This window comes from Phaenicophaeus curvirostris, chromosome 1 (genome assembly GCF_032191515.1).
Source record: "Phaenicophaeus curvirostris isolate KB17595 chromosome 1, BPBGC_Pcur_1.0, whole genome shotgun sequence".
Lineage (NCBI taxonomy): Eukaryota > Metazoa > Chordata > Aves > Cuculiformes > Cuculidae > Phaenicophaeus > Phaenicophaeus curvirostris.
This window is the reverse complement of record NC_091392.1, coordinates 201,988,520-202,118,492: the sequence shown is the minus strand read 5'-3', so window position 1 is coordinate 202,118,492 and position 129,973 is coordinate 201,988,520. Positions and strand designations below refer to the sequence as shown.

The window sequence follows — 129,973 nt, the reverse complement described above, 5'->3', positions numbered from 1 at the left end:
TGTCTAGGCTGGAAAAGACCTTCAAGATCATCAAGCCCAACCACAGTTGTCCACTACTAAACCATGTCCCTAAGTAATTATTCTACCTGCCTTTTAAATAGCTCCAGGGATGGTGACCCAAGCATCTCCCTGGGCAGCCTCTGCCAGTGCCCGAGAACCCTTTCGGTGAAGACGGTTTTCCTGATGCCCAATCTGAACCTCCTCTGGCACAACCTGAGGCCATTTCCTCTTGTCCTGCCACCTATCAGTTGAGAGAAGAAACCAACACCCAGCTCACTACAACCCCCTCTCAGGTAGTTGTAGACAATGATGAGGTCTACCCTCAGGCTCCTTTTGTCCAGGCTTAATGGCCCCCGTTCCCTCCTCTTAAGACCTGTTCTCCAGACCCTTCTTATCTGTACATATCATGGTCATCAACTTAGAACAGCTCCTAGTGCAACATGGAAAGGATGTGGTGCTCAAGGTCCCTGTGATTTTTAAAGGTCTAGGAATCTGAAAGATCCACTTTGTTTCCATATTAGGACATACTAGGAGAGTAAGCTTATACATGGTATGAAAAACTCTAGATGCAATCAATTATAACTTCTAGTCTAAATAATTGATTTACACAATCTTATAGCTGACTTTTGATGCAAGAAGAGAGCACTGAAATCTTCAGAAGTATATTCTCTATTTTATATATGTAGTAAAGAAGTTAACTCTGCACTGATACATCTGTCCATGCCTTGGGTAGCCTAATCTAGTGGGAGGTGTCCCTGCCCATGGCAGGGGGGTTGGAACTGGGCAATCTTTAAGATCCGTTCTAACCCAGACTATTCTGTGATTCTATGTTTCTATGATTCTACAATTCTGACAGGGGACAGGACAAGAGCGAATGGCCTCAAGCTCCGCCAGGGGAGGTTTAGGCTGGACATTAGGAAAAAATTCTTCACAGAAAGGGTCATTGGGCACTGGCAGAGGCTGCCCAGGGAGGTGGTTGAGTCACCTTCCCTGGAGGTGTTTAAGGGACGGGTGGACTGGACGAGGTGCTAAGGGGCATGGTTTAGTGTTTGATAGGAATGGTTGGACTTGATGATCCGGTGGGTCTCTTCCAACCTGGTTATTCTATGATTCTATGATTCTATGATTCTATGATTCTATGATTCTACGATTCTATGCCTGGAAACATTTGGGCTGAGTGCCATCTCACAAGATGGGACCCTCTCTGGCCATGGGACTGAGTACCCTTTACCTTGATAGTGGCTTGGCTGGGATGCCCCAATGCATACTTACTCCTACAAGATACTTCTCCAATACATTTGGCAGGTACATTTGGAAGACAATGTGCATTTTACTGTTTGTTTCTATATTTAAATTTTCTTACAGAGAACATTCACCATATCCTTAACGGAGGTGTTACAGTCATCCTTGCTTACTCATTGTAGCCTTGCCACACCTGGCATCTCAGTGGCTGTGGGTGGGTTGCTCTGAAAAAGAGGTGGTGGACATAGTTGTAAGGCCAGGTGCCTGGAGAGCTGGTGTCCTGCTGGCAGCATGGCCCAAGGTAGCCAGTTCAGGTACGCCTGGTGGGTCTGAGGCAGACCGTGAAAATCCTTCAGGCACAGCTTCAAACATAGCATCATAGAATAGCTTGGATTGGAAAGGACCTTAACGATTATCCAATTCCAACCCCTCTGCCACGGGCAGGGACACCTCCCACCAGCCCAGGCTGCCCAAGCTCCATCCAACCTGGCCTTGAACACCTCCAGGGATGGGGCAGCCACAGCTTCTCTGGGCAACCTGTGCCAGTGCCTCACCACCCTCATTGTGAAGAATTTCTTCCTCATGTCTAGCTTAAATCTGCCCCTCTCCAGTTTATACCCATTGCCCCTCATCCTATCACCACAAGCCTCATCCCCATGAGGGAATGGGATTTGGGCAGCAGTTTTGGATGAAGTTTCACAATGCAGTTGTAGGTAGATTCAAGGCATCTTGCAAGGATAAATCCAGTAAATTGTTTTTATTCATTTAATAATATTTCTTGTAAGCACATTGGGTTTTTTTTAAGAAAACAACTTTGAAAGGAAAGCGTATTATTAAGAAATCTGAACTTTGACCTGCTGCAGTTTTTAGGTTCCACTGACTGATCTGACTCAACAGAAGGGCTTGTATCAGTAGTCTTATTTGCCAAAGTATTTGCATAAATCATACAGCGATTTTAAAAGCAGAAGATAATAAAAGCTATTCAATTTTCTAAAGTCACAAAGACAATGTAAATTTTAATGAGCTAGATGTTTACTATTTAATTAGTTTTTAGGTAATTAGACTATTTGGGGCGATGTTTTAGAGTAAGATATACATAAAAAATAATTAGGTATCTTTGAAAAATTATTATAGCACAAACTGATTTTTAAAAAGTCTGAAAAAGAAATATATTAAATGTCCCTTAGAAATATTTATCCAAATAGCTAATGGGAATTTTATGTTTGGGGGTTTTTTTTAAGATTGCCTCAAGCTAATTCTGAGAGTGGAGGAGAAAAACAGTGTGTATGTTGGGGAAGCTAAATGGAACAATTTGGGTAGTGATATATATATTGTCAACTAATTGCCTCTTTCTGAAGTCTCAGTCAGATATTACGTGAATATACACACTTTCTTTTACACAATTTTTATAATTTAATTTCATTTAGAACTACAATAGCAAGATACTTTAGAGCAGATGTTGACTGATTTCATGGAACTTATTTTAAGTCCAATATTAATCAGTACAGTAAGACTGTTTAATGTTAAACTGAACAGACTTAAAATGTAAACACTTTGGAACAGGTATTAAAATGTTTATAAAGTCATTAAAACAGTGAGACTAAATGGTACTCTTAAGTGATACCATAATGTAAAACATAACAGTAAGTAAATCATTATACCATTGGGATTGTCTGTTACAAATAAAGTACTGAAGATTTCATAAGATCTTATAACTTATTAAACAGAACTTTATACTAATAAATGCAGAAGGATGAGCATTCAGTTACACCCTCTTACACTGCTACACGTAATATTGGCTAGAAACTGCTACTTTTTAATAAGACAGCAGTTTCCAGGATATAGGCTGAAAAATACTGGGTTAAATTTAAGATTTTATTGCCAGATTTCACACTTCACACTTAGCGAGAACTGTTTCTTGCCAAGTGAACTTTCAGAAGACCATACTGTGCTAAATGGGTGATGCTGTATTTGAAAAATACACATAAATATGTGAACACAGACCACGGTCCACCCAGACAGTGCGAATGTTTAACCTACAGAAGAGCTGTAGAATGCCTGTGAGAAGCATTGCATTTACTGTTATAAAACATTCTTTTTGTATTTGAGAATCAGTTCAGGGAAGACTATCACAGATAGATGCAAAAACTGTTTCGGGAGCGTGATGAAAGTTTTAGCTAATCAAGAATTAAAAATATATATTCCATATTCTGGCATGAATTATTTCTCCCAATAAAATGTTTGAGGGTCAGAGATGCAAAAGGTGCAAAAAGGAAACCAGGCACATTGTCGAAGTGTGGCAAAGGCTCACATAGAATCTTAGAATCACAGAATCATAGAATGATTTGGGTTGGAAGGGACCTTAAAGATCATCCAGTTCCAACCCCCCTGCCATGGGCAGGGACACCTCCCACCAGCCCAGGCTGCTCAAGGCCCCATCCAACCTGGCCTTGAACACCTCCAGGGATGGGGCAGCCATGACATCCCTAGGCAACCTGTGCCGGTGCCTCACCACTCTCACAGTGAAGAAATTCCTCCATTATACAAAGGAGCTGCTGCTAGTTGACTTTTTTTGTAGGAGTATATGTTCTGCTTTTGCACTTGTCTCCATTCAGCAGGCTGAAAAATCTACATGGATTTGTTTGGGAACTGGTCACAGAATGACCTACTTGCAAAGATGTTTTGGTATTTGTACCTAGTGTCCCAAATACGAGGTATTCCAGACAATGTGGTTTTTAAAGCTTCACTTTTCTTCTTACTTATAATTACAAATCTGTTTCTACTTACCTCCCAGAGACTGACAGGGAGTAATGGTAAAGTAAAAAGAAACTGTGGATACTTACTTGACTGTTGAGTGGCAGAATATTAAATCTCCATTTACTCAGCTGAATCATAGAGTGACAGAATGTTTTAGATTGGAAAAGACCTTTAAGATCACCAAGTCCAACTGTCAACATAACACTGCCAACTCCACCATTAAACTATGTCCCTAAGCACCACATCTACATATCTTTTAACTACGTCCGGGGATGAGAACGCAACGGCTTCCATGGGCTGGCTGTGCCAGTCTTTGACAACACTTTTGGTGAAGTAATATTTCCTAACACCCAATTTAAACCTCCCCTGGCACAACTTGAGACCATTTCCTCTCATCCTATCACTTCTTATCTGAGAGAGGAGACCAACACCTGCCTCACTACAGCCTCCTTTCACATAGTTGTAGAGAGTGACAAGGTCTCCCCTCAGCCTCCTTTTCTCCAGGCTAAACAGCTCCAGGTCCCTCAGCCACTCCCCATAACACTTGTTCTCCAGCTCATTCACCACTTTTGCTGCCCTACTCTGGACATACTCCAACACCTCAACGTCCTTCTTGTAGTGTGGGGCCCAAAACCATATAAAGGATTCAATGTGTGGCCTCACCAGCGCTGAATACAGTGAGATGATCACTTCCCCAGTCCTGCTGGCCACACAGTTTCTGATACAAACCATGATGCTGTTGGCCTTCTTGGCCACCTGGGCACACTGCTGCCTCATGTTCAGTTGGCTGTCGACCAATACCCCCGGGTCCTTTTCCAGCCACTCTTACCCAAGCCCATAGCTTTGCATGGGGTTGTTGTGACCCAAGTGCAGGACCCGACATCTGGCATTGTTGAACCCCATACAGTTGGCTTTGACTCATCGATGCAGCTTGTCCAGATCCTTCTGCAGAGCCTTCCTTCCCTTAAGTTGATCAACACAGCTAGGTGTCATCTGCAAACTCACTGAGAGAGCACTTGATCCCCTCATCCAGATCATTGATAAAGATATTGAACAGAATTGGCCCCAACACTGACACCTGAGGAACACAGGCTGAAGCTGGGACATGTCTCCCAACTTCCTGATTATTTCACTCGAATACATTGAGTTTTACTGTAGTTAAATATGTAACTCAATTAGTTCAATCTTACCTATAGAAACGTTACCGTTTCTTACCTTAGCAAGTTTGCGGACGACACTAAGCTGGGTGGAAGTGTTGATCTGCTGGAGGGTTGGGAGGCTCTGCAAAGGGATCTGAACAGGCTGGACCGCTGGGCAGAGTCCAATGGCATGAGGTTTAACAAGGCCAAATGCCGGGTCCTGCACTTGGGGCACAACAACCCTATGCAGCTACAGACTATGAGAAGTCTGTCTAGAAAGCTGCCTGGAGGAGAGGGACCTGGGGGTGTTGGTTGACAGCGACTGAACATGAGCCAGCAGTGGCCCAGGTGGCCAAGAAGGCCAATGGCATCTTGGTTTGTGTCAGACACGGCGTGACCAGCAGGTCCAGGGAGGCTATTCTCCCTCTGTACTCGGCACTGGTGAGACTGCACCTCGAATCCTGTGTTCAGTTCTGGACCCCTCACCACAAGAAGGATGTTGAGGCTCTGGAGCAAGTCCAGAGAGGAGCAACAAAGCTGGTGAAGGGGCTGGAGAACAGGCCTTATGAGGAGCGGCTGAGAGAGCTGGGGTTCTTTAGCCTGGAGAAGAGGAGGCTGAGGGGAGACCTCATTGCTCTCTACAACTACCTGAAAGGAGGTTGTGGAGAGGAGGGTGCTGGCCTCTTCTCCAAAGTGACAGGGGACAGGACGAGAGGGAATGGCCTCAAGCTCCGCCAGGAGAGGTTTAGGCTGGATATTAGGAAAAAATTTTTCACAGAAAGGGTCATTGGGCACTGGAACAGGCTGCCCAGGGAGGTAGTTGAGTCACCTTCCCTGGAGGTGTTTAAGGCACGGGTGGACGAGGTGCTGAGGCGCATGGTTTAGTGTTTGATAGGAATGGTTGGACTTGATGATCTGGTGGGTCTCTTCCAACCTGGTGATTCTATGATTCTATGGTTCTATACCATGACAGTTGTAGAACTGCTGTCAGCACAATTAAACTTCCACCTAAATTCTGTCTACAGTCCTATATTTTTTATTTCAGGAAATTTGTTTGACTTGAAAATTTGAACAGACTAGTTCTGAATTCCAGATGTTGGAGAAAAACCTCCTAGTGCCACGCAACATTGACATGTCTTTTAAAATTGCTTCAACTCAAAATATTCAGGTTTTATAGAACTATAGCTGCTATAATGAGGTAGCCAAGTACCTTGTAGGATCTGAATCTTATGATCAACTAGTTCACTAGACCTATCTTTAGACCTATCACTAGATCTATCTATTCGCCTGCCACTATCAAAACTACTGGAAATATAATGAATGGGATGTTTTACTTGAACAGAGGTTGTAATTAAGTAAAACTACATGTAATTATGGTGAGTACAACAAACATCCTGATCATTTACTGGCATGCTTCTGATTGGGAGAAGCCTTAGGATCTAGTTCCAAATGTGCAAGTGCTGGATCACCTTTCAGTGCAGATTTAATCTACATCAAGCATGAATACAGCACTGCATTTCCATCACTCCACCAGGGAACCTGATGTGGTGTTTATGCCTCTTTTACAGTGGCTTTCCTGTTTCATTTTGTCTACAGGAGGACAAAAGTTGCTTGATTCAGCAAGACATCAAAAGTAGCTTGGAGAGATAATACTTGATCCAATATCCCCTAGGACAGAGCTAGCCTTCACAATTTTGACATGCATTTGAAACTCTATGATAAGTTTGTATGAGCTCAGGAATTTGTATCACACGGCTGCAGTGTTTTTGATCCAGTACTACTAGATTTGCTAAAAAAGACTGACACCTTTGAGAAACTATGGCCTTAGAGTCTGTTCATTTCTACCAAGCAGAGGAAGTGTGGTTTTGGAATCCAACTACAAGATTTTTTTTTTTTTAATTAAAGCAGCTGTGTAACAATTTCAGCTGCACTGCAAAAAGATTATTAGAATAATAATGAGTGATTCTGAGCTAGCACACTGTGAAAATTTATTAAATAGGGACATTTCCAGGTAAAGTATCATTCTCACAACAGAATGTGTCACATGGAAAGTCCATTGTTTAATCTCAGGGTGCAGAAGTTTTTTGGTGTGCTGTAAAATGACTGTTCAGTTACATTATAGATCCTTAAAAATTTGTCAGTTTTCTAATGGAAATCTGAAACCAGTATCTTCTGCCCGTATTTAATTTTCTAATTACACAGTTTGATTCTGGGCAATGCTAATCAACAGCCACCAGTAAGTTCATTAGGAGCTATCAGGTGTCCCTTGTGAAAATACAGATGTGAAAATTGCTTATTCAATGTCCATCTTACTATCTTATTCTTTGTCTACCAAATAACACGATGGAAAATCTATCTGATCTGAATAACGCATTCTGGAGTTTTTCTAGGACATTAAGAGCTAACTTTATCTCGTGCAGGATTAAAGCACAGATATTATACCCCAGTGCCTGCTGTCTACCTCCTGGAACAATGTACATAAATAAAAATCACTAACTGTGAACAGACAAGAAGTCACAGATGGCTTCATTCACACACAGACACATGCATAGTTTGGCCATGGAGAAGTACTGCCTATGCTTACCTCTTCCTACTCCTGCTTCTTCTCTGCAGGGAGATGAGGGATTCTTGTAGCTACTTCATTGCTCCTGAGAGAAGCCATCCCCTGAGGCCTGGCTGGTAATAAATAACAGAGCTAGTGCCACTGGGACTGGATGGTGGGGAAGGCAACTCCTGACACCGTTGCTCCAGTACAGTAGTCACAGCAAAGCTAACGGGAACCCCATGTCATGAATACCTAAGTCCATAGATCTCTTCAAAGGCTAAGAGAAGATGGTCCGAAAATATATTTGGATAATACATTAGGATTTGTTTGACAGGTCTTTTGGGCTGAGAACTTGCTGATTCCCACTGTAGAATAAAAAGGAGCAGGGAAGACTCTTTGTAGTATAGAAACTTACAGGATGAGTACTGTGTCCAGGTCTGGAATTCTCAACATATGAAGGACATGGAGCTGCTGGAACAGGTCCAGAGAAGGGCTACAGAGATGATCAGAGGGCTGAAGCACCTCCCATATGAGGACAGGCTGAGAGAGTTGGGGTTGTTCAGCCTGGAGGAGAGAAGGCTTCAAGGAGATCTTACCTTCCAGTACCTGAAAAGCGCTACAAGAAAGCTGGGGTGGGACTGTTCCCAAAGGCTTGTAGTGATAGGACTAGGGACAATGGGTATAAACTGGAGAGGGACAGATTTAGACTAAACACAAGGAGGAATTTTTTTACTATGAGAGTGGTGAGACATTGGAACAAGTTGCCCAGGGAAGCTGTGGTTGCCCCATCCCTGGAGGTGTTCAAGGCCAGGTTGGGTGGGACCTTGGGCAGCCTGCTCTAGTGGGAGGTGTCCTTGCCCATTGCAGGGGGTTTGGAACTGGATGATCTTTATGGTCTCTTCCAATCCGAACTATTCTATGATTCTATGATGAGAATATCTTAAAAAAACCCAGAAGTCATGAGTGTTCATGGTTAACAGAAGCAATCATGAATCTTCAGTCTTCACCTGATGCTTAGAAGAATACCTCCTTCCCTCACCCCTCCGCTTAAATGCAACTGTTCCAAATGACTGTGTTGAAAGACCTTTAAGTCTTAATACATGATTCAAGTTATGTTCAAATTGGTGTAATGGATTGTATTATTTTTCAGGAAACTAGAATACTAATGGGGCAAGACCTGTTGTAAAAGGACAGTTAAGGAAATAAGCAAAGACTTATCTTTGCTAGGAGCTGCAGATGGTAGAAGGACATCTGCTGAAGATCTTTGGACAAAGGATAAAGGAAGTACGTGTGGGTGTTACCACTGTGTGAATCTACTATTGATTATTAATTAGGCTTATTATTTGTTGGGAAAAGAAAACAGTGGGATGCATACTGTCCAGTCAGGACATACAATGCTCTGAGGAAAACTTTCTGATGCAGCAAGGGAAAGCACCTTGAAAGAAGCTTCTACCAGATAGATTTTTAACCAACCATGGAACTGGTTTAAAATAAGAAGTTAGGAGAACACCTATGAAGGAGAAACTAAGAAATAGGAATTTGAGATCTTTAGGAAAATAAGAGTGAGCAGAAATTGGAGACAAGATGCCAGTTCCTGAAAGAAATAATTTACGTACACAAATGTGAACTGCTTAACTGTGTAGGAAAGCAGTAAATGCACAAGGGCACAAACCTGGTTAAATCATGTGTTCTTCATTCTTCTTAAACAACAAGGAAACACAGAGAAAGTACAAAGTAGATACAATTACCAAGGAAGAAACAAAAATATATAAGAAATAAAAATGTATAGCATAAATATAAAGGTACAGAAATCTGAAAGGCCAAGATATACAAAAAATAAAAACAAAAAAGGTGGCAGTGAGCTAAGGCCATCAAGGAATAGTCCATATATATTTAACTACATTAGCTATAATAAAAATGTCAAGAAAAGAATTAACGCACTGCTCAATATATGAGAAAGTTATCAACATCTAATAGCTTAATGCCTTTTTTGCAAGAGCTTCCACCACCAAGGTCAGCTGCGATCAGACGGTAGCACAATGCCACAGCTGAAGGAGTAACTACTTAGTCAAAAATAAAAAAGAACAGATTAGAAAATACCTTGAACTGTGTACTCTCAAATTATCTGAACCTGAAGGACCTCAGTCTAGGATACTTCAAACACTGGGTACAGTAGTTAGCACTTCTCTATGACAAACTGTGAAAAATAATGAGATTAGAAAAGAGAAAAAAATCATACTTATGTTTTAAAAGGCAGAAAAGTGAAATCAGGGAATTCTAAACAAATCAGCCTAATGCCTTTTCCTGTAAAAATGTTGAAATAAGCTACTTATAAAGATCCAAAAGGATAAAAGTTACAGCCAGCGTAAAGCAAATTATAGCAAGCTAATTTAATTGGTCTCTATGTCAGAATAATGGGTCTTAGAGATGAAGAACCAGTCAATGTTTTGTCCTCTGACTTAATAATGGCTTTGATATTCCCATATGTGAAAGTCTAATAAATAACCTGGAGAAACATGACTTAGTTGAAACCACTGTAACACAAAACTGTGTTAAGGGAGTCATTATTGGTTGTTCTCTGTCCAAGAGGGAGAGCAGAGAGTGTGTTGACTGGAGTCCTGCAGGGGCAGCGTCCACTATTGTTCACTATTCCAAAAGGTATCCAAGTAGTTAAACAGAAAATCCAGTTTGCAGATGTTTAGTCAGGATTAGAATTCATAAGAGTAAAGCAGAGAAATAACCTGCAGAAAAAAAAGGATGTAACTCAACAGGGAAAAGTGCAAGATGCTACCTTTGGGCAAAAATAATCAAGTGTAGGCTGGAGAAAAACGAAGTGCTCAGCTGACACAGGAAGCAATCCCACATTATATGGCACTGCACGCTCTTCAAATGTAACACTGTGTTCAGTTCTGGGCACTCAACAAAGTCATGCATCAACTAGCAGGTGTCCAGAGAAAACCAGAAGAATGACTAGAATTGTAGAAAATACGGTGTGAAAGAAATTAGGAATATAGTCTTGGTATCTTTGTTCTGAAAAAGTTAGACAGATTCAAATTGGATGTTAGGGCAAACTTCTGAATGTTGGAGGTGTTGAAGTGCTGGAATAAAATTCATGAGCTTGTAGAGGTTGTTGAAAAGCAAGCTACCTGACATTTTAAAGAGCAATTCAAGAATGATAAATGTATAATTCATTTTGCATTGGGCTAAAGCAATTGGTTACATGACCCTGAGAGATCTCTTTCAGCCTCAGCATTCCATGTCTTCTCCAAAACCTAATTAGTTCTATGAGATTTCAGCCTAGTGAAGCAGACCAGACTCTGTCCTAATTATGCCACCTTTCCAAATTGCCTTAAAAATAGGTTTTCTTTTTTAAGACGAAAATTGCTTGCTCAGATGTTTTCATCTGTGACTATTTAGACATATTATTTATTTTTAGTATCATTCTGTAGATTAAGGATTAGGACATCCTGGTGAGGTCTTAAATTAAGTCCTATAAACATTAGTGCTAGAGTGTGTTTCTACAGACAGAAGATTATTGCGTTGTTAACTACCTTGAGCTATCTAGCTTAATACCATGCAGGGATGTAGCACAGATTGCTTTCTCAAATGGCTAAATGAATCATTTCACTAATCCGTTCATGGCAGGAGGGTAGGAGGCTGATGTGTCACTTTGATACCACCTCCTTGAAAAGCTGCTGGAACTCCTCATGTCTGAACTGAGCTATTGTCACTTATGGCCTGTTCAGGGAATTCTTGTTCATGGGCCTTATTTTATGATTTCCAGCTCTTTGCATAGAACACTTAAGACTTAGACGGCTATCGCTCCTAAAGACACAGCACAGCAGTTGAAATGGAATTAATTATTCATTGTCCAATCGGTATCTGAAAAGTGCTAAATGTGTGTTTGATGTTCTAAACAGAGCTGAGATGGCCATACACAGGCTGACTCCTTCTGATCATTTGGGGTGCGCAGACTGTTACGGAGTAATTACACATTCCCAAAGGTGCAAGACAGCTTCTTTTGCATGTGTTGTCCTGGCCATTCGCCTTCATTTTGTCATTTCTTTTTATTTGCAGAAGATACTACACTATGTGTGTAACGATGACGGTAATTTTTACCACTCACAAAGAGAAGTTTCCCAGTTCTGGTGCTTCATGCTGTCTTTAGTAATAAGTTTTTAACTTAGCAAGTCCTTTTTCTCATTATTAACATAATCTATGTTGGCCTGCACTAGCACACTTTTGGTTTCACGTTGCATCTCTGTTTCCACAGGATTCAGTCTGCGCTAGCTGCTTCTGGTTGTGCATCTTCATAGTCTCGCCTGCCATCAGTGATGGCAAATGTGAGAAGTCCATCGCTCTGCTGCTTGTTACTTTTTATCTTTATCAGTAAGTGTCAAAAGCCATTTGTTTTTCTAATTTGACACCTGCAATTCCATGTATTTCTTTTTTCAATTACAAATCAGGATAAAAAGTCCAAGTTACAACCCTCCCAGCCTCACAATTTGCACCACTGCTGAAGTGCCCTCTTTCTTTCCTATGGTGGATAAGAGAGGGCACCTGGGTCCAGCTACCACTCAACACAGGAGCTGTCTACAATCCTGAAAACTAGAATTTATGGATGATACCTATAGGTGAAGTAAGTTGCTTTCCATATCGATACTGGAGATATTTTTCCAGTTCTCAGAACTTATTATCAATGCAACCATAGTTGTGTTTTACAGAGGTAAGAGGTTTAGTATTAAAAATATAAAAACTTTCAGTAGCATCTTAAGATACTTAAAAATACTGCTTATTTTCTCTCCCGAGAAGGATGAGAAGTCACATGCAAATACGTACTATGACAGGAAAGGATAATCAGTTTACTAAAATTTTATGGCAAATTGAAACTTTGATTTGCTGAGACCAACTCAATTTTTCTCTACTGTATAATGTTTCATTTGAATGTAGCTGTTTTGTCCTAGTGTTTGGTAATAAAGCTGCTGTGAAGGCTAAAATGCCCAGAAAGAAACCTAAACAAATCACACTGTATAGTCAAAATGTCTAAAAAAAGCTTCTCATTGATGGAGTTAATCTTTATCAGTGATATTAGAATCATAGAATAACCAGGTCGGAAGAGACCCATCGGATCATTGAGTCCAACCATTCCTATCAAACACTAAACCATGCCCCTTAGCACCTCGTCCACCCGTGCCTTAAACACCTCCAGGGAAGGTGAATCAACCACCTCCCTGGGCAGCCTCTGCCAGTGTCCGATGACCCTTTCTGTGAAAAATTTTTTTCCTAATGTCCAGCCTAAACCTCCCCTGGCAGAGCTTGAGGCCTTTTCCTCTTGTCCTGTCCCCACAGTCCACAGTGGAACTTCTACTTTTTTAGTTTTAAACCCTTTGCTGTTCACTCTAGGACCACACCCAGCTGCAAAATATATTTTGGAGCTGAGAGGTGCTGCTCCTCACTTCTGCCACTGTGAAATTCCAGTAGTATCAATGTGTTAAGGATTACAGAATCATAGACTAGAATCATTAAGATTGCAAAAGACCTCTAAGATCATCCAGTCCAACCATCAGTCAGTGGAAACATGGACATACTCTTTACTGACTACTTAATTTGGTAAATCCTTTGATAGTTTTGGTTTCCTGAGTTCATTATCTTTGTTTACAATGAAACGTGTGGGTTTTGCTGTGGCCGGTTCTGCATGGTATATTGTTCGTTGAGAAAGAGTGGGTGCAAATATTCTCAGCTATTAATAGATAATGTGGTTTTAAGTGTTTTAATTTCAAAATGCTACTTATAGCCACTTTCAGTATCCATTGGCTTGTGCCAAACTCATTTTGCAATAATGTTTGTCAACAGCATATAAGTGAAATACATGCAGTATTTTAGGCAAATTGAGTTGATCTCAAGACAGTATTATTAACTTTGCATATAAAATAAGAACTCTCCAAGCACTTACTTAACTTCTGTATTTCTTTCTCTATAATTCAAAATGGACTAGCTTTGCTCCATATTCAAGCAATTTTGCATTCCTGTGTTTACAAGTCCTGCAAAGTGCAGAAAAATAGGTAGTGATTTTTCTAGCCAGTTCTGTTTTTCTCTAGAGCCTTTTTTAAAATGATGAACAGTTGAATATTCCTCAATCATTTACTAATAAATAGTACATGATTCCTTCAGTTCATAGCAAAGAAGCGTAATCATGATTTCTTGGGCCAGTACCAAACGTACAAAACAATCATTATTTCAGCTGTTATTATACATACCTGGGAATATTCAACATATCAGCTTCTAAGTGACAATGAAAATGTGCAGCATCTTTGTATTTTTTTTTATTTACATGAATCACATTTAGATAAAAATGATCGATACCCAAAACCCACCTGCTTTAGCGTTTTGATAACTGAAGGAATTGTGAGAGGTAGGAATTTTGTGAAGCTTCTGATCCCTCCACTGACTCAGTGAAAGACAGAACATTTCAAAACGTCCAACTTTTGCTCCATGTACTGAGAAATGTTTACTACAAATGTCACATCTTAAAATATAGGAATTAAACTTTCATGTTTAATTTCATTTGTACCATCCAAATTCCTGTTTACCTCACTGCTTCTGTGTTTAGTAAAATAGTTTCATTTTAATTCTGCAAGCATCATATTGGATTTATACGTTCATTGTGATGATGATATTCCCAGCAGTGACAGCCTTGATATAGAATTGCAACAAATTCTGAAAGCACACATTAATCCACTTGAAAATGTCTGAATCAGATTATTTTCTCTAGCAAATATAGAAGTTGACAACAATGTAATTATTAATTTAAAATATCTATCCAAGTTCACATTCAGGTAAATGTGAAGGAAATAAGGCCCTCTGCAGTTTGTTGCTAGAGGAAAATAATTAAGAAATGCAACGCAATTCAGAAAAAAATAACTGGTCAACTGTTATTAACTGATTTTTATAAATAAAGCACAGTTTTTTCCTCCTATGCTTATCTTAGAATTTAATCGCTCTTGAAAAGATCTCTTACTAAAATGAATATTTGCTACAAACAACAAAATATCTGTTTTGTGGAAAATACGATACTTCTGTTTAGTCTCAGTGGCTTTCCCCACAACTTTAGTGTTGATTTGTTTCCTGCAGCAGAAAAACTCATACGGAACTCAATTATGTCTTGATGCAAACCCACTTATTTCCAAATAAATATCTATATCTATATCAATATTCTGAGGAACACACAAACAATTTTATCTTTCTTTTATAGCAAAAGAAAAAGTGGTGGTAACACTTCTCCAGCAGTTCTACATTCTGAATTCCTTTTCTCTAGTTCTTTGATGTGCCATCTACTTAGTTATAATGATATCTAAACAAACAGTAACACGAAACTCATCAGTCTTCTACTGATGAACTGATTAGACCACTTGCAGTTTCAGTGTTGCAGGACATTCTTCCATTTCTCTTCCTAGTTCTTGATTCTATTTAAAAACCTTGGGCCCTATTAATGACAAAAGAGTATCTAGGATGGCCTCACTGATCAGAAAGCCAGGAAGGGCTGTTGTGTCCTCTCTCCTGATTGATTCTAGAACAGACCCTTGGCTGCCTAATCAACATAGAACAAAAAGCTCTCTCAGAATTAATTCCCATGTGAATTATGTTGTAACTTTTAGGGTAAAAAATATAACTGTAATTAAACATTTGTACTGACAAAGAATCTATACCCAAGCTTGATAACTAGTTCCAGTGCAGCCTGTGCCTTTCTTTTGTTCTGTTATGTCTGACTTCAACATCTAGGCAATAAACAAGGAGCTCTGGTACTGCCAATATCAGATTCCCATGGGAGAAATCTTGAAGTTAGGATTTATACAACGCTAAAGTCACATAAGCTTCTCAGTACTGTGGTGTCTTTCACTACAGATTGGCTTTGCCCTCTTTGGACATCCAAAAGTTGGGCATTTAGCATCACGACTGTCCTAAACACTCAATGGTGATAGAAAGGTGTGTGAAGAATATTGTACCATCTACAGAGCAGTGCAGTTTTAAGAGATGAATACTGCATCGTAAGTCCATTTTTTTCACTCTCTCAGTTATTCTCCATATCTTTTCTCATTTGTTTTGTCTATATTTTCATGGCTTGGACCATGTACTTCAGTACTGGTCCACAGCTTTGCCAAGTACAGCTGTAACATAACTTCCCTGCAACCTCTTTCTATTTTGTTCTTTATATATGTAAGGATTATATGTGTCCTCTTGCCTACAAGACAGTGCTGAAGGATCACATTTCACTGTGACCCAGACAACACTGGGCAGGATAGAGTACCTGGGCCCTTAAAGATGGCAAAATATCTTCCCAACTGATGAGATTGCATGCAGAAATATTAAAGTGCCCATTTCTTCCTTGCGCTCTCTTACTAAATGATCCTGTCATTCTCTGTGAGTGACATACCCTTACAGATTAACTGTATTAATTAACTGGTTTATAGTTAGAGAAGACAAGGAAACCCACCAATTACATTTTATAGATGTCTTACTGGATTGCATTGTGTTATGTTTAATGGTTGGACTTGATGATCCAGTGGGTCCTTTCCAACCTAGTGATTCTATGATTCTATGTTCTGCTCCTGTATACAGTGGAAAATGACTTCATCTCTTTACTTCTGGGTCACCACGGAGGTTAAAATATGAGTTTCTCTCAATTATGCCATCATAAATTTTGGTGCCGTTATCAGTGACTCATCAGGGATTGTGTAAGAAAACTCTGATACTCAGTTCTTTCCCAATCCCAGACTGCAACAATTACATGAATTCCTAATCTTAGATTCCCTGGTTGTCTGATGATGGAGAGCTCTTCATAATGGGGATTTCCCTCTAATTATCTCTAGTAATTTTAAATTGTGTGTGTTGAAAAGTGATTTTGCAGAATAAAGTTTCCAGCCTAGGATCTGTCCTCACAAGTGTCTTCATAGTTTTGCTTCTGTACTTTCACTTCTGTTTTACCAACATAACTAGAAATAGAGTAAGATACCCTATTTTTTCAATCAGTAAAATGCATCTGTTGACACTCCCATTAAATTAAAGGTCTATAAATTGCAAAGAGTTAAAATTTATGGCATTTGTCTTTGTTGAAATGGGATTTATAATAAAGTATATTTTGAGTTCAGATGAAGCTTTCTCCAGTAGTTTATCTGGTTGTAAGCTTCCTCTCTCATGAGTTACATCAAAGTTCTACTTCTTCCTTGCCTTGCAATTAACTGGTATCTCACTTCTATTTAAGCAGAGAAACAAACCACCTACCTCAGTGGGTCATCTGTTCTCTGGCAGAATGACTTCGGGCTGTTGGGGTTGTTTTAATAATATGGTCAATGTTGGGTATCTTGAAATCCTGAATCTTTAAAATGGGGCACATAGGTAACTACATTATCCAAAAGTCGTGGGGCAGAGCCCATAGAAATCCATTAATTCTCCAGTTTGTTTGAAAAGAAACCTTGAAACCTATGTATTTAACAATATATATATGGTAATATATGCAACTTGTTGCTTCCCACCTCTGTCCTTCTTGATTTCTATCCACTAAACTACATTTGCAAAAGTTCTAAGCTGGAGGCTGAGAGAATATCTGCGGAGGCATCACTATTACCGGCTTCTGCAGTTCTCTAGATGTCCACCACTGGCCACTGTGAGAGGTGAGATCCTGAGCTAAACAGGCATTTGGTTTGACTGCTTTTATGTTTCTATGTTCCTGTTAGCCTGAAAATTCTGTTTGCATGAGTTAGCTCGTGACTGATAAGTTCTTAGGTTCCATCCATACTGATACGCTCCAGTCTGAGGTGCAAGCTCGGTAATCGTTCCTGAATGTCTTCTTATAATGCCAAGAACCGAGAGCAGGGAAGTGCTCCTGGAATATGGAAAAGATATGCGTGAGGGGACTGAACTATTACTGACATAAAGAAAGGATAGGAGCTGGATTCCTGACTTAACTGGTAAAGAGGAGTATAAAATATTAGTTTATCTTTCCCTAATAACCAAGCTGTACGCCTTTCACAGATGATAGTTCTCTCAATAGCTCAAGTAATCAGAATTTATTCCATGAACTCCTGAGTTTTGGATGAGCCACAGGGATGTAAATTTGCTTCAACAAGACAGAATTTCTGATGGTTGTTTTTCCAGTTTGCCTTTTAGGAAGTTGGTTCCTGGAAGTAAATTGGACAGTGTTAAGAATACAGAGATTAAAACATTCAAGAAGTAGAGAGCACTCGAACTCAAGCTGCTTGTGAAAACTTAATTCAAACTCCTGGAATATATGTGCTATGATACAGTCTTTTATTTATGATACCACATACTGTTTACCACAGGCCATTCCTTTCTTCAGTCCGTAGGACACCTAGTGTCTGGAGTATGAATTCATGAAGTAGCCAGTTTGCATAATGTTTTCCTCATCTAATACAAAAGCTATGCAGTGCAGTGACTGAGGCAGGAGATTCCAAAACCAAAAAGTTGGGTTTGTATTTTGGACAGAAGAGTATCTCCTGAACAAATGTATTCTCTCCTTGTATCATTTCAATGAATCCCGCTAAGGCTGAAACTCATTTAATTCAGATTTGGAATAGATGACGAGAAATACATATTTTTCCGCTTCCTAGATACCCAGCCTCATGCTCTGGGGACCTCTCAACTGCAAACAAAGTTGGTGTCAGATGTGATTGCCAAATGAAGTGGAAAAATAAATGCTATATCCTTCACAAACATATCCATCCAAACCCATGGCATGAATTTGCTGGGATTATCATAGAATCATAGAGTAGTTTGGGTTGGAGGGGACCTTAAAGATGATCCAGTTCCAACCCCCCTGCCATAGGCAGGGACACCTTCCACTAGATCAGGCTGCCCAAGGCCCCATCCAGCCTGGCCTTGAACACCTCCAGGGATGGGGCAGCCACAGCTTCCCTGGGCAACCTGGGCCAGTGTCTCATCACCCTCAGAGTGAAGAAATTCCTCCTCATGTCTAGTCTAAATCTGCCCCTCTCCAGTTTATACTCATTCCCCCTTGTCCCATCCCTACAAGACTTTGGCAACAGTCCCTCCTCAGCTTTCTTGTAGCCCCTTCAGGTACTGGGAGGTTGCTCTAAGGTCTTCTTGGAGCCTTCTCTTCTCCAGGCTGAACAACCCAAACTCGATTTTTACAGATACTTTTACAGCTCAACTGAAGTTGCACAGGCATGTAGGGAATGTTGCATTTACTAACCTGTAAGCATTGGACTCTACATACTTATTATTCCTTCAATTCCCCCTTTTTTTTTTTGTGTCTAACATGTTTGTTTATAATGGAGAGCACAAAAATGGCTTTGAACAAAATGAAGAAATGCTTGGGAAAGAAGATTATAGTTTCAAACTAAGAGCAAACAATTGAAGTAGAAAGTTAAAAAGGGAATGTAGGACAATAGGAGGACCATAGAAGTAAGGAAAAGACCACAACAGATTCTGAATTGGGAGCTGGGGTACACCAGTGAGGAACTGAACATAGAGAACCAAGCACTGGTTAATACAACAAACAATGAAGAAAAAATTGGGGTATGTGTTAAAAAGACTGCAACATGATGACAGATGTTTAAAGAGCAAGAATTTTAGTTTTCTGGAAACAAGTGAAAGTCTCATGTTGCAGTCATTCTAAAGGAAGAAATGGTAAGGTCAGTAAGGAGTCTTATATGAGAATCTCATCACACAATCTTGTCTTTGTGGAAAGCAGGGTTGGATCCCTCCTGTTTGCAAGGATCTGTGAGGCATTTATTTTGAGTATCATGGAAAGGAAGGGACTATGCTGTTTAGCATACTTCCCATCCACCTTATAGTTCAATGAAGCCCTGGTGGAAAGGTTCTGTAGGAAATTTCCTGTCTGCATCCTGTCTGTGTTCTGGCCTAACTCATTTTACCAAATGGCCTTTTAGCATATAAACCAGCAATGCATTAATCTAATCTGAAGGTACTGATGACCACGGCACAGTTCTCATCCAACAGGAAAGGATACATTGCCTAAAAAAGCAACTTTGTTCATTGCTAGAACAGGAGCAGTCACTTTGAATGAAGTGGAAGAAAAATGTCTTTGCTTTAATCATGAGGAGGTTTGCAAAAAAAATACCATTTTCCCCAGTTTTTCTCTATGAAGGATGTGTCAAACTATTGTCAAAACTACCATCTCAGTGATTTGCAGTAAGGGAATTTTCTTATGATTCTTAATAATTTGATTTTCTTTAATTAAATTTCCTACAAGAAATTTCTTAAGGAACGTTTTCAAAACAGGCCAATTTTAAGCCTTATGAAAGAGAATTCACTCGATATTTTCATATTTTGCAGCTTTGTTTTTTTATTCTCAGCCAGCTCTAAAAAATGCTAATAGCCAATTAGAATCTACATTGTAGATCTTACTCTATCTGTCTTAGTGAGATAAAGCAGAAGCCAGATCACCCATCAAAAATTACTCCTTCCTTTTCCTATATGTAGCATCACTTTGATTTATGCAGGCTAGCAGTGCAGTTCCACAAACAGGACACACCTTGTTCCCCTGTGCTTCCCAGTCCACCCTCTTATCTGGCACTGTCACCTGTCTGGTTGCACTTGCAGCAAAATCAGTGTGTTGGTCCAACTGGAAATCAGCCAGTTTTTAGCCAGACGAATGCTCGTGTCGGAGCAGAAAGGTGACACAAATTTATAGCCAGTCATTGAGGAGAGGTCAGGGCTGCGACCTCTGGCAGCAGCTTTATCATACAGCAACTAGCCCATGGTGAAACCACACACTAAACCTCATGGATTCTTATTTAAGCTCCTTAGTATAAGACATACCAGCGAAATAAAGGAACACCATATGCCAGATTTAAGGGAAAGAAACAGAGTTAAAGTTTCTAATATATTGAAGACGATACTTTCAACACTATTTTTGCAGACCCCACAGGAGGAGATCTTAATGGCTGTAAGCTGGAGAGGGGCAGATTTAGACTAGACATAGGAGGAATTTCTTCACCACGAGAGGGGAGACACTGGCACAGGTTGCCCAGGGAAGGTGTGGCTACCCCATCCCTGGAGGTGTTCAAGGATAGGTTGGATGGGGCCTTGGGCAGCCTGGTCTGGTGGGAGGTGTCCCTGCCCATGGCAGAGGGGTTGGAACTGGATCATCTTTAATGTCCCTTCCAACCCGAACTATTCTGTGATTCTATGATTCTATGATCATCAACGTGCAAGCAGGTAGTTTAGGAGATCAGAAAAGGTTTGATTTACCAAATCCAGTACTTGATTAATATTAGTGATCTAATAATTTTTTAGATCCACTAGTAAAAACCTGAGAAGAAACTGGATTTAGAAAGAATGAGGCATTTTCTTTATATATGCAAATATTTACACAGATGCTGCTCCAAGGATAGGTTATGGTAAGATGAGAAGCTAGGTTGATGCAACAACTCCCTCCTGCTGAAATGGAGTCATTCCATCTACCTTCAGGCTGAATGCTCTTCAATGCTGTCTAAGGTGGCAAAAAGCTATCCCCTTTTTTTTCCCCTTGATTGCTTTAGTAGGTTGGAGAACAAATGTTACTAATGGTGGTAGGGCCCCAAATATAGCTGGATGTCACAGCTGACAGCTTTTCTCAGCAAAATGTCACTAAACCAACATGAAATGATGCTATTTCAGACTTGGACTTACAGTTTGAGGACAGGATAGAAAAACTAGTTGTAGAAAATTATCCTGAAGTTGGTTTGGTGTAAATTGAGTGCAAAGAAAACAAAAGCAGGTCTGTATCCAAGCCTCTTGGTTTCATACGGCAAATTACGGTAAACTAAGGGACCTAGTTAATTACATCAACTGGACTGAGGAGGTCAGGAGATTGAGATGGAAATGATTTGTTGTTTCTTGTAGGGGCAGGTGCTAACAGAATGCATAGAAAGGATAACTGAGACTGAGTAGAGCACTTTCAGGGAAAGCAAGACTCACTAGTAGAAAAGCTTTGCCACACATTGAGAAGCACAGAGGTGATATTTTCCAAATCAGAATGAGGGAAATGGCAGCAGGCAGTACTGAGCTGGAAAGTGTCAAACTGGAGAGTGTTTGCTAGCAGATTTCTTTAGGACTTACTCTTGGGATTGATCTTATTGCTTGGCAAAGAAGAAAAAATACACTTAGTGCATTGGCTTTTTCACAAAATTGGGCAGCATCATCAACACAGCTGCAGTGGGACGTCATATGGATAAACAGTGAATCATAGGATGGTTTCAGTTGGAAGGGCTTTAAAGATCATCTAATGAGTGATGTTGATGATTGAACTAACAGAAACAAACCAAACTGCTATAACACAAAATGCAAGAGGCTAGTAAGAATCTTGCTGTTGACACAGAAGCTTCCCAGTAAATGTGTGGGACAGAAAAGAACCTAGGTACTAATAGAACAAGTGGTGGTTATCCAATGTAGTTGTGGAAAAAGGCAGGTATGCACACAAGACCATGGTATTTCATGGAGGTATGGAAATACTAAAGTACTGTACAATGCAGTGGTCCAATTTTAAATGGAATGTCAAGGGAACCTGAACCCACATTTAAGATAAATTAATTCATATTGGGACAGGTGGCAATAAAGGCTAGTAGAACGACCAGGGGCATGAAGATCTGTTAAGCAAGAAGAAACTATAAGATCTTTGTTTAATCTAGCAAAGGAAGGCTGAGAAGGAACGTGATTACTGTCTATAAATATATCAGGGGTAAACACCAGGGAGGGAGAAGAGTTATTTAAGCCAAAGGATGAATACTGGCACAAAAACAAATGGGTTCTTGAATAAATTTAGTCTGGAAATGAGAAGAAGCTTTCTAATCACCAGCACAACGAAGTCTGGAACACATTTGCAATAAGAATAGGGGGCAGACATATCAAACTACCATTAAGATGGAGCTTGTAAAGTTTCTGGAAGGGATTATATGACACAGTTTCCTGTAATAGCAAGAAACTGGACTCAGTGATCTAGGAAGTCTCTTCCAGTTTTAAGGTCCTATATTCTGATTTGTACTGCTATTTCTTCTCCAAAAAAAAAGACAAGACATTTATCCAACTAAAACCCTCAAATCTTTAAAATTATTTTGCATGTAAAAAATTATGCCAGTTATTGTAAAGTCACCGCGAGTGATTTTGGAATAACACAGCATTGGCTACTGCATTCTTACTCCTTACTGTAGTGGAATGTCTTTTGTAGGGAGGACACCCAGCTTAGAACCTAAGTTGTTCTTTGCTTTTTCAGAACTGAAGTATGGGATGTGGCATAAAGCTCCTTTGAAGACTTATCATATCATGCAATGAACAGTAATCTTAGAGGACAGTGTATATTATCTCATTATTCACCTTTGAAAAGATCACTTTTGATTATAAAAGCTGCCAATTAAATAGCTGAATGCAACTGATTTATAGATACATATTGATTTGTTTATAACTATCGTGAGAAGTATATGTAGCTCAACAACCATAATGCAAACCACAGGTAACCTTTGGCAGAAAGCAGATTTTTTCATTTTTTCTGCTGTTCTGTCATATACAGTACAAATATATAGACACGTACAGTATTTTTTCACTAAGAGCTTCAGTCCATAAAGAATAGCAGCAATGCCTAATGAAACTCAAAAATCAGAACACCAGTAGAGGATATATTATAGAATATAAACAAAGCGATCAAGATGTTACTGATCATAGGTGTTTTAAGAGTCTACATTTTTGTTTGGTTTTGGTATTTTAAATCTTTTTCCTTCCACTACTATTTCTGGAAGTTGCGTTGGACAATGAACTAGTACACCATAATTCCATTACACCATGATCATGAAAACACGGCATGTTCCATCAACAAATACAGCTTGTCTCCTTCTTTCTCTTTTGTGATGGTCAGTGGGAATTGAGGCTAAATAAAGAAGTAAGACTAAGGACAGAAAAGAAAGAGAAATACTGGCAGAAACGGTAGGAGAATAAACTAGAGAAAATAAAAAAATAAAGATGATAAATAAAACTGTGTAAGGCAGAGATTACAAGGTTAGTGGGGTGGGGCAGTATAGAAGCCAACAATGACAAGATAGAAAATTTGAGGGCACATATTTTACAAAGGATTAGACCCCATTTTAACTTCCACAGGTTGTGGAAACACACAGACATTTCTGTAACCACAAGATTTATCTGCATTACAAATACAATTTTTTTTTTCCGAAGCCAATCTTCAAATCAGTTGTAATAAAATGTGTTTTAAATGGTTTGGTGAACCACTATTTTCCCAGTGTAACATATATGGAGTGGTGAAAGACGGCGTGTTCAATATTAACTCTTCAATCCTCAGAACTCCATTCTAGACACCTGGACTATCAGACTGATGTAAACAGTGTTTAGGTAGAAGTCCCTACATCAACACAATATGTTTGCTTCCAATTCTGGAACAAAGGACACTATTCTTTATCATATATAAGTACTGCTGATAGCAGGAGGTAGCTTTATGTTCATTCTTTTCCTACAGTTTACTATGCATCACCTGAAGGTTGGCTTGGTACCGTTCTTGAGATTTCTGCTCAAATGTAAACTCCTTAATATATATCAGATAATTCCTTCTCAGTTCAAATACAGTCGACTGCTTTTTGAGACAATTTTACTCCACAACAGACAGAAGGATGTCACCCTTCCTGTAAGTCATTGAGTATACTGTTGGTTCAGCTTTGTTGAATTTATCTACTGCCAATCAATATATCTGACATTTTTTTAGTGAAGTTGCTGACATCAGGCCTGTCCATGAAAACAGTGGTGAGGAGTCTATAAATACATCCATCCCAGATCTCTCGTGTTCATGAAGAGATTTTACTGCTTAGTGTTTGAGCTAATACTAACTCTTCCCAGGCATATAAAAGAATTACATGATCTGGATTATTCTTAAAAATGATCTGAATTATACATGGTTTTACAGATGAAGAGGAATTCACATAGGTGTCTGAACATTCTCTTCCTTTCCCCTGACATCAGTTGAAAAAATAATGGAAAACTTATGGTGTATTTCATTATTTTTGTCTATATTTGAACATACAAATTGGAAGACAGGTTTATATTTCTATAAAGGGACAAGGGCTCTTTGGAGTTACAGATTTATATATATAAATACATACATAAAATATATGTATAAATACATATACGTACATCTCAGTACAAGTCCAAAATTGCAAGCATACCATTAAAATTTCTGTTTGAACTGTATATGCTAAAACATTAATGAGAAAGGTCTATTGCTGCAATGCTACATAAAAGTCATAGATAACAGTATTAGGTAATGCCTATAGGTAAGGCAGTGGTAAGAGAAAGGTGTTCTTTGGTTACTTTTTAAGTAAGAGTGATAGGTTTCACTTGACATAGTCTATATCAGAAAACAACTAATTTTCTACCATCCATCTTTGGATGCATCAAAGCTCTTAAAAACAAGTGCTTAAGTCCTCTTAAATTTCTTTCTGAACTTCATCAGAACAGAATTTTCTTTCTGACCTTCATCAGAACATCTCCCTCCCTGTCCTCAGGGACAGAAGAGAGAATCCTCGCAATCCAGGAGGAGGCAGTCAACAACCTGCTATGTCACCTGGACACTCACAAGCTTATGGGCCCAGATATGACCCACAGAAGAGTACTGAGAGAGCTGGCTGAGGAGCTTGCCAAGCCACTCTCCATCATTTATCAGCAGTTCTGGTTCACAGGGGAGGTCCCAGATGACTGGAAGCCCATGTGACACCAAATCCAAGAAGGGCTGGAAGGACGATCCAGGGAACTGTAGTCCTGTCAGCCTGACCTTGGTGCTAGGAAAGATTATGGAGCAGCTCATATTGAGTACACTCACCAGGCATGTGCAGGACAACCAGGGGATCAGGCCCAGCCAGCACGGGTTCATGGAAGGTAGGTACTTCTCGGCCAGCTTGATCTCCTATGACAAGGTAACCCACCTAGTGGATGAGGGGAAGGCTGTGGATGTAGTCTTCCTTCAGTAAAATCTTTAACACCATTTCCCACAATGTTCTTCTACAGAAGCTGGCAGCTCATGGCTTAAACAGGTATACTCTTCGCTGAGTAAAAAACTGTCTGGATGGTCAAGCCCAGAGAGTTGCGGTGAATGGAGCTAAATCCAGTCGGCAGCCAGTCACAAGTGGTGTTCCCCAGGGCTCAGTGTTGAGGCTAGTCTTGTTTAATACCCTTATCAATGATTTGGATGAGAGGACTGGGTGCTCCCTCAGTAAGTCTGCAGATGACATCAAGTTGAGTGGGAGTGTTGATGTCCTTGAGGATATGAAGGCTCTACAGAGGGATCTGGACAGGCTGGATTGATGGCCCCAGATAAACTGTAGGAGGTTTAACAAGTTCAAGTGCCAGGTCCTGCACTTTGGTCACAACAACCCCATGCAACACTACAGAATTGAGGAAGAACGATTGGAAAGGTGCCTGGTGGAAAAGGGAGTGCTGGGTGAAAGACACTGAGGTCCTGGAGCATGTCCAGAGAAGGGCAACAAAACTGGTGAAGTGTCTGGAGAACAAGTCTTATGAAGAGCAGCTGAGGGAATTGGAGCTGTTTAGCTTGTAGAAGAGAAGGCTGAGGGGAGATCTTATCACTCTCTTCAGCTACCTGAAAGGAGGATGTAGCGAGGCAGGTGTTGGTCTCTTCTCCCAAGTAACGATCAATAGGATGAGAGGAAATGGCTTCAACTTGCATCAGCCAAGGTTTAGATTGCATATTAGGAAAAATTTCTTTACTGAAAGAGTGGTAAAGGGTTGGAACAGTCTGCTCAGGGAAGTAGTGAAATCACCATCCCCGGAGATGTTAAAAAAACATGAAGAAGTCGCAGTTCATTACATGATTTAGTAGGCATGATGGTGGTGGGCAGACAGTTGGACTGGATGATCTTAGAGGTCTTTTCCAACCTTAATGATTCTATGATTCTAAATGTTTATGAATAAACAGTGTTCTAGAACAAAAGACATCTTTCTGAGATGTCCATCTGGAAAGGTTGGAAAACATCTAACGTGCAGGATGATTTCATGTGGTTTTGACTTCTACCATCCTAGAAGATATTTAAGGCTAATAATGGAAATGGTCAGGAGCCAGCTGACCTGATGAACCATATGAGATTCAGTGTTGAAATTGCAAAAGCTGTCTAGTTACTATGAACATAATTAGCTGTTGAACAAAATTTACAAATTTACAAGGCAACTTTGAAGATACCTTCAAAACAGGTAGTGATTCATATCCCCGGCTCTTTCTTCCTTGGTAGTGTTTGCCTTAGAGCTGTTTTACCATCAGCTCACCTCTTTCTTCTAGGCACAAGCAACAGTGCCAGAAGCCCTGAGGCAACACTCTCTCCACATAACAAGTTGCCCTTCTAGGCTTCACCTGATGGCTAGGATGGTGTGAAACACTAATTCCCATCATCAACACAGAGTAACAGTGTTGGAGAAGCTCTTGGCTGGAGTTGTTGACTGAAGCCTGTATCTCCAAGTGGTACCATTAGCACAGAATTAGATCTATTGTTGAGCAATAGAAGATACAAAACTTTCACATGTGGGAAAGACCAGTAACCATCACTCAAACCCATCAAGGGTGGTGGAGGATGGAGCCAGCCCTTCTGTGACTTTGGTGCTGCCGGACAGCAAGGCTCCTGGGGCTGATCCCATGGGATGTTCGGAGCTCTGTGTTAGGAATGGCCCTTGTGACTCTTTGCACATGCAAGAGGCTCTCTGCAGGGGACACTGCCCAGTTGGCATGGATGGATGTGGGACAAAGGAGGCAGGGCTTGCTCTCTCTCCTTCTTCTGGGCAGAGGAGCAGGAGCGAATGAGGCAAAGCATGGCCAGCACTCAAGCCTGGAGGTTGAAATCTCCACAGCTCTTCCTTCCTTGGCCATGTTTGTGTTGCAGCTGTTGTACCATCAACTCACCTCTTTCTTTCAGGCCGAAACAATGGACCATCCCTGAGACAACTCTCTCTCCACACATCAAGTTGCCCTTCCAGGCTTCACCTGATGGCTAGGACGGTGTGAAAGAGAAACACCAATTCCCATCATCAACACAGAGTGTTGGAGAAGCCTTTGGCTGGAGTTGTTGACCGAAGCCTGCTATCTGCAGATGGGAACTTGGGCAAGGAATTAGATTTACTGTTGGACAATGGAAGACACAAAAATTTCACATGTGGAAAAGACCAGAAACCATCACCCAAACCCATCAAGAGTGGTGGAGAATGGAGCCAGCCCTTCAAGACTCCAGGGGCTCACCTTGTGGGATGCTGGGAGCTCTGGGTTGGGAAATGGCGCTGGTGGCTCTTTGCACGTGCAAGAGGCCCTCTGCAGGGGACACTGCCCAGTGGGCACGGATGGATGTGGGACAGAGGAGGCAGGGCTCGCTCTTTCTTTCTCATCCGGGCAGAGGAGCAGCAGTGAACATGGCAGAGCGTGGCCAGCACTTAAGCCTGGAGGCTGAGATCTCCACAGCTCTTTCTTCCTTGGCTGTGTTTGTATTGCAGCCGTTGTACCATCAACTCACCTCTTTCTTTCAGGCAGAAACAATGGACCATCCCTGAGACAACTCTTTCCACACATCAGGTTGCCCTTCCAGGCTTCATCTAATGGTTAGGATGGTGTGAAAGAGAAACACCAATTCCCATCATCAACATTGAGTGTTGGAGAAGCCTTTGGCTGGAGTTGTTGACCGAAGCCTGCTATCTGCAGATGGGAACTTGGGCAAGGAATTAGCTCTACTGTTGGGTAATGGAAGATACAAAACTTTCATGTGTGGGAAGACCAGAAACCATCACCCAACCCCATCAGGCATGGTGGAGAATGGAGCCAGCCCTTCAAGACTCCAGGAGCTCATCTTGTGGGATGCTGGGAGCTCTGGGTTGGGAAATGGCGCTGGTGGCTCTTTGCACGTGCAAGAGGCCCTCTGCAGGGGACACTGCCCAGTGGGCACGGGTGGATGTGGGACAGAGGAGGCAGGGCTCGCTCTTTCTTTCTCATCCGGGCAGAGGAGCAGGAGCGAGCGGGTCGGAGCGCGGCCGGCGCTCCCGCCTGGAGGCCGCGCTCGCCGTGCCCTCGAAGGAGCGGCCCCGGGGTGCCGTGCCGGAGGGAAGACGTGCGCATCCTCCATCTTGGCGGAGGGCGGGCGGGGAGCGCGGCCCGGGCTCCCCGCGGCGCCGCCCGCGCCCCGAGCCGCCCCCGAGCCGCCCTCGAGCCGCCCCCGAGCCGCGGGGACCCGGGTTGCCGCCAACGAGCCGGGCGGCCCCCGCGGCGCCTCGGCCCCAGCCTCCCCGCAGCGGCTTCCGACAAAATGGAGGACGCCACCACTGCTCCCACCAGCACCAGCACCAGCGTCCCCACCACCGGCGGCTCCTCCGAGAGCCGCGGCGGCCGCTGGGGGCAAAAACCGCCCCGCGGTGCTCGGCGAGCAGGCGCCCTCCGGGGGAGGATGCGCTCCCACCCTGCTACGGGAGCGCTTCCATTCTCGCCCGTGGGAACGGCCCCGGGCTCGAGGCCGGGCGAGGCTGGAGAGCAGGGTGGGACCTCTCCGAGGAGCCCGGGGCGAACCGCGGGGCTCGGCGACGGGGGACGAGGAGGAGGGCGAGGTGACCCCGCGGCTGGGATGCGCGACCTCCCCGAGCCAGCCGCTCAACTTCTCCAAGTTGCGGCTCTCCCAGAGCGGCTCGGGATGCTCCAGCCCTCGAACGCCGGGAAACGAGCCCCGGGGTGGGCAACGATCCGGGTTCTTAAAAAAAAAAAAAAAAAAAAAAAAAAAAAAAAAGGCAAAAAAAAAAAAAAAGCCCTGATGGATCAAAAGTGGGAAGAACCCCGAGCGTGGCCAGGAGGAAGATTGGCAGCTCAGCGGGTCAACCGGGCGCGGGCGGCGCTGACGGACGGGCCGGCCGCCCACCCGGCTCTCGCAGCGCCGGCGCCCGCCCCCCGGGGCAGCCAATCGCGGCCAGGGGAGGCGGGTCTCCCCCCGAGCTCGCTTGGCCCGGTTCCTCCTCCCCCTTTCGCTCAAGCTCGCTGCGCTTCGCCCGGGACCGGAGCGAGTTAGAGTTGGAGGCGTCGGAGCGGAGCCGCGTGCGCCCCCGCGGGGGTCCCCGAGCGCCGGGTAAGGGCCGAGCGGGGGCTGCGCGGCGCCCACAGCCCCGGGGGGGCGGCCGGGCGGGCGGCGGCGTCCCAACTGCCCCCCCAGGGCGGGGACGGCGGAGCAGCCGCTGTGCCTTCCAGCTCCCCGCGTTGTCCAAGTGCCCCGCGGGGGCTTCGTTGTCCTCGCCGCCCCCCCGGCCCCCTCCGCCTTCCCCCCGCGCTGCGAGCAGCCGCGCTCGGAGCCGTCGCTGCCCGTACCGGGGGTGAAGCGAGGGCGCTGGGGGGCAGCCTCGGCGAGGGGGGGCAGGGGCATTTGGGGGAAGGGCTGGGTCTGCTTTAGCGCCTCCTATTTTAACTCCCTCCCTCCTTCCTTTCCTCGGGCTGTTGTTCTGCCCCCGGTGCTTTCTCCTCCCCCCCCCCCACTCCAAGCGCTTTTCCTCGCCCCCCCGTTCCCCGGCGGGCGCCTCTCCCTCCCTCCCTCCCCGTTCCCTGCCCGGTTCTGCCGCCGTCGCAGCTCCCGTCTCGTATTGTTCGGCTGGGTCCCTCTAATGGCGGAGAGGAGGCGGCAGCGCTGCCGCCCGGCTGCAGGGGGGCAGAAAACCCCGACACCGCGGGGCGAGGGGGCGACGAAACGACGGGGAGATGGGGCGCCGCGGCCGGGGTCCCTCCGAACCCCGCAACGCACCTCGGGGTAGCGATTTTAGGGCCGCTTGAAGCAAGTTAGCGAGCAATATCAGCTCCCACCCGCCCCTGGGTGCAGCCGCTTCGCTGCCGTTCCCCCCGGGGCTCCTTGTCTTCCTCTGTGGGGAAGAACGCCCCCCGCCTTCCCCCGGGGAGGGCAATTCCCATCTGTTTGTGGGTTTATTTATTTATCTGAAGGGTCGGGGTGAAAGGGAAGAGGCTGGGTGAGGCAGGCGGCCGCTGCCCCGGCGAAGGGGACGCTGCTCGGGGGGCGCTTCGCCGCTCCGAGCCCGCGGCTTTTCCCTGAAGCTCCAGCCCGGCTTTGGTGCAGCCTTGGCAGGGGCCGGCGAGGAGCGGGGAGCTCCATTGTGAGCGCTATTTCTGGACCGACTCCTGCCTCCACTGGACCCGCTTAAGGAGGGCTTGACCCACCCGCCGCGTTCGCCGGGGGGCAGGGGGAGAAGGAGGAGCCGCCGGGGCTCGTGGGGGGAAGATGCGCGGGGTCCGGGGAAGCCCCGGCGGCGGCTGGGAGGCGGCTCCTCCTCGGGGCGGGCGCTGCCGCCGCCGCAGACGCCGCTCCTGCAACACCGACTCCTGCGAGCAGACGACGGGCTGCTACTGCTGCTGCTGGAGGGAGGGGGAGGGCATATTTCGGGTGCCCTCTAGAGTTCCAGAGCGTGTATTGACATCACCTTTGGCCATCTTGGAAGCTTCTCCCTTCTTTCTCCAATCGCGTGTCCTGCGTGGCTTGAAGCTGAGAGGAGGAAGAGAGATTTAAATAACCCAGCAGCCTGCAGAGCGTAACTCCAGTGCGTTTCCTTTGTGTTGGTTCTTTATGCCAACAGATTTTGCTCGGGGGGTTTTGTTGGGCGCCGTCGGCGGTTTGGGCGTCTTGCTGGTGCTTCGGAATCCCCAGAAGGGTGGATGTCACTGGGGAAAGCCACGGCTTCTTAGAACCATGGCATAGTTTGGGTTGGAAGGGACCTTAAAGATCATCTAGTGAGCATTTTTGGTATTTTATCCATATGAGATTTTCAAGGCAGGTTATAATCTCTGTTGGTTATTGGGTCGGCTAAGAAGAGCCTTGTTCCCGGTGCTTCTCTGTAGGATTTCATAGAATCATAGAATAACCAGGTTGGAAGAGACCCACCGGATCATCGAGTCCAACCATTCCTATCAAAATCTGGGGTGTAAGCTGACTCCGGTTGGTGCCTCCTTTTAATCATGGGGTGGGTTTCGGCCACGTATTCTGAAATGGCAAAGCAGTGCGGTGAAGGAGGGGATGATAAGATGTGATATGCACATGGGGAGAGGAGGTTGGGGCGCTCTGGAGCTGAGATGGCACCACAGAAGCCCAGGTGGGGCCAGTGGGCAACGTGGGGCTGGAGATGGAACAAAAAGGCGATGCCTCTTTTGCGCTGTGAGCCCTTCACTTGCCTATGGGAGTGTTCATAGTGGTGTTGTCTTCCTCACCACTTCTATGTTGAAATGGTTGGGGATTTTCCCTCCATCTTTTTTATCCTCTTTTCCCCTTCTCCCTTGCCATTTAACGTAGTAGATCATAGAATCATAGAATGGTTTGGGTTGGAAGAGACCTTAAAGATGATCCCATTCCAACACCTTCCACTGGATCAGGTTGCGCAAAGCCTCATCCAGCCTGGCCTTGAACACCTCCAGGGATGGGGCATCCATGACTCCTCTGGGTAGCCTGTTCCGGTGCCTCAACACCCTCACAGAAAAATATTTCTTCCTAATATTTATTCTAAATCTCCCCTGTTTCAGCTTAAGGACAGTACCCCTCATCCTATACTTACACTCCCTGATAAAGAGCCCCTCCCTAGCTTTCCTGTAGGTCCCCATTAAGTACTGTCCTTAAGTACTGGAAGGCTTTTGTGAGGTCTCCCTGGAGCCTTCTCTTTTCTAGGCTGAACAACCCCAACTCTCTTAGATTTCCCAGGTGTGCATAGCTTGCAACTTTCTTTGTCACTTTTTGGTGGCTTAGGCGTACAAAGAATAGCTGGTTCTTGACAAAACCTCACTGCTTAGGAGGAAAACATCGGATTTAGATTTATTCTGAGCTTCTAAAATTACCAACTTCATGAAAGTCACTAAGATTTTGTGTAGCCTGTTATCATTGATAAACTGCTCTGTTCTAAACTTTGACTTATTACTGTAGGTTTCAATTTTTAACTAATTTTTTTAACTCTTATTGTGTCTTGGATGTAAGGCTATCATCTAATTTTACTTCTGATTCATTATACATTACAGTCTAACAGCTGTTCTGCTTTTCTTGATGTTGCTTCATGTTAAAAAAGTTACTTCTAAGAGTGATCAAGGCAAATAATGCTTTGGGAGGAGGGAGGCTGTCGTGTTGGAAGGGAGTGAAAAAGGATGTTGTGTACTGGAGCTGGTTTGAAAAAATTATTGCAGCTTTGTGTGGCTGCCTATGAAAAGATGAGAATACTGCCAAGAACAGCTGTATAGCTAAGATTCAGTAAACCCCAGTAAGCAGTTGCCAGCTGGTTTGTGAATTACACTAATGTCTTGCACAAAAGCATCTTAGTAGATGGCACATTGTCCTCATTCAACTGTGGTGGTGGAGGTGGTACAGCCTTTTCTCTAGCACGTGACTGGAGGTAGAAGGGGTATCCTATGGCACGTGGAGGGCATGTATTTGGCGCTTACTGCTGTAAAGTCAGCTCCAGGAACCAAAATTCTCAGCTGCCCTTTGTCAAATAATGGTGGTGATGGGACGTTGTGAGGTAGTTAAACTAAATAACTTTTTTTAATAAAAGACTGTTTTAATTAGTGTATCTAATAAATTTGCTTTATATTATTGATCCCCTTTGACCTCAAATATATGATTGTGTTCTGCTGTTGCTTACCTTGGGATAATATGCTAAGAGGGATTTGCATCAGCAAGAATATACAAATGCCAGTGAAAAAGTGAAAGCGTTTCTTTGTTTTCAGCAGAGCTTGTTCAAGTATGTGGAGGGATATGGGACCAACACATTTTTCTCATCTTTCTTTCCATTTTTTCATCCGACAGCATCATGAACAGTCTTGCGTTCTTGCAGTACCTTTCATTTTGGTTTCAAGGACTAAATCAGAATTACTGAAGTTCTGTGATCTTGTGTCAAAGTTGGCAGCCAATTGATGTGCTCTGCAACAAAAGCAGAAGGAGGAGTTGCATGAAAAATTTGCGTCAAGTATTGTTACCAGTGGAAAATTAAGTGTTTGTGAAGAACTATTTATTTTTTTTCTGCAAGACATGTACATCACAAATGGCAATTAACTCAGCCTAGCTGTGGAAAGGGATTGAAATTTGAAGTTCAAAAGAGTTCAGGCTAGTAAGCTGTCACTTCTGAGAACTTTGGGGTAGTCCTTGCCTCATGAGGCTCTTGAAGACTTTTGTGCTACAGGAGTTCTGTTGTTGTCTGCTGAAACTGTTAACAGCTTAAAACACTTTTTAACTTCATTTCAGCGGTTTAATCTTACTGGGTGCGTGGTCCAGGACGATAACTGGGTTTCTGAGAGATTAGAGTTCAGAGGAGACTTAGTTTCTCTTCCATACTTGTAGCCTACCCCGCGTGCTGCTGGCAGATACGGCTGGCAGTAGATGTTAACTTGGTATATGAATGATCTGTTCAATTTAGATGCTAGTATTGAAATTCTTTGCTTTGGACCAAGATTTGTAAGTTTGTCAGACAGTGTTTTGTACTTCCAAGAGAAATTTTAGTTACAAGGGAGCAGTATGGGACTTCTGGAATGCCATCATACTTTTCCAGCTGCACAACAGCTTCCAGCTCTTGATGTTGCCCATGGAGCGTGCGTTGATGTAGAAGCAGTTTAGATGGTCCTGCTGCCTTTTCTTGGGGAGAAGCCCTATTTGTTGCTGCTCTGTTTGCCTTGCAGTGAGCTCAAGTAGCCAAGAAAGCCAATAGCATCTTAGCTTGTATCAGAAAGTGTGTGACCGGCAGGACTAGGGAAGTGATGGTCCGCTTGTACTCGGTACCGGTAAGGCTGCACCTCGAATGCTGTGTTCAGTTTTGAGCCCCTCACTAGAAGAAAGAAATCGAGAGGCTGGAGCCTGTCCAGAGAAGGGCAGTGAAGCTGGTAAAGGGGATGGAGCATAAGTCCTTTGAGGAGTGGCTGAGGAAATAGAGGCTGTTTAGCCTGGGGAAGAGGATACTGAGGGGAGACCTTATCACTCTCTTCAGATATCTGAGAGAGGTTGTAGTGAGACAGATGTTGGTCTTTTTTCCCAAGTAACAAGTGATAGGATGAGAAGAAATGGCCTCAAATTGCGCCAGGAGTGGTTTAGAGCGGGAATTAGGGAATGTGTCTTCACCAAAAGGAGCAGCGCCTGAACGGGGGAGTGTTTGAGTCCGCAGCTATTTGACGTATTTGAAAGATGGGTCGATGGGATGCTTAAGAACATGGTTTATTGGTGAACTTGGCAGTGTTAGGTTTGTGGTTGGATTCAATGATCTTCAAGATCTTTTTCAACCTAAATGATTCTATGATTTCAGCACCACTCGTTATATTTTTGCAATTTAAAGCTTCTGTTTTCTTTGAGCTTCCAGAAATTATCAATCTTATTTATTCTGTGAAACTAGAGTGGAATGGGATTCACACACAGAATTTAATTATGTCTGTATAGATGAGAACAGCAGCAGTTGCAATAGATGAGATCAGTGGCTGTCCTTAATAGACAGGTTAGATCATAACTGTCCACTGAGGAATTCTCAAGCCTTCATCTGAAGCATCTCATTGAGTGGGCATATCAGTGATGAAATGTGTTTTCTTAATCTGTTTTGCTATCAGAACAAAATTATTTCAATCAATGGTTGTAATACAGGTGACAAATTCAGATTTTACTAGTCCAGCATAAATAAAATTAACAGAGTTTATTCAGTTCTGTGGTCAACTGAGAATCTGCAGCGACATGATTGCCACCAGTGTCTTTTTCAAGCTGCTCTGTTTGGTGAATATTTAATTACGCCTTGTAGATTTGTCCTCATGCTTAAGCATTCCGTCTTTCTCTGTGTTACCCAAGGGTTTTGGAGGTAGCTTCACCATAACTTCCTTCTCTGCCTCTTCCACAATCAGTCACTGGATAATAATCTGATGGTGGGGCAGGGATTCGTCACTGAGGCAGGGGTTCAGAAGCAAGCGTTCAGGGTAGTGAACGGAGTAGCTGCAGTTATGGTTTGAAATGTACTTGGGCATTACCAGTGCTCTCCTCAACCATGCTGAGTGTCAGTAGCACAAAGAGAATTGTGGTGGGCTTTTTGTTTGCTTTATTGAAGTTTGGCTGAGATGAGACAACCATGCATTGCAGTAGTCTGGAAAGAATAGCTTTGGGTCTCTAATATACTTACCACTTAATATATTTATCTGTTTTACCTAAAGTAAATTCATTAGGCACTATGTACTTTACTGAACTTTTAAGATTAATAAACTTTTTTCCTGACCTCTTGCAAGGTTATTGGAATCCTTCGGTTTGTGTCACTGTAACTTCTAAATGTGATACCCAAGACTGTGTACCTAGTGCTGTACACAAGTCCATGAAGACGTACTGATCAGTTGTAATAATTACGGACACATGCTAATCAGGATGTCATCTTAATTCCACCTTTTCCCCTGTTCAATAGATTGTGCAAAGTAGTGATGTGCACTTGGTCACACGCTCTGTTTACTGACAGTACAACTGCTTAGATACTCACCCCATAGCTCACTGATGTAACTCTTGAGCAGATCATTAGGAGAAGACAGTGGTGTTATGGAAGAGTTTGTATGGGTTTCTACATACAATTTCCTTGATTATTTTGTTGTATGGCATTGCAAGAAGATGGTAGAATTTGGTATAGCCCATAGAATCACTGTGTGCACTGTTTTCTGCTTTAGGCCTGTTATGGCTCAGAGTCACTCTTATAAACAGGGACCTGTATGTTTTCCTCCTGAGGACTTCTGTTGGAAGCACATTCGCATCTTGTGTTCCTTGAGATCCTCCGTGCTGTGTAACAATACTGAACTTTAAACAAATGCCCAGTCATGATACTTCTATCCTTTTTTTTTTCTTTTTTTTTTTTTCTCCTCCCTTCTCCTTGAAAGGTTAACCTTGGGGAAGACCTTCTTTCTGGAGTTGCTGTTCTTTAGATCCCTGTAAGACCTCTCCACTTTGGCATATACTTCTAGTGCTACATCGCATTTCTCTAAAAGTTATTTTGTTAATCTCATTCATAAACTCAGCTATCACCTCTGCGTGGGTGACCTTCAAGTCTCTCTTCTGGACTTGCTGCTTTCTATACCAGCTAAATCTCAGTGTGTGCTTTTGACTTCTCTTTGTGCATGTCTGACCTTTAGCTCAGGCTACTATCGCAAAGGCAATACCTTCCTCCCCAGGAGAACTCTGTGCTGTCTGTCACTTGTGGACAGCGTTGACAGGAGGTCTTTGCTTTAAGCCCGTAATCTAGCCCTTGTTTTAGACGCAGCGTGTGCTACTCTTTTATGGACTGCAGATTCCTTACGTGTAACAAGCTGTCTCTTAATTGTTAATAAATTAAGTGTTTGTTATTTAGTTGTGTTAATAAACCACATGATTTAATCTCATACCTTGTCTTTGATCTCTGTATCTTGTGGTAACAGTTTTCCTTTTGGTTGTGGTTAAAATGATCCTACTCTGTTGATATGGATCCAGAATCCTGAAAAAGCAGCTTTCCTCATCTGCTTTGACTGTCTGGTCTTTTTGCATCTTGTATTTCGTGGCTGTAAAAATAACAGGTTGTTTGCCTTTAAATTAAAGTTGGGGTTTAGCCGAGAAGTATATTACCTATCTGGTTTTGTGTTATTAATGAGTTTTTAAATGGTATTTAGAAGGTGATCGGGCTTGGGCTGTTAAAACACTTGTTCATTATCTGGTGGTGCTCCTCATGCCTGGAGAAGTTCGCTGTGTGCACCCTTTAAGGCAGTTGCAACCTGGTAATGCAGAAGAAGCCAGCTCTGGGAAACAAAGCCTACTAAAAACAAACCCAAACCACCACCTTTCCTGTCACCCTAGGACTCAAACATACCATCATTACAACAAGAACTAATTCTTACCGTTGTTTATGGTGGTGCTGTTTCCGTGTATTCTCCTTTCTGTCTCTCTCCATCTGTTTTCCCTTACAATTAGATTGTTTGCTCTTTGCACAGTCTGATACTGTGCTTGTACGCTGGCTAGTATAACGTGGTCTGTAACTTTGACTCCTGGAAGTCTGTGATAAGAGTTGCAATATATGGGTGTGGTATCAGTGTCTTTTTTTTCCTGTCTTTTTTTTTTTCTTTCTAAATTTGAGTGTGGAAAGGGAAGAACACTTAAGAGTTGGAAAAGCACTCTGCGCTTGGTCTCTGCTCCCAAGTAACAAGCCATGGAACGAGAAGAAATGGCCTCAAGTTGTGCCATGGGACTTTTAGATTGGTCATTAGGAAATATTTGTTTGTGGAAAGAGTTGTCAAGCACTGGAAGAGGCTGCCCATGGAAGCGATTGAGTCACCATCCCTGGAGGGATTTAACATGTATAGATATGGTGCTTAGGGACATGGTCTAGTGGTGGACTTGGCAGTGTTAGGTTTATGATTGGACTTGATGATCTTAAAGATCTTTTCCAACCTAAGCAATCCTGCAATTCTGTTATACCTGAAAGAATTTTATCATTTTGTTTGAGGAGGAATTAATGATTAATAACAACCTATATATGTTTAAGACTTTTTACTGAGCTGGAAGAATTCAGCAGATGTCTTTTGAATTAATAGCTAATAAATCTGTGTGCTTGCTTATTTTGTTTTGCCGCTGGTGGTGGTGGCGGCGATTGTGTTGTTTTTGAAAAATGTTCATTCAGAAGGTGAGGTTTTGTTTCTGGTAGATTTTGTCTCATTAAAGAAGCCAAGTAGAATCTAGAAAGGCCAGGTAAGAAGCTCTCTGTAATACTTCTAAATTGCAATTATTTTTTTATTATAAGTGACAGAAAATGAAGAGTGCAGCAAGTGTTGTTTGTTTGTTAACAAACACAAATGTTGGCTCTGTCTTGGAATTGTTGCCATTATCACTGTGTTTGGCCATCGTTGTGTATGCTTCTATCCAAAGAATTAACAGCTACGAGTACTGACATGATCTGACTAATATTGCGTATAGTACAGCAATTATGATGTGAACTAAGTCCAGCCTTTTTTAATAATTAAAAGGAATTGGAGACTTTGGAGAAGACCTACAAGAGCCACTTAAGGAGGAATGGAAAATGTGCTTTCTGTTAACAGACTTCAGAAACTTAGTCTTTTCTTCACTTAGGGTGTGACTTAATCCTGGTCCAGGAGAGACTGCCAAATAATGTTAGATAACAGGATGCTTTTCTCACCTCTCCCAATATTAAAGGCTTAATTTCTGAGCGCTGCTTTTTGCCTAAGCAATACAAATCCAGACAGGGAAGCGTGTCTAGCCTTTCAGCAGGTAGGATAGCTAGGAGTTGGGTTAAATAAGTCTTGGATTAACTTTCTGAGGCATTGCTTTCTTCTTTTTAGGGAAAAGTTTCAAGAGGTTTGAAAAGCACCCCAATAACAAAATTTTTTTTTTTTTCTAAAAAAAAGCATGGAATACACTTTAAGTTCTGCAGGTCTTTATTCCAGTTGCAGATTTGGAATCGAAAGACAAAATATTGGCTTAGAACAAATGCTGTGTAGAGTTTTCTTCATGGGGATAAATTTTAATAAGCATATATGGTTGGTGGCAAGGCTGTTTAAACCAGTCTAACGTGGTTCTCATTGTCTTCTCTTCTCTTTACCAATGCTGGCATTTTCTGTTTCTTTTTTTGGGAGTCAGTTTAGCTCCATGAATCATCACAGTGAATTTTTGAGGGGGAGGGAGGCTGTGTAGGTGTTATGTGGTTGCTCATTTTTTTTTGTATTTCAGCTTCTACTGTGTTAGGCTCCTGTGGCAGACTGGCTGTTAGGACCCATAAACAGCTAGGGTCAAAGGGAACAAAATGTTGAGCTGGAGAACGTGGTAGAGAGGAGTGGGAATTCAAAACCATTGTGGTCCTGTCCTAGACTGGATGTGGTTTGTTGTTACAGAATTGCAGCCTTAGCAAATACAACATGCATCTTGTTGTTTAAAAATAAAATTACCTTTTACTTTTTAAAACTAGGTTGATAGACTGGAGTCTTGATTGCATCGTGTAACTTGCAGGCAGCCAGCAGGTGCAGCTGTGAAAACCTATCGTACTTGCCTTGCTGACTGGACCCATTTTTGTCTTGGATCCCATTTCCTGTCAGCCTTACCTCAGCAGAAAACTTGAACTGGTTTGTGGTTGTTTTTTCATTTCTGCTCCTTCTTTTTTTTATTTTTTTTTCCTTTCTCATGTTATTTGTGATGTTAAGATGTTCTTTCCTTTGTTATACTGTAGCTTCACTGTCTCTTGACTTGGTCATAGTTTACGTGGATTTCCCTCCTATGTGTAGCATAGTATTTATGTATTCTCTTAAATAAATTTGGTTTTCCTTGTTCTGAATTATTGGATGTATCGAATGGTAACCACTGCAGGTAAATTATCTTGGATAAGATTGTTCATACTAGGCCAAAAATAGTAGGTTGTTAGCTGATAATTGAAGAGGAAGCTGAGGAGAGATCTTATCACTGCCTACGACTACCTGAAAGGAGGTTGTAGAGGGGTGGTTGCTGGTCTCTTCTCCCAAGTGACAGGTGATAGGACAAGGGGGAATGGCCTCAAGCTCCGCCAGGGGAGGTTCAGATTGGACATTAGCAACAAATATTTCATCAAAAGGGTCATCAAGCACTGGCAGAGGCTGCCCGGGGAGGTGGTTGAGTCACCATCCCTGGAGGTATTTAAAAGACAAGTAGATGAGGTACTTAAGGTTATAGTTTAGTGGCAGATAGCTGTGGGTGGACCTGATGATCTTAGAGGTCTTTTCCAACCTGGTGATTCTATGGTTCTGTTTATCATTAAAGGCAAATAAAATGCTCTATCTACAAGGTTCATGCTTGTTTACAAACTACGCGTGACAGCTTTTCATCTTTTTAAGCACATGCAAAAGCAAAAAGAAAGGATTTTAAAAGCATTAGTAAAATAGAATCGTGCACTTGGGCATTGAGACAGTGGATGTGCAATTAGACATAGTGGTTAACAGCTACCCGAGCACGAGAACTTGTTTCATGGGCTATGTGTGTACAAATGTAGATTGCTTGTAGACTGCTTGCTGGTTTAAAAATTAAACAAACGAACCAAACAAGAGGAAGCACTAATGAAGAATAACATAAAAAGTCCTTGTTGATGATTAGTAAAGAATCTTCATTTCTAAAATTGTAGAATCATAGAATCACGTGGTTGGAAAAGACGTATGAGATCATAGATTCCAACTGTACCTGTCCACTACTAAACCATATCCTTAAGCAATTATTCTACCTGTCTTTTAAATACTTCCAGGGATGGGGACTCAAGCACTTCCCTGGGAAGCCTGTTACAGTGCCTGATGGCCCTTTTGGTGAAAAAATTTTTACTGATGTCTAATCTGAACTTTCCCTTGTACAACTTGAGGCCTTTTCCTCTCATCCTATCACCTGCCACGAACAGAGACCAACACCCCTCTCACTACAACCTTTTTTCACGTAGTTGTAGAGGGCAATAAGGTCTCCACTCAGCCTCCTTTTCTCCAGGCTAAACAACCCCAGTTCCCTCAGCTGCCCCTTAAAAGGCTCATTCCAGCTTCTCTGGATGCACTTCAGCACCTCTATGTCTTTATTGTAGTGAGGGACACAAAATGTTTGGGTGTAATAGAGTCTGGGCACTGATAGGACAGAAAGCAGCTTGAGGTAGTCCAGGTGGACAGCAAATTGAACATGGACAATGCACCCTTCCAGGGATGAATGCAGACAGCAGACTGGGCTGAATTAAGCAAGCTTGTAGCCGGCAGTTTTAAGGAAGTGATTGCTCCCCGCTGTTTGGTACTTGGGAGACCACGTCTACAGTGTTTAGTCCAGTTTTGTGTAGACAATGTTGCAGAGAGGCTGATATACTGGAGTGAGCCCCATGGAGGGCCACCAACTTTGAGGGCTGGAGCACAAAACAAAGGCTGAGGGGGTGGCTGTGTTCATTCTAAAGAGAGGGCTAGTGGAACATGTTACTGCTGTCTTGAACTGATTAATGGGGAAGTAGAGAGAAAATCAAGTCAGGCTCTTTTAGGAGATGCCTGTTGATAATAGGATGGCAGGTAATGGGCATAAGTTGCAACATGGGAAATTCTGAGTAGCTAATGCAATCAAACACGGGAAGAGGGTGTCCAGAGAGGCTGGGAAATCTGTATCCTTTAGATATTCCAAACTCTGTTGGATATGACTCTTAACAACCTGACTTAACTTCAAAGATGGATCCCATTTCCAGTTTGTCACTGCTCTAAGCTGGAGTGGTGGCTTCCAGCATCAGCTCCTCCATTAAACTTCCAGTGTTTAAGCCAAGTCTGATACCATTTACTGAGCAGGAAGATGTTCTCCATTGATAGACAGTATTTTACTGTAAGTTAATTAAAACAGTTCACCACCACCCCTCAGCACAAAAATAAGGATTTGTGCTGTTTGGGTAAAATTATTAATAAAATGTGAATGCCTGAAATGTTGTTCAAAAACTGCTTCTTAAAATTACTTTAAATGTACTGGCTTTCTTAAAGTGTATTTTACAGGGAGGGTTAACTTCTCAACAGAATCAGCATTATTGTAGCTAATCAGCCTCTTTTTGAATGTTTAGTTCTACAGGCTGTGTTAGATCTAGTAGATCTCATCCTCTCACATTGGAGAGGACGAGATCTACTTCGTTTTTCCTGTCTTGGGTTGGTTTTGCAGATTTGATTGGTTTATATGTGATTGGCTGTACCCCCAATTTCTTATAACTACAAATCTGAAAGGTTACAGGCTACTTGTGTATAGTAGGTACTTATAGATTAGTATAGTCACTACAATCATGATACAACTGTGTGAAAATACAGCTAATGCAACTATACCTCTTATTAGAGACAGAAATAGAATCTTTGCTTTGTTGTAGAACCTTTTTTTTTAATTAGTATCTATACTAAATTTGTAGTAGTTGGTGTAATACATCTGTTACTCGAGTATTTCCTACCCTGCTTCCTAGATACTTCTTTAATAATTAAATGCTATTTTAAAGGGATTATATGTATGGTGTATCACTACATCAATTTCTTGAATACTAACAAAAGCTAGAGACGTCATAGATTTGAATTCTCAATTAATATTCATTGGTCCCTGTGGGGCTGAGAGTAAGGCAGGTATTTGAACTGTGCTATGACCCACTGACATTTATCAGTGGCCTGTATTCCATTGCACAGTCCAGACTTCTAAATAATTTTACTATTTGCAGATCCGTTTCTGATCTGGCCACTCAGTATTTTTTTCATACTAAGTGTTACATTTTCAAAAAATTAAGATACTTCAGATGGTACTTTGGCCTCTTAGCCTGCTGTGTTAAGGCTGATTTCTGCTATTTATTTTTCAGTGTTTTATTTCCCATTTTCCTACTTTTGTATCTTGTTTGCTTCTTGAAGCATAGTGTTTCTCTACTGTTACTGTACTGCTCCCTTTCCACTTAGGTCATCTTTCAAGTCTGTTGCTGTGGTCTAGTGTTACGTGCTTTCCTGGAAATAGATATGTGTTTGGATATAAGTAATAGATAGGCATTTAGATGTAACTTCTTCTGTGGGTCCTTTGTCTGCTTTCACTTTTCTGTTCCCTTTATAATAAAGGTTATCCTTAAGCAGCTTGTTGCTGCCTGAGTAGTGGAGAGAGAAAATTTACTGTCTACTGCATTACACATAATGCCTTTTAAAGCTAGAGGTAGTGCTGGCTTGTTGCTGATCAACACATTTCGTGATTAAACAGCCCTGAAATACATTGGAAATGTGTGTATAAGGGGCAGGAGATACATGTTGGTGTGGCTGCCCTTAAATGTAGACATAGTTAGCCAACATTGCAATTTCGATTTGCCATGAATTGCTGTGCCAAGTACTGCTTGTTTCCCTATGAGTAATCTTGAAAATGATAGATGTTTGGTGTGGATATGTTTGCATTCAAGATAACCCTGAATAGAATCAGCTCTGAGATTGACCCTGATTTTTTATTGAGTTCATGCGTACAGGGGAGCAATTCTTAGCACTTGGCTGAGTAGGAAGACCCAAGGAAGAGGCTGTGTTAACTAAAGGTATTCAGATGGAAACGTCAGTTGGAAACTAGTTCTCAACATTCACATGTAACACTGGTGGCTGCTGTGTAGTTAAGATGCTTAGGAGATAAGGAAATCTGTGTGTTTTCAGCAAGCTCTAGTTTGCATGTAAATAGTTTTTCGTTTGAATAAACCCCAAACTTACTTAACTACCTCAAAATGTTTCTTTGGCTGTTTAGATACTGTCTTTTTATTATTCTTCGATGCTCTCTTTTGTGGATTGCAAGTCTTTGTGCATGTGTTTTTGTTCTAAATTTCCTGAAAACTGTATGACAAACACAGTTTGGGTGTTGCATAATGACTTAGTTACTAGTTTCTTCAATCCATACAACTGCTTTGAAAATCTGGGGAAAGAATAAAATTTGAAGCAGCTCCAAACCTACTGGAAAATGAAGTCTGGAGTAGTGTCTCTAGGCTGAAGCAGTGAGATCTTGGGCTTTTCTGATGGTGGTACTTGGACAATGGTTAGATTAAGTTTGTGGATCTAAACTTAGTAACCTATTCCTGAAAGCTCTTATGTATCTGCTGGTAAACAGCAATATAAATATGTTGATAGGTTAGTGTTAAATGTTATTCAGACACGTGGTTAATATTTATAATTTATTTGTATCATATTTTGAGAAAGAGCCTTGTTTTACTTCGGTGTTATGAATGTGTGTGCTTGAGTTTAGCCTGAAGCATGCAAATATTTATCAGTAGCTTTTGTGTGTGAAATGGAAAGGCTGATATTTTTGTCAATGTGGCCTCAATGTAGTGCATTCTAAGGGTTGCTTTATGTCTTAAAAGTTTCAGATACCCTACTGATTGTTGCCAGTGGATATACATGTGTTTTAATATTCAGTCTGTTGCTGCTTGCTTTGGTGGAAGTTAGCACATGCATTTTGGAGAGTTTTATGCAGTATTTGCTGTCAAGGTAGCGCAGTTCAGTCTGTGGCCATCAGCTCATCACTACTATCCCATCTGCTAAAGTGATCTCTTCGCTGTAGTTCAGAACTGTGGCCCCAACCCTTGTTTTGTTCGGGCACAGGGATTTTTATGTTTGGGACTTGAGATGCCGTGCAGAGGGACCTTGCCAGGCTTGAGAGCTGGGACTGTGTGAACCTCACAAAGTTCAGCGAGGCCGAGTGCAAGGTCTTGGATCAGGGCAATACCAAGCACAGTTACAGGCTGGGCAGAGAATGGATTGAGAGTAGCACTCAAGAGAAGGACTTGAGGGTGTTGGTAGATGAGAAGCTCAACATGAGCCAGCAGTGTGTGCTTGCAGCCCAGAGAACCAGCCTTTTGACTGCATCAGAAGAGGTGTGACCAGTAGGTTGAGGAAAGTAGTTCTCCCCCTCTAGTCTGCCATTGTGAGACCTCACCTGGAGTGCTGTGTTCAGTTCTAGAGTCCTTGGCACAGGAAGGTCCCGGATCTGTTGAAGAGAGTCCAGAGAAGGGCTACGAAGATGATCAGAGGGCTGGAGGACCCTGGAGGTATTGAAGGCCAGGATGAGGCTTTGAGCAACCTGACATAGTGGGAGTTGTCCCTGCCAGTGGCAGGGGGGTTGGAGCTAGGTGATCTTTAAGATCTTTCCCAACCCAAACCATTCTGTGATTCTGTCTGGCTGGAAAGGACTCTGGTAGGAAAGTCTCTGTCAGCTGGATCAACTTTTGTCTGGTTATGTGTGCGGTTGCAGAAACAGCTGTGCCACGCAACAGCATGACAAAATGAGCCTGTGGACCTGATAACTGGGTGAAGTGTAACACTCCAGAAGTCTTAAAACTTTTGTTAAGGTCAGATGTGAAAGCTGACAGTAAATCTTAGTTGTCGCTATTCCTGAGACATATCTGAGCATAAAATGCTAGGGTTGATGAGTAGGTATCCCTCAGGAAGGATATAAGAAGGTAGAAAACCCGAACCAACCAAAGAAACCAAACAAAAAATACTGAGTTTTTATAGTAAGAATCTTTAACAAAAATGGTTATATTGTGTGGTTTCTTGTAAGGGTTCTATTTCTGATGACCCAGAAGGGCCCTACCAACTTTTTTTTTTCTTTTCTTTTTTCTAATGTGGAGTTCTACTTGCATAGGTCTGTTCATACACAGTATTTATTTTTCTCTACTGAAATGGAGGCTGGAGTGCAGTGGCAACATTCACATTTAGCTTAAAGCGGGCAACACTTGAAAAATGTTGGATTACTTCAAGTTTTCTAGCACTTTTCAGTCCTTACAAGTGGGTATAGTTGGGCTATTCAACTGCCCCACTTGCAGTGTAAAACAGCTGCTTAAAGGTGCTTTTAATTGGTGTGGCCTTGCTTTTTAGGTGAACTGTGGCATACATTGAGCCAGCCACTGGGATTCTGTTGATGGTATATACATACCCCAAGAGAGCCAAGGTATGTAGGTTGCATCTGGTTTTTAGGGAATGAACATTCTTGAATTGTGGCAAGACATTGTACTGTCAAGCTAGAGAGCTTGGTAGCTGCGTACAGGCTTTACAACAGGCTGAGGTTTTTCATCATCAGACTTACGAGAAGTCCAGTGATAAAAAATGGCTTTATGTAATAAAGGATAAGAACTCTTGGAAGTAGCTGAATTAAGGAGTTACATGATGTTATGGTCAAAATGTCAGGGTCAGGAACTGATCATTAGAACCATATAGCCTCAGGACATGGAGATGTGTTCAGGTTGGTCTCTTACTTGATTATTTTGCCTAAATGTTGGTGCCCATCCCTTAGCTGAAGTCAGCCTAACAACCAGGTTTGGGGTAAGTAGGTGAAGCTTCTATGAGGCTGGTGACATTTTTTCTGTATATAAGAATATTATTATTCCTTTACTAGGTTAGATTTATTGCTGTGCTACCTTAGCAGACAATACAGCAACCTGTTTGCAATAGTGATGTCTAGGAATAGGAACTTGGTATTTAGAACGTGATTGTTGTGCAGGTGTATTTTGTTTTTTCTACAACTTTTGTAGAGTTGCCTTTGGATTGCTGTATTTAAAAGTTTTCAGTGCATTTATGTTCATGTTTGCCCAGTCCCTGTTTGAACTGGTTGCATTTCTGGCCTCGGTAACCTTCAGCAGCAGTGACTTCCAGAATTAAAAAGAAAAGAAATTTTTTTCCTGCACAACAGATTATTAAAGCTATTTAATTATCTCACCAGGAGCCTTTTTGTTTGTGTGTTGTAAGACGCTGGGCATAGCTCTCTTAGTTTTGATGTTTTTTTTATTTTTCTTGCAGATTTATCATCTTCCTTGAGTTGTCCTTCTTTTCCAATGAGGAGACTTTTGTTTTAATATAAATTGTTCATGTAACTCATCTGTTTTTCTCTTCCTTTCAAAAGGAGGCAACCTGAACATTTCATGATAAAAACCGTAGTTCACCAGCATCTTGCTTATGTAATGACAAATGTGTTCTGCATTGTTCTTGATTCTTCTGTTGTATTGCTTTTCCTCTTTGGTCATCGATGGTAGATTTGATTTGAAAGAGTTGCAACTTCAATCTTAAGCTTCCACTTGAGAGGAATTGCTATGTATGTAGTTACCCTTCTTGTTACCTTGCATTTATCACTTAATGATTTTGCCTGCAGTACTGTTGGAGCATTCAGCACTGATATCCTTCTGTAGTTCTTTACAACCAGTTTCTGTTTTCACCTGCTGTGAATAGTTATGTATGTTAAGGAAACTCACTTTGGTAGTCACTGTCTCTTACGGCTGATTTAGATATGTTGACCTGTATGATTTTATTTTGGAACCCCTCTGGTAACTTCTCTTTATTATGATGACGGCAAGCAACACACCGTATTTTTTTCTTTAAATAATTACAAATACCCTAAAGAATCTTTTCCTCAAATCTTTATTCTAGATAATTTCCACTGCAGTCTTTACTGGAAAATGTGTTTGAATGCCTTTTTGGAAGCTGTAAGTGCCGTATACCAGTTTAATTAAGATTGATCAAGTATGTGAACTCTTCAAAAGATGGCTCCAGTAGTTCTGTGAAATGTTACATTTTCTTTGCAAAGTTTGTGTTAATTATCTCCCCATATATTATTTTTCTTTTGTGTATTTATTTGGCTGTACTTTCTATCAGTTTTTTTAGTGATGAAGATAGGACTGTACTCTTAATTATTTGGGTAATTGTTATCATTTTCTGCTTAAGTAATTGGTTTCAGATGCTGAAATATGAAATTGCACCGTCTTTAGAAATCTTAAGTGAGTGCCATTTGGCCCTAGTAATTTGTTCTAAAATCCTCATCTATTAGCACTTTGTATGACATTTTTCCTCTGACTTGACCTCTGGAAGGAGAGCTTAGATGAGATCTTCCCTGATCTTTTCCTTACAGAGCACAAACTCAAAGAGTTTATTCCATGGTTTCTGCTGAGGTTCAGGCTTCTTGAGTACTCTTTTTTTTCCTTTAGGAAAATTTTACTGTTTGTAGAATTGGCATTTATAGGCAACCCTTTGCTCTGCCGTAGCTCAGTAGACTGTCTTGAACCACGCTTAACAAAAGTTAAAGAACAGGGCAATGTACTAGAGGGAAGTTCGTACACAATTCCACTGTCTTTGTTGCTTAGAGACTTCCTGATGGTAGTCTTTATGGGGGTTTTGAGGGTTCTTTTAGACTGGTTGTATATTTAATATGCTGAATTTTTAAATGCCCTTCATGTCCTCAACAAGGTTTTTGTTCAAGCTGCTGCATTTTATTTCCTTTTAACTGGGTTCTTCATGCTCATATTGTTCTTCTTTTTCAAGTAAAATGTTGAAGTAATGAATTATTTTATTATTTTTTTTTATTCCCCAGGAGTTTAAATAAGCTTTTCTGGAATGCTATCTGGATAATTACATCTTGAACTGTGTTGTGTGGTTCAGAATTAGATCAGAAGTGGTTTTTTTCTCCTTCTCTGTCTTCTAGATGGTTGCAGTTGGCTGTGTTGTAAGAATTTGTGATTTAGAGCAGCCCTGTGGAGAAGGACTTTGGGGGATGCTCACTGATGAGAAGCTTGACATGAGCTAACAATGTGTGCTCGCAGCTCAGAAAACCAAGTGTATCTTGGGCTGCATCAAAAGAAGTGTTGGCCAGCAGGTCGAGGGAGGTGATTCTGTCCCTCTATTCCTCTCTTGTGAGACCTCATCTGGAGTATTGTGTCCAGTTCTGGAATCGCCAACATAAGAAGGAGATGGAAATGTTGGAACAGATCCAGAGGAGGGCTACAAGGATGATCAGAGGGCTGGAGCACCTCTGCTATGAGAACAGGCTGGGAGACTTGAGCTTGTTCAGCCTGGAGAGGAGAAGGCTCCAGAGACACCTTATAGTGGCCTTCTAGTTCCTGAAGGGAGCTACAGGAAAGCTGGAAAGGGACTGTTTACAAGGGCACATAGTGAAAGGACAAGAGGGCTTTAAGTGGGAAGGGTAAATATTTAGGCTAGACATGAAGAAGAAACTCTTCACAATGAGGGTGGTGAGGCACTGGCAGAGGCTGCCCAGGGAAGTTGTGGATGTCCCATCCCTGGAGGTGTTCAAGGCCAGGTTGGATGAGGCTGTGAGCAACCTGAGCCAGCGGGAGGTGTCCTTGCCCATGGCAGGGGAGTTTGGAGCTGGGTGATTTTTAAGGTCCCTTCCAGCCCAAACCATTCTGTGTTTCTGTGATTAATGTATATTTCTTCTCGTTTGGATATGGAATTTAAATGCAGTACAGTACCTGTTGAGGTAAATAATTCAGTTAGGATACTGAGCTCTCCTAGCAGAAAGTACTGTTCTGCACTGGGACAAACCAATTGCACTTTTCTTGTTCTGATATTTCTACCTTAATATAATACTGCCTGCCGAATTTTTTTTCATCTGTTCACTTTGGAAGATGTCTCAGTTACGTATTCTCTCAAAAGCAGTATTTCAAGTTTTCCTTTTTTATTTTTGGGCTTCCAGCCTTTATATGGAAGCACTTGCACATGCTGGTCCTACTTTGGATGTCTGTTTCAAGGACCGTGTGTTGGTGAGACTGTAGTTTTGGCTGGATTTCAGTGACTTTTTTTGATGTTTGTGGCTTTGTTCCAAGCGTATGTAATCATAGAATAGCCAGATTGGAAGAGACCCACCGGATCATCAAGTCCAGCCATTCCTAACAAACACAAACCATGACTGTGCTCTTCTGTCACCTTCATCCCAGGTGCTACTAATGGCACTTAGTAAAGGCCTTTACATTCCAGATCCTGCTTTTGTTGAAGATTTCTTTTTTTTCCCTAGATAGATCCCTCCACCCTCAATTTCTGCAATTCATGATAAATACAAAACTATAGTGGAGTTAAGATTTGGCCTATGGAGCGTTACCTAGCTGGCTGTTTTAAAAGCTGTAGTATTTGCTGTGCTTCTGGAGAACTACCTGCATATTTTGCCTTTTATTTCTTCCATTAATTAAACCTTGAATGTAGCAATGGGATTATAATTTATTTCGGAATGAAGACTCTTATAGATGAGTTCTGTAGCCTAATTTAAAAGGAGGACACGCAAAGCCTGGTTCAGGAAGGGCTGCTCTGTTTTGGTGCCTCTGTTTCCATTTTGGTGCCTGTGCGCTACCACCAAACCTTGAGCTCATTCTGTGGAAGTATTGAACGTGTATTTTCTGCAGACCAGCTTGCCCCACTTTGTGTTTTGTTGGGTTTTTTCAAAGTCTTAACAATTCATCCTGTGATCAGTCTAATCAATCTTACAGGTTTCTAGCAATTATTTTTTCTATCGTTAAGCATCTTTCGCTGGTATCAGTTGTGAAGTGTTGAGGTTTTTCCTAGTCTGCCATTCTAAACCTGTTCTTTCATTGTGATCGTGCTTTTTTTTTGCAGGGGGAAGTAGTTGTTTGTTTAGAAATGCTGCCTGTGACATTGCCTGTCTAGTTTTTGTGGTTTTCCTTGGTACTGGCACTTCTGGAAAATGAAACTACCTCATTTTGTAAATATTTTGGAAAAAAGAATTTGGAGTAATTTTGTTGCTAAGTCTTGCAGTGGTAGGAGTTGATGTTTGTGAGGAAATCAGTGCATAATTGCAAGTAAAATCTGCATGAACAGGTACACTCAGAAACTTTTTTTTGCATCATGCCTAATAATACAGGTCATTAAGACCTTTTTAATAGCTTTAGTGTAAAACATACACATATTTAAGCAAAAAAGATGTAACTTTTGGGTCTTACCTTTGCTACATATTATGTGTATGCACTGTCAAAACAGCACAAGTCTTATCTTACAACTAAGGATCTGTAAAAGTAGGCACGGCCAAGGTTTGAGTCAGGCCTGAGGTATAGTTTTGGCATAGTCTCATTTCTTCTTTGCTCCCATCTGTTCAGGTATATTTAAAACTTTATTAAAAGCTTTATCTGCATGTGATGCTTTTGTCCTTGTAGAGAAAGAAAATACATGGAATAAACCTGGGAAACTTTAAGAATTAGTGAACTGAATTAATTCTTTTCATCAGGTGCTGAGATAGAGAATGTTAACTTTGAATTATTCAGGCCTGGAGGGAAAAATAAGATAGGTAAAAGAGAATATTGGATTAAATTAATCTTCAGTGTAACCGACTGGTTTCCAGGGAGCTACAAGTCAACTGCATTGATAACACAATTATTTTTTTGTAAGAAAACCTCTTTCATTCCAATTGAATGTTACCTTTATTGAGGTTCCAGTGCTATTACATAATGGCATTTGACTGCAAGGCTAAAATGTGAAGGAACTAAAAGGTGGTTGCCTCCCTTCTGGGATTAATGTCGTTTACATCTTTGCTGTTTGGCTTTGTATCCCACCGCTGCTGCTGCTACTCAGTTAATGGACAAGAGGGCTTTGGTAATGTTGTAAAACCATCAATGAATATTTGAGTTTTATTCCTCTAGGCTTTTTTACTGTCTGGGGATTTTTAAGGGCTGTCCTCAAACCAGTTGATAACTACACATGTTGATACTCTATTTTAAAAATTCTGCCAAGTCTGAGAAACCTAGTGACTGTTATAAAATCTGAAGAATAAATAGAGGCTCGAACTTTGAACATTTTCAGTCTCTTGTGAATGATCCACATGTTAATGTAAGCTATGGATGACTGAATCTGTGCGAAGTATCACTGCAGTGCACATATGCAAGTTGAAAATTGTTAGCTATATAAGGTTTATATTGTATTGTAAGCCTGATTTATAATGTATATTCCGTAATTTTCCTTTTGCTATATCCTAATTTTAGCATAGTATATTCTGCTGTGAGCATCAAGGAGGTTCATACAATGAAAAGCAGGGAAATTTAACTGCCAAGGTTTCTTTTCTTGATATCTCGGTTTACCTAAACGATTTATTACCTTAATATTCTGTTATAGATGTACTTCTTAATTCTAGTGTTGGATTACTTAATTGCAGTTACATCTGTTTGTCTTTTACTAAACGCTGTATTTTTTCCGTCTGTCTGTAAAGCATCAAACAAAGGATTTTGGCATTGTGATGTGACGGAGTGGAAAATATAGAATAAACAGTATTATTCTCACTTTACTCACAGTGGTGATTGCATAGATAGACATTGTCTCTAATGTTGTAGGATGATAGTTCTAGAAGTCAGGTTTGGACTTCAACTGTAAATGTAGAAGGAAGTCAAGTTTAATGAACGTCGTTAGTAGAATAGGCTTGAGATGAAGAAACTGTTTTGTTTATCTAATGTTTGTTTTAACCCTGTTTCAGAACACACTGCTTTTGTGGAGGGCAGCAAGTTGATAGAAGAAGAGCAGATTCTTCACAGGAAAGAAAACAAAAGCTCTTGGAGCAACTTATTAAGGTAAACAGATTGCAGTGGATTTCTGGATGGGTAAGTATTGATGAGCAGGATATTTCTACTTCCTCTATTTACCTTCCTTTATAAAGGATTTGTAAAAAAAGTGCAGAAGGCTACCTATAGCCTTTCACAAAGGCTCAGTCATGTAACACATCAGTGTGTCCGCGAAGACACACCCAAATTATCATGTAGGTATGTCTGGTTTTCTTGTGTATATCAAGATCACCTTAACTTACTGACTTACAGAACAGTTGTTTTTTCAGAGAGATTGTAGGTCATTTACTACCGATTCTATACCGGTCTGGAATTACAGGTACAGAAATCATATAGCCAGGTTTCCTTTTAGGTTTGTTTTGTTTTGTTTTTTAATTCATGGTAGAATTGGCAGTTATAAACAACAGATTCCCCAAACTGAACAATTACTAAAAGCAAACAGAAAGCCCTAGGCAAAGTAGCTGTTGGGAAGGAGCCTGAAGAAGCATCCCTGGCTGTTATAAAGAAAAGGGATAAAGTTGTTGAAAGCTGCAGTGGAGTGTGATGTAACAAGTCAGGACCTCAAATGAGCTGCCTCTGGTAGTGGATAGAAGTGAGAAGTTGCTGTGTACCTTTTGCTGCTTGATAATGTATCAGTTCTCATCATGTGCAGCTGTTCTGCATCTCTCTTAATTCTGTGTTCCAATTATATTTGGGCCACGTAAGGAGCTTTGGCAGTGTGGGACGGGGGGAAAATGAGTCACTCACGGTGTTGCCCTCTTGTTTCTGGTGTTTTTTTTTCCCCGCTAGCCACTTGGATACACGCTTCAGTCTTTTATTTTGTAAATGTATTGATACTGAAACTTGAAATCTGTTAGGACTTCAGATTTTTGTTCTACAGGTCTAACTTTTGATCTTGCTTAACAGTCTAGCAAAAGCAGCGTTATGGGATCATTGTGTGCATGTATGGGTGTAAAAGGGGCTGAGAAAACAGGAGCATGTAATAAATGCTCCCTCCCTGGAAGTGTTCAGGGCCAGGTTTAATGGGGCCTTGAACAGCCTGGTCTGGTGGGAGATGTCCCTGCCATAGGAGGTTGGAACTGGATGATGTTTGAGGTCCCTTCCCACCCAAACCATCCTGTGATTCTATGAATAAATATCATCAAAAATTCTATTTCCCGTGTGTATATGTATGTATTGCTAAACATAATGATGTGTAGCTGTTGTCTGGGAAATGTTGGTGATGTCAGTATTATTTTTTTCTGGCATAGGATTAGAAAGTAATGCTAAGGCATTCAATGAAGAACATAGGTAAACTTTGGGACTATGAATTATAGTTATTTTTAGGAACTGTTATTGCAAAGTTTTATATCTTACTCTGAAGCAGGGTGTTTTGTTTTCTTGCTTTGTTTTTCTTTAAACAGCAGATCTGGAATGGACACGAGTCCTCTGGGAGGATTAGAACTGTCTGAACATACTGCTAGTCTACTAGGGAATACTACCATGGCAGCAGGTCTTGCAAACGTGGGAAACACATTTGGAGGTCCACCAAGTTCTTTAGTTTCCAGACCTAATAAATTCCAGAACTCGCCTATAGAAGATGATGATGATGTGGTTTTTATTGAACCTGTACAACCTCCACAAAATTCTACATCACTGATAATGGATCAAAGGAACACTGCATTTACATCATCAAAAAATGAAGAACTTCAAGGAAATGATTGCAAAATGCTTCCTCCTCCAAAAGACTTAAATTCTCAAAAGGGGAGTATAAGTGAGACTATCATTATTGATGATGAAGAAGACATTGAAACAAATCAAGTACAAGAGAAGAATGCTTCCAGCTTTAATGAACGGAGACTTCCAGAGTGTAAAAATAGAACCAACGATATGGAATACTCAGCTTCCAGTTTTTCAAGAAGTAAGGTAAATTCAGGAATAGGTAATAGTGGTATAACCACAGAACCAGACTCTGAAATTCAGATTGCTAATGTTACTACGTTAGAAACAGGTGCTATGAGCTCTGTGAGTGATGGTCGTTTAGAAAATACTGAAGGGCGTGACATGAACTTAATGATTACACATGTGACATCACTCCAGAATGCCAACTTGGGAGATGTATCTAATGGACTGCAGTCAAGTAATTTTGGTGTTAATATGCAAACATACACCCAATCTTTGACTTCACAGACCAAGACTGGTGTAGGACCTTTCAATCCTGGTAGAATGAATGTGGCTGGAGATGTATTTCAAAATGGAGAATCTGTGACTCATCATAATCCTGGTAAGTTGCAATTCTGAACATCTTTAAAAGCCGACAATCAGTAGTAGAATGTTGATTAAAGTGGTTTTGGTGGTGGCACTGCTTAGTTTTTTAGCTTAATTCTTATGGAAGATCTTGGTACCCTTCATCTGTGTCACAACCTTATCTGAGACTTGAGAATAAAATAATGCTCCGTGGTGTAATGTCATAGGTAGGTGAACTATCCAGTGTAACAGTTAGTGGAACCTGTGGATGCTTTGAGACACAAGTATTTATATATCTAAAGCAAAGCTTGCTTTATGACTTTATTTGTGTAACAGGGGTACACTCAAGGTTAGTGTAACTATTTAACTCTTGTACATTTTTGTGGAGTTTCATGACTAGTGTAATGCATCGAAGTTATTTAAGTAGTATTTTGCTGTTCTATTTTCCTGCCATCTGAGTGTAATTTGAGCCTGAATTTGAAAGTCCAATCTTAATTTGTAAGTAGGTAGCTTTCATGTTTTTTTGCATACAGAACATTTATATCATACAATATTAATTAGTTTTAATTGCCTTGTTTTGTTCTGTATCTGTGTAAACAGCAGTATAGTACTATATACTAGTATATAGTAAAGAGGTATTGCTAAAAACCAGATGGAACAGCTGTGAATGGCCTTCTAGAATTGCTATTCTACAGAATTTAAGCTTTCACATAAGCAATTTAAACCCTTTCAAGTTCCAGCATATACTGGTATTCTGTCCTGTTAGGCTAGAAGTAGGGGCAAAAAGCCAAATTACCATTTTCTGTAGAGGTTCAACTTCAAACTCGTTAAGGTAATTTTAAAAGGAAAATTTAAAGGTCATTTTAAAAGGTGCAGTAGGCCTTTGGTAATGCACAATTTCTTGACTTGCTCATATATGCTGATTAAAACACATGGGTTTTGGGGTTTTTTTTTACCTGATTTTCAACAAAAATTTAAATAGCAACCAATTTAAATTGGTTGTGTTTTACCAAATGTGGTTTTGCACAAGTATCAATACTATTCATATTGTATTATAGAAATGCCAGTATGAAGCTAAGCTTTAAGTTGAGTGTTAAGTTGTGGGGGTTTTGTGTTCATCTTGAAACTGATGTCAAAATTTGACTTCAGAAGTTGAAAGCTGTGAAGTTCCTTATGGTCTGGATATCTCGCTGAATAATTTGGTGATTCAGTTTCTAATCTTTTAAAACCAACATTCCCACTACTGGTAGTTGATCCCTTAGACATGGATTATGAGTATTGTGTAGTCACAGATGGTCACGTAGTCATGTGTGAGAACTTAGAAGTATTTATTACCTTAAAGTTGTGCCTTTGTTTTACTTGGGGAAAATGCATCTTAAGAAAATCAGCATGTGCTTTCCCTTCAGCTACTGAACTTTTATTTTTTGGCTTGATTAACAGAGACATAGCAGAATTTTGCTAGCGTGAAGCCTGATAACCTGAGACCATAGCTGTATTGAAATAGATTGAGGTCTGAGAGAGAGGAGTAGTGGCTGGGACTCCCAGGGACCTGATGAAACTCGGAAGGGAAGAAAAATGAATTTACAAGTGGCTGAGATGTATTTTAAGGTGTACATAAGTAGGATTATTTTATGGCTGTGGTCATTGTATGTGAAAAGTACAGAGCAGTAGTTCTAAAAGGAAGCAGGAGGGGCTGCCATAGGTAAAAGGGAGGAGAGAAATACCAAGTGAGAGGAATTAGAAAAATTACTGAGAATGTGTAAAGAAGAAACAAGGAGGAAAGAGGGGAAGATGGCTGTAGTGGAAATAGCTTTTACACAAGAAAGGCTGAAACGTGGTAGATGTGGATCACTAACAGGTTTTTGTGCTTACGGAGATGTAAAGGAAAGGTTTTCAAGATGCAAGTTTCAATTTTGTTCTTTTTCCCTGGAAGCTACCCCTTTTTTTTTCCCCTAGAAAATCTTGTCAGTTGAAGTTAACCCTGCCTGTAGGCAACTTTGATACTACAACAGGAAGCATTTTACCTTAAATACGTTTAATATATTCTACTCAGTTCCAGCCTAATAATTCATCTTTTCTGGATCAGTGGTGTTGCATGTGTTCTGATTTCCTGATTTCTAAAGTATTTCAAATGAAGGTGGAGACTCCTGCTTAGTTAATTTAAGCCTGTTGACGGTAAAAATGCTTTGATTTATGTCATTTGAAGATCATGGGTTGGAAAACACTGATTATAGTTCAGAAATAGAATGTAAGGAGTTGAATGGCAAACTGTTCTCAAATACCACAGTTTTCTTTAGAGATTTGCTGGTTAGTATTTGCTGAATGTCAAAATAATTTAGAGAGCAGTTTTGCAAATCAGAACTAGTCTGTTACCCAGAGACACACTAGCTTGCATCTTGGACAAGACCTGTTATACACGCTTGCTTCCTGCGTCAAGTAGTTGAAGCCTTGAAGAATGTATTGTTTCCTTACACATCTTTTTTTTTTTTTTTTTCTTTCCCCCTAGCAACAAACCAAATAGGACACGTGACATCTACTTGTTGTTAGAAAAATAATACATCAAAATTGGTGATAGTGAGGCTCTGGCAAATACTTTGTATGTGTTTGTATCAGGAATGGTGTGGCCAGCAGGAGTAGGGAAGTGATGGTGCCCCTGCACTCAGCACTGGTGAGGCTGCATCTCGAATGCTGTGTTCAGTTTTGGGCCCCTCACTACAAGAAAGACACTGAGGTGCTGGTAGTGAGAGGGGGAGTGGCCTCAGGTTGCATCTTGGGAAGTTTAGGTTGGATAGTAGAATAGTTTATATATTGAAAGGCTGTAGTTAGGTCTTCTCATACCCTTCTGTTCTGCAGAGTGAACAACCCCAAATCTCTTTGCCTTTCTTCACAGGTGAGGTGTTCTAGCCTTTTGCCTTTTTTAGTGGCCCTCCTCTGGACCTGCTCTAACAAGCCTGTGTTTCTCTTGCTGGTGACCCCAGAGGTGGATGCAGTTGCCAGCATGGAGTAGAGGGGGAGAATCACCTCCTTTGACCTGCTGACCAGGCTTATTTTGCAGCCCAGGATGCAGTTGACTTTCTGGGCTTTGAGCCCACACTACCACCTCACGTCCAGCTTCTCATCCACCAGTACCCTCAAGTCCTGCTGTGCAGGGCTGCTCTGAATCTGTTTATCTCTCAGTTTGTATTGATAGTCAGGATTACCCTGACGTGCATGCAGCATCTTGCACTTGGCCTTAGTGAGCTTCATGAGGTTCAATTAGGTCCACTTTTCAAGCTTATCCATGTCCCTCCGGATGGCATCCCTTCCCATTATCTTATCAGCTGCACCACTCAGCTTGGTGTTATCTATAAATTTACCGAGGATCCACTTAATTCCACTGTCTCTGTGGGTGAAGATATTAAACGGTTTGAGTCGAAGTACGGACCCTTGAGGTCGTTGCTGGTTTCCAGTTAGACATTGAGCCGTTAACTGTAATTCTTTGCATCCAGCCATCCAGCCAATTCTCATCCATCATATCCATGTGTCTCCAATTTAACAGCAAGAATATTTTGGGGGACCATATCAAAAGTCTTAAGAGATATCCAAGCTGATGAACAGAAGTACGTACAAATGAGTTCCAAATGTTTTGGGACTAGAATTTAGGTTTTGTTTCTCTGAATGTAATGTAGTTTAGTTTTCTGTGTGTAAAAACATCTCCAAAGCCATAATGAGCACAGAGTGAACTGAGGATGCAGTTCAGAATTGCCATGCGCTGAACCAGGTCATTAATGTAGATGTAGCTGAATATGATTCAAGAGCTGCATGCCTCTGTTAAACTTTTATTACTGTCTTCCTCCTCACCTTTGCCCCTAGTTGTGCTGATAGTTTCATTTCAGTTTTTTAAAAAAGACTATTTCATTGAGCCATTTTCGCAAGGTGGCTTCTCAAATAGATGTGTTGGTAGAAATGAGGGTAAGGAATAGTTTTATAGCAGTTTAGAACAGGAGTGAATGAGAGAGAATGTGAGGATCCTAAAGAGCCATTATATTAAGAAGAAATCGAACATGAAACTGTAGAGTCTCAGAAAGCTGGCCATTAAAGAACCTGAACATTGAAGACATAAGGGCAGTGAAGCATGGAAATTCATCAGGAATCAACTTAAGGAAGTGTTCCTCAGTTCAAGGACTTGAAGAATGGATTCCAAAATCCTTTGTAAATAACATAAAGGGGAGGAGGTGACATGGCTAAAAAGTGAGGTGTGAAGAAAAGTCACAATGTAAAAATTAATCTTTGTGAAGATGTGATATGGAAGAAGTGAAAGCAAAAAAAGGAAAGGCAAGAAGATCTTTAGATGGTCTTGTGGTATGTTTGTGGAAGGAGAAATGCAACAAAATCTTAATAAACAAAGGCTGTCTGAAGCCTTAAGATACTAAAGAAATACAAAGTAATCTTAATTCGGTACTAGGAAATCATGGTAAAGTTTACAAACTCAAATGCACGTAGCAGACTCAAGTTTTTGTGAGTGTTAGCTGAACACTACCGGAATTACAGGCACACCTAACTTTACTGCAGGTGCTACCTATTCCTCATAAAAGATACAATGTGTTCCCAATTAAAACCTGTGATAGAAGAGGAGAATCTTAAAATACTTTGGGATGTCAAGGGGCTATCAGGACATTAAATGTATCTGAGGTAGTAGACCTAGTAGTATAGAAAAGTTTGAAGTGAGCACTCAAGTGAATTTTAACTTTAGGCACTGCGGAAATATGTCTTAGTTTGTCAGTATGCTCATGCCTTCAAAGGTAAACCTCTTCAGTGGTCCAGAGAAGAATGTGCTTTGTTCTGCTTCCTTTCTCTCTTCCCTTCATCCCTTCATTCCAGCTCTATTTACCCTCAAGCATTACAGTGGGCAAATTTCCAACTTACCCTACATATCTGAGAAATAGGACATCCTTTACACCTATGAAGTCACAACAGAAAATGATCTTCAGCTTGCTAAGGAGTGTACGTTGTTTGTTGCTGTAACAAGAGAACTTTTGTTCCTACAATTAATTTTAAAACTTTGTAGCAGAACATGTTATGAGTAAAACCCTCTTGGGAGAAGAGAGAACTTCAGAAAATAGTATGAGGAAAGGGTGCCTTCTATTTAATGAATGATTATGGACCAAGATAATGTCCCTTACAGCTAGGTATGATCAGTTGCTGAAGTCTGTAGGTTAAGATTTTTGTTATCTGAAGTTACAAAAATTAAAATCATCTTTCTTATATTTGGTTGTTAATACTAGTTGTAAAAATTCTCCAGGAATATACTGAATTACTGCAGTAAGAGAGTCAAAGCTTGAGTATTTTTTTAGTCACAGTCAATGCTGTGTTTACTCTTTACTTAAAAGTAGTAGTGCAAGTACTGTGAAATAGTAATATTTATGCAAGTGTTTACTAGTCAGTAAGTGACAGTGAAGTACTATTCTAGATGCTGGAAATAGAAAGCTTGAAAGGTAAGTCGCATGTGCTATGACAGTACTCAGAGTAGCTGAGACACTGCTGAAAATATGTGTAAATTTTTTTTTATAATGGCAAGAAGTTCCTGTTCAGGTTTTAATTCACGCTTAGGTAATGTGTTGGTGTTCTTCAGAAGCTTAGCATTCCTATGTTCTGGTGATAGTTACTTAAAATGAAAGATTAAATTCCAGAGGGAGGCCTAGAAATTACATTTTTTCCCGCCCCAGAGTTGGTATGTTCTGCTCCAAACAAATATGGGGAGCATGTAATTTAACAGAAGCATGTGGTTTTTCTAGGTCTGTTTCTCTTGGAGAAAAAGTTTTACTTAAGTTCTTTTTATGAAAGTTAGGTTTTGGCATGTTACACTACAAAAGATTGGACAAAGATGACTTGGTTCCATAGACAGATGAAAGACTAGAGAAGCCTGGAACACAGGGATATAGATTTCTGTAGTGCCAGAACTTAGTGAAATATTGTTTTCTAGGTATATTGATTTCTATGGAGAAAAATGTGGTAGGGCTTTGCCAGTTTGCATAGTAAGTAGTATTCATTGCATTGAAAAGTTGACTGAGAAAACAGGAACTCTGAGAGGAAAATGACATGAATGCAGATCCCAGATGTGCTCTTCACTGTAACTGTAACCTAGTTCTCTGGCTACAGGCTGCACTAGGAAAGTAGTGTGGGGAACACCAGGTCTGAAGTTTATCATAGATGCTGGACATGAAATTGTACAGATGCACATTTAAAGCTTCACAGCGAAATAACTAACAAAAAACCTAAGATTTCATGTTCCTATAACTTTGCAGAGTTTATAGATCAAACATTAGTGTAGAAATTCCATGTTCTCTGTTGGTCTTTTCTTAAAAAAAATATGCAGTTGGTAGTTGCAGTTCTGTCTTGAAGATAAAATGACCAGTTTGTAAACTTGGTGTAAGTGAATCGAGGTCTGCAAAACTTGTCAGTAGGTGTGTGATGGTAGCATCCTGAAACCTGTTGATGTTCTGAAGCTTTATAACAGTGGAGAATGGCACCATCAACCAGCGTTTTACTTTAAACCTGAATTTCTAAAATACCATCTTTCTTCTGTTAATTGTCAGTTCCAAAGCAAACTGATTTTTATGCTCATTTATCTGTGAATATTATTTGATATATATGTACATGTCAGTTCACTTAGGTATTTTGTTTTGGTTTTTATTTTGTTTTTTTTCTCTTGTCTTGAAGATTCTTGGATATCCCAGTCAGCTTCCTTCCCTAGGAATCAGAAGCAACCAGGTGTGGATTCCTTGTCACCTGTAGCATCACTTCCTAAGCAGATTTTCCAGCCCTCTGCCCAGCAGCAGCCTTCCAAACAGGTGAAAGTCACGTGTGCAAACTGCAAAAAGCCTTTGCAAAAGGGTCAGACTGCATATCAGCGAAAAGGATCAGCTCACCTTTTTTGTTCTACTACCTGCCTTTCATCGTTCTCACACAAACCTGCTCCAAAGAAGCTTTGTGTTATGTGCAGAAAGTAAGATATTTTCCTTTTTATTTTTTCATATTAGTAGCTAAATCCAGTAGTACTGGAGACTCTCATGCATGCGTGAGAATTGCTCCAGAAATTATATAAAATCTGACTATACGAGCACTTTATACAGCAGCACTTTAATGTTGTTTGGAAATGTTGAATTTGCTGTGTCTGCTATAACAAAATAAAAATTTTACCAACTTTTGAACTCAAGAATATGGTAGATTGTCTCTGTGAAAGCCAGTGTACTAATAATAATCTTTTTACGAGGTATCCGAGTTATGGTATTATCCTGTGACAAGGTATATGAAAAAAGTGCACTTGCGTTGTGTAGAAAGCATTCATTTTGATAGATGAAGAATCAGGAGGCTTTAAAAGGTGGTGAAACTGATACTAGTAAGAAGCTGGCAGAAATCTGGGAGCTTTTCCACTGTTTGCAGCGTGGGGAGAGAGAGGCCGTAGACTTTCCCCATAGTTATGGGCAGTTACAGCAATTTTTGAAGGTGAGGATACTTCAAGTGGGCAGTACAGAGCGACCTAGAAATGTCTTATTCTAAGTTATTGGTTAGGTTTGACTTTTTCATTATTTCCCAAAGTTGGATTTGCCAAAAAGAAGTCTTCCGTTATTGTACTGAGGTAGTGTTAGGTGTATGGAACAGTTGTCCTGTCTTTTTCTTTTGGTGTACATCATGATTACAGCCTCAGTGTGGTGCGCCCTGCAGTGATGCTGCTTGAGTGATACTATCTTGTTGAACTAAAGGCCTTTGTTAATGTATGTTTTGGAGAGTGGTCTTTGCTCCATCACATATTTAAAACAGTGAAAAGGTGGATTAATAGCTTGTGTTCTGATGCAAGCTACTGATCTGAATATGGTTTGGTTTGTTTTTTAGAGAGTCACTAAAACTATATAGAAATTTTTGATATCCTGTGTATTCATACCTTGGTACACTGAACCTGGCAAATTTAACAGATTTTAGCTTTTTTTAAATACATGTGAAAACTCAAGTTTTCACCTCTACAGAGTGAGTTAAAAGCACTCTGTACTCTTTCTGTTGACTTGCACGTGTTTTGTACGCTATTTTTTTTATAGAAGTACTCTGGTGACTAGCATATTCAGCTAGCTGTATTATATATAAAGCTGAAGATTAGACTGATCCTTTTATTTCTGACTGAAATCTTCAAAACTCGTGGCTGTATCTGGGCGCTCTTGAAACTTTGGAGATATTTACCTGTGTGTTGTAAGAGATCTGCCCTAAATGAAAAAGCTTTATTTTTTAATGTTGAGGGGAATACTTAGCTTTTGGGGTTACTTGAAGTAGTTTATTTAGTATTTGATTTCCAGAGAACCTCCGTGAAGTCACATTTGACAGTTTTTGAGGTGAAGTTGGTACTTGCTCTTCTGCTAATATGCAGTTGCTTACTTGATAACAGTTAAATAGAGGGCAGTATGTGCATGAAGTTGTTCCTCTGTAGTGGCTTCCTTGTGAATCCAGATTTTATCCAGCTTTATTGCAATTTTTTGCTACCCGGCTGTAGCAAGCCAAGTAATTTTTGTTCCATACCTGCTTCTGTGTTCTTCTCCTACTAAAGCACACATAATATTGTCAGAATACAGTTCAGTAAAAAGATAAGGAGACTCTAGCAAGATCCACATCTTGGATGTAGGTTGGATACATGACAGTAGTTGATTGTAGTTATGATTGTTGATTTTAGTTGGTGGATGTTGTAAGTCAGACTTTCAGAGTCAGTGCTTAGCTTTATCTTTAAATGTGTAGATTAAGTGGAGAAAAGTGAAGCCCACAGCTACTTTTAGAGAAAATTGTATAACCCCATCTGGATTTCTTATGTATTTGATTGTAAACCACTTTTCTACCACTCTTCTAAACCTCTGTAACTACATAAATAGCATAGGAATTTTTATAACAGGGAAAATATAGGAAATACCTGGCTTTCTCCTTGTGTTTTTAGATTTATTGATCAGTGTTACTGTTTTTGATTTCCCCCTTGTGTCCTTTGATACAGGTTAATGGTGTCTACAAGTCCTGGTGGAATCTAGCCAGAAATTGTAAGCCCCTCAGGGCAAGAGCTTTGGCTTTGTTTTGGAGAACACAAGTGATAACACTCCGCAACACAAATCGTTACTAGCTTGCCAACGGGCAAACAAAAATCTGCTGACATTCCCATGATGGAAGAAGGCAGACTTGGAAGCGTTAATATCCGGGGGCAATAAATTTATTTTCAAGGGAGTCTGTCTAGGGAAGCATAGAGCAGTGTTGGAATGTTTTCCGTTTACCCAAGTTTTAGAGCTCCAATGTATGAGTCTCTGGGACGTGTCTTCTCCAACTGGTCATCTCTTATGATGTCAGGAGAGATCCAGATGTGCCTGTCAGTTGTTTTATTTGTTCTGCTCAACAGCATTTCCTGTCGATGATGGGGTTTTTTTGGAGGGCAAAGGGAGAGGCTTTTAGTTCATAGAATCATAGAATAACCAGGTTGGAAGAGACCCACCGGGTCATCGAGTCCAACCATTCCTATCAAACACTAAACCATTCCTCTTAGCACCTTGTCCACCTGTGCCTTAAACACCTCCAGGGAAGGTTGTCCTTATTTCTTCTAATTTAGGGGATATGATAATTTGGCATTAAGAGTGAAACTGTGTTAGAAATTACCTTACAAGTTTGGGAGACCTGGTCATGCCCTGACAAGCTGGTGTTAGCAGCTTTGAGAAGGTTGCAGTGTGTGCTGCATTTAACCGAAGGCCAAGGAACTCTAAAATTAACTTGAGTGAAAACCAGTGTAAGTGATTGTGGTTAGACAGAAGGTTCACTATTTTAAATTAATTTTATTGATGGTTGGTTGTCTGGTTTTGTGTGTTTTATTGGTACAGTTTCATAGGCAACTGCATGAACTGTTCAGGTGCTCTGGAATTTAACACTAATGATGGAATTAACTTTTTTTTTTTTTTAAACTTTAAATGATAAAACCTCTAAGTAAGTTTGTGGTAGATCTACAAGCTTTTTGGTTGTATTTATAAGGGTGAGAAAACAACCCTTTTCCTGTCATCCTATCCCAAGATTAATACTGGAAATGGTAGAGTTATATACAAATAAATAGCATTTCTTGCCTTTTACTATAAATACAAATGTTTATTATGAAACTTATTATGAAAGTTGCAGAAGGACTATTTTAAATTTTCTGTGTTTGGTTTTTGTATAAGACTGAGTTTGCAACAACTGGTACCTAATGGTGTTTTAACGTCACATAGTTCTAGAATAATGTAATGGGAAAAAATAGCTCAAATCCAAATTATAAAATAGATTTTTACTCAGGAAAGCCATTGTACTTGTAGTGCTTATAGTAGTTGTAAAATATTATTAAACTTAGCGTTTTACTTGTGTCTAACAATTGCACACCCACAAACTGGTTTGAAAAGTAAACGGTAAAAGGAAGAATGAATCTTAACATGAACAGTGCCCTTGTTGAAATACGTATTTGTATACACAGGCATACTAGAGGGTTTTTTTTTCTCTTTCAGAGATATAACAACAATGAAAGGTACCATTGTTGCTCAAGTGGATTCAAGTGAGTCTTTCCAGGAGTTTTGCAGTACATCGTGTTTATCCTTCTATGAAGATAAACAAAATCCTTCAAAAGTTGCTTTGAATAAATCAAGATGCACTATCTGTGGTAAACTAACTGAGGTCTGGTTGTTTTTTTCCTCTTTCTTGATAATGACAATATTAATAATTTACATTCTGAAGTAAGAGTAATTAAAATAAGCAAATTTAAAATCTGATTCGGTGTTTTCATATGCAGTAGGGTAGTAAGATATGCAGGCTTAATATTCATATAGAGCAACTGAAAGAAGAAAGAATTCAGAGGCTATTAATGATTTTTGTTTCAGAAACTTGATAGGTGCAGAACGTGCCATTTATAACCCAGATCTCCCATGCAGAAGAATTGCTGTTGAAAAAAAGTCAAGATTTACTATACTGATTTGCTTCTTTTTACTGTACATTTTGAAGTATTATGCAAATGCTTTTTAGATATATGTAGAATATACGTAATTATAAATTATTATTAATGTATTAATCTACTCTTGATGCCATTCTAATTCAGAGTGCTACGTTACACAGCATGTGTCTGGCCAGTCTGTGTATGCCATGTTGTTAGCCTGCAAATAGAGTTGTTTTGTAAAATCACATAAATTAACCTTCTGCTCTAATACGCAGTTATTACATCCTTTCCTGTGATCTTTGCTTCTAGGCTACAGGAGCAGTTTTTTTTCTGGAACTTTAGAGACAACAGAAACACCAATTTCTGTTTCTGTATTTCATGGTCATTTTAAGGATTTCTGTTCTTGTATAGTGAGCTAGTGTAATCTGGTTTTAGTTATTGTACTTGAATGTAAGCCTTCCGGCTTGTCAGTTGGTTTGAGGCAACTTTGTGCTTGTGTGGTGACAGAGTACTTCTCTTATTTTTATTTTTCAGATTCGTCATGAAGTTAGCTTTAAAAATATGACTCATAAGCTGTGCAGCGACCATTGCTTCAATAGGTACAGGATGGCAAATGGTTTAATAATGAATTGCTGTGAGCATTGTGGGGAGTATTTACCCAGTAAAGGAGCTGGAAACAATGTTCTTACTATTGATGGTCAGCAGAAAAGATTCTGCTGTCAGAACTGCGTTGGTGAATACAAGCAGGTAATTACTTCTTTACCTAGAAATTAAAATTAAGTAACCATTAATACTTATATTTACACTGTTATTTATAATGTGGTTTTACTTCTCATTAGAGGTCTTAAGTAACAAAAGACTTCTGAAAAATGAGATTAACATCAGTGAGGGCAAACTAGCCAGATTGGACCTTTTACTACTGGCTTTTTTTGTTGTTGCTGTAATAGCAATACCTATTTGTTATTAATGAAAATATTGAAATTTTCCTTTAATAATTCTATATCCCTTTTATGGATGTGTCACTAACAAGTATATTAATAGCAAGTCCAACACACAAGGCTTGCTGGTCCTTAAGTGATATTCTCTTTCCGTATCAAAGCTCGCTCGTATGCAGTCAAAACATTTGAATATATGCAGAGCCTGCAGATTGGACGTTGCTGTGAGACTGCTCTAACTGGTTACACATTGGCTGTACCTGTAGTAGCCTCATCTCCTTCATTGTACAGCTTAGCATTTCAAAACATTATTACTTTCATCCTTCCATGTGTTAAATTTTGTACTTTTGTTTTCTTTACTTGGTTCGTTTTTAATACCATTAAGGTAGTCATAATTATTGTGGCTAAAAATAATTAGAAATCAAGAAATGTGATGCTGATGTCTTTAATGTATTACAGAGCCAGCTTAGCTCTGAACCATTGCTAATGCTGGCTGGAAGGTTTAAAAGTTAATCACAGTATTTATGGTATTAATAGGATATCTCTGAAATATTAAATATTTGGGGGGGTGTTATGCAATTTGGGTTTTTTTTTCCTATAGGTTGTTTTTAGGTACATTCTGCTCCAAATTTATAAGGGCACTGTTATGAAATACAAAAGTACTATTTTACTAGCAAGATGCTTCTTTATCCGATTGTGTAATTCACACTTGAATATATGAGTGGCTGCAAACTGCTTTGGGTTCTTTCTTCAGCTCTTTCCGTTTTTACAAAAACAGTGATCCAAGAGAAGAGGGAATGCGGTGCTGAACGTTTTAAGTTCGTGAATGTATGTCTGTGTTTTCCCTTTGCACATTCGGTTTTGATGCTTTTGGGGATGGCTGTTCTCCTGTATATGCAGTGTGCAAACAGCATATCTGGAAACGTGCATATGTAAACAGCGTAACTGAAAACTTAACATAAGCGTTATTCTTTTGTCACAGCTATGCCAAAAGGGACAGGATAGGTTTCCAAGATACTAGAAACATAGGCATGCCCAGAAGCCCTGGAAAGACTTGAAGAAACGTTGAATACTGTCTCTCGAAGAAACAAAAAAGGCATGAGATTAACTGAACTTGAGGCATTCCCACACAACCAGTATAACATGCACTACACATGGAATTATGAAAGGAACGTGGAATTTTGAGAGGTCGAATGATAAATCTCCACTTAACTCGATACAGACTCTGCTATATTTGTTCAGATGTTGTTGTATTTTGTGTTTAGATGTTTATTTGAGAATGGGAAGGATATGAGTAGCAAGTTGTATGTTCTGGTTTGGTATGGGGAGGAGAAACAGTTTGGAGTATCAGGAATCTTCACACATAGTGTTGAGTATTGTGAGGATCCTTAAGAGAAGCTTTAAAATCGAGACCCATTGTTTTGGTGCATTCAGATCTGACAGCAGACGTTATTCAAGCAAGTTCTTAATTGTTTTGTGGAAATATTTGATACTGGGGAGCTGCAGTAGGCTTTGAGAAGCCTAATTTTGCATCTGGTTTGGAGTGTTGATTATAGGGGTATTTTTGATACTGAGAGAAACTCCAACTAAAAATTTAGGAGCTTATAGTGTGTGTTATAGGTGTCAAAGTTGCTCAGGACACAATTATTTGAGAGTATTTAGTTGTCCAGCAGGATTTGTTAAGGTTTGAACTTCCATTTGAATTAAGTTTTGGTTTTTTTTAAACTAAATGTTACAAAGTAATTTTGTTTTTCTTAGACTTCAGAACACATCACTGACAACTCATTGGGCCACAATTAGTAAATCTTAGGTTACTTTGTTCAGTTGTAAAGTTTTCTTAGAAATTTTTATCAGATCTTGCTTTTAAAGGAGAACCGGTGAAGGAGACAATATGGGAGAGTCACTATTACATACTGCAATAAACTTGATTGAATCAATAATACAGGACAAGTTGATGTATCGTTTGATGACAGTATTGTGTTGTACAACTGATTATTATGTGTCACAACAGTTTTAGCAGATGTTTTCTTTCAAACAGTTGTAAAATGCGTAGGTCTTACTGGTGTGAGCTTTGTATTAAGCAGTTTATATTGTAAATGTCGTACACCATCAATATATGCTATCTATTTGTAGTAGTAATAAATGAAAACTGTTTCTTATTACTTGTACCAATCTATATACTTCATTCCTATTTTTTGAATAAATGTTACGCTGATTTGAACAATTATTTTTCAATAACTTATCATGGACAGTTTTTTTTCTTCCTGGAACGAAAAAAAAAATTAAAATTGTGGGTAATAATAATAACTGTGGCTCTTGGAATGGCCACATTCTGCATGCAAATAATCCATCAGCTACAAAGGGTTTCTTTCCTCTGCTTTAGAATGTTGATGGGAGTAAGAAGCAGTGTTATTCCTGGGATGGGGAGTAGTTTTTTTTCTGAAGTGCCTAAGCTGCCTTTTAAGGTGATGGATTCACTTGGCTTTCTCTGTATCAATTTCAGACCCTGCTTTAAAACTGAGACACAGATAGTCTTGACTATTGCATCTTGTGTTTTGCTTTTCTGAGAGTTAATGTCTGTTCTTTCTTACCTAAAACTGAAGTAATTACAGTAATTAAAAATATCATTTTAAGTAAGCTGTGGAACATAAATAGATTAATAAATTGTGTAAGACTTCTTAAAAAAATAGATATAGCCTAACTAGTGTCATGTTCAAGAGCATTCCTGATGGCACAACAGCCATTCATCAAGACAACTAAGTGCAAATTAAGCTTTTCTAACAAAGAGCAAACTATGATAAAATTCTTCCTTCAAAAATTATATCACTGTGGCAATTTAGATTAAAAAGTCAAAACCAAAACCCTTATTTGAAGTGGTCATTTTGTTTAAGCTTGGAGAATACTACCACTGGATCATAAATTCTGTTGCACCACAGTTCAAATGCTTCACGTGTAGACGGACAAGAGGAACTTAATGACAGTAAACAAAACTAATAAAAGAAGAGAATGAGATCATATCTGACAAGGAGGTGGCTAAGTTGTATAATTGTGCAAATGCTGAAATACTTTTTCTGCAACTAGGCATTTCATATAATTAAGAATAAGAACATATAATTAAAATGAGAATGCAACCATTTTCAAAACTTTTTAGTGACTCATTTAAAAATTAGTATCCATGCAACAAATTTAAACCAATCCCAAATACGCCTGCCGTGAAGACATATTAACAAAAAGCACATAAATACGTTGTTTCAGTGTTTTTGATACTATAGCATATTTTTTGTCTCTACAAAATTAGACTGTTTCCTTTACAAGGCAGTTGTAATGTTTGTGTCCTCGTTTGCTGGATTGGGGTCCAGGCTTGCCAGCCTTGTTCTAAGGATCAAGTAAATTCTATGTCTTGGCTTATACAGCCAACCATACCTTTTAGCTTCCTGTTGTTCAACTAAGGTAAAGCTGAGTCTGTGTCTGTTTATCAAAATACAGTCTTCAGTTGCTTTGCTTACTGGCCTGAGCACTGACCACAGTAATTTAGTGCTTTACTGGTTTCAAACCTTCCTCTACTTTCTTTGCTTTGTTTTCTTAACTAAAATTCCTCTTAGAATATGATCTGCGATCCACTTGCTTTGGGTGCTTCTTAAAAGTGGCCATTTTTGTGTGCTGTCAGAAAAGGGGGGAAGGAGCTCTAGCTGTTTCTTTGTAGACCTCCTAATAGTTCTGCAATGAAGTGAGTGTGGGGTGAATGGAAGCCAAGTGAGTATTTTCCTGGTTGGAAAGGATGTTCGCAATGTCTTTTTATCTAGTGAAATTTTTCCTTCAGGACTGAATAAAAGTGCATTTAGTTGACTGACTTGATGAGATGACGACTTGCCACTGAACCTGCTTCAAGACTGACCAGGTTATGTCCTTCCTTTAAGCTACTCATTTACAAGCAATAGGAGAAAAGCCAACCTAGGTGGTTGTGCTTCCTTATCTCAAATTCTGCTCCTTGTCAAACAACTGTTTTTGTGAAACTTTCGTAACACTCCTTTCATCTGCTTGATCTGTGTACGGGGGTTTAGGAGACTTCATCATATATGCGTATCAGCTCTGTAACTTTTTGTTCATTTGTTTATAGAGTTTGTATTTAGTCTTCACTGATATAAATCTCACTGATAGAATGTCTTGACATGTGGTACTTTAATCGAAGCATCTAGTGGCTTCCACTTTGTCTTGTCCCATGCAGTACCTGCTCTCTTTTTGTACTACTTTGCCATTAAGAGAGATCTGCCTTTGTTTTTATTTTGATAGTAAAATTAACTACAAAACCTATGGCTTTTCCTGTAATTGTTACTGCTTTGTAAAGTCTTGTTTTCAAAGGTCTGTTTGAAGAGTAAATACTGTTGACAAAAACAGTAATTGTGAGAGTTGAACAGCTGCTTTGTGCAGTAATATTAGAAATATTGATACTTTTATTTATTTTTTTTTTAATGTATTTCTGGTCATCTTTAAAAGTCTTCTGTGGTTTCAGCTAGTTCCAACTGTGGTTTAGTAGTGGATTCTCTTCTTTGTATGGTAAACCACTTCTGTCTCATTTTGAGTAATACTTGATTTAGTGTTAAGTAATCTTTGATAATACCAAATTCTGATACTTCATACACTTATACAAATGAAGGCAGCTGAGTACTTTTTACCTCATTTGTCGTGGTTACATGACAGAAATCTTTATGAACCCAGAAATAATCGGTTCCTCTTTCTTCTTGCTTAGTAGTGTGGGTTGCTTTTTTCCAGACCTCTTGGTATTTATGTGTCTAGTTTTTTGCATCTCTGTTGTAAATCAAGTCTTTCTACAAACTATCCTGTTGAGCCTTTTCTTCTTTCTATTTTATTATTGTTTCTGGAACCATTAATTTTTGCTGTTCTGCTTCAAATGTCTGCCTTGAGTGGCAGAATTTTCCGTTCTTCTATAAAAATTATATAATCGTTTCCTTGGGCACCTGAGTATTGTCCATAGTGTTCAAGATGTTATTTTGTCAATACTTAAGAAGATAGTTAGGTACATCAGAAATGTTAAAACAGTATTGTGGTTCTGAAGAATAGCTTTTGTGAGGTATGATCCATGTGGGGGCGCAGGAAGTTCTTAGGAAAAGGAAGCAAGGAAGCGATATGACTAGGTATCGATGTTAGGATGCCTATAACCACATCCATGCACTGCTGTACCTGGGGTAACTGAACAGAGTTGAGAGGAAGAGAGAGAAAACAGAAAACAGAAACTACTGAAATATTCAGTAACAGGAACTTGCTTTTAGATGCAGGAGAAGAATTTTCAGTTCTGATTTTCTTGAAGACATGAAGGCAGGTGTCTTGAGAGCAGAAACAAAACTGGCGAAAAGAGGGAGCGCTGGCAGCTGCAAATGCCAGAGAAAAGTTTCTGGAGAAATTATTGATTTGACTGTTTCCAGGGTTCAGCTGATGGAATGTAAACACAAATCACTTGGTGCTCAAGGGCAGCGAAAGCAAGTACTTCAGCTTTTGTTCCTTAGAGTTGTGCAAATGCTTTTGAACTGTTACTAATATTAATCTCTTTTGGAACAGGGAAGAACTTACAGTTGTTATTCGTGGGGGAAAGAGATGATTTGGGTGTGGTATTTGAGAAAACTGAAAAAAACCAATTTTTTCTTTACTGTTATGGATTCTGCTGATATCTGGTTCTTTTATTAGTCACACATGTTGCTTCTGCATCCATCAAGACCATCCCTTCAAAGTAGTTTAGCTGCTGCTTTCTTGATTGCCTTCCTAATGGGTGTTGGTCATCATGAAATTCCATGTAGTGAATATCTCTGCTTTTCTGCTTACGGAAATTTCTATCTTATTTGTCCTTTACTTTTCTCTTTTAACAGAGATTGACTGTGTTTCTGTCCCAGAGTATTCTTTTCCAGAATCTTTTACAATATTTATTGTATTTCTAATCTGAAACTGTTCCTTTGTAAAACTACCAGAGAAATTTGCCTGGATTGAGAAGTGTGCACCAATCGTTTTTTCTGTGGATCATATGAGTTTAGCTGCAAAGCATTTCCTTCAACCAGAAACAAATCTTTGGACTGCTCCATAGCATTGTAGTAACCAGCTGGTATTCTGTTCTTCTGGATGGACTGGTGCTTGGTGGGAGAAGTTGTAGCAAGAAAACTCTCTTACACTGCAGGCATGTTCTTCATCCTGTCCTCTGTCCTGAAGATGTGTAAAGCAGATCAGACTGTTCTTTTCAGTCAAGAATAAAAATCTGCAGAATAGGTGCCTAGATGCAAGGCACCCATAGTTTTGTTGGAATATGTTTGCAGCCAGAAAGTTCAAGAACAGAGACTTATTAGTTTCAGTTGCAAACGGAGGTGAGGCTCTTATTGTAGGGCTTGATCTCCTTCTTCATAGGATGTAAGCAAGAACAGCTCTGGACTAAAGTTTTCATGGTGCTTTCAGTACAATACAAAGGATAATCAAGACTCCTTTTGAAATAATTATTGGTGATAATGGCAAGAATAAAAATTCCTCAGAAACCCTCCAAGTGAATTCTCTTTTATTCCCAGGAATTTGGGTTTCTGTTGCAACAGTGCTTGTATTTTTGGAATATGTCCCATTCATCTGTTTTGTCTTGTATCTTGATAGCCACTTTTGTAGTTGCCATTTTAATTCAACACTTTGCTAGTGGAGAGAATGAAGATTTGAAATTATGTAGAACTAGTGACTGGTAAGAATTTTTTAAATTGCATTAAGTGTTTTGAAATGTCTTTTCTCAGTTACCTATCATGAGCTACCTATCATGAAGTAGGCCTGTTTCTGGGATTAAGTTTCTAACAGGTTGTGCAAACAAGTTATGAAAGAATGAGTGGGTTTCGAATCAAATATAATAAGAACAGAAGAATATTCAGACTTCTGCATTTACGTTTTGCTTTGGGAAGGTCATATATGCAGTGGATCCAGCTAAACTTAGGTCATCTCAAAGCAAAATCTGGGTGGAGAAGTGAGGGAGAAGTATAGTCAAGACCGTTTTTGCATTAAGCCTCCCCTCACATGGCACTGGGCCACCCTTCTCGAGAAATTTTGCCTCTGGATTAACTTAAATTTTGTACTTGGTAATCTAATAGATAAAATTTTTGTCCCCTTTCTTGCTCAAGCAGGGTCACCTGGAGCAGGTCACCCTGGACCACATCCATTTGAGTTTTGCATATGTCCCAAGATGAGGACCCTACGGCCTCTCTGGGCAGCCTATTGCTATGTTAGCATTGGTGTAGCCAGTTGATCAAGGAATTAATTTCGATGCCCTGCCCTTCCCATCCTTCTGCACTTCTGACACTGCACCTGGAGTGCTGTGTTAAGTTTTGGATTCCACTGGAAGAAAAGTGTTGATGTAGCAATGCCAGTTCAGCAAAGGGTAACCAGGGTGTTTGTAGAGGGCTGGAACAATGACGTAGGAGGACAGGCTTCATTTATTCAACCTTGAGAAGGCTAAAGAAAAATGAGTTATCTAATGGGAGGGTACAGAGAGGACAAAGTTGAGCTATTCTAGTAGTGCACAGTGGAGGGATGAGAGACAACAGACTTGACTTGAAAAAAGAAGAACCGTGGTTTAGATACAAAGCTTTTCCCTCTATCTGTGAGGGTGGTGAAATCTTCCAGAGAGACTCTGGAATGCTCATCCTTGGAGATGCTCAGATTTGACTGGACTGGATCCTGATCAGCCATCTCTGGACCTGCTTTGAGCAGGAGGTTGCGCTTGACCTTTGCAGGTCCCCTCCAGTCTGCATGGTTCTGTACTTCTGAAACAAGGAATGAATCAGTGACGTTTAAAATAGGGTCAGGAAGTTTTATGGGGGTTTTTGTTCCCTTTTTAACTCGATGATGAAGATTTTCGCTTTGTTTGTTTTTCTCTCTACCAGTGAAGTTCTTTCTTCTTTTCTACATGCCGTGAAATACCAACAACACTGACACAACTTTACGTTTTCCTAAATTCTTTTCTGAACAATCACTTTTCTTTGAGGATGGTTAAAATTTTCAATTAAGAAGAGAAACATTCTGTAGTAAGAACATGGGATCGGCTGTTCTGATTGAGAGCAGAGATTGAGACTGCTGCAGTGTAGCACGCAGGGAAGAATAAGAACAGACTGGGGACTTCGGATATTTTCTCCTGAGCATTTTCTTAGCTTCTGACCCTCTAGATGTCAGGGGATCTCTTGAACTTTATGCAGTGTTCCTGCATGCTATTGTTAGCTGATTTATTTAATTAGTGCTTGTCCATTCTCCTTGTGAACAAATAGAAGCAGTTCTAACATCTGTGGCACTCTGATAAAAAGTTCTGCTGATTGCGTTTTATGTGAAGAGCTGCCTCCTTTTGTTTGTTTAGAAATGCTTTCTGTTGATAGTCCTGTGATTTCTCATAGTTGTTGTTATAATATTAGAAAAGACAATTAACAGTTGTTCTGTAGCGCCCCATGTTACACCGGTTTTGGTTCTGACAGTTATCTTGTTTCCAGGCTAAAAATCCTTACCTTATAAGAAAGGTCCTTGACAATATGTATTACTGTAGTTCTCCATAGTTTCAGTGAGTCTTCCACTTATTTATTCCAGTTAGAAGGGTACTTTTAGGGAAAGAATTCTCAAATGTTACTTTTTCTACAGAATAATGTTAATAGTGCAGGTTCTTAGAGATAAAAGATAATGTGATGAATGTGAGAGTGGAAGCGTAAGTTACCAAAGAACCTTGAGAAGAGAGTGTTTTATCTGGAAATTTGACACCTAAGAACAGGAGAAACTTCTTGATTTGCATTATGGCTATCTGATAGTGCTATACGAGATTCTCTCTTGATTTTACCAATGGAAGAAGCCTCCGAGCTAGATAGAATATTATAAAATAAATGTTTGAGGCACCCATGTAATGCTGATTGATTAATACTTTCAGGTATGCTTTAGCCTTTTTTTTTGTATAATAATGTTGTACTCCTTGATTTTTGGATGGTGTTAATATTCAAACGTGCAAGTTTGGGGAGTGCTAGCAAGAGTAATAAAAACGCAGGAAAAAAGTTCAACTTGAAGGAGATGATGATGATTATGAGGTGTTAGGAGCAATAAATTTGAAATTATTTCAGGCCTTCTAATCTTCCTTTCGTCACTGGTGTCCTGTCTCCTTTACTTGTGTAAAAACATGTTTAAACGTCTGATAATGCAGAAGTGCTCAAACATTCATCTTAGTTACTGTGACAAGAATAAACTGTTATGCTTTTGTTTCTACCCACAGAATCTTCTGCTTTCCTTATATGTATTTTGGATATTCATGTTCTTTGTAGTCATAGATGTAGGTTTGCTAAGTTATCGCTAGGTATTATCAAAGATTTTTCTTGTTGCTTTTAAGTCTGAAAGATCTAGGGTGAAATCAGTAAACATCTCCAGTATTAAAATGATTCTTGGAATTCAGAAGTGATGGACGTGCTGCTGCACTGTACTTTGTGTGCATCATCCTTTCTTGAGATTAGTTAAATAATGGGATATTTGACATGTGGGTTAGCAACAGCTCTTTCTACTTTAAATACATTTTTGTCTAAGTATGAAGTGTCTTGACACAAGGACTCTTTTCCAGTTACGCTGTGATCAACTTACTATAAATTCATTTATTATAATGTGCATTTTCATCTTGCTATCACTTGATGTTATCATGGGCTCCGTCTGATTTCATTTATTTATTTGGTTGGTTGGTTTTTTAGGACCTAGATCTTGTTAAGGCTTCTCTTTACCTGTGCATTGTTTTCTGAGTATATTCCTGAACACTCTTTGTTAAGCTGTTAATATATTTGCATCAGCGCTTCTAGATTTACGTTTTGGTTTATTCAAGAAGTACCAAGGCTGTTTGTGCACCCAGATGTTTTAGTGGTTGTTGCCCATTAAGCTTGACAAGGCGTTGACTCTTTTCAAATCATGACCTCCTGTGTTCTTACTGGTAATATAACTTGAAGGATTCTTGATGCTTTGCTTTTGTCTATTAGCTTCTCAGTGGGGATGAATTGGCAGAGTAGCTCCAGCTCAAGAGTAATTGCTACATTTTGGTCTTGGCACTTTATGTGACTTTTGTCAGTATCGTGGCTGATTAGGAGACTTATTAGGTGTTGGGTAACATTTTTAAAGGCAAACAAAAAAGTGAAGGAAGGATCTTGGAGCTGTATAAAATACCCTTCTCTAGATTAGGAGCTTGATATGTTGACCTATACTCCTTTTTGAAGGGTTTCCAGATTTCATCAAAGCAGCATGTGGAAATAGTCAAGTTGTGTGGTAGTCTGAAGTTTTGCTGGTCTCTGCAAGGTGCTACACCCAATTTGTGGAAGACGCGTTTGTATTTGTACGTGTTTTTAATATAGGGAAGATGGTACATGGTTTACATACGTTCCTTCGCTGTCTATAGCGCTGGATTTAGCTAGTTCTCTGGTGTTGAAGATAGGAAGAAGAAAGATAGCCAGTGAAGCTTCTGTTACTTTGAACAAAGTAAAACACCTGTGGAATGTGCTTTGCCTTTCTTTCTCCCTTCAGTCACTGAGAAGAGGGAAAGAGGGAGAGGTAGTGCTAAAATCTTTCTTCTAGAGAAAGGAAGAAATCTTGAGTGCCTGAGTGTCAATAGGCTGTTTTCTAATAGTAGAGAGAGAGTTTGTCTGGTAGGAGATGCGTCACTGTTCAAATGAGGAGTTCTCTCTGATCACTGACAAACCATGATACTATTTCTGTGTTCAGGGAAGGTGTCTAAACATTTTTTTTCTGTTATGTGCTTTATGGTGCTTGGGATATTTGCCTAACACTGAAGTATGTAAAATGTGTAGCAGATTAGAGCTATTGATTTTGTGTGTTGACTGCGTTATTGATATTTCTGCTTGGTGCAGCTTTCCTGTGTTTTTACAGAACACTTGTTCCTTTCTGTGGAAAACTTGAGTGGCTGCTGTGTTGAGAGATGTCAAAATTGAGTCTGTTACCAGGTTCTTTGTCGGAGTTCCTCACTGCATTCAATGAGGAGCATTGCAACTCTGCAGTGTCTTACTCCTGCCTGGAGGGCTGGAACTAGGAGAGCTGAAAAGTTAGAGCTTCTCCTAAAAGGCTGTTATGAAGAAACTGCTACGCTTAACTTAGACTTGACAATATTAAGGATGTTATCATTTGGAGAGTACAGCAGCCTTTTTTCTTTTTTTAAGTTTATCACCATTATTTGTCCTTTACCTTTGCTGTGCCAGGTTGCCGTTTCTTTTCTTAAAACCGTTGTCCCACTGACAAGGGGAGAGGGACAGAGTTGTTTCAAACTCTCTGACTCCGCACTGCTTGCTGTAAACTCTTAACCACAGCTCATTGTTGGCATATGGTGGGCTTCGGGATGACTATTGGTTTGTTGGGGTTATTTTGAGGAGTGTTTGGTTTTTTATCTTTACACAGAAGTTCTTCTTAGCTTTCTGCCTAGAGTAAGAGACCCAGCCATAGAGCTTGAGTGTTCTTTAGAGACTTGACTAACGTAGGAAGGTTCTGATGAGGGAAGAAAGTGCAGAAATAAATAAATAAATTTTCCTCTGTGTTTTTTATGCCATAATTTAAACCCCAAGGCCAAATGTAGTTTTAACTAATGGATTGTTTTGCTTTGTTTTATGTTTTAGAAATATGGCAAATTAACATCTTGTACTGGCTGCAGAGCTCAGTGCAGGTTTTTTGACATGACTCAGTGCGTAGGACCTAATGGATGTATGGAGCCATACTGCTCAGCTGCATGCATGAACACACACAAATCAAAATATGCAAAGTCACAAAGTAAGTGAAAAGGATGATGGATTTTCATCGCTGATAAGAGTAGACTTTGAAGCTTGAAAAGTGGGGGTGGGTTGTCATGTTTTAGAATGAATCTATGGAGATGTGACTTTATAGGTTTTTCAACTTATTTAAAAAAGAAAAATATAATCTTAAATATATTTATATGGCTGTATGCTGGAGAGGGACAGATTTAGACTAGACATAAGGAGGAATTTCTTCACTCTGAGGGTGGTGAGGCACTGGCACAGGTTGCCCAGGGAAATTGTGGCTGCTCCATCCCTGGAGGTGTTCAAGGCCAGGTTGGATGGAGCCTTGGGCAGCCTGAGCTAGTGGGAGGTGTCCCTGCCTACGGCAGGAGGTTGGAACTGAATGATCGTTAAGGTCCCTTCCAACCCAAACTATGCTATGGTTCTATGATATTCAGCTCTAGTAAATGGCGTGAAGCCCTCAGAAGGGGTCATTTTCCCCACGGTTTTCAATTGTATAAGGCTTCTTGGGGAAAAATTGCTGAGACGGAATGTGCTCTGGTGTGTCACAGAATGATAGTGCAATTTTCTTGCATACGAATTAATACTCTGTTGTCTAGGATCCAATTCTACCCCATTGTATCTCTTCGCCAACAACTGGAGAAAGTTAGAGGTAGTTGTGTGTGTGGATATTCTTTAGGTAAAATTTTTAATCTGAGTGAAAGGAACTGGTGAATAGCTCAAAACGTGTGTTCTTCAATGTGCAAAGCAGCCATAGATCTTAATTCATCCAACTCAAAAGTTGAAAATGCTCCAGTGAATTTTATACAAGATTCTAATTCATACTTAATGCCAATCTTTAATGGAAGAATTTATCAAACCTCTGCAGTTTCTATTTTATGTGTCTTTTAGAAGCTGACTGGGAAACAAATTGTAGCTTTTTACATTGAAAAGATGGGAAGAGCTGTGTAATCCAGCATTTTTATTTTTTTTTGTGCTGCTACTTTGTGTTTATTTTGCTTGTAAACTACATTTTTCTTTTAGGTATGGAAATTATTTGCCACTTTTGTAAACGAAACTGTTTACCTCAGTATCAAGCCACAATGCCTGATGGAAAACTGTACAACTTTTGCAGTTCCAGTTGTGTAGCTAAATTTCAGGTTAGCTGTTGTGTTAAATCTTTTCCTCCCTAAATATTTGTGTACCTGTGTTTGTGTTAAGTATTTGCATATTAAACTATCTTGCTTGTGTGTACATGTGTATGAGTTATAATTAACATAGCAGATGCTTGTGGCTCACAACAATTCCTTTGATCAAAGTACCGTTTCATAAAGATAAAACTAGCTACTATCTTAAACTTAGAAAATCAGGTAGCAAATACCCATTTCTCTTTGATACTGTAAGAAAATGCAAAGCAATATCACTGCTTATCTTATTTTTAACACCCCAGCCTCTTTATGGACATGACCCTTGCTGTTTTGAGTTGAAGATCAACAGATTTAATCTCTTTTATACCAAATACAATAACAAAATTCTATTTACTAAGATGTTCATGGGGAGTAGTGATTGCCTCTGCACTGCAAGATTAGAACCTAAGCCATTAGAGCATTTAAGGATGAAACTAGCTGTTTAAATAATGTCCAGAAACCGGACTGTTGCATGTCTAATGATAGGCACGTTGGAAGAAGCTTCTGAGTGCTTTGAAAATGTCCTATTTTTAACACGACTTAAGGTTAAAGCATATGTAAATATGTCGTAGTGGCTAATCTCTAGGTGGTGAAAGAACATCTGTTAAAGAAAATGTTTGAGGTTTGTGTGAATAAACTGTTTTCCCAGGTGTGCACGGTATAATTGGTAATTCCCTTCTTGTGGCGTTGAACAGTTACACCTAGACAGGGTTTTCCCATTTGTCATTAAACTTTGCATTTTCTCTCAACTGGAGAGAGAATAAATCTCTTAATTGCTTCCTTAATATATCCTCAGTAGGGCTTCCATCACCTAGCCTTGTTCTGTGCTTCCATCTGAACCAATATAGTAGATGTTAGTGGAACTGATTAACAGAATAGACACAGATTGTTCATATGTAATGACAAATCTGCAATACTTCTTGCAAACTCATTCAGCATCTGTATTATTCTGCATGGTCTTAAAATTGGCTGCAGACTCAAGAGGTCTCTGAACAGAATCTTTCTGCTTTTTGAGTGTGAAAAATAAAAGCTAGCGAATGAGAAATAGACCTTGGGCCTTCTTGGATTTGCAGATAAGTCAACATGAAATAACATTATTGAAAATAACTGCTGGATCAGTTGATGCAAGTTGTGGGTTCCTGATATTGCTGAGACCTTGATGATGCTTATGTTGCAGTTTCAGTGCTTCGTGTAGATCTGTCTCGTTAGTGTTTGATGGACTTTAATTAAAGCAGCCATATGGTGAGTGAGTTCTCAGTAAAGACCTAGAGTGGGTAGATGGTCACTTGCTTGTAGTTAGTTTGCTCAGACACCTCTGTCAGATTCTGACTTTCGATAGTTCTCGTATATTCACTGTCCTGAAGAATAAAATGTATTTGCCATTAGGTAAGAGTTGATTGTGTGATAACAGCTTCTTTGTTCCATTCGTTTAGTATTTAGAGGGAAAAGAGGGTGTACCACGCTGTGAGCATTGGACTGCAAGTGTTCCTTTGAGGCTTTTTTATACCTAAGTGTCACATAAGGGATTGAATTTAGAGTGAGAAAATGGTTTAATCCATTTGGGCCATTGCAATGCTTTCTTCAATGATCTTTTGAAAAAATGGTTAATTTACAATGCTGCTCCATATTTTTCACTGTTCATTCATGTAGATAACCCTTGGTTTAACTTGGTGTTATATTCACCCCTTTTTCTTTACTGTGCTCATTCTTCCTATACGTATTTCTTTGTTTAGTGGTTACCCTTCTCAGAAGAGAGTAACTTCTGTTTCAGGTTGTCTCCCTCCTGCAAAAGTTTTAGTCATTTTAGTTAACAAATGGGTTGGAATATTTACATTCCCAATTTTTTTTTCAGTACTTCAGGGTGAGTTGTCATTTTGTCTTATGAAGGACCTTTTGTTTCTTTTAATGTATTGGTTTTTTAATGTATTGATATATTTGAAAGGTTCAGTTGAGCTGCTTGTTGTGCAACTTATGTCTTTATCTCTATTCTGCTTTGTGAGAATCACTTGCAAAAGTATTCATCCTTGTAAGAAAGAAGGTAAAAGAGAGGGAATAGCCTGCTTGATGCAATTTTTGTTTGGTAGTTGAATGGTTTGGTGGTAGAATACTGTAACTGTATCTTGTTTTCTGTCATGCTTTGTCTTGGAGGATATTATTGCAGTTAAGGAGAGAGCTGTTCCAAAGTTGTGTTGTTTTAAGCCAGTTTTGCTATGGGTACCTTGACTGGGGCAGTTGAAGATCTTGCTCTGAACTTGTCTCTTAAATAAATGAGCAGTTTGGTTTTCCTCATTTTGAATGTGGAGATTGTAGAACAAGTGTCTTCCCAAAATTAGCAAACGTATAAGTATCTTTAAGTACAAGTACTCTTGCAAAACACAAGTCTGTGCAAATTTTTCAGAAAGTTTTTTGCTAAACCTTTTGCTTTTTTCAACTTATGGATATATCAAGAGAGTTATAGGACTAGTATGTGTAAGAATTAAGTTCAGTGGGTTTTAGCAGGTTACTTGCTCTGGTTATTCGCTAATGTTGTGCTCTCTTTGACCGTCATTATGGTGTCTGTAAGTGTTCTTCAATGTATACCTTACATCTGGAGGTGTTTAAGGCACGGGTGGACGAGGTGCTAAGGGGCATGGTTTAGTGTTTGATAGGAATGGTTGGACTCGATGATCCGGTGGGTCTCTTCCAACCTGGTGATTCTATGATTCTATGATCTCTCTTCCACACACACACACATACACACACGTATCTGAAAAAGGAGTATGTTGCAGTTGGAAGCTTAGCATGCCTCTCACAGAAATACTTTTCCAAATTTGATCATAAAAACAAAATAATCAAAGCTTCCGTGCTGAGGCTGGAAGGTCTGTGTGTGTGTGTGTGTGTATGAGTCCAAGGGGAGTGTTTGGTAATTTAATGCCTATGATTTTGCTTGTGGAAAAGCCCTAGTGGATGACTGTAAAAGATTCCTCATGCATTTTTGCTTCTCATTTTCATGTTGAGAACAACTTGGTTCTATCAAAAAGTTTATTAGAAAAAAAAGCTCACCGCAGCCTGGCTGCTCACCAGCCCTTCTGCATATCCGTGTGTGTACAGAAATGTTCTCACAACTTGATTCTGAGTTACTGTGAGCAAGGATAAACCCAGCATTTTTTACACTGCAGTGGCAGGCCAAAAGCTGTATTATTACACTGGTCTTCTCAGAAGAGTTTTAGGCTGTGCCTGCCTGCTGTTCAGGAGTAATTTGGCAGCTTAGAGCAGTTTGAGGTGGTTGCATTGGAGGCTGAGAAGGGCTTTACAGTGATTTTTCACTCTTCTTGGCACTTGCCACATTTTTGTTGTTCAGGGCAGGCTCAAGAAAAGCCAGATTAAACATCACTGGTTTTTGACTGAATTTAAGATATTCAAAAGAGCACATATATAGGTATGATTTCAAGGACAGATTTGATAAAGCACAGCATTGATAAAACCTTGCTGTTCAGGACAACTTGTGAAAGATTTTAATGAATTTATGATCTTTTTGCTGCATTTTTCTTTGTGTGTAAGAATGTTCCAAATAATTGCTAAAGATTTTCTCTATTCTAAGCATGTTGTAAGTTAGAGGCAAAGGAAGATGATGAGAATACTATGTGCATGTCATCTTGACTCATCAAAATGCTTTACAGAAGCAGTCCTTAATTGTAAGCAAGATAATAGAAACTTTATGGAACAAAATCATGTTGTGATTAACTGTTGTTTTTATGACCATCTTGGCCTTGGTTTAGAGCTTTCAGTAACACAAACTCGTTTCTTTACTACTTTCTGCATTAAAATATTTAGTGTAGGAGTTTATGATAAAAAACATCGGGTTTGTTTTTGAAGCAGTAATGCATACTTGGTTAGATTTTTTTTTTTAAAAAAAAAATCTGCAGTTAGATGTAAACGTTCCTCAAAACAAGTGAAAAGTCTCCTATGCTGTTATTCTTTCATATCTAGCTTTTGTTATTGTTCAATTACCATCCCTCTGGGCTATGTAGGGCCTGAATTTCTACCACAGCAAACAGTTAGGGAAAGAAAGAAAGAAAGAAAGAAAGAAAAGAAGCCAATGGTGCCATATGTCAGGAAACAACAAAAAAAATAGTTTTGCTTGTGACATGTAGCCCTTACAGTAGGGTGTTTTGATTCCATATTTACAGGTAATTACAGACATAAAAAAAAAAATTATTATTATTGAATCCTGTGTTCAGTTCTGGGCCCCTCACCACAAGAAGGATGTTGAGGCTCTGGAGCGAGTCCAGAGAAGAGCAACAAAGCTGGTGAAGGGGCTGGAGAACAGGCCTTATGAGGAGCGGCTGAGAGAGCTGGGGGTGTTTAGCCTGGAGAAGAGGAGGCTGAGGGGAGACCTCATTGCTCTCTACAACTACCTGAAAGGAGGTTGTGGAGAGGAGGGAGCAGGGCTCTTCTCCCAAGTGACAGGGCACAGGACAAGAGGGAATGGCCTCAAGCTCTGCCAGGGGAGGTTCAGGCTGGACATTAGGAAAAATTTTTTCACAGAAAGGGTCATTGGGCACTGGAACAGGCTGCCCAGGGAGGTGGTTGATTCACCTTCCCTGGAGGTGTTTAAGGCACGGGTGGACGAGGTGCTAAGGGACATGGTTTAGTGTTTGATAGGAATGGTTGGACTCGATGATCCGGTGGGTCTCTTCCAACCTGGTTATTCTATGATTCTATGATTCATTTGATGAGCACTTAATGTATTTTTGACCTTCGTTCCTCTCTTTGTCTTCAGTGTTTCTGTGTGGGTTGTCACACCTTTTAGTTTACATTTCCTTTGTTCTTAAACTGGAGGTGATGGGGATACTTGGTTCTTGATTTCTTTTTGTTTTCAACCAGGACTTCTAGGACTTTTCCTTGTGTTGACATAACCCGTATGGCAGCAGATGTTGAGCTTGGTGTTTGCTTTGTGAAGAAACCTGCATATGCAGAAATACACAGACCTTAAAACACCTTTGTGACCACCATGTCAGTACAGTCTTCAGCTCTCTGGTTAGAGCAGCCAGTCTAGCAAACCTCTTTTAACCACAGGGACATTTGCTGGATATAATGAGAGATATGACAGTGCTGTATATGGGCATCAGACTGCATTAAAGTTGTTATGGGACAATAGACCACTGGGATAAGGGTGGCATCTTTTCTGCAATATGAGGCATTTCATTCTCAGGTCCTGTCCATGACTGGGAAATGTGCGTAACTACTTAACGTCTGCAAAATCCTGATGATGAGTGCATCTGAATAAAACAATACTGATACTAGCTAGTATGCAGCAATATTATCTCACTTATGTGAGGGCTTCTATCAGTTATCAGGCTCCTCACAATTGTTTTTTATGGTTTGGTTTTTTTTTTTTTTTTTGTGTAGGTGAACCCTTAGTAACATGACAATCCAAAGCAAAGTGTCCTGCAACAGAAATGTTTTCTATTTTCACTGTTATAAGGTGCAGAGGTAGTAACAAATCTGTCTGAAGAGAACTTGTCATCTTTAAATACATTTATTTTGTTGCAAACAGTGAGAGAAAGTTTGTTGAGAAGATGGGTGTAAGGAATTGGCCTCCAGATTCTTCAAGTGACTACAATCACTGCTGATTCAGATTTTGTCTTGAACATCTTATGTAATACACCAGTAGTTGTTGCTTGATCAATTGTTATTGAATGTGCAAAAGACTGTTCTGTAGGCATGTAAGAACCTACTAGAAGACTACAGGTGCTCTAAAATTGAGTTCTCTATCTACCAATAGACTCAGAAATGCATTAAATGAATTAAGTTTTAGATTGGATATTAGGAAAAATTTCTCTACTAGAAGAGTGGTGAAGCATTGGAACAGGCTGCCCAGGGAAGTGATGGAATCTCCATCCCTGGAAGTGTTCAAAAAACTCGTACAAGTGGCATTTCGGACATGGTTTAGTAGGCATGGTGGTGTTGAGCTCTCGGTTGGACTTGATGATCTTGGAGGTCTTTTCCAACCTTAGTGATTCTATGATTATTCAGTTGTAGAATTAAATTCTCATATCTACACGTGCTATCTATAATATTTTTCTCAGTCTTAAACTTAAATTGCTTAGGGACTGGCTGTTTGAATGACTGCATCTTCCTGCCATGGTGCTTGGGGCCAGCTTAGGAGTATTAGATAGTTTCCTCTTAATCTGAATAAATGCAGGGCTTGTCACTGAAGTCTTTTACTTCAGTGTTTCTCTTTTCAAGTGATAGGCTTCAGTAAGGTGTTGATATTCTGCCTTCGTGAGGTTTGAATTTGAAAATATTTGTTTGTTAGGTCTTTCTCTGAACTTCTATGACCAAAGTAAGGCAAACCATTAAACTTATGTATCTGAACATCCCTTTTTTTGAATAACAGGAGTTCAGTTTTGGGCGACTATTTTTTTTTTCTGGCAATTATACATTACTCTTAAATAGCAGGCATTACAAAGGTAAGAAAAAAGAAATATGACCTAAAATAATTATGATGGAAGCAAGGGTAAAGATTCAGGTTTGGAAAACCTACAGTGGAAAGGGAAAAGGAATGAAAAGACTAACCTGCTGTGCTTTTGCCAGAAATGCTCCTGAGTTTGTTTATAGATTCCCAAATTCTCAAACACTATAGGCTTAGTTGAAAAATACATTTTAAAAGTAACTATTTTTTTGTGATGTGTGTGCACGTTTATGTTTTTCAGACTCTCAGTGTCCAGTCTTCAACAAATGGTCAATTTGTCTCTCCCAGTGATATTCAGTTGAAATGTAATTACTGCAAAAGTTCTTTTTGTTCAAAGCCAGAAGTACTGGAATGGGAGGTAAGGGGAGTTTTGGTGTTATCTTTAGAATGATGAAATATTTAGAAGTTTACATCTATAACTCTGATGCAGCTTTTCTAGATAGCTATTTTATAAAGTATTGAAGCTTAAGAAAATTAAGTTAAAATATACCTGATTCTGAGGAACGCCATGTAACTTTAGGATGGATAAAAGCAGAAGCCTTTGTTCATAAGTAACAAATAAAAATACATCTGTGGAATTCAAAGAAAAATGTAATTTCTCACATCAGCTCTTAAGTTTGAAATCTGCTTTCATCTTTAGTTACTGTATTACTGTAGATATTATAGACCATTGTTACCCTTCTTGATGAACTGACAGAAGTATCAGAAGAGGATATGCTAAGATTGATTGGCATATTTTCTGTTCAGCATTTTCATATGAAATGAGGGATATTTGTGGCACTCACTGTCAGCTTGAAAGTTGTTAATTTTTAGCATTAGAAGCCATATTCTAATTGTGAGTTTGCACTTCTGTTTATTTTGGGTGGTAAGGTTGTCATAATGGCAAACTATTATTTAAAGTTACACTCCAGGTCTTAAGATGTCATTTATTAACCCTATTTGTGATGCTTTGCAACTTTGCATTTAGAACAAAGTGTATCAGTTCTGCAGCAGAGCATGTGCTGATGATTATAAGAAACTGCACTGCATAGTTACATACTGTGAATACTGTCAAGAGGAGAAAACGCTGCATGAGACGGTGAATTTCTCTGGCATCAAAAGACCATTTTGTAGTGAAGGTATGTATCTATTTGGTTTTTTGGTCATTGTTGTTTTACTGCAGTTGACTTTCTATGTTGATATTTAATGTTAAAATTTAAGGTAACAACTCATTCTGTTGTACTTGAGGCTGAAACTGAAGTTTGATCATCGTTATTAATGAAGTGCATATACCTGTTAATTTACTTGAGCTGCTTTTATCAGCCTTTGTTGAGGTTTTTCACCACTTCAGGTTAAGGAAGAGTGGGCAGCACTGTTAAGTGTGTGTGTGTACAAATACGTACACACACACACACACAAAATTATCCAGTCTTTTTTGGAAATTATTCAGTAGAGCCGATACCAACAAAACTGCATTGAGCAATACCAAGCTTTCTATTTAATTAGTGTTTTCAAGAGGTAGTGCAACAGTGGAAACTCTTTCTACATTGGCTTAGAATAGTTATTCAAGCAATAACTTGATTGATACCTGTTGATGTGTGTTGATTACTGTCATTGCAATTTTCCTGACTAACGATTTGAATTTTAAACAAGAAAGCAAACTAAAAAAGGAGGTGTATGGACATAGGATTATTTTTAAGTTACGTTAAAATATAGATTGTTTTAATAGAAACGGCAAAATACAGTCTTAGTAAGAACTAATTTTTTCCACTTCTGGGATACTGGTGTTTAATACTGCTATTAGAAGTTTTCACATCAAGTTTGGATGACCTATCCTGAAGGATATAGTGAATATTTTTTTCTTTACTTATAATAACACTTCCACTATCATTTGATAAACCTTGCTGAAGGTTCTCTGCTTTCAAGCACATTAAGCAGCAGGTATTCCGATTTACTTGTAGTAGGATTCTGTTATCCTGGAGAGGGTGAAGTGCGGGGCTAGAGGCAACCTTCCCTCCACGCTGTTTCTCATCTCTGGACTCTGCAATCTCTGAGTGGGGCTTAGGTTTCTTTACCATCATTGCTTTCTTTTTGTGCTCTGGACTGCAGAGTGTTTGCTGGAGAGGAAAAAAGGACAAAGCAAGTCCCAGTTTTGTAGTGTATCGTTGTAGTGCTCAGTAACATCCAGCTAGAAATAGTTTATGTGAATAAACGATTCCACAGAATATATTCAAAGACAAGAGCAAGCTGATTTTGACCTGGAGATTACAGTATGTTCTGGTATTACTGTGAATACTGTGCCTCGCTCCTTTCAAAGCCTGGTGGCTGTGACAATCGAATCAGTAATATTCATAATGCGAGCTGTGCCATATTACTGCTTCTGTAGATATATTTCTGTTTGAGGAGGCTTGAAATAAGTGAGAACTTGTTCCTTATTGGAAAGTTTGGGGAAGGAAAGAAATGAGACCACTCTCCCCTCCATGAATACGGTTAGTACTGGGGCGAAACCGTTATCGGACTTTTTTAGTGCGGCTCCCAAGTTTGCATGTGTTGGACTGCCAGCTGGAGAGAAAAAATTATCTTTATAGAATGAATAGAAGAAATGTTGCCTTTGAGATCAAATTTATTGGCTTACTGTGAGGATCTGAACCACTGAACAATAGAGAGAAGGTAGTCAAAAGCACCGTTAAGTAGAAAGTAACTTGAATAAATATGGCACACGTCTGCTAGCTGCAGCTTGGGTCTACTTTGTGATGCATGTGAAAAAGGTTTAATCTGTTTTATTCAATGAAAACAACCTGCTGGCCTAGACAGGAGCTCTGTAGAAACAACCTAGGCCCTGTATTTTACAGGGAAGCCAATGATTGTCATTAATTGCTGCAGAAATAACAGAATCCAAGAACTAACAGCGTTTAGGTCTGACACTGTGGGGAGAGGGCCAGGTCTTCGGGTGGACTGAGTGGAGGTCAACAAATAGAAGTTCTTTCATCAGAGGTGGTAGATTTCTCCTTCCCCCTTTTCTGGGCACCCAGGCACCACATTTTTTTCCTTTATATAATAGTCTTTTTCCAGAAATATGTCCAAATGTTTGTGAAGCAGGAAAACTAGTAGACGAATGAAATAAACTGGAGGCCACTCTGGTTTTCATACTGCAGTGTTCAAGGAGCTTCACCAATGTAGTTTATTTTGTTGCGCATGCAATTATTCTTCAACAGAAGACAATGTGTTAAGATTTGAGAGGAAATAACCTGAGATGCTCTGTCACAAATTATTGGCATTTTTGGAATAAATTGAATTCTGAAAGGAAAATATTGGAAAATTTTAGTTGTGTGTTTATAAAAGAAGTCTTCTAGATAAAATCAACAGAAGTTAAACAGGTATTGAAATTCCTTCTTGAGTGCTTATTTGTTCTACGTTCAAACAAACTGCTGGAAAAGCATATATAAGATCAACCACAAATACCCCCTGAGTGCTTATATCTGCCTAGCTGGAGTATTGAAGATATCATCATTCCTCTGCTCACCTTCTTCATACCTGAGTTGTTTTGTTGGTTTTTTTTTTTCCACACATGCACATCTGTAGATATTTACACACAAACCATGGCACCCACATTAAAGTCTCTGGGATCAATACTTCTGTGCAATTTCATTCCAACTATGTTTTTTATATGTTTCTTTTGAGAAATTAAAAATACATGCAGTGACCAGCTGAAACTTCCAAAGTGTAATTAGAACTGACCTATCATTTGCGCTAAAGATTGTTATTACTTCTTTCATGGAGCACAGTATGATTTTTCTGTTTCTGTCCAAAAATCACATGCTATATGGAGGACGAACAACCTGAACACACTACTTGAAAGAGTTTAATCTGTTCCCCATGTGCTGAGGCTTTGGAAATTAAACTGTCCTGGAGTTTTGCCACTAGAATGCCTCATTCCAAAATACCAGTACCTGAATTAAATAACATGTACGTTATATATAGGCTGAAGCAAGAATATTTGAGTTGCTTGTGGATTTTTATATACGTGTGGTTGCATGAGTGGCTACTGAGGATAGTCTGTGCAAGCGTTTAATCCTGAGGAAATCTTCAAGTTACTGAGTTTTGGGGTTTTTTAGTATCTATGCCTTCTGAGGATCTAGGAGAACAAATCAATCTTTGGCAGTCCAGCGAGGGAACTGGTTTATTTTCAGTATCACCATGACTTTTTTTGTTTGTAGATTTATCTTGCATTGAATCATCTTTTCAATAGAACTAAGTATTATGATTTAAATAACACAAACTTTGTAATAATTTTATAATGTGAATTTCAATTGCACTGATTTATATCCAGTAATAATCTTCTTGGAAGGAGAAGGTCAGTAAACTCTGGAGTAACGCCGTTATCTGATGCTTGGGAGTTCCTTTCAAATTGATAATGCAGATAAAGGACAGCTATTACACTAGCAGCTGTACTATCCTCTTGATAATATGCTAATACGTTTCTGGGAATTATGGACTCTGCAAATTAAACTCAATGTGAACAATTCTGATGTTTCATCTAAGTAGAGAACTCCTTTTGAATTACTATGCAGCTGACAAGTGGAAAAAGAAATTTAGGATATTAAGTGATTTCAGAACTGAGTACGTCTAGGAAAGATGTATGTTTAAAGCACTGTAGATTTTAGAGTGACATTTCTTCAACCACTACTGCACAGTGGATTGTTCATTCAGTGTTTGGTTGATTAATTTTTTAGATTCCTATGAAAACACTACAGATACTGGGAATAGCCTAGACACAAGAATGTTAAACTTTATACAGGTGCTTACAACCAGTTAAGATACTAGCTGGAATCTATAGCAATACCTCTAGTTACTAGAAACATTAAAAAGCCAGTTTCAGAACAGATGTTTGATATGAAGCGTTGCTGAGACTTAGTTACAGTTGCTGGGCTTCTCTGGTAGGTGGAAAACTGCACTGAGGAAGAGTTGGTACGCTGGCACTGCCCAGCTGAGCGGCCGCGTTCACCCAGGGGGAAGGATGTGGCCATCAAGCCTGCTTGAACCTCTTAATTTTTGATATATGGTTTCATTATTGTTAAATGTGAGACCTACAGAAATTGTCTAAACGTAGCTCTTTTTTTTTATAGTTTACTTTATTGACTGTCTGTTTTTAGAGACACTGATAGACCTTTGAAAAATAAAATATACATGATTTTGGGCTAGTGTGGAGAAATTTTTGAAGACTGAAACAAAGCAGGCATTTTTATGAAAAATAAGGTTAATGTCATTCTCTTCTCCCAAATAACAGGTGATAGGACAAGAGGAAATGGCCTCCAGTTGCACTTGGGAGATTTAGGCTAGGTGTTAGGAAATATTACTTCACTGAAAGGGTTGTCTAGCCTTGGAACAGGCTGCCCAGGGAAGTGGTTGACTCCCTATTTTGGAGGTATTTAAAATACCTGTAGGTGTGTGGCAGTTAGAGACAGGGTTTAATGGTGGACGTTGTAGTGTTAGGTTAATGATTGGAATTGATCGTCTTAGAGGTTTGTTTACAGCCTGATTTGGTGATTCTGTAATTACAACTTGCTAAGTGCATTCTACTTTGCAGTAGGTCCTCATAAAGCTATCAAAGATTGATAAGTGATATAGAATGTAGTTACAGGAAAAAAAAAAAACGTTTAGTGTATGTAAAATTTCATATCACACCTAAGAGGTTTTTTATTATGCAAAACACTTAAAAGCTCTTGGGTTTGTGCTTCACAGAGCTGTTACCTCCCTCTCTGCAGCTCTCACAGTGGCCTACCATGTTAAAATAACTCGTGCTTGCTATTGTACCTTTTCAGCTTTAGCCTACCATGTTAGACAGTTTGGTTTTGCTTCTGACCGCTTCTGTTGGCAGTGACCAGCTAAGATAAATTCTAACCTGAAATGTTAGCTGCCTTGTGGCTTTCTTTTGGATGTTTACTTGGTGATGAGTTGGAGTATCTGGGCAAAAGGGGTAATAAAACACGTTTTAAATACTGCAAAATGTGCATTCTAGAAAAATACCCTTTCACAATTGCAAGAGTTGTGTTGTGACTGAAGGAAGATATTCCTTTCCCACAAATCAGATTAGTAGAAAAGTAAAAGTCAGCCTCTGAGGGATTTTGAGGTGCCTGAATTGTTCTGAGAGAGTGCAGTCTCCGTTGACTCTTTTGGACAGAAGTTAACAATGGGGTGTCCCTTGTCATCAATTTGTGCCATGGCAGCTTTTGTTAGAGAACTCTGATTGGCACAGTGTAGCTGGTAGGGCCATGCTGTCTTATTTAGTAGACCAGTATTAAATCTTTGAGCTGCAGATGACTATTCCAAACAGATTTTGTTACTGTAAAAGCTCAAAGATACTTTTCTGCTGATAAAAACGAGTTACGGCATACTCAAACCAGAAATGTCCCTTATGAAACGCTTAACAGGTTCCCTGACTGCAAAAGCACTAAGTGAAGGTTCTTGGCTGTGCTGAAGGAAAGAATAGATCCACACCTTTCAGACAAATTCACATGGAAGAGCTGGAGAGTTGGTTCTTGTGGTGTTCCGTTTGTGGAGGAGTCTAATCATGTAGATTAAGTTTCCACTTAGTTCTTGTGGGTTGCATGTCTTCTGCAATGACTTGACATTTTTAACTTGTTAACCTGGATTTTGATACTTCTGACAGTGTTCTTGAGGTTGAAAAAACTGAAAGATAGAGCTAGGCTGAGGAAGAGATTATATGTTTATCTTCCCTCTGTAGAGGGAGAACGTTGATGCTGTTTAACATCATTTAAATTTTAATTTGAGTACAGGCTGTGCTGAATCTTGATATTTGAGATTTTTTTGTTGTTGTTGTTCATGGAGAGTTAATTTCTAACATGCTCAAGAATATCAAGTGAAATCCTGTGCGTTGTTCGACTGCTGTGCTCCTTATTAGATCAGCATTCTTTGCCTTAATTCCACTGTCGTGTCTTTGAAAAGGTTTGAGACAGTTCTTCAGACTAAGGCAGCATTGGCCATTGCAGGTAAGGGATGATGACAATTAAAGGCTCTGAGATCATAAGCGCAACAAGAAGAAATCTTAGAAAGATGCCTTTTGTTAACTTGAAAGGATAAAGAATTTGGAAAGGATTAGGAGCAAGCAAAAACTGAGTAACTGAATGGGAGTAAGAAGGAGAAGAAAGGAAGGAGTTACGATCTAATATCAGAAGATGTTAGGATAAACTGACGATGTATGAAAGTTGAGTTGAATAATAAAATAATACAAGGTTTGTAAGCAGAAGACAAGTAAGGAGGTAGGATACACAGTCTCTTTGCGACACAGAGAGGAATGGGTCTATTTTAATGGTAATCCAAGCAGGACCCAAAATTGCATGCGTTGTATCTGTTTTCCTAAGGATAGTGATGTTTATTTTGAAGCCAGAGACCATGGATGGTAGGGATATAGGTAGAGGAGAGGTAGGTGATCATTGCCTTTGAATCAGTGCAGAGGAGGGCAGCAGAAAGATGTGGATGGAATGTAGCTCCAGAAATCTTGAAGAACTAGCTTGTGATGCTACAGGCTTCTCAATGCTACAGGCTTTCTGATATGACAGACCTGTTCTTGTTCTTCTCTAGATTCAGTTGTTAACAGTTGAAGTTATTAAAAGATGAGAGAACAGCAAATCTTGTCTGTAGCTTGAAGGAAGAAAGCAGTCTAGTAAGTACAGCCTTTCAGAGGTAAAATCTAATTGCTTCTAGGATGGAACAACTACTTTCTATAAAAGATGTTATTTTGGGTCTTAAAAAGAGACTAGTGTTGAGGACTCAGGAAGTGTTCCTAGTTCAGCATTCCTTTTTCACAGCTGCCAGTGAGGTGAACATACTGGACTTTCCATGATTCAGGTAGGTGCTGCTGGTAGAATAGGGTGATTTTCTTAGTAAGTCACTTGCCCTGAGTCTGCAGACAGTCAAGTGAAGCATGTTTCCTACTGAGGATGGCTCTGCAGGGCTGAACCTGGTAGTTTTCAGCTCTGAGCGAAAGGAAGTTCTCTTGACCTGGAACACACTTGCAGAAAAGGTTTGGAGGAACTGCTTGTGTGTTGTCCGGTCAGTAAGCCTGTTACATGTGTTCAGACCCTTCTCTCTACAGTTTGTGAGGGGAACCAAAGTTGAAGGATGTTGGAAGAGGTAGGTTATTTTGTGTTGGGTTTTCCTTGGGAACCAGAATTCTTATAGCATAAGTCAGGATAAATTACACTGATTTAGCAGCTACTCAGCTACTGGGTTTTGCCTGGTTCAGATTTTGAGTTGGAAGTACTTTGTCTGAAAATGCTCCTTAATTATCCGTCTGAGACAGTTGACGTGTGGGATGGATGATCTTCTGTTAGAACTTTGCTAAAGAACGTAATTGATTATCTGTGTAGCTTGAACCAGATGACCTGCACTTACATCTTTTTCTTTGAAGTTAAAAGTTATTTTCTCTTAGAGTCCCTTGAAAGCACTCGAGATTTCCATCTGATCACACTGTAACTTGTGTGGCTGGTGTTACGGCAGAAGTCTTGAGAACGTAGGTTTTTACTCATATCTCTTTTTTCAAAATGTTGGGGCTGTCAGCTGTTTGTCTGAGGCAGTGCTTATACTCATGAATCCCAAGTCCCCAGGGGAGTTAGACCTGCCAATCCCTCGGGATTTTAGTGTTTAAATTGGAAAGATCAGACAACCAGTACTTTTTGTATTATTTTATTATTATTATTGTTATGTTGTATGTTATTTTGTATTATGCTGTCAACCAAAGACCACTTCTTGGTCACAGCTACAAAGCCAGCATGGATGCAATGGCTGTTGATTCAAGATTTACATTATGCACCATGAAGACCAAGTTGTTAGAGCTCCAAATTTATTTTGCCAAAGGCCAATACCCTTTTCCCTACTTCAAAGAAAGTATTACTATTCCAATTCCAATTAAAACTATAGCATTATAATAACAAGTTATATCCTAGGAATGCACAAAGACCTAATGAAAATACGTCCTATAAAAAGAAAGGCGCTTTGTTTTCCCTTTCTCTGAAGAGACAAGATCTTTAAGGAACCAAATGGTCCCTCGTCAGGTGGATTAAGTTATCTATTAAAAAGACCTAAAAAAGCATCAGACAAATGTGAAGAATTTTGCCCATGATGTTGCAGAAAGAAAAGCTTGTACTTCGTTTTAGAAGTCTTTGAGGTTCCAACAATTTCCTTTCAACATCTGAAGTTTTATAAGTAAGAGTTTTCTAGAGGCCTCCTTCAGAAAGAAGTCCTGCAGTCAATGGTCTGTAAAAAAAATCCTTTGTTTTTCAGACTGGAAATGATGGAATTTTGGACTTTCTGTTTCCCCTTACTTAGTGTTCACTACTCATTATTTTCCATGAGTCACAGAGATGTGGGAGGTGTTTAATGTAGAATGGAAAATTTCTTACCTGATAACTTTTTTTTTTAAGGTAGCAGTAGAATCTTCCTCAATTTAGCTCCCTGTAGTTTAGCAGCCAAGAAAAATGTCAGCCTTACGCATTTGTTTTTGTAGGCTAGTTACCAGGTTCACATAGCTTATGTGATTAGTAGGAGTACTCTGCTACCAGTAGCCTTGAAAGGTGGATGAAGCATTGAATGGCTCTTCTAAGGCACAGCTGAAGAGGAGGATACCTTGTGATGCTGAGCTATCTCTGGACTCGTAAAGAAGTGGAAAGAATCTGACGCCCCATACAATAATGAGGAATTCCTGAGGGTGCAGGAAAAAATACTTGCAAGAAATTTTCAGTGCTTTAATGGATACTTTTAGTGACAAGCTTGCACACACTGGTGTGTATTCTGGCTGGAAAGCTGCCTGGAGGAGAAAGACCTGAACAAGAGCCAGCAGTGTGCCCAGGTGGCCAAGAAGGCCAGTGGCATCTTGGCTTGTGTCAGAAACGGTGTGACCAGCAGGTCCAGGGAGGTTATTCTCCCTCTGTACTCGGCACTGGTGAGACCGCTCCTCGAATCCTGTGTTCAGTTCTGGGCCCCTCACCACAAGAAGGATGTTGAGGCTCTGGAGAGAGTCCAGAGAAGAGCAACAAAGCTGGTGAAGGGGCTGTAGAAGAGGCCTTATGAGGAGCGGCTGAGAGAGCTGGGGTTGTTTAGCCTGGAGAAGAGGACGCTGAGGGGAGACCTCATTGCTCTCTACAGCTACCTGAAAGGAGGGAGCTGGCCTCTTCTCCCAAGTGACAGGGGACAGGACGAGAGGGAATGGCCTCAAGCTCCGCCAGGGGAGGTTCAGGCTGGACATTAGGAAAAAAATTTTCATAGAAGGGGTCACTGGGCACTGGCACAGGCTGCCCAAGGAGGTGGTTGAGTCACCTTCCCTGGAGGTATTTAAGGAATGGGTGGACGAGGCACTGAGGGACATGGTTTAGTGTTTGATAGGAATGGGTGGACTCGATGATCCAGTGGGTCTTTTCCAACCTGGTGATTCTGTGATTCTATCTTCATGATTATTGTTTCCTTCAGAGCACTGTATTTAACATCTGAATTAGTTGAACAGTAAGGGTGATTGCTTGATTTGGCAGTTGCCATCTGCACTGCCTGTTTTGTGTGTCAGTAATTTTCTTTGTTCTATTGTTGAGAAAAATCAGCTTTATAACTTAACAACTGTGTTTTAAACCATTTTTTACCTACAGCGTGTTATGTGTATGATATTCTAGAATTGTATTGCTTTGACATTGCTAGCAAGTTTAATTGGTTAGCAAAGCTTGTAGCAAAGCAAGTTAAAATTCCTCAATAACCTTTTGGTTTTGGAAGATGCTGTCTGTTGCAATTTCCACTTGCGTTCTTGTTCTTTTAGTGATTTCAAAGGAATATCTCAGTTTCACACATATAAAATTCTACCCTAACAGACAACAGCGCAAGTCACTTCATTGAAATTACTGAATGTGTTATAATTATGGTACTATTATTTTCTGTATGCCAGAGGAAGTGCAGCAGATACGTTATGTGTTGAGTTTCATAGCTTGCCAGAAGCACAGAGGTCTGCATGTGTTAATCTGTGTGCACTAGCAAGGTGGGCACTTGGGGAAGGCTTGAGTTGGAATCTTAGTGGTACTGTGGTAGTTGGGAGATCATAAAAAAAGATACAGTACCATAGTGGTACTTCCTGGACTTCAGCAAAGCCTTTGACACAGTTTCTCACAGCATTCTGCTTAGGAAACTGTCAGCCTCTGGCCTGGACAGGCGCACACTCTCCTGGGTGGAAAACTGGTTGGCTGGCCGGGCCCAGAGAGTGGTGGTAAATGGTGTGAAATCCAGCTGGAGGCCAGTGACAAGTGGGGTTCCCCAGGGCTCAGTGCTGGGTCCCGCCCTGTTCAATGTCTTTATCAATGACCTGGATGAAGGCATCGAGTGCACCCTTAGCAAGTTTGCGGATGACACTAAGCTGGGTGGAAGTGTCGATCTGCTGGAGGGTAGGAAGGCTCTGCAAAGGGATCTGAACAGGCTGGACTGCTGGGCAGAGTCCAATGGCAGGAGGTTTAACAAGGCCAAATGCCGGGTCCTGCACTTGGGGCACAACAACCCTATGCAGTGCTACAGACTAGGAGAAGTCTGTCTAGAAAGCTGCCTGGAGGAGAGGGACCTGGGGGTGTTGGTTGACAGCGACTGAACATGAGCCAGCAGTGTGCCCAGGTGGCCAAGAAGGCCAATGGCATCTTGGCTTGTATCAGAAACGGCGTGACCAGCAGGTCCAGGGAGGTTATTCTCCCTCTGTACTCGGCACTGGTGAGACCGCTCCTCGAATACTGTGTTCAGTTCTGGGCCCCTCACCACAAGAAGGATGTTGAGGCTCTGGAGAGAGTCCAGAGAAGAGCAACAAAGCTGGTGAAGGGGCTGGAGAACAGGCCTTATGAGGAGCGGCTGAGAGAGCTGGGGTTGTTTAGCCTGGAGAAGAGGAGGCTGAGGGGAGACCTCATTGCTCTCTACAACTACCTGAAAGGAGGTTGTAGAGAGGAGGGTGCTGGCCTCTTCTCCCAAGTGACAGGGGACAGGACAAGAGGGAATGGCCTCAAGCTCCACCAGGGGAGGTTTAGGCTGGACAATAGGAAAAAATTCTTTACAGAAAGGGTCATTGGGCACTGGAACAGGCTGCCCAGGGAGGTGGTTGAGTCACCTTCCCTGGAGGTGTTTAAGGCATGGGTGGACGAGGTGCTGAGGGATATGGTTTAGTGTTTGGTAGGAAAGGTTGGACTCGATGATCCGGTGGGTCTCTTCCAACCTGGTTATTGTGTGTGATTCTGTGTGATAGACTGAAGTTCTGTGTGGATGTTATCTTGTACCTCCAGTGTTCAATATAGGCAGTTACTTCGTCTTCTCATACTGTTCTCTTCTGTAAAAATAGCACATTTACAGAGATAGATGGTGTATGATTTAGGCATCAGCTGAACAGACGGTAGATTCAAGCTAGTTTAAATACATTATATTCTCAAAATAGTCTATGTAATAGCTACAGCATTCATCTTTTAATGCATTTAATACATTAGAATGTCTTTTGTAATTGTCTTGAGGGAGAATCAGATTATTGAACATAGCTCTTGTTATGGCAACCTTGAAATTATGACTGCAAAGCAAATACAAAATAAAACTCATCTAATGTGAAGAGAAAAAATAAATGATTAATTGCATACAAATCCTACACAGTTTTTGTATGTACTCTCCTGTTGCTGCATAATTGTTCTCAGTACTGATCACTGCTTCCTTTATAGTTACTTTTTTAAGAAACACTCCTCAGTTCTTAGGTCATCTTGTACCTGTTAGTGTTTTTAAAAATTATTGAGTTCTTAAGTGGTTTATTGCATTAATATGAATGAAAGTAGTAACAGAAATAAGTTGATCCTTGAAGATAGGTATTGTTTTAGTGGATAGTGTCACCTAGCTTAAAATTTATGCTCATCATTGTCTGGATATCTGGCATTATGAGGCTATGTAACTGAGCGATGAAATTCCAAATCAACACTTTTGCATGAGTCTATATGAAAACAAAATTATGTGGTTTTTTTCTGACTGTTCATTCAGGGATTTGATAAGTGCAGATTCAAGCATAGTCACATGAAACCATAGAGTTGTGCAGGAAAGGTATTCAGGTAAAAATGTCTTGAAATATAGTCTACTATGCAACCTGAATTTGTCCGAAGCCCCAGTTGTTAGCTGTTGTTATATTAATTTGATTTTCAATTTTTAACTCTTAAATGTGATATCTCTCTGTAAAAATTACTTTGTTCCTAATGTTTAAAATCTGTTTCCAGGCTGCAAGCTGCTATATAAACAAGACTTTGCAAGACGGTTAGGACTGAGATGTGTTACTTGTAATTACTGCTCACAGCTGTGCAAAAAGGGAGCAACTAAGGAACTTGATGGTGTAGTGAGAGATTTCTGCAGTGAAGAGTGCTGTAAAAAATTTCAGGACTGGTACTACAAGGCAAGTAACTCAGAATTTTTGACAAGAGCTCCACAGTTAAAAAAACCGAAAATGCACATGTGAGGATATCTCAAGGACTGTGCAGCAAATATGGCTTACTTCAGCAAAGCATTTGCTACACAATAAGCAAATGTGTTAGTTTAATCATTTGAGTTTTCTTAGATCATAGAGCAGCGTTTCTACCATCTGATTTTATTAATTCATTTGGCAAGGAAGTCTTGAATTCCAGAAAAACAAGAAGCTACTATGTATATTTGTTACTTTACAATTCCATTTTTTTTTTCCTCCTCAATCAATACCATCTTTTTCTTATCAAAACTTCCTCAATGTCTATTCAGAATGTTGAAAACACTGTTAATAGCAGCTGGATGATACCTTGAGTTGACTGACAATAAACTAGGTTAGCAGAGTTTTTCTTGTTCCCATTTTTGCCTCCTTTTTTTGCCTTTCCCCTTCTCCCACAGTTTGAACTGCAGAGGCTCTGATTGTTCAGTATTTACCAGTGGAAAGGATGCCAAAGGGAAAAGCAAGACCAAATGGATTTCTAATAAAAATTGAAATCAAACAGATGGCATCTATTTCTAAATCTCTGGAAGCTTAACTACCTTGTGAAGCACAACCAGCAAAGAGTTCACATTAAGAGATGTTTTGTTTTCGTTTTTGAAAGAAAGAAAGGTGAAATTGGACTGGGTTTAATCTGCAATTAATACCATGGATAAAATATTTGATCTCTGGTGTGAACATCCTGGAAAGCTACACTGATAATCCCAAAACAAGAACTACACTTGTGGATGCAGTTGCAAAAAAGACAGTACAAAATTCATCACCTTACAAAAACTCTGTACACAGCCTGAAAGGCAATAAAAAGCTTGAAATGTTAGAGGGCTAGATGTAAGTCCTGTAATTGAAGATGATCTGCCTGCCATAAAAGAACTGAATCTGAAGAAGTATCTGATATTTTGGAATGGCTGATTGCAGAAATGTCATTATTTTGAATAATGTGTTTAGGGTCCTGTTAGACACTCCTGAAAGAGAACTACTGAAGACCAGGATGTGTTTCTTCTGCCTCATATGAAAACAGGGTGAAGAATCTTGACTGCCAAGTTTTTAAGCTTACTAAAATGTCAACTTCATACAATAATATTTAATCTGTATGCCTTTAGAACTTGGGGTATGGGGTGCAATTTATCCCTGCGTAAAAAGTGCCTTCTGATAGAGAACTTAATAAAGCTTTGGTGTGCTTTAGAACTCTCTTGGTGGTTTAGCAAAGAACTGTAGTCTGGGGGTGTGCATACCAAACTAGTTTTGTATACATAAACTTCTGTGGAAGCTTGTACTCCGATTCTGGTTTGAGAATTACTTGAAAACTCTGACCAGGTTGTCTTTCTGATCCATGGGATAAGGCAATAATTTAATTGGCCCATTAAGTCTGATTAAGAAATGCCTTTGGCACTGTGGTACAGGAAGGTTAGAGATGATGCCATGAAAAGGCAATTTAATCTAAACTTGCTGGTAACTTTTGATACTTTTGATGATGCTGAAGTGTTAGGTATTTTTACTTTTTGAATCTTAACACTAGTTCCCCTAGCAAGTGTTACTTGAAATTGAACTGTTGATTTATTTTTTTTAAAGACTACTTAAAACCTTTGCCTAATTCAGTTCTGGTTATAAAAGTTTTGGATCTGTTACAAGGGGGAGACATGTAATAGGTTGTGGAAAACTGTGTGGTTTGCTAGAATTGTGGGGTTTTTTTTCCTTTACATCCTTGCTGGTAACTTCTCCCGCTTTTATAAAAACATCACTCCACATATCTTAGATTTGGTAGTGCCTTGTTAGCTAATGTTCTCGCCTAGCTATAAATAGATAATAATCAAAATATGGGAAGACAGAATAGATAAGGACCCCTCCCCGAATTTGTACTTCATTTGCTGTTTTTGTCTGTTAGCTTCTTAAAAGAATAGTTACACATGTATGAGCTTTGTCTCATTTATGCAATGTCCAGTGTTATTTTGGAGTTTTAATGAATGTATACATGAAGATAAAGTAGTGATAACCTAGCAATGTTTTAACACCAGCACTGTGTTCATTAAACAACTGTTTGTCTCCATCTCTTTGTCTACTTTTTTTTTATGGACACATCTTTCTCATAGTATTATCTGGAAAGCATCTTAACTTCTAAAAAATAATGAAGTATTATGGGAGAGCTTCCCTAAATGCCAAAATCTCTTCTTAAAAAGCCAGAAGAAGGTAGCAGTGATAGAAGCACAACAGACTGTTACCTAGAAGTGTTAGAAGCACTTGTGTAGATGTGTTCTTCAAACTTAGTGTGAGGGATTGAAATGTAAAAGACTAGTTTAGTCCTAGTCATCTGTTGGGTGACAGCTACAGTTACTAGTTGGTGCCAGGTTATGAGGAAATTTCTTCTGTATGACCTCTATACACCTCTAAGACGAAAGGTAAATTTTTTGGTGTCATGAGGTTCAGCCCCCTAAGTTATTAGAGCTCCTTTTGTAAGCTACAATTGCATGCCATGGTTTGGTTGTTAATCTGAAAAATACCTGAGAAATTTCAGTATAAATATTTTAGTAGCCTGATGATTAATGATAGCTTCAATCATTTGATGTTACTTTTACTGGAGCATTGAAAGTATCTTTAAAGGCAGTATACAGGGCTGAGAACAGCACAGAAATCTGTTCTTGAAATACGCGTTGTGAAACATCGCTGAAAACGCTACAGCTGAAGTGTGCTTACAGGTCATTCAAGGCTACAGTGGAGCATTGATTGAGCTGAGCATGTACGGTTGATGACTGTGTTCAGCGCAGGTCAGATGTCTTCATCTTCAGCAAAGACTAAGTAGGAGGTAGGGATCTGCAGTCTGAGACCTAGAAAAATTGTGGCTGATGAGCTTGAATAGCACTGGTTGTCAGCAGTGGTAAAACTTGAAACAGTGGAGCCAGCGTTTATCTAAATGGCAGCAAGACAGCCTTGTGGAATTGCTCTTGTCTGAATGTAGCCACTGTATAGATAGGCATCTCAGTGTCAAGTAGGTGCTGTTTCACAACAGTCGATCTCCTTTCTCTTATAATCACTCAGTCTCTGGAAACATTTCTTGCCTTCCAATTTATTGCAGTTTGAGCTCATAATAGACTCAGAGTAAGATTAGGTGAAGTTAAAAATAGTCCAAACCATTGGAGAACATTTAGGAACAAGTCATTAGAAGTTTAAAAATGTAAATAAAAGCCCAACGTGTGAAAACTTTGGTTTTAAACCAAGTCTGGGGAAGCATTAGTGATTTATACTAGTCATCATGCCCGTGACATTGGACCTAGGAAAATAATTAGTCCAAAAAGCAATCAGGAGTGTCAAAGGAGTTACGTCAAGTTGGAGGACAGAGTATAGGTGGACTTTTTGGGAATGCTTGGGTGGAGCAGACTTGAAGGTGGGCATTTTGTAGATTGAATTATAGTGCCAGTATCCCAAATGAAAACAAGTGGAAAGGGAGGAGAGAAAGCAGAAAATTGTGAATTAACACTTTCACTTTTGTTTGATTTTTATGGTCGGGGAGAACAAGCAGAAAAGTTCAGTGCATGGAAGGGTGTGTAGTATTGACAGCAAGCAATGGTAGAATTATGGTGTAGCAAATGTAGCGATGAGAAGTGAAGCATCCTTATAAAGGAATCTTGCTAAGAAATAGTAATTTCCATGTGGAAGAAAACCCAAATATTTTCACCTAAATACCTTAGTAGCAGTGTGGGAGAGACAATGCTAGACTTGTCCAAAGACCTAAATGAAAGAACAGAACCAGGAAAGGAAGAAACGGTTGTAGGAAGAGTGTAGTTGCTGCATTTGATGAGATTTATCACCTTTTTCTTTCTTTGAAGGAGGGAGAAAATTGAGCAGAAAGTGATGCTTTGATAGTCAAGCAGTGTGCAGCAGGTTGGAATGGGTGGGCTTTTCTGTACATGGGCCAACTGCCATTCTTGACAATCAGTGTTAGGTGGGCTTGAGATTTAAAATCGGAGTGACTTATTTTTTCCTCCTACTGGTATTTCAGCCTTTTGGTGGCTTTGGAAGATACATTTGCATGAAAGGTGTGAACTCACAGTTTCCCTGAACCGATAAATCTCAGTTATTTTGGCAACACTCCACACTTCATCTTCTTCCCCACTTCCTTCCAAGAATATAACTTATTTGTGCTTTTGTCCCACTGATACCATTGCTGCTGCAAAATGAAGTGTGGAATCAGCAGAACATTAAAGTGATAAATGGAATTGAAAAAAAAACCCAACCAAGTGAGGGAGGATGGAGGTAATGCAGTGCCTTTAGGGTCCCTGACCTTGGATCCCCTGCAGGTGCATAGATGCTCCTGCTGACACCTGCCCAGGGAGAATAGAAGGACCTGCCCTTCCAGTAGCACCTGGCACTTGGTGTGAGGTGATCCTGAAGCCACAGCTTTAATTGCTCCCAGCACACAAATACGTTTTTATTTAAAGTGAATATGTATATAATTTTTAGCGCTGGTTATTCTGTTAGAATTAAGTCTGTGTATGATCTTAAATATTTGAAAATTACAACTGGGAGTTTCATTGCAAACATTGCCAGGCGATGGTGCCGGACTGTTCAGAGAAAGAACTCAACATTTAATTTTAAATTTTGAACTAATTGGCCCATTGATACTTTTTTGGAGTTGCAAAAACTACAGTTGGACCATTTTTTTCTTTAGTCGTCAGAGCCTTGTGCATAATTGCAATGTTGTGTATGGTTTTACATACTAATGTTTTATGTTGCATACTATCATAACTTTCCTCTTCCTCTCTTGGCTATATTATTTGGTTGACTTATTCTGGATTTCTGAGCATCTATGAAACTTTTAGCTTTTTTTAAGGACTGCTTTAGGATGGAAGTCACAAACAATATCAAGGGGATCAAGTAGAGCAAACAATTCTTTACTTACTTGAAGAACTGAAACTGGGGCTGCCACTGTTCAGATAATTTATAGCATGGCTGATGAAATCCAGTGGAATCTACTTTGGAGAAAGTCAATGCCTTTTGTAGTGATACAGCATGAAGTTAGCATGTAGGCTGGTGAAAGATATATTGTTTAAATGTTTAGCCTAGGGATAGAGAAGGACAAAAATTTTTAATTTCAAGTTATGCACTAGCTAGCTTTTGTGGAAACCTCTTTAGTTTGAGGACTGTTGCTGTTTATATGTCATAGAGAAGCTTTGATAACTTAAGTTATTGAAATCTAAAATCACTGACAAACCACTAAAATAGTTAAGATATGGAAGTTATTTACATTGAAGGGCTCTGGTTTGATACCTAGAGAAGTGATTGTCTTTGTGACTTAAAAAAAAACACCAAACTTTGAGGGGAAAAAAACAACTCTACTTGTCCCCAGTTCATGAGAGGCATTAAAGACTGAGTCACATTCTGCTCTTGTTTTGCAGAACGTTTTAGTGGAATTAATTAAAAATGATGCATAAAATTCTTTTGCTGTCTCTCTAGAAATGAGCCATTTATAAAGACTTAGTGAAACAAAGCAGATTCATTCTGGGTTATAATTCCCAGTAAACTATTGAAAAGAAAGTCACAAATGTGCTTGTACACAGAGGTTAGAAGGTAGCGTAACCATCAGAAACCCTACATGAACAAGACTTAACTGCCGAGTGGTAATTGTTCTTCTGTAGTCTTAAAAATGTAGCCTTTCAAAATGTAGAAATAATTTTTTTTTCTGCAAAGCTTGCTTAAAAATGTCAAAATCTTCCTTTGCATTAAGGCTGCACGATGTGACTGTTGTAAGTCTCAAGGAACTCTCAAAGAGAAAGTGCAGTGGCGCGGGGAAATGAAACACTTCTGTGATCAGCACTGTTTGCTCCGTTTCTACTGTCAACAAAATGAACCAAATCTGGCAACCCAAAAAGGACCTGAGAACTTACACTACGGTACGTGCTGCTTTGTGGCTGCTAAACAGCGAACAAGGTGCTTCCTTTAAATTAAAAATTGAAAACTGCATGGATTGTTTATTTGTTGTCATAAACGGTGCTAGAGATCACCCTTTTTTATTTCATCATCCAAGACATCATTGAGCTGCTTGCTGATTTTTGTCTTAGGTCTTTATTACTTTTTCAAGAGCTGAAACATTGTCAGGTGATGAAATAGTTTTGTAGTCACTTTTTGAAAAAAATCCATAATTTTAATGTTAAGCGTAATTTTATTTGTCTTTGATAGAAAAAGTTTTCTTATTTAGTTTTGATCCAGTTTGTCGTTACTTGCTCTGTGGAAACACTTCTTTTCAAAATGTGTTTTGGTCACAGAGAGCAGATAAATGCACTAGAGACAAAAAAATAAATACGTTAAATGGAATGAAAAGAAAATAAATGAAATTAAAACTTAATTAGAATGGAATGAAGGTATCAAGATAAGATGAATGCATTGCTTTTTTTTTTTTTCTGTTGGCTATTAGGTACTGTATAAATTTGCTGATGGTGACTGAATGCATGTTTACATGGTTTAAATGGCAAGTCAGGCAAAGTTCAAATAAATCAGCCTTTTAATTAATGTAATTATAGCAACACAAATTCTTTGTATGTCTGTTTTCATATCTGAACTTTTACTCTTCTGAAAGAGGCTATAGTCACATCTGGATGGAGCATTGATTTAGCATTGGCCTTTGTGTGAGGTTCAGTGCTGGAGTAAAGTGGTGCCTAGGGATGACCTGTCTTGCCTGTAGTTCTCACCGGCAACGAAGTACTAATCAGTGTTGTTAATTTAATGATGATAGGTGTTGTCTGAGTTGCTTACAGAAATTGTAGTTGATCCTGAAATAGGGAAAAGAATTTCTAAAAAAAATATTTTCTTATATTTTTAGATCAAGGCTGTCAAACCCCCCGAACAAAACTAACAGTAAGTACATCTATTTAATACGTACAGAACATAATTAAATGTATTTAAAATGTGAGATCCTAGTAGCTTAAAGGGATGCTGTTAAAAAAAACCAAACTAGTGTCTTTGAATGATACTGATCTATATTTATGGAATATAGTCTTTTTCACATCAGTAGATGTAATTAAATTTTAAATGTTTATTTTTCATGTTTTCAATGTCCTCTGGGAAACCAAATCATCAGTCAAGTATTTTAACGTCTATAGTGCATGAAAGTGTTGCTTAAAAGTTAATCTGTGAAGGTGTGTAGATCTTATTCATGCGTTTAGACTGATTAGGTGTATTTATTGAATAAAGAAAGGGAAGATGATTTCACTGATCAGTTAGAGTATTAAGAGTGATATCTTAGCTTGAAAGGCTACAAATAAAGCTTTAAATCTTAAATTATAGTTCCTAAACATAGAATAATTGGTGCTCAAGGTCTGATTGACCTTGCTGCAGGTGACAGAGTAGGGAAGCGTAACCTTTCGCAGGATGACTGGGATGGTGGGGATCATCATTGGAGCTGCAGCTTTCATTTTGGGTTTCAGGCTTTGTCAGCTTGTTGAAAATAGCATTAAGAACATTTTTTCAGTTAGCTTAGTGTATCTTCTTTAAAACCTAGTTTTGTTTTGATTTGTTTGTCTCATGGAAGATCTCAGAAGTGCTTGGGGTTTTTTTGTGAAAATATCGACTCACTTCAAAAGTATTTTGATGTCATTGTAATATATGTTAATCAAAACCACAGAAAGTAAGATTGCTTAGGTAAGTGGAGACATCACACAAGCTAAACTGTCAGGTTAAAAACATCTAGTATTTTATGTTTAATAGCTTCCAATGATTTTAATTCAGTCCTTAAATTTATAGAGATCATATAAAAGCAATTTGTGGTACAATTTTTTAAATATATTTTAGAGGGTTTATGCCCGTTAAATAGAATATCTGGGGCTAGGCTTAGTTCATATGACCAAATAAAAGTAGCAATCTCTTTCTTAGATCAGGTTCTAAAACACTTGCTAGGGAACAAAACCCAAGACTGGAAGAAGAGGGGTTTTAACTGTTGTCTATGAGGGCACAGGTTGAGTGTTCCGTGATGTTCTCAAGTATTTGTTGTCACTAGTGCAGAGCCAGCAGGGGGAGCTCGAAGTTCATACTTTATTATCTCTAAATAATTTTAATATCTATAATAATTAAGAAATATGGTGTTTGTTTGGGGTTTTTTTAAATGTTATCTTGGTATGATAGCATAGTTCAGGAGGGTTAGACCTTGAGACCTTATAGTGAATTCTTCTCACAGCTAAACCAATTTTTTAAGTTATAAAATAGCTTAAATTGCACTTTCATTTAAACAAGAAAGCAAAATTAATGTCTTGAATATCTTAAATTTGAAGAGAAGAAGAAGAGAAAAGAGAAATTAGCCAAAATTTGTTAAAATGCCAGCCTTGACTGAGCAAAATATGACTATGTTACGTTGCTGGCAGCGGCAGCTCGTTACTAGAAATGTAGGATAGCTTGCAATAAAGGAACAATAGTTGGTGCTGTTGTGTTGTTTGAGCTTCCCCTTCAGTATCTCATTTATGAAAAATATCAACAGATACATTAAATCAAGAACTCTGTGTTGAAATCAGTGTGATGATGCGGGCATAAAAGATTCCAGTATCGCGTCTTTGCTGGGGCAAGCGGCCAATGCCTTGGTGCACCCACAATATTAGTGGCAAGCACAGAGCAAATAGCTGATGTTCTCATGCTTGCTGGCTTGTTGACACCTTGGAATCTTTATTAAGACCCGTGAGTTAATAAGAAAAGAATGCACCAGACGGAAAACATGAAGATAAGGGGCACATCTGTGGAAAATAGTGGGTTGCGCTCTGTCGTTGTACTGCGGGTTTCTCACAGGTGGAAATTCACTGGGGTAGCTGCCGACTGGATACAGAAACACTATATAGGGTTTGCATCCTCTCAATAAAGGTGTTCTCACTTGTTGCCTCATCAACGGGATTCGTGCCTTAATTGCTATGTGATGTAACAGCACCTTCTTTTTTTATTTGCTTATCTGTAGGGCTCAGCACCGCCACCTTCTCCAACAGCTAACAGAGAAATGAAGAACAAGGCAGTTCTTTGCAAGCCTTTGACAATGACGAAAGCCACATACTGTAAACCTCACATGCAGACAAAGTCTTGTCAGACAGGTAACTCTTGAACTCTACTGGAACTACTCGTTTTTTCATTGCAGATATTTTTAAACTGTTACTGTCTTAGAACATATTGCAAATATTCTGAGTTTTTTTCCCTAAAAATTTTTCCCAGGTGTAAAATACATTAAAGGACCTGTCAGTGTTTGCCCTTTTCTTTTTTCTTTTAATAGAGGATGATTGGAGAAAAGAGTATGTCCCAGTGCCTATTCCCGTACCCGTCTATGTTCCGGTGCCTATGAACATGTGTAGTCAAAATGTTCCTGTTCCTACAGCGGTTCCTGTTCCTGTAAGTAAGAGTGGGATGGCAGAGTGGGATAAACGGAAGGAAGAAAAGTGGGTAAAAAAGGAACCTTGTGCCAGAAAAAGAAGATAAATCAAAGTTAAATTTGTTATCACTTATGTACCAAATCTTATCCAAATGGTGGAAAAAAACCCTAATCCTGAGTTCTTAAAATTCCATGTTTCACAAGCAAGGCACTAGAACGAGATGCTGATTAGTCCGAAATGTTAGTCTGAAGTCACAGTCAGACAGGTTTGAAGCTCTGGAGTCCCTTCAGATCTTACTTTGACCCACAGCGTTTTGTCATGTTTGATTTTTTTCTGTATCTTTTCCTACTTTCCTTTCTCAGTCATTTATATTGAATTTTTTAACCTGTCAATGCTGGTTTTGTTAGCCTATACTGATCTGTTTCTAATCTGTATTAACTCTGTCCTTTAGATGAGAGGCGTAGAGTTTGTTTCTGTGTTGACTGCTTTTGATACTTTGTGGCAGCATATTTTTTTTTCTTTTTTAATTGTCTCTTTCTCCCTCTTTGCACAGGTGCCAGTTCCAGTTTTCTTACCCACTGGTCTGGATAGCAGTGAGAAAATCCTTGCAGCAATAGAAGAGCTGAAGGGAAAAATACCCTCAAATCCTCTGGAAACTGAGCTACTGAACTTGTCAGGGATGTTAACTGAACATGAAGGAAAAGCTGAAGCTTCTGATGTGGCCAGTGAGTTTCCTGCTGAGTTTTTGACTCTTTGGAGTGCTGGGGCTTATGTGTTGGGGTGTGTGAAGAGAACGGGTAGATGTTTTTCTTATTTTAGGTAAAGATTCCTTGAGTACAACAGTGCTACTCTGGAGTTCTTATATGAAGTTGAAATAGTAATTCTTTAAATATTTTTAAAGATCATTTTATCACATTTGGAATACAGAAAACTTTCTGAAGTATGTTATGAGACTTCAGTGTGCTGTACCAGACCTTTGCCTTTAAAAACACAGGCATTCTCTTTGCTTGTGCCAGCTCCCCGGCTGATGGCGAGCCAGATTTGCACACACATATTTTCTTTCCAGCATAACTCAAGCCAAAACCAGTCCAATCTTCCTCCCAGAAAACCTCAAGTCAGAAGTTTAGGGAAAGCGATCTCCAAAACTCTGTCTTACAGGTGTGAACAGAGCTTTCTCTGAACAGGTGGGATGTGACAGGATTCTGATCTTGTTATAGTAACGCATTGCTAGGCACGTGTTACATTGAGCGTGGGGAAGTGAAGACTGTTAAAACAAAGAGAAACGTGCCTTTCACAAGTGGAACTGTGGTTAACTAAAACAGGTGACCTAACGATGCTTTCGCTCTTAATTGATCCTGTCCTGGAAGCATCATCTCTTTGAAGACAGTAACACATCAGCTGATAGATCATTGTGATTGTGGTGCTGAAATAACTTAACATCCCACCAGCTCACCTAAAAGGGGAGATCTACTGGGGACAACTTTGCAGCTGAAGATCAAAACATCCCACATATCCTGTAATGATATTTTTGCAGTGAACATACTTTTCTGCCCCTCTTTATTGGCTCTGCCTGCCAAAATCCTCAAGTCTCTTCTGTATCTTTCCAGGCGAATTTGCCTTCTCTTTAAAAAATCTAGATTTTTAAGATTTCTTCCATGACTGAAACTTCAGGGTTTTTTCAAGCTCTTTCAAAAAAAATGTCTCAAAGGGTGTTGATAAATGACATGAACTCATGCTTTGGGCCTGGTATATGAGGTTGCAGTCCCAGGAGGCTTATTGTTTTTCAAACTGTTGCCATTTCCCTACTCGAGCTGGACATTTCTGGTCACGCTGCAAGGTTGCCATTTGCAATTCCTTGCTCCCTTCGGCTAAGTACAGCTAGCTGAATGGGTAGAAGTATGAAATCAGAGTTTGCTTGTTTGCAGAGAACTGAATTTGAAGAAATCTGTCTGTGCCAGAAGTGGGAAAGAGATCAAGCTTTTGTTTATCCCAGCCTGCCTTCCTCATTTGCTTTTGCAGGATCTCTTTCACAGATTTGAAAGTCTGTTCTGTTGTGGGGAGAATCATGTAGAAAAATAGTTAGAATTGTCTCACTTGTTTGAGTTCTGTGATTGGTTGATATGATCCATATTCTCCAGTATTTGATTGTATGTGCGTGTGCTTCGCTGACTCTTCTAAATGGTGGATAGATGGGCTAGTAAGTATCTTTTCTGTTCGAAGGAAATCACATTGAATGACTAAATCAGAGATCCCAAGAACAACAAAACCTAGGATTGTGATGAGCAAACAAGCAGATTTTTAGCTACTCGGCTTCTGATGTTCTAAATCTGTTTTTGACTGATCCATGCGTTGATTAAAATAAGAAACATTTTCCTTTTTTTCAATTCTATTTGCTTTTATTTACAGGTGTGATAGTTGAGTCAAATCTACTAAACTCAGAAACAAATCTACTAAACTCGGAAACAAATCTACTCAACTCAGAAACAGAGGCACGGACAAGCTTGCCTGACGTTCCATATGAACCAGATCTTGATATTGAAATAGACTTTCCAAGAGGTATTTTTTTCTGTCATTTATTAAATATTGTGAAATAGACATTGTGGGCAGCCGTTGTACTTCGATTCATCATCCTTTCAGAGAAACTTAACTGATTGCAAGATCCGCTTGACTGACTCTATTAGGTAAAACTTTACTGTGCCTTTGCAAGACTAAGGGCTTCCAAATGAGTTCTTCTATTTTTCTAAACACAGTATTTGAAACAGAATGCAAAGAAAAGGGGGAATTAACCTTTCACAAAAGAATCTGACTGAATCATTTAGTTTTGGACATGGATCATTTAATTTTGGATGCAAATGTCCTGTATCGTGGAAAACAATGAAAACATTCTTCAATTACCACGTTTCCATGGGAAATGAAACGATGGATTAGAGCAGAAATTACAAAAGGGTAAATTTCCCACTCGAGTTTGCTAGGAAATAGCAAAATTGTTATATTGTGCTTCACTTGTTAGCTTTTAGTATGCTTTAGGGGATCCGTTACTTTAATGCACAATGATATCGTTCATTATTTTTTTCAAACCAATGTTATCTGAAAGGTGTTAAAAAATGTTTCTGTTCACGTATTTTCAGCAACTGAGGAACTTGATACAGAAAATGAGTTTTTATTACCTCCTGTTTTTGGGGAAGAATATGAGGAACAGCCAAGACCTAGGTCTAAAAAGAAGGTAATTTTGTCATTCTATCAAGAAAATTGAACCACACAAGTTTTAAGTGGGCATAAATATGCCAGATTTTGGGGGGGGGGGCGGTGGTTGGCTCTCATGCTGCTCTAAAATGTGTTACTGCCTATTCATACCTACTATCCGTTCTTGATGATGCGAATTGCTATACTTCAAATAATAAAATTACTTCAGTCCAATGTCTGTTGCCATTAACTGTTTGATTTAACAGGAGTGTAATTTCTAACTTCTGATCTCACTTCTGTTTTACTGCGGTAGACTGTTGATGTAATGTGCTAGTGTTTATATAAACACTGTGCTTTCAATAATGCTTTTCTACCTTCTGCTTTGAACAAAACTCTCTCGGTTTAATTTGGAAGTAAAATGGAAGAATGTTGGCATTACCGTAGCTTATAATGGGAGCTATAACACGTGCTGTATAAAATGGTTAAAAAATTCCTTTTTCATTTGCTTGTATGTTTCCCATATCTTATTTTCAAAAATCTTAGTTTAGACGTTGCAAGTAATTAGCCGTGGTTTTTTATTTAGAAGGAAACAGTTTCTGGTGCCTGACACAAAGCTGAAATGGTTTTATTGCAATAACTCCAGTAGATATCAAAGCTTTTAAAAAAAAAGTTAACTTCTAATAAGACTTTCTAAGAATAAATGTGTCTTTCTAGTTTTAAATGGGGAGTCTAAACTGTCGTTATTATTGGCTGGACATTATCTGCATATCCAATTCTGAACGTGCTTTTGGGACCGGTGCTGGCCTTTCCCTGGATGAGTTCCACTGAGCCTAAAAGTTGACCTTCTGGCATAATTTGTAGCATCTTTAACTTCCTGCATGTTAACACAATGAAATCCTATAAATACACTGAATTATTTGGTGCAGCATGTGTTTGTTGCCTAATACTGTATAACCAATACGGCAACTCCATCATCAAAAATTACTCTTGTCTGTGTTAGCAATCAGTTTGAAAGATGAATTGGAAATGTCTGTCAGATTTGGTAAATACTGCCCTAAGAAGTTTGTTTGACCCAGGAACTACCTCCTGAACAAAGCATGTCTTTCTTTACACTGAACCTTTAGTTTGTATTTCGGCCAACAGCTTGCTTATCCTGCCCAGCTTCTGTGTTAGCTGCTGTCAGCGGCTGTTGGCAGCGTTAATCACTGGTTTTTTTTGATGGCAGGGGGTGAAGAGGAAAGCAGTGTCAGAATACCAGTCTCACGATGACAGCTCCGAAAACTCAGAGTGTAGTTTTCCATTCAAGTATGCATACGGAGTAAATGCATGGAAGCACTGGGTAAAGTCTCGATATTTAGATGAAGAGCTTCCAGAACTAGAGGAACTGAAATCAAGTAAGTATTTCCAAAAATCTGGCATTCAGGTTTTCGTTTAGTAGGGGAGAACACCTCACACCAGGGAAGGGGTGGATTCCCCAACATTGGACGCTTAATATTCTGTTGGACTGGGTGCTAGACCATGTGTTTGCTGAGGAAGAGTGGGCCAGATGATCCTTGAGGTCTCTTCCAACCTGGTATTCTATGAATTGCTATGTTCGTCTGATTTTCAGTTGGAATTTTTAATGCAAGTTTTCACATGTGCATACTTTTTCCACGATGACTGGAATTATTTTACTGCAGATCTTCAAACTGCAAATTTTCAAACTCTTTTTTTTTTTCCTAAAGAAGTTTTCCCTACTTATTTCAAAATGCTGGCTCTCACACTTCTCATGCAGGCTGGGATAGCACCTTTGTGGCTTTTCTGACTTTCTGTCACCATTTTGTTTGTTTGCATCCCTTTTTCCCTCATGTTCTAACTCACCTTGGAGTTCACACCTTTTCTGGACTTCAATAATTGCAAGGGAGAGGCATCCTGCTCTTTGTCCTGGAGAGAGATCTTCATCTGAGTGTGGTATTACCTGGCTGTGGAGCTCTGACATGAGGTGGCCTTTGCTTCTATGGAGCCTTGCTGCTCTTTCAGCAACGCTCCTCTATGTGTACATTTGCAGTGCCAGGGAGAAGGAGGATTGCTGCTAATCCTGCTGGTCTTCAGCTCTCGTGTGCATCTCAGCACTGTTGCGTTATGCCGTTGGATCTCCAGAAACTGCTGTTTCCCCTGACAGTCTTTCTCTACAGTACTGTCTTCACTTCAGCGTCATAGGCCACTTAAGTGTTGTCCTCAGCAGTGCATGACAGTGGGTGATACTGCAGTTACTTAATTAGACTTTGCTCTGGTAGCCTTGTTTATTTTAATACAGACCTGACATCTGAACTGCTTAGCCCATTTAGATTTACTCATTGGTTAGTGGAGAGGACATCGAGCCTATTTCCTGCTGGCCAGTCCAAAAATACCCCATGTCACTCTCACTGTGTAATAATTCTGTTGTGTAATGTAGCATTTTTTCTCTATTTTACAGCAAAGTCTGTGAAATTAAAGGAAGATCTTTTATCACATACTGCAGCTGAGTTAAACTATGGGTTGACACATTTTGTCAATGAAATTCGAAGGCCAAATGGAGAGAACTATGCACCCGACAGCATCTATTATCTGTGTCTTGGGATTCAGGAGGTTAGTAAAGGCTGTAGAGGTGGTAATCATAGCTTCTGGTTTGACTGTAACCCATTTCAGTGGAAGAATAGAGATTATTGGCTAGGAGCTATTCTTAATATAATGGCTATGATCTGGAACATGGAGAGGCTGCTGTGTAAATCACATTGTAGAAAGGTGTCTGTATAGAAAACGAGTTTGCAGGCCCATCCTGAAAACGCAAATGTAAACATGATACATCTTAAGAATTTTAAGCTTCGTGCTGGGTTAAAGCAAGGAATTAGCAGTCAGAAAATGACTGAGTTTTTCCAAACACCATGCTTAATTTTGTTTCCTGTGATGGCTTAACGTAAAAACAGAATGAAACAAGGTATGAGCTGTAAATGTTTTGCTGATTTAGTTACTTAGCATCAAGTGAAAACAAGTTATTTGAAGTGTTTTTGGGGGAGAGTCTAGTTGCTGAATATTGCAGCCTGCGGGCAGTCAGGCTTTCTTGTAGAGTGCAGGAAACTGCCTTATTGACTGTCTTATACATCCTGCCCCTGAGTTGTGATTAAGTTGGATTTCAAATACAAAGGGAGTCAGTTTAGATGTCTTGTATGGGAAGGTAATAAGATACCACTGGATAATTAGAAAAGGTATTACACAGCTTATCTTTTAAGCAGAAGATATCTTTATTTTTGATATGTAAGGCAACTGTCAGAATAAGCTTTGCTGAGGTCTGAGAACATGTAAAAATCCATGCGAGTTAAAAGGCAATAAAAATGCATGTGATGTAGAAAGCAGGCTGTTTACAGGTTTTGGAATCCCCCTTGAACTGTTTTATACTTCAGACAGAGACATGAATCAAATAATAACGTCTTTTAATCAGAATCTTTTTAACATAAATAGTATCTCCACTCATTCTCCTGCATTGCAAGTATGAAAAAATTAATAGTTGATATCTTTACCTCCTGGTTGAAATTTGAGAAACAAGCATTCACTGGCATTTTAGTCAATATTGCCACAAGGCATGTTTCTCATTCAGCCAGCTTTCTGCTTCTGCACTTGCATGATATGCCATCTCTCTCTGTCTTTCTGTTGAACTGAAAGTACTCATATTAAGCTGATAAACGATACACAGAGTAAGATACCTGTTTATAAAATGGAACTCAACTAATATTTTTTCTTTTTTCACCTTCCTCTTTGTGCTTTTGATATTGTCTGTTTTGTCTGCTGTGAAAGCTAGTTATGCATAAATTTTTTTTTCTTTTTAGCTCGTCATAGCCAAAATTCGTGTGGCACAATTATCATGAGCCCTAATGCACATACGCAGTGCTGCAACATTAGAGGAACAACTTGTGGTTGTGTTGCGAAAATTATTGCTTATAGTTAGTGTCCAGTGCTTATTTTGGGTAATCTTAACATCCTCTTTTCATTGGCACAGTTGTGCCAATATAAATATTATGTTTTTATATATATATATAATATATATATAATGTAACATAAATATATGTTATCCTTCTGAAAAAAACAGTTTTAAATATATCAGTGGTACAGTAAATGCAATGTCATTGTCTCAACGTGCAACAAGACTCCATGGCCTTTAGTATTTTCTTAGTCCTTCCTATCTGACAACCCTGATGTTGTTACTCTTGAAAGAGAATAAATTATCTGCTACTGCATAACAGATATTGTCTTTGTTTAACTCAGAAGAGGCTCAGAGAACTTTAAATGTTGCCATTTAAGGATAAAGTTGTGCCAAAGATCATTAATATTTTGCTAACTCTCTTCAAACAAAGAGAAAGAGAAAGCCATAGGTTAAATCATAGAATCATGGAATAGTTTGGGTTGGAAGGGACCTTAACGATCATCCAGTTCCAACCCCTCTGCCATGGGCAGGGACACCTCCCACCAGACCAGGCTGCCCAAGGCCCCATCCAACCTGGCCTTGAACACCTCCAGGGATGGGGCAGCCACAGCTTCCCTGGGCAACCTGGGCCAGTGTCTCACCACCCTCATCACGAAGAAATTCCTCTTTATGTCTAGCCTAAATCTGCCCCTCTCCAGTTTATACCCATTGTCCCTCATCCCACCACTACAACCCTTTGTGAACATTTCTTAAGTTAATGGAAATGAGACTGAAAATTATTTTTATATTTATTCTTTTGATGACCACCATAGAGCTGTTAGGTACTAATGTATGTGTCATATCTGGGGCTAGAGAAAAAACAAATCGAAACTGGTTTTAGATGTAATGAGGAGGGGAGACTTTTGGGATTATTTTTTCCCCAGAAGTACTGAGGCTGGTGATTTTGCAGTGATGGTGGGGTACTTACTTCCTTTGCCTTAGCGACAGAGCTTTATCCTGAACTGGAAAGCTTCCTCTTCACTTCCAAGCAGGGTAGTTAAAAAAAATAATTAAAGACTAGAAATGGAAATGCTACACTTACATTGCCTTGCATAACGCATGCTAAAACTAGAAATCATCTTCATGACTGGAGGAAGCATACTGCTTACTCAGCAAATGTTATGAATAAAATATTATTTCATATTTTAAACTAGCAAAGCACTTTTAGTGGTTTGGCACAAACAAAATGGCCCTAGTCCTATCACTCCAAGCCTTTGTAAAAAGTCTCTCCCCAGCTTTCTTGTAGCCCTTTTCAGGTACTAGAAAAGATCTTCTTGGAGCCTTCTCCTCTCCAGGCGGAACAAGCCCAACTCTCTCATCTTGTCCTTGTATGGGAGGTGCTCCAGCCCTCTGATCATCTTTGTAGCCCTCCTCTGGACCCACCCCAACAGTGAAAGAGCACTTCCCCTGCACCAGAACTATTGCACTCACTGTGGCTAAGTGTGGGCTCAGGGTGGTGCTTTTCCTTACGGGAGTAATTTGGTTCTAGCATAGGGGAAGTGCTCAGGAGTCTTCAAGTCTTGGGTTATTTTTATGACTTTGTAAAATAACTATTTTTCTTAAAGGAAGCACTTGGAAAATCTGTTCTAGCAAAGTGGTCACTTAGTCAGATGATACATTTTCTCCGTTTAGGTTCATTTGCGGCTGCAATTGTTCTGCGTCCAGCCAGAAATGGTTTAATAATGGTTTTGATAACTCTGAAGTGCTCGTCCTGAAAAATAATCGTACTTGAAAATAGAGCTGTTACATGGGCAGGCGGGTCATGTTCTAGTGGAGAAGGTTCGTCTAGAGGAATGTATTAGCCTGTCTTGTTCCCCTGCTGCGTCGTGGCCTTCATTCTTTGTACCAGTACAGGCTCAGGGTTTGGCGGTATGTGGGGAGTGTGTTTGGGTTTTGCATGTGTCGTAATGGGGTGTTTTCATCAAAATTCAGGCTCATGGAGCTTGGCAGATATTTGAAGGTGCTGTGGGCAGCAATACAGCCTGTTCTCCACTGTGAAACTCAGAGGCATGTCCAGTTCCTTCCCATTCCCTGCATTTTGGTAGAGCTCATCTCAGGTGGAAACTGCTTGTGTTAATCTTTCTCCTTCTAGAGTTTTGGAGTAGCAGAGCCCAGCGTTATGGTGTGGAAGTGAAGGTTTGCAGGTGTGTGTGGGTTGTTGTGTAGCCAGGGAGACTACAACACATCATTCTTCCATAGACTCTGTGGTGCTAATGGTATAGGGTGCTTCACAGATTTCTGCTGGTGGTGGCAGGGCTTAACTAAACATTCTGAATCAGGAAACAGCAATCTTTTTAGTTGAATTCCCACAGGCTTGTGCAGGAATTGGTTTTGAACCAGTTTACAGTTTCATTTCAGTTTCACTGCCAGCTTTCAATGTGAGTGGTAAATGCAAACCAGAGGAAAAGAAAATTCATGGAAGAGAAAGGTGGCAGGGAACAGAGGGGCAAACCCCATGAGGCTTGAAGTAAGCTATATTGTCTGTTTTAGAATTGCTTTATAAAATCAAAACCGGTAGGTCTAGAAACAAGCACATTAGGGGGAATATTGTGCTTTGAAGAATTAGTTAAATATACTGTATGAAATAATTATCTAAATGAAAATCTTGTGTTGGAGACTTTTAGGAATTGTATTCATTCATTTTTCTGTATTACAAAACTGAGTGCAACGGTAAGGAAGTCAAGATATGCTGAACTTCCTAGTACAAATGGATGCTGTGTTTAATGTTATTTCAAGTATGGGTGCAGAAATAGGTGTCATTTCCAGAAGTGAGTACATTTTTTGTGTCTGACACTTTTATTGTATTCACAAACAACAGGCTCGTTCATGCAAAGCTAACACCGACGTGAAAGATTTTAAGAAGCCAATCCTCTCTTTCTTAGAAATGTCTCCAGAGAGGATAATGTCAAATACTAGTAGAGCCCTCAGCCATTATTTCTTGGTGAAGTTCAAAAGAGTTTCTGTCTGTAAGGTCAAGAGGATTGAGATAATTAGATTGCAGAATAGGCAGGTGCCCTGCACCATCCTATCATTTTTCTTGCACTGCTGCATATCACTACCACAAATATATGGAGATATTTTTGCTCCTGCTTCTGTGTTGAAGATGCTTTTGTCAGTGTCTAGAGTTAATATTTAAAACGTCAGGTTCAGGTTCTTGCTAAATGTTTTTCTTCCTTTGAAGGACCACATGAAGGAAAAGATTAATTAATTGTGGGGTTTTTTTAATGACTCCCTATTCACTGTACAGTGTTGCTCAAAGGAAATTTTAGAGAAACATGTTAGAGTTGCAATTAAACTATTATATGTATCCTGTTAGAAGTTTACAGCTAAATATTGGGAAAGTGTCATTGCTTTATTTTTAGATAGTGTTGTTTTATAAACGTGCAAGCATTGTACTGAAAAAGAACCCTATAGGACAGGATTTGTTCTAATTTGGAACTATAAATATTGTATCTCTTTCTTTCTGTAGTATTTATATGGAAGCAATCGAAAAGACAACATATTTATTGATCCAATCTACCATACGTTTGAACAGGAATTAAATAAAATCCTGAGAAGTTGGCAACCAAGCATACTTCCAGATGGTAATTTTCTTTTTGGTCATGTATGTTTTTAATCTCTTAATCGTTCTGTATTCTTAAGCATGCAGATAGATACAAACATTTCATGTGTTGTGGTAGTAGTTGATTAAATATCATAAAGTTCTCATCTAAGAGTTCAGTGAAGACTACTTGTTATTATTAGAATGTCTTGTTTCTTTGTAATCCATAATGCAAGAGTTGATTTTGCCACCACCTATTAATCTTAAATTGACTGTCCATTTTTTGGAGATAGATTAAGCAGCTGCTCTTCGACCTGTGATTTTTACTTGACTTGAATGTATTTTTTTGCCCATTTTTTCCCTAGGTAGAGAGTAAGGCGGGCAGGCACTGGGCGATGTGCGAGTAGGGCTAACAAACTATGCATTTTAGTCTTTCTTATCTGTATTGGGAAGACTCTCTGCTGTGGGTCTCCTGCTCAGGAGGATCATTAGTTTATGCAGAAAACAGGAATTTTCCCCAGCAGATCAATGTTGGTGCTGAAATTCAGAATCCACTGTTGTTCCATCTCTCTCACAACCCTCTTTTGAGTGAGCGCTTGTCCTTACCAGCCCCTTTCTTCTCTCTTCTTGATTCTAGCTTTTCTCTCTCTGGAATGCCCTTTTTGTAGCCAGATATAGTCCAGGAATGCTTTCCAAATGAGATGTTCATTTCTAATAAGAAAGAAGTTATAGCTACTTAGGAGGCCTTACCTGAGCAGGATAAAATTAACTCAAAAATACAGTTTTTATGAAGGCATTAAGATTAGCCCCTTGAATATTTGTTTTTATGAAATAACATTAGGGAGCTGCATATAAGCAATGCTGCTGAAGTAATTCAACAGAAATATCCTATACTGATACTTCCTATTGATTGTTGTCTCTTCCTGAAACAGTGAGTGTCTGTGTCTTTTAAGAACTGGATTTGGAGTGTGGACATATAGTTAAGTATGCTTATTAGAGGCTTCTGTCATGAGCATTTAGTTAAATTTTACAGTAAACAGAAGCTTGATTATTTTACAGTGGACAGTTTATGGGCTAATCCATTGTGTTTTCTCTAAATTTCTTTTTCCAAGGATCAATATTCTCTCGAGTTGAAGAAGATTACCTTTGGAGGATTAAACAGCTGGGATCACATTCACCGGTCGCTCTTCTGAATACCCTGTTCTATTTTAACACTAAATATTTTGGCCTGAAAACAGTGGAGCAGCACTTAAGACTTTCTTTTGGCACTGTTTTTAGACAGTGGAAAAAAAATCCTCTAACAATGGAAAGCAAAGCTTGTCTTCGATATCAAGTATCTTCCCTGTGCAGAGCTGATAGTGAAGGTACTACGGCAGTTCCAAAATAAGTATTGCAGGAGCATCTACGTTGTACTCTTCTGAGGGACATCTGGGTGTCTTGCCAGGAGCTAGAGGTCTACCACTGCATAAAGTTTAGCAGCTCTCGGCTCCAGGATCTTTATTCAGAGTGTGTGGTCCGTGGAGACTACAGGGTCTGGCTGGAGAGCTGCCTGGAGGAGAAAGACCTGGGGATGTTGGTTGACAGCGACTGAACATGAGCCAGCAGTGTGCCCAGGTGGCCAAGAAGGCCAATGGCATCTTGGCTTGTGTCAGAAACGGCGTGACCAGCAGGTCCAGGGAGGTTATTCTCCCTCTGTACTCAGCACTGGTGAGACCGCTCCTCGAATCCTGTGTTCAGTTCTGGGCCCCTCACCACAAGAAGGATGTTGAGGCTCTGGAGTGAGTCCAGAGAAGAGCAACGAAGCTGGTGAGGGGGCTGGAGAACAGGCCTTATGAGGAACGGCTGAGAGAGCTGGGGTTGTTTAGCCTGGAGAAGAGGAGGCTGAGGGGAGACCTCATTGCTCTCTATAACTACCTGAAAGGAGGGTGCTGGTCTCTTCTTCCCAAGTGACAGGGGACAGGACAAGAGGGAATGGCCTCAAGCTCCGCCAGGGGAGGTTCAGGCTGGACATGAGGAAAAAATTTTTCACAGAAAGGGTCATTGGGCACTGGCACAGGCTGCCCAGGGAGGTGGTTGAGTCACTTTCAATGGAGGTGTTTAAGGCATGGGTGGACAAGGTGCTAAGGGGAGTGGTTTAGTGTTTGATAGGAATGGTTGGACTTAATGATCCGGTGGGTCTTTTCCAACCTGGTGATTCTGTGATTAAATGATCCTTTTGAGCCCACTGATCTCCATGGTGAATGCTGTGGCTGCATTGCGGTACTTGGTGGGCTGCCCACTCTGGGAATTTTACTGAAAAATGTAATGTAGCTTCAAGCTATGGCTCAGATGTTGTTAATTTTCTTCTTTAAGATAAAATTACTACTGGAAAAAGGAAACACGAAGATGACGAACCAGTATTTGAACAAATTGAAAACACGTCTGATCCAGCTAGATGCCCTGTGAAAATGTTTGAATGCTACCTGTCTAAAAGGTAAGCGTGATAGGGGGTGATACAGAAGTGGTCTTGAATAGGCCAAGTATGAAAGCCATGAGCCAGCAGTGTGCCCAGGTGGCCAAGAAGGCCAATGGCATCTTGGTCTGAATCAGAAATAGCCCAGCCAGCAGGACCAGGGAGGTGATTGTGCCCCTGTACTCAATGTTGGTGAAGCTACACTTTGAATTCAGTTCTGGGCCCCTCACTACAAGAAGGATGTTGAGGCTCTGGAGCTAGTCCAGAGAAGAGCAACAAAGCTGGTGAAGGGGCTGGAGAACCAGTCTTACAAGGCACAGCTGAGGGAACTGAGGTTGTTTAGCCTGGAGAAGAGGAGGCTGAGGGGAGACCTCATTGCTCTCTACAACTACCTGAAAGGAGGTTGTGGAGAGGAGGGTGCTGGCCTCTTCTCCCAAGTGACGGGGGACAGGACAAGAGGGAATGGCCTCAAGCTCCACCAGGGGAGGTTCAGGCTGGACATTAGGAAAAAATTTTTCACGGAAAGGGTCATGGGACACTGGCAGAGGCTGCCCAGGGAGGTGGTTGAGTCATCATCCCTAGAGGTATTCAGAATACAGGTAGATGAGGTACTTAAGGGTATGGTTTAGGGACAGGTAGGTATGGTTGGACTCTATCATCTCAGAGGTCTTTTCCAACGTGGTGATTCTGTGATTCTATGATTCTATGCAAGGGAAATGTTTTGATGCAACATGAAATACACTCAAGCTAAGGGAATTGATTGAGATCTTCTGAAAAATATCTGATTTAAAGCATTGAAATCTCCACTTCTGTATCTGGACAGGTCTTGCAAAAAGTGTGGGAGCAGCAGAGTACTTCAGTGTTGTAAACAGTCTGAACTGGGAATGACAGCATGATTCAGTTTTCTTAGCAGGAAACACCAAGTACCTCTGTGGAGAATTAACAGCAAGGGATCTGTTAGGTTTTGGCACTGAGGGTGTGATTTGTGAGGTCCCTGTCTTTTCTGCAAGAACTGGCTTGAGACAATGGATTTGCTTCATGTGAAGTTTTTGGGAATTAGACATGTAGATGCTCTAGAGATGCCCTCTTTGAGAGCGTGTTTAAAATATTTTTAAAATATTTAAAAAATATTACAGGTGGTAATCCAGTACTTAGAAAAAGGGTTTTTTCCTTCCAATCTGCACAGAAATTAATATATGAAAAACGAAAGTTAGGCAACTCTTCCAAATAATTAAAAAAAAATGAGCAGCTATGTGGTTTGAAGTGTTTAAAAACAGGATTTTGTGGAAATACGTTTCTTTAATTTGAACAGCCATTCAAGTGATGGAGATTATATGTAACTAAGTGAAAAATCAGCAAGTGATACTAAAGAAATAGTCTTGTTGTTTGCGAACACAGTAAATCAAATGGAAGTGTGGGACCCAACAAGCGTTAGGAAACAGCATCTTATTCCTAAAGTAAAGAGCTTATGCACAAGGAAGGCAGAAGAGCAACCGTGTGGTGTTATAGAGAGAAACATGTAAAGACTAGCTTGTGATCAGTTAATGTAAGCACTTGATTTTCAGAAGTTCCCTTAATTCTGCTTGCTGGGGGGAGTTGCCTTCGCACTGTCCACTGTCATGATTTGGTGAGAGTGTATTATTAACAAGCCAAAGGTGTATTTTTGAACTGAGTTACACAGCCAGTAGTGGGGAGAGAACAAGTAATTAGCTTTTCTTTAGAAACATCTCAGCTTTGGGGAAACAAATGCACTTAAACCCATTTGGAGCATTGTTTATGGTGTGGATTCAAGTCCTGCTGTCTTACAGATATGAGTCACCATTGCTGACCAGAGCAGCACACTGCTTCTCCCAGTTCCTCTTCTAATAACATACACCTCGTGTCTTTGATGAAATAATTTTAATAAAATATTTAACACTTTAAAAGCTATTGTAAAATTTAAGGTAATGTTATAATTTAAGATAATACGATAAAACTATTGTAAAATTTAAGGTAATTCCAGTTGTTTGAAATATACTTGGCAATCAGTGGATGGTTGAAGCTGAAATTTCAGGATACTCTCAGTCATGGCTGTGAGCACCGTATCATTGCTTGTGCCTATAAAAATGCTGGCTTGTCAAAAAGCTGGGAGGGGAGTTAAAATATTTAAATTACTAGAATAGTTTAAACTATCACATTTTGGCTTCTTATATGACTCTTAATCTCATTTTTGTGAGAGCAGAACAAGCCAACATTCACCCCAGCAGGAGAAGAGCAACACCTGAAACTTTATCAGCTAGTTTGGGAAGATGGGCTGGTAAAAAATTCTTCCTTTTACTAATCAAGTGTGAAATACAGTTGACCTCTGAAGTCTGCAGTATTTATGAAGGAGGGAACATAAGTGAGCACTTGTACATGCAGAATTGAAGATACTTTCTTAGACTTGCTTAAGTGGACAAAATGCTAGAGTTTCCTTGAGGGGTCTTCTCCACTGCTTAGAGGATATTTCTGAGCTGGATTAAGCATGCATACAACCTTTAAAGTATAGCAAGTCAGGAATTAAAGGATTTTAAGTGTCCAACCCTTTAACTAAAAAAAGAAGTGGAGGAATTTTACCTTGTATTTCTGTGCATCTCTCAGAACTACCATCCCTTGAAGGGAACCCTGGGCTCTGCATTGAGAGATGACTGCATCAGGCAGTGGTGTAAATAAATCTGATGTCAATGTTGGGCTTCTTTGCAAATCTGGCAATCTAAGTGGATAGAAAGTACTTCTGGTTTTGCAAGTCCTGGAAGAGTCTATGGTCTCCCATATGCTTGCTAAGTCCCAGGCCTCTCTTGGCTGTTCTGAGGACATGAGACTGGGTGGGTTTGGACCACACCTGGTGTAACTCCTTCTACGAACATGACTGCATTAATCTTGGTTTTGTAACTTGCCTAGGTACAGTTAGAGTTTTGTTTGTGCAAGATGTTGGATCTGCTAATGGACTAGTTTGTTCTGTGAAACTGTTGTTCTAACAACTCGTGTTTTCCCCCTTGTAGCCCACAGAATCTGAATCAGAGGACAGACATGTTCTATCTGCAGCCAGAGTGCTCTGTCTCCGCGGAGAGTCCCATCTGGTACACTGCCACTTCACTGGACCGCAACACTTTGGAAAATATGCTCGTACGGGTTCTTTTAGTAAAAGACATTTATGATAAAGACAATTATGAACTGGATGAAGACATAGATTAAAACCAACTTCCAAAAACCGTCAAGAAATCAAACAGCATTAGATAGAGTCATGCTGCTAGACCTTTATGATGGAAAACATTTCAAGTTTACCCTTTGTTTTATGAGTTTTGTAGCAGTGTGTACCCTCACCTGGGTATTACCATGTAAATAGTCTGTGAGTGAAAGTTTCCATTATTCTGTGTAGTGGTTTTAGGATACATAACAAACACATTTCAGATTCTGTTTTTTATTATTTATTTGATTAGATATGTTTGTAACTTTTTACATTGCAAAATATGAATGAGAATGTGCCATGTGTATTTTTTTTTTCCCTTGTAGTAAGAGAAATCCATATTGCACAACCCTGCTGTTGGAAGCTCCCTTGAAAGGAGGCTCTTTTAGTGGGTTCTTAAACCGGTTGGTTGTGTATGGATAGCACTACTAAAGTTTAGAACTTGCTGTGTCTTTCAGAATTTTTAAATAAATTGTAAACTAATAGGTTTTTTACTTTTTAGTTACTGAAGCCTTATAAGGTTATGTAGAGAGATTCCATCTTATGTACCAAAAACTAGACAAAAGAGAATGCTGTCAGTATTGGTGTACTGTAATGTGAATCTATTCTGGTGAAAACATTTTTTTGTTGCCCTTATTAAAACCTTAGTGTCCTTTCCTTATTTGTGACTCTTTCTCAATTGACCCAACAAATAAAATATATATATTAAAAAATAAATGAATATAAGCTTAAAGCATGTGGTCATCAAGACATGTATTTTGTAAAAAACAAAAACAAAACCCCCTCAAAGAAACAGAAGGCAAAAAAAAAAAGAAAAGAGAGAAAAGAAATGTCTGATGACATTGCTGTATAATTCTTTTACATCTTTACTTTTCTGACCATAAATGCTGGTACCTCATATTACTGTAAATCTGTCCTTTGTAGCCTTAGCTAAAGGGATTTTAATGCTGCATTACATAAAGTAATATGATATGCTAAATTTTAAACTTTTATTTGTGGTTGCGTTGCTGTATTTAAATACAGTCAATACTTGACTATGGGTGGGAAAATTCTTCTAACTAATGCCTCCATTCAAAAGCCATATGAGACATGAAGCTGCAGAAAGTCGAAAGATAATTTTTCTGAAGAAATTCCTTTCATTTGTTCTGTATCCTTTCATTGTGCTTGCTTTGCATAAGGAGTCTGATTTCCAGATCTACATTTCACTGCTTAAGTTTTGTTACTTGCTCTTGTTTAACTGATGTGAGCAGCATGATGGTTCATGCAATGGTTTTGCTATTGGACTGGAAAAAAATGCAGTAGAATATTCTGTAGTAGTCATACGTTTGGCCTTTCTAAATGACATTAAGCATCTGTTGAGAGGAATCGTCTACTAAAGGGGAAACATTCTGTGTGTACATATATTGCCACCTTAGGATTTGTTTCCTGCAAAGGCTGCATGGCTTTTTCATTTTCCTTAGCTTAAAAGAATGCACATAGGGATACCTCTTTCTATATAGAGAAAATAAAGCTTCAGTTGCTTTGTTTTGTTAAGCAAGTTTATTTAAATTTCTGCTTTTCTTGTGTGTCTATGAGTATGTATTAATTAACTTTAGAAATACTGCTATTTCAAAAGTAGATGGAGATGTATATGCTTAATTTTTTATTATTTTTTTTTTCCTGGTGGCTCTACCCATCCTGTGAAATCAAGAAATGCCACGTAGCAGCAGTTGATAAGATCACCAACAGCTTCAGTGCTTTTTTCTCTTTGTCACTGAATACATAAAGACTTGATTTTTTTCAAGCAACAGCCACAGGATGTGCCCACGATACATAAAAGTGACAAAATCAAATATTGTAGTCGTGGTTTCATTCTGGCCTCTCCAGTTGAACACCTACCTTGACCATGAATTCAATTTTATATGTAGCAACCATCATTACTAATTACCTGCCTAAAATGTGTCATATGCTTAATCTGAAATACTTCATTTAAATACACGTTTTAGGGTTTTGATAATTAGCAATAACGATCACTTGTAGCCCCCCCGTCTTTATTTCAAACTTCAAGTCCTTCTGGAGGGGCCTAAGTCACTCCCTGTTTAGGAGAGTGTTTAACTACAAACACTCTTTTGTAAGATTATGAACCTTTAATGTGAAGCTTCAAGTGCCCTAAATCAGGACTGAAGTTAAGTATGGGGTGTGGTCTTAAAATGAGTTTAAATTCTTGTTCTCAAAGTCAGATTATAGCTTTTTTTTTTTTTTAGTCAAGTCAATTTTTGATCTGGCATGGTGTGCAAAAATCATGCATTTTCAGTGCCATTGGAAAGTAAATGATGCTCCCTGAAGTTTAGCAGAAATCACATTACTATCCTAAATTCCTACTATTTTCTACCCAAGATTCACTTTCCATGTTAGTGAAAATATTCAAGTTCGATTTTGAAATAGAAATTTTAACTTTTTACACATAAATCCATGTTGGAAATAAAAATGTAGTTGTCAAGAAAATAACTTTTATTCCAGAAGATGGAGCTATTCCACCATCAGCAGTAATGTTTTTTAAGTGTTTAGCGTGTTTTGATCAGATGTTATAAACTGCTGAGATGTTGCAGTCAAGAATGCATCGTGGCTCAATGCGTGCATTTTATTCCTAAATCTGAATGATGATGCAAAATGCAACAAAAGGCCTTTGTTCTGAAAAAATAACGACGTGCAATTTGCAGTTCTACAATAATTAAGAGTACAGGGCAAACATATTTTCTTTGTAAGAACTGGCAGCAGCTGGACTGGAATCAGGTTGGTGTCCTTGACTTACCTGCAGGTTCTTGTGCAGGAAAGCGTGTGATGCCCTGTTGAATACAGAGTTTCCAAGATAATGACACGTATTGGGGACCTGCCCTCATTTTCCACTTTCACAAGGTGTGAAGAGGCGGCTGGGTTGTTCTGAGCATCTCTGTGAGCTCTGGCACAGCTCACCTGAGAAACCCAGCATGAAGACTGCCCTGCAGATCCACCCTGGACAGGATTTTCCAAACTTCTCAAATCATACCAGCGTTTACTCTGCGCCTCCTCAGTTTGAGGTCAGTTTGGAACTTTTCACAGGTGAAGGAGTAGCCTCAAGATTCTCAGAAGATCAGATGGCAGCAGTAGGTTACATAGAAACAAAATATAATTCAGTGTGGGAAATAGTAAAAAATCAATGCAATTTTCAGAGAAGAAATTTCCTTTGCAAGTCATCCTTTTCTCTGAATAATTGTGTGTGGTCACTGAGGAAAACTTCACTTTCTGCAGGTACTGAACTAAGCATAAATTAAGACAGTTAATTTTTATTGAACAAAAGATTGTGGTTGTATGGTAATTTCAATGTGTGCAATGTTAATTATCTTTAAAATGCTCACAGTGTGACTCTAATGCAGCAAAGTTTGTTTTCTCAGTATCTAGGGCTTTGGCCTGTGAGCATCTCTGTGAGCAGGTAGGAGAACTGGAGAAGTGACCCATAAACTTTGTGGTCCTAAAGGGAGGAAGCGTGTGAGATAGAAGAGAAAAAGTGTGAGTGGTGTTAAAGCACTCAGCCCATTCCCATTTTCACTGACTTTTTTTATTATAAAGAAGTGGGGGGTTTCTATTATATTTTCTTGTGTTTGTCTGTAACTGTTAGGAAAGGCAGGTAAGTGTTTTCATTTCCATTTCACTTCTCAGTTCCTTGCACTCGTGTTGTACAGAGTACAATAGGTGTTACACGTGAGACAGCGTTAAGATGCAGAGTAAGTGGAGTGGCAGCTTTTTGATTCTTCTTGCACCAAGTGTGAGGACTCTCAGTGAAACTAAAATTCTAAGTGTTTTAAATCTTGATAACTTTTTGGCCTTAAAAGTGCTAGACTGTGATATGTGACTCTCTAGGTTATAATGACAAGTGCTAATGATGCTTTATTAGCACCAAAGGTTGAGTTATGCTTTGATTAGGGTTAGAGTGAAGCTGTAGGGTTTGCGTGAAGGGTCTGAATGTCACCATAGCACTTGACACACTGTCCCCAAGGGCTTGGTTAAGTGTGGCAATTTCCAGATTATCAAGTCAGAAGTAAGTTGAATCACCTTCCCTGGAGGTGTTTAAGGGACAGGTGGATGAGGTGCTGAGGGACATGGTTTGGTGATTGATAGGAATGGTTGGACTTAATGATCCTGTGAGTCTTTTCCAACCTAATAATTCTGTGATTCTGTTGCAAGTCTTTTTATTAGTGGCTTTTTATTGTGAAATGTTGAAACCTGAAAGGCTCAACACATGAACTGTGGGCCTGGGGGTGTTGGTTGACAGCGACTGAACATGAGCCAGCAGTGGCCAAGGTGGCCAAGAAGGCCAATGGCATCTTGGCTTGGATCAGAAACGGCGTGACCAGCAGGTCCAGGGAGGTTATTCTCCCTCTGTACTCGGCACTGGTGAGACCGCTCCTCGAATCCTGTGTTCAGTTCTGGGCCCCTCACCACAAGAAGGATGTTGAGGCTCTGGAGCAAGTCCAGAGAAGAGCAACAAAGCTGGTGAGGGGGCTGGAGAACAGGCCTTATGAGGAGCGGCTGAGAGAGCTGGGGGTGTTTAGCCTGGAGAAGAGGAGGCTGAGGGGAGACCTCATTGCTCTCTATAACTACCTGAAAGGAGGTTGTGGAGAGGAGGGTGCTGGCCTCTTCTCCCAAGTGACAGGGGACAGGACAAGAGGGAATGGCCTCAAGCTCCACCAGGGGAGGTTTAGGCTGGACATTAGGAAAAAATTTTTCACAGAAAGGGTCACTGGGCACTGGAACAGGCTGCCCAGGGAGGTGGTTGATTCAC

At 39.8% G+C, this 129,973-nt stretch overlaps 1 protein-coding gene across 4 annotated transcripts; it reads left to right on the top strand.

Annotated features, from left to right (window-relative positions):
• Positions 1-29,692: 29,692 nt before the first annotated feature.
• Positions 29,693-125,832, top strand: ZMYM2 (zinc finger MYM-type containing 2). 4 transcript variants are annotated; one of them, XM_069883462.1, is made up of 25 exons: positions 29,752-29,807; positions 52,422-52,545; positions 53,910-54,411; positions 54,676-54,769; positions 61,432-61,717; positions 65,250-65,415; positions 66,206-66,418; positions 78,252-78,402; positions 79,413-79,528; positions 86,254-86,370; positions 86,980-87,130; positions 99,260-99,432; positions 105,212-105,377; positions 106,304-106,338; positions 108,416-108,545; positions 108,722-108,837; positions 109,372-109,543; positions 111,225-111,374; positions 111,947-112,041; positions 113,227-113,395; positions 114,457-114,608; positions 119,447-119,561; positions 120,631-120,882; positions 121,871-121,991; positions 124,991-125,832. In XM_069883462.1, the coding sequence occupies exons 3-25, from the start codon at positions 53,920-53,922 to the stop codon at positions 125,181-125,183; spliced, it is 3,825 nt and encodes a 1,274-aa protein (XP_069739563.1). In that variant the 5' UTR covers positions 29,752-29,807; positions 52,422-52,545; positions 53,910-53,919; the 3' UTR covers positions 125,184-125,832. The 4 variants fall into 4 exon arrangements, with proteins under 4 accessions (XP_069739565.1, XP_069739564.1, XP_069739563.1 ...); XM_069883464.1 differs by having other exon boundaries at positions 29,693-29,807; positions 52,422-52,515; positions 53,913-54,769; XM_069883463.1 differs by having other exon boundaries at positions 29,693-29,807; positions 52,422-52,515; positions 53,910-54,769.
• Positions 125,833-129,973: the final 4,141 nt, after the last annotated feature.

Excerpts from the sequence above, each read along its gene's own strand:
- ZMYM2 (XM_069883464.1), top strand. The coding sequence starts at position 53,920 with ATGGACACGAGTCCTCTGGGAGGATTAGAACTGTCTGAACATACTGCT. Across the intron at positions 86,371-86,979 it reads CAGAAGTACTGGAATGGGAG|AACAAAGTGTATCAGTTCTG; the intron begins GTAAGGGGAGTT and ends CTTTGCATTTAG. Across the intron at positions 112,042-113,226 it reads GACCTAGGTCTAAAAAGAAG|GGGGTGAAGAGGAAAGCAGT; the intron begins GTAATTTTGTCA and ends TTTTGATGGCAG.